Below are 144179 nucleotides of genomic sequence, written 5' to 3'. Positions count from 1 at the left end.
TCTTTTGTTCAGTTATTGCTTCCTCCAGACGATTTTCCTCAGTTAAGGGCTTCTAGCAGTGGAGAGGTTTGTGATGGTTACACAAGTACTGTATCTAGGTCTCCCGCTTCGAAAGATCTCCCCGAAGCTGATTGAAATTGTCTAGAAAAGGCACAATAATGAAAAATAAATGCTACCATCCTTAAGAGGTGAAAGGGCATACACTGAGGACAGCCCGAGTACGTTTTTTTTTTTTTTTCCATTGAGGACAGCCCGAGTACGTTTTTTTTTTTTTTTCCATTGAGGACAGCCCGAGTACGTTTTTTTTTTTTTCCACTGAGGACAGCCCGAGTACGTTTTTTTTTTTTTTCCCATTGAGGACAGCCCGAGTACGTTTTTTTTTTTTTTTCCACTGAGGACAGCCCGAGTAGGCTACGTTTTTTTTTTTTTCCCCTGACAGCCCGAGTACACTCTCTCTCTCTCTCTCTCTCTCTCTCTCTCTCTCTCAGACGATTTCATTTAGTTTTAAAAAGTAGACCCGAGGTATATGAAGGCAATTTAAAAAAAATCCATTACAAAAAAAGTCCGAAATAAATATATGAAGAAATGAGGAACAATATACATGACGTCACCGGAAGAATAGGTTATGAGACATCTTCCCCCCGGCCATGTGACGCGCTAACAGGAAATGCCTCTCCCTACCTGATAAGCTACACCTGTGAGGAAGAATTTCAGAGACCGTACTCTTAGTGTCATCAGTCTAGGTACCGAAGAAGATTACCTTTTTCTGAGGCTGTATTCATAAAGTGTTTTCAGTTTAAGTACCCTATAAGACTGCTTGTTTGTACTATTATTTTCACTCATAAAGCAACCAGATAGTCCACAACTGAGCTAGAATACGACAGACAAACAAAAATATTGCTTATCATGGAAAATGGCTAAGATTCTTTATGGATACGGCTCTTGAGGTAAACTATTTCTCTTTCTGTTTTCCGTGTTTCAACATCTTAGTGCCTTTCCCTTTCCACACGATTCAGCAGAAGTGAATTCATAACAGTTTAGCTGTGAATTACCTTCTCCGTATTGTATTATGGAATTTCGTCAGACGATTGTTGTTTCGGGAGACACCCAAGAAAAAAAAAGAAAGAAAAAGGGGAAAAAAAAGGAAAGAAAAAGAAAGCAATCATTTGGTCGAAAATAACTTCGTATTATATTCCAATTTACGACATAAGACTATATCCAGCCAAACTCCTAAACAGTAAACAGATAAAATCATGAAAAGTGTGACCCTGTAAAATCCTAAAAAACAGACAACAGTTACAGGTACCGTACATAAGTCTCTCTTCTGTGGGTTTGATCACCTTTTGTACGTCTTGCTTGCCTTTCCTTGTAACCTAAGCTCTTAAATTTCCTAGAGAATAAAGAGACCATAAACAGAAATATGTACAAAGAACCTATCAAATATCATGGAACAGGCAACAAACTCTTAAACTTCCTCATGGTCGGGACAACTCGTATTCTATGTCGGTTAAAATCAGGTGGTTTTATTCAGCCGAGAGTAACACACAGGAGCCTCATGGACTGGGCATCTTTTATATTTCACTCTAGCTAACAACAGGTGATTTCATTCGGCTGAGTGAGTCACAGGAGCCCAAGTGTTAAGACTCTCGCCATTAACCCTCTCATGATCGGGACAACTTCTGTTCTATTTCAGCTGACACCAAACTATTTTATTCAACTAAGTAAGTGGGAGTCACATGAAGTCTGAGACTGTTAATGTTAAATAAAATAATAGCCAGCACTATGAAGCAGCAAAATTTTCTACAAATCGACTAAAATAACATAGCATACTGAAGCTAAATATTAAATAAACGTATGTCCTCAACTGTGAATCTTTAAAATAACAAATAAACACGCACAACGCTGTAGCTGAATGTCAAACAAACACAACAGCCTACCTTGCCAAACCGTAACGACAAAAACACATCCCCAGCCTTCGACTCCCTCTGAACATTAGCCTATCACAGGTTACACATGAAAAAAAAAATCAATTTGGAAAACTCCTCTTTAGTAATCTGTTTCTAAATTTTAAGTTAATAATATACCGGTAAGTTTTATATAAGCTATTGTTATATCAAAAGGCATTAATGTAACTTTTACAAAAATGAACTGGTAAGGGGGAGGTAAGAAACCCCCTTAACTGACGAGAATTTACAGAAGCATGGACCGGTATAAACCGGCTGGTTATTTTCACGATAAAGAAGAAGGATACTTACTTGTGGTGGCGTTGAAATTACAGTAACTGAAAGAAAACGTGATACGCCAGCTAGAACAGCAAGGTATACGTTCGAAGTGATGTGCCTTGGGAAGGGGGCCGTCAATGAGTAGGTTGAGAAATGCTTTGAGATCCGGTTTGGAGCAACAGATGGATATAAATTCTCCCGAACCTATCATTCCTGAGCCTATCATCGAGTGACAGATCATCCCGCCAATAAACTCGCGGCAGCTCAAAAACAAAAGAAGCTCTACAATGCAACGCCTATCAACATCCATCACGCCAGCAAGGAATGGTGGCGTCTGATTCCATATTTACAAACTTTCCTGATCTTACAACATGAGCTTGCTTGGTTAAAGCTTATACTTCTGTCCCCACATAATGCATCCATTCATCAGCTCAGTTTGAAGACAGTATAGACACTGTTTGTTTATACATTCTTGCTTGGTGCTTACTCATACAACCTTTCTTGAACTTATGTTGAGTATATCTTACTGTCTTCATTCACACTGAAAAAAAAAAAAAAAAATCAACACTAAACCAGACTTTACATTAATATGAAACTCGGCGAAAAATAACACGATTTACGATAAGGGTAACCTGATACGGACGGTCGTTAACCCTACGAACTGGTAAAGATTCTTGATAAATACGGGTTCAGAACGTTGCCCACGACCCCAACACGCCACACGGTGATGGGGTAAGTCTGGGTAAGTGGCGTGGGGGAAGATGTCACAATAGTTCACACAGCAGTAAAAAATATATTGGGTATGACTGAGCTACTAAAGGCTTATTTCAAGACTCCTCTCCTCCGAAGAATAAGTGAGCGAATAAGAGGGCTTCAGAAGCATTAAGATATTACTGAGGACTTGCTTACTTTTCTCAGACCTAAAAACAAACACACACACACACACACACACACACACACACACACACACACACACACACACACACACACACACACACACACACACACACACACACAAAATCTATATGCAGCTGGGGAACACTGAATTTCCCGGGCTGGTGATGGAAAGCTGTCACAGTGTTAGACTGATGGGTCTAAAAATACCGTTTGAAAATGAGTGAGAATTTCCAAATTTAGGCTACCTGAAACTTGATGGTCATTGCCTAAACTTTACTGAGGTGCAGTACACGACGGTACTAAGAAGACATGTGACTGAAAAGCTGGAAGTCTGATCCAAAATAATTACACTACCAATAGAGTTGTCTTTTATATTTTATGATTTGTACATTCGGCTTTAAAAAGGCAATCTGAAGAGGAGTCAAAAGTAGTCTCCATTTACCTTTTCACAGTCGCATGTCTTTCCCTTAGCTGGATAAAATCGTGAAGCAAGACTATAATTTAAAAGACGTCCACGAGCTGGAGGGGTTATGAGAGATGAACACTGCCTCTTAGGCTATACTGAATGGAGTCTGACGGCGATGAAAATGTGCCTTTACTAGACGGTCGGTGCTAAAAATAGATATGACCGAGGAGTTGCAAACTGATCTGCAGCCTAACATACCGTATAAACTACCACAGTTTTCTTCTTTGCTGACTAGAACAGTCTGGTGGTTGCAGTGATAAATGTAACAAGACGTCCGAGAACTGAAGTGATTAAAGCAGATGGACACCGCCTACAGTGTTTGGAAGTTAGGCAAGATGATGATGTCACTAGACAAGGCAAACGGTCCGAGGAAATATAATGTTAAAATACTTGGCAAACATTTAGTTTACTGAATACATATATATTGAAGGAAGCCTACCTGTACCAACTGACATTACGAATCTTGGACACATTAACCCCTTCACTAGAAGCTAAATAAAACTGCCTCGTGGTATCAAGAATGTATATGATGTACTGAAGATATCAGGGCACTGGAGGAATTAATGGACATCAATTAAAACTCGCTGCTATCACCGGAAGCGTCCCCAGAACATCAGCAATGGTGTTAATAAAAACTAAGTTAAAAGTTTCAGACGGAGGACGTCATATTTTTTCTTTTTGCTGCCAGACGATTTTATTCAGCTTGGATGAGGACCCTAATAATGATGGGGTTAATGAAGTCTAATTCCTTTAGTTCAAAATCTCTCCCGAAGGAGGAAATCGTCTTGAGAGAGAGAGAGAGAGAGAGAGGATTAAAAACGGCGTCATCATGCTTTAGTGGTTAATATAATATTGTAAGGTAATTACCGGAAATCTTTGTTGCGAGTAATAAGCAGTGACGTGGAGATGTGGGGGTGACGCAGACTAAGAGGGGAAGAGAGAGGGTTGTGAGGAATGAAAAACTATAGAGAAATGGTGTGAAGAAGAAGTCGACTAAACCAGAAAGGATGGAAAGAGTGAGCTGTAGAATAGAGCTATATGCAGGAACTGGAATAAAATGAAGGTATACAGTGTAGAAATGGTGAGGTAGACTAAGAAGAGAGAGTGAGGGTTTTGACAATGAAAAATTGCAGGTAAGTGATGAGAAAAAAAGAAGGGGTAGACCAAGGAAAAGGACTGAATGAATGAGTTAAGGAGTATAAACGTGATGGTGTGGGTTGGGATGGGTGAGGCAATGTCTGGGTAAGGTTGAGTGAAGGATAGAAGGAGATACAGACTAAAGAGGAAGGGAAGGGAGTGGGATTAGGAGTATATACAGGAAGGAGTGGGTTGGGATGGAATGAAGGATTGTCGGGTTAAGGTTGAGTGAAGGTAATGTCACGGCCAGCCACGGTAAAAAGACGCTTTATTGAGACAGGTAACAGACGTAAATACGTACGTACGTACGTACGTACGTGTGTGTGTGTGTGTGTGTGTGTGTGTGTGTGTGTGTGTGTGTGTGTGTGTGTGTGTGTGTGTGTGTGTGTGTGTGTGTGTGTGTGTGTGCGCGCGCGCGCATCGAACAGATACATGGAGATAAAGATAGATAGACAGAGAGATAGACAGACAGATGGATTGAGAGACATATAAAATGATAGACAGCTAAATGAGTAAGAGACAGCCAAACCGACAGCCAGCCAGAGGGAGAGACTGGTGGGAGTGGTGTAGGATGAGGAGGTGTGGGGTGGTGTGGGAAGGAAGGTACTGTTATCTTGCGGTGTGGGTTCCGGGGGCTGGGGGTGTCTGCCGTGGGACCCGACCTGACCCCAGCACCACACACACAATGCTCAACAATACAACACACTACCGCTGATGCAATACCACACCCTTAAAAATGAAATCACAGAAAATATTACTTCGGTATAACAATTCTTTCCTCCTCTTCCTTCTTCTCCTCCTCCTCCTCCTCCTCATCATCATCATCATCATCATCATCATCATCACTGTTTTACCCTTACCCTCAGTTTCAAGACGGAATAAGGAAAAATGAACACTATGTAAAATACAAATGTTACACTAGCAGACAGGCTCTCTCTCTCTCTCTCTCTCTCTCTCTCTCTCTCTCTCACACACACACACACACACACACACACTCACACACACACACACACAATATCTTCTGTACCATTTTCTCTGCCTATTTTTCTTTCATATTCTCACACATTTTTTCTTTCCCTCCTTCCCTCCCTTTCCCCTGTCTGGCTTCCTGTTTTCTCACGCTATCTTCATTCTTTCTCACTTTCCTACATTGCACAATTCTCTCTCTCTCTATCTCTCTCTCTCTCTCTCAGTCTAAGGACGTTTTTCAGCTAATTACAGATGATTTTATTCAGCTTATGCGAGAAGGGGTCAAATCAGTTCTCAGGATCATATTTCCATAGGTGGACAGGCTTCACATTATCTCTCCCTTACCAATACATTCTTAGTATAATACCTGAATATCAACACATCCTGTATGCCATGAATATACAGTATATAATTATAATATCGACGTAAGGTGCATACAAAAAATATGGAAATACTGACTACTTCTATCCACCTACGTCTTTCTTGAGTTTAAAACAACAGTAAAGCTATCCCCACGCTGAAGCAGCTAAATCTGTCTGCTTCCATCGTACAATCACGGAAAAAAGTTCGCCTATGTATATCACTTTCTTCCCTAACTCACCAAACTAAAGAATGCTCACCTATGAACAGAGAAACATATTAAGCCTCTCTCAGCTTGGGAATATTAACCAGCAAAGGAAACTTTGAAGTGGTGCAACACTGGTGAACAAGAGTAAGGAAGAAGTTCTAGGCTGTCAAGACGAACAGCCTAGTAACACACCCCGCAGGCTCCACCGCTCTAACCAACCATTAGATTTTTTTTTTACTGCATTTTGCGCAAGCAACCTCGTCCCTCAGACAGCACCTTCCCCTTCCCCTTCCTGCCTCTGCCTTCTCTCTCTCCCGGCCTTCTTCCATCATCGCTATCATCACCTCCCCTTTGTCATAATCATTGTCACCACCACCACCATCAGCAGCACCACTCTGTCCTCCGTGTTTTATCATCATCAGCAGCAGCAGCAGTAGCAGCAGCACTCTTCGTGTCTCATCACCACATCATCACAACTAAGCTACCTCATTTCCAGCTAATTAATAAAGTGGCTTGTTGAAATAATAATACCTAGTGTGGGAGTTAAACTATAATTCTCTCTCTCTCTCTCTCTCTCTCTCTCACTCTGTGCCCTTCACCACCCTTCCCTCCCTCCCTCCGCCTAGCCTCACCCTCCTACCTCGCCGCCCAAACCTCTCACCCTTCCACCGCTACTTGTCTTCACACAACTTTCGACGCTCCAGGGTCAAACAGAATTAAAAACTGTTGCACTGACGTTATACCAGCTCACTATTTAAGCTTTATTTTCGAGGCTACATAGAGTAAACCGAGACAGTGCCAACTCTCAACACTGTGATGTACCTCTTACTCGTGGAGCTTTTGTAAACATTTGCCATGACCTTATGTCGTGCAGCACTTGTCCAAAGCAGTTATTAAAAATTTTTCAGTGCCATTCACTTTTTAATGACTGTCATAAAACTTCATCCACCCTCGATTTCATATCTTTACGATTTAATTTTGCATTTTCATTTCTCTGTATATACAAAATTACATCCCATGTCACAAGTAAAAACATTTTTTTTTTTCATTCAGCTCATGAGTTATCAGCTCAGTAGCACCTGCGTTTACCATTCCTTCCAATTTTCTTTACATCCTTGGAGAGCGGACATTTAAAAGGGTTCAAATATACACTACAGTAATATGCTCTTTCATATGTTCTTACAGTATGTTCGTATCTTGCCAAAGTTCTTTCAGTTATATATACACACATTCACTGTAGCACACAGTCACTGCAACAAAATCCTTCCACACCATGCTTTAAGTACCTTGTGCCAGGTGGAGGAGGGTCACTTCTTCAGTGACAAGAAGTGGTCTATCACGGCACTAATGATCATCCTTTTGAACCCGTACAACACCGTTTGAATGTGTATAAACGTGCATATATTATTCGAGATGCCCGGTTATGTCAAACATGTGCCAGGCATACACAAAAATGATAGGGATATTCAAGTGAAACCTGGACTCACCCAGACATACAATACATCCAGCAACAATTGACGTTTCCAGTGATCACAGTGGCTGGATGGGTGAGAGATGGACCACCGTGTCGGATACTGACCAGACCAGATTGTTTACCATACGGCCTCTGTTACAACTTACCGGTACACACGAACAAAATCCTGAAGGCCATACAGTAAGTGATGCAGGAAAAAAAATCAGAAAGAAAGAAATTATACAAGAACTCAGAAAAAACTGTTATACCTACAGATAACGTAGCGGTAATTAGTAGTAGCCACCAGTACAAAAACCTGCCGCTTCCCCACATCCCGTCCTTCCCCTTCTCTGGCCAAGTGCGACAAATTACGACCACAGCCGGCAATAAAACCCATGTTGTTTTTGTGTTCAGTTCAGCTCACCTGGGTTTTTACAGGTAAAACGCACATAAAAATTTAATGTATTTGTAAAACAGAAATTACGGTGCCCTCTTTTTTGCGAGGCCTAAGTTCCATCTGTGTCAAGGGCATCCAAGGTATTCTTAAGGAAACTGTAATTAACACTATAATCTTAAGTAATTCTATATTTTCCTAAGTATCCTGAACCCAATCACAGAGTGCTGTTAACTCCGTCAAAACAATGACAACGTTTTAATTTCATTCTATCGCCAGATTTTTTTTTTCTTTTTAATCGAAGAGGCCCCTCTAACTGAAAGGTTTAAGTGTAACCCTCATAGCCTAGTTTATATAAAATTCTCTCTCTCTCTCTCTTTCTCTCTCTCTCTCTTTCCCAATCCTAATTCTAAGTAAAGACAAAAGTTAAGGAGCTTTTCTAATCACGCTGCTGTAGGCAAAAGTAAGTGAATCTCCTCCCACCCACCCCCACACACACACGTCACGCCATGCACACCTAACCACACGGCAGCCGGATGGATAACAAAACAAATACCACAAGAGAAAACACAAACACACTACAAAGGAACTCAAAAGCGCATAAACTAATTTTACAAAACCAAACTTGACCATTCAGTATATGGTAAGACAAGTTTTATTTTCAGCATACTGCCTCCACTGCCAAAAATAAATACAAATACCACAACAGATTATACATGATACATCAGAAACTAAATACACTATCTGTTTATCTATCTACCTATCTAGCTATCTAGCTATATATCTATATCTATCTATATCTATCAATATATATATATCTATATCTACCTATCTGTCTATCTATCTATATATATATACAGTATATATATATATATATATATATATATATATATATATATATATATATATATATATATATATATATATATATATATATATATACACACACACACACACACTGGTATATATAATAAATTACAAAAGACCTCAAAACAGCGAGAAATGACTACCGGGTATCATGCCGGGAAAAAAAAAAAAAAGTTCCAGAAATGTGAACTGACTGAAATGCAAAAATGACATGAGAAGCTGTTCATCCAGTACATTAACTGTCGTCATATTTGGCCTTCATCAGCAGTTTATTACCTATAAAACCTTTTCACTTCATCTCTGAGAATTCGTGACTCCCAGCACATGTTCGCAGTTCTAGATACATCTCAGGTACAGCTGATCCAAGAGTTCCTCTAAATCTTAACCCTCACAAGTTCTGGACAACTCTAGTCTTCTTTTCTTGCTGTCGCCAAACGATCTTTTTCTGCTAAGTGAGTCACAGGAGTCTTAGTATTAACGAAATCTTAAAAAAAAAAAAAAAAATGCTTCAACACTTCGGCAACCAGGAAATGTACGGGTACCCTAAAGGACCACTGACCAGGGGTATCCCTTGGAAAATTGGTTGTCAATATACCGGTACGTAAATCACTGTCTATTATTCACTCATTTTGTCAGTTCTGGCAACAATTCGCTTTATATCAACAGTTTTGGAAGTCTTAGTTAGGCTAAGCGGAATAAACACACAATTAAAGAACAAGAATGCATACGGTAAGTGAAAACTGTCTTTGTATTATCACGATCAAATACTCACCGACAGTTCCCTGCTGTCTTTGTGTCCTTCCTTCCATAGCCTAGGCTATATTCCATTCCTTCCCGAATGTTATAAGATTACCCGTCCCTCGCAAATGCTTTTCTTTGCTTGATACTGCCTTCACAAAATTTTATGTAACAGCCTCTGTGGGCACTGCCGGAAGGACGAACTTTTGATCGTTATAGCAGCCTATCATCACCTTTTTCAAATACAACCTTACGTCTGTATTTTTAACCCCTTCACTCCTAGCATTTATCATCATCATCATCATCTCCATCGTATTCTGTTACTCCCATCATCACACGATTTTATTCAGCTCAGAAGGGACTTTTCGAACTGGCGGGGTTAGATGATGACTCAATTAACCCCTTCAACGCTAGAAGTTTGTCCTACTCTGAATAAAGCCGTTTGTAAGTAGCAAGTAAATAGGGGGAAAATACGTCCTCGGATTCAGGGGAGTTAAACACATGACATTAAGGTTTACGCACGCCCTCAATTGCTGACGGACATTAATGGAGGGCAAAAAAAAAAAGGGGGGAGGGGGGGAATTTCTTACTGACTGATTCCATTAAAAAGATCACGGCAGCGTTACACCTGAGGTCACTGCCACCGTACAGCAAGAGTTAAAGCAGAATTTCCTACTACACCTTGGCGGTCTTTGTTTTAACAATAAAGCCTTTAGACCGACAAACTGGCATGGGAGAGCTGACTGACCCTCGGGCGTGACCTGCGCGGCCTCAACCCACATTGCAGTCACGGCCACCTGAGCGCCAACACCCCGCCCACACACACACACACGGCCCGGCTACTGTACTGCAACCAACTCCATCCACACCACACTGCTCCTGTAACTAACTCCACCTATACCACACCATCCTTGTAACCAACTCCACCCACACCACACCACTCTTGTAACCAACTCCACCAACACAACACTACTCTTGCAACAAACTCCACCAACACCACACCACTCCTGTAACATATCCACTCACACCATACCACTCTTGTAACAACTCCAACCACACCACATCAATCCTGTAACCAACTCCACCCACACTACACCACACCACACCAGACAACCGCACCACACCACACCCCACCTCACCCAAACACACCACACCATACCACACTACACACCCACACAAACCACATGGCTACCGTACAGCAACAACTCCACCCACCCTGTTCCGCCCATACACACAGCATGACTACTGTTCAACAACCAACTCCATCCACACCACACCACACTCGGTAGTGGAAGCGGGGGACAGAAAGAGTTACGGTACAGAGTTGTTAATCCTCTCTATATAAAATCCACTGACAGTACCGGTATACGCCTATGCATCCTGGTACCGAAATTATTTCCACTTAAGGGTACTGGAGCAAGACGGCAACACCACCAAAACAAGGCTGCCTTACCGAACCAAAAGGTCTGAGACTCCATTGTCCTAAATTACATCTTGTAAGGGCAGGCATGGACAAAATCGCTATTCATGAACCTCTGTCCCTACTCAGTAAAGACCCATCCTCCCACGTCACCATTCAAAATGTTCAGGTCATTAACCCCTGTATTACGATGTCATTTTTATTTCTTCCTTCTCCTAATTTTAGTCTGTTTAGGTGAGCCCTTTAGTAGTCTTTCTTACGCTGTATAAAATGGTCTGGGAATAGAAATAAGACATGACGTCCTCAGGCTGAAGATGTTAAGTCTGTACTTTTTTCATGACTCGATGGCTCTGTCCGTTTGTCACAGGCCTCATGTATGGAGAACACTCTGTCGTAAATTCGAGTCCCCTGAATGCCACCGTGGGATGGAGGTGAATGCTCACAGTCTAACTCCATCCAACACACTCAAATAACTAAACTTGCACCATACCACTGTTTACCGGTACTTTCACTATCTTCTGTTTCACCATTTATATTGTATCAGCCCTATCCTCCTCCCTAACCCTCTTCCTACCCTAAGACTTTACCAGTGCATTATCAACAGATTCTATAACAAAACGTCCACACATACTGACAACCGGGTGGATACAACATACACAACATACACTGCACCTTGACTCTTGACATCTTAAAAAAAAAAAAAAAAGTGTAATAAAAACAGCTTGTAGATTCAACACACACGCTTCCACCGGCACACAATGAAATTACTCGATACCGGTAGCTACGGCAGCCTATTCGAAAAAAGCTAACCTTGGCTTTTGTCCCTGAACTTTTTACCAACAGCTACCGGTATGTATTTATTAATGAAAATAAACACCAAATCACTATGCGGCACTGGATATACTGTAGTACCGTAACTATGTAGTGTACCTACACGTAACCTATGCAGGTACCGTACTGTAGCTTCAGACACACACTTGGTTAGGATGAACGCGCACATTGTTTAACAGGATCACTTTTTGGATCACACCTAGCCTATACCAGTAAAATGAATACCGGTACTACAAATTACATTTCATACATAGTTAAACAAAAAATAATGTTATATTTAGTGCAATGATTAAATCGCCACTGTGCCCTCTGGGGAAGTGTGTTAAAAAAAATCAGTAACCATGGTTGGCTGGGAAGTCCACCATCCAAGCACACATTGTAGCACTACCATCAAGTGTTTTGCACGAGTGACAAACCAAATGGTTTTTAACTCAAAAAACGTTTTACTACACTAAGTGGAATCCCTATAACCAAATAACTCCTGGGAATATAATGGGATGGCGCCCATGAAGGTTTATATCACAAGGATGGGCAGGGCGAACGAGGTTGGTCATCCTCTCCTTAAATGTTGGGAATGAGTAGCCTAGCCCGGGATCACTACGTTTCTGGTGCAGGAAAAAGGGACTGGGTGACTATAGATGACATTATAGAGACATAAGGGCCCGTGGCGAGAAAGACATGATCGTTTTTCACCCCCGGCAGCCAAACGGTCACAAGGTCAGAGGCAGTGAGGCGGTCTTCATCTCGCTCTACTGCTCTCAGCCCGTTCTGCTTTCTTCTCAACATTTTTTTCTGTTCTTTTCTCCTCTTGACATTCTTTTACTCATTTTTTCCCTTTCATTCTCTCTCTCTCTCTCTCTCTCTCTCTCTCTCTCTCTCTCTCTCTCTCACACACACACACACACACACACACACACACATAAATTCAACAATCGACCTATTAATTTTTCACTACGATAACGTCATTTTTAATTTATTCGTGCAGCCTCCAAAAGGATTTATTCAGCTTAGAGGAGACTTTTTGAACTGGAAGGGTTAGGTATCGGTATAGCTTCCATTTGCACCTTCACTACGAGCGCTCTCTCTTAATCTGAATAAAATCATCTGGAGAACATACGAATATGGCTAAAAAAAAAAAATCATTGAGCTGAAAGGATTATCGAAAAAAAAAAATACTGGGAATCTAATTACTGTTTCCCTTACCAACTCCCCTGATGCCAGAATCACGAACAAATTGATCAATTCTTAGTCGTATATATATATATTTTTTTTAAGGAAGTACAAGGAAAAGTATATATTGTATGGTACGTGCAGGGTCCTCCCATGTTTCTTGTTCCTCCTACAGATACAAACCATAGTTATAAGAGGAAAATAATCGTATGTTCTATTTAATTTCTGCAGACAAGGAGAGGGCATTGCAGAAGCCTCACGTGTTCCTAGTTCTTCTGTGAAACTAAACCCAAGTTACGAAAGGGAATCGATCATAAATGGCCATGTTTGTAAGTTCCTCCCCTGCCTCTCCTTATTAGATAGCTATCAAGTGTTACCTTCAAGGCTATTCTTTAAACTTTTTCCATCCCGCCTCCCCTACCCCTTTTGGTTTTTATGTACCGTTTATGTGTTCCTTTTATGTTCTTATGACTTTCATGGATTATCAATTTCCTTTCAACATTTAGCAGAATCAAGCAATTTGCGGCATCAGTATTAAAATTCAAAGGAAGGTATAGTGGTGCAACATCGATACGCCCTTGGCTCAGGAAGGACATTCCGAACTGCAGATGTTAAATAAAAACCTTAAATATCTTTCAATAGGCAAAGGTACGAGGGTTTCCCTAAGCTAAAGTCCTTTGGTGCCTACTGTAACCTAATCTAACCTAATCTGACAACTTAGCTTAATCTAACACAGCAAAACCTAGCCCTAGCAGATTATGTGAAGGCCTCTCAGTGCCAGTGTGAAGGTTCGGGACAGTTTTCAACATATCTGGCAGAAATACGCTGTTAAAAAACAATATGGCCTCCCTGCCCCTGCATCACGTCCTTGTCCTCCTCCCCTTCTTCCATGTTTCCTGTTCCTCCTTGGTACCTTCCCACCTACCCCGGCTTCCTCCCTTCGTCCCCATGCCTTCCCTAGCTCTTCTCTCCTCCCTCCTCCCTACCCTTCTTTCCCTCCCTTCTCTCTTTCCCGATCCCTCTCTCCCTTCTTTTTAATTTTTTCCTTCTTTTTCTCCTCTCCAGATCCTATCCCTTCCCTACCCAAACTCCTATTAATTCCTTTCCCTACGTCCGCAATCCATGCATTCCATCCTTACTTTCCCTCCAGTCATTACTCCCTTCTCTCCATCCCTTTATCTTCATCTACTCCTTCCTTCCCCTACACTTCCCGTTTTTTCCATCCCTATCTGAATCCATTTTCATCCATCCAAGCCTTTCTCATTCCCTTCCCCACTATCCCTAACCCAGTCTCCCATCCCCTCTCTCTCCCTTTCCCAACATCCCTCCTCCTCCACCCTTCTTCCCTATCCCTTCTCTCTCCCTTTCAACCCCTAACCCCTATCCCTTCCATCCCTACATCCCTCCCTTCTTTACCTCCCCAATCCCCCCTCTCTCACCCTGAACCACACACAATAAAAGACCTAATTATGGTGGTGTGGGTCTTGCCGGTTACACCCTTATGCCACGCCCTCACACGCCCCCACTGCTTTTTTTTTTTTTTTTTTTTACTTTTTTTTTTTTTAAATCCTTGGATGGACCGAGTGTCAAGGTTGGGGTCCTCTGCAGAGTTCATTGTGTATAGAGATTCGGGAATTTAATGTCCTGCAGTGAATGTACAGTACGGTAGGGTACTCGTGAATAATTGCTTCCTCTTCCTATCGATATTATTCTTGAAATTAGCAATACCTAAGGTGTTCCGTATGAGCTACTTCCACTGCACTGTTAATCTTCAAGCGACTATAGAACCGGAAAACCTCTAACAATCATAACAAACAAGTCTTTCCTGAATAGTTTTCGAAATCCTTAAACCTGGGTATCTCTCAACTTTTTTATTTTTATTCTGAGGTGCCGTACAGTTTGTCCTGACTATAACCCCCTACGTCTGACTCTACGGTACGTATACAGACCCACTGCTTAAAAACCGACTTATGATGACCGACAAACCTGCTTAGATTTCGGTGATCATTTAAGTTTCATTAATTGGTCATTCTTTCTTCTTTTCGTGTCTCTAGTACCATGATTATTATCAGAGCTATTATAATTACCGTACCTTAAGTATATAATCTACATTGACAACGGTAGTGTTTGTGATGACCCACAGAAGTACGGTAACGGGCTGACGACTAGGATAACTGTTTAACACAACTGCGTACACAGACCTCATTCCCTGTTTGTCACCTTGCTCCTCAGTATCCTTTAGCTGTTAACCTTCAATGGGCTAGCTTAATTACCTTGCAAATTGACACTGACGCTGGGGTTGTGAGCAGTGCGTGACTCCGGTGCTCTTGAAGAGGTGTGTGTGTGTGTGTGTGTGTGTGTGTGTGTGTGTGTGTGTGTGTGTGTGTGTGTGTGTGTGTGTGTGTGTGTGTGTGTGTGTGTGTGTGTGTGTGTGTGTGTGTGTGTGTGTGTGTGTGTGTGTGTGTGTGTGTGTGTGTGTGTGTGTGTGTGTGTGAGAGAGAGAGAGAGAGAGAGAGAGAGAGAGAGAGAGAGAGAGAGAGAGAGAGTTACTATAGAAGGCTGAGACAAGAACTGAAGTGGAAGACAGAATGAGTACAATAAAGGGTGGTATATGGATAACTATAGGCAATCTACTGAGACAAAGACCTAAGCCGTGTTCCAGTGAGGTTAGGCTTCCCAACATCTCTTCCTTCATCGTGATTCGGCTTATGACATGTTTTTTATTTCTTGTGTGTTATGAGCTTTGAACATCGACATACCGGCACTGTGTATAATAGCCTGTACGAAGAGAATACTGATGGAGTGAGAGACTGGAAAGGGAGAGTGTGAGATGTATGTGGCACCTGAGATATGAGTGTTTGGGAAGTGAGACGGGTTTGTGGGGAGTGAGACAGGAGTGTGTGGGGAGTGAGACAGGACGTTGTGGGAGGTGAGAGAGGAGTGTGTGAGGAGTGAGTGAGGTAAGAAGTTGTAAGAAGTGAGGTAAGAAGTTGTGGGGAGTGAGAGAGGAGTGTGTGGGGAGTGAGACTGGGAGTTGTGGGGAGTGAGACAGGAGTGTGGGGAAAGAGGTAGGTGTGTGGGGAGTGAGACATAGATACATGAGAACTGATACATGGGTTTCCTGGGGAGAGATTCTATATAAGTTTGCGAGACTGGGAAGAGAAACACAAATAATGCGGGAAAAGGGAGCTTGCGTGAGAGGTGAGAAGTGAGAAGACGTGAGAGGTGAGAGGGAATGAGGAGCAGGAAGGGAAAAGGAGGGGGGAGGGGGAGGGGAAACTGCGTCAGTGTTGTGTTGTGGTGTGGCGTGGGAGGTGGGGAAGGTTACGTAGGATAGGCTGGACATCGTCTGCCTCAAGTTACCGTCCATTCACTAGCATGGCTCTCCTTTGGGATGAATAAAAATTGTCTGGTAGTAGAAAAAACATAATATATAAGCGTTGCTTTACACTGTCTTGCTCACTGTTAACCATGCAGTACTAGGGGTTCCCCTAGTGATGAAAATTGTTTGACGTTGGTTACATATACATATACCACTGCGCTGTTTTCAACGTCGCACTACCATAGGTCTCTCTTCAAGATTAGTCATTATCCGGCAGCAACAAAAATACATGAACATCGTAGTAGTACGGGGTTCATGGAAATCATTTCAACTCCTTCATTACCTAAAGGTTCTCATACGCTAAATAAATCACCGGTCGATATAAAAAAAAATAAATAAATTATGTCAACGTATACTTAATAAGTTAAACTTGCCTCAAACCATAGTCGTATTCTTGTTAGTCTAGGAGGCTCATTTAACCTCTTCTTTGTATGTTAATATTCATGTCCATAATATTTATGCAAACTATGTCGATACTAAAAAATAACTAACATACAAGACATGACGAGAATTAATAGCAAAGAGAGATCGATAACCTAAGCAACTGAGAATACAGCTGAGGGGTTAAGCTTTCGTCACTTAAAACGATAACACAATACTACCTTGCGATATCAAACTGATCATTAACGCGGCATTATTGCGATATCAAACTGATCATTAACGCGGCATTAGTACCATATATATATATATATATATATATATATATATATATATATATATATATATATATATATATATATATATATATATAATTTGTGTGTGTGTGTGTGTACGTACTGGCCTTTTTTTTTCACTCACTGGCGGCACGAGAAAAACCAGTAGCCTATGAAAAAACAGAGTCAGATATAATTCCAAAGATTATAGAGGCTACAGTACTAACTTAACACTACAATTCTCAGAAACTGATGATCAGTTCGCTGTCATAACTGGTATTTGTTTTTGCAGGATGGGCGCGAGGCATCGGAGAACTGTGAACTCTTATTTCCTTGTCTCTCTTGCTTACGATATGAAACTGATGGCAAAAAAACGTGAAGTGCGTCATCTTGCTATTTATGCAAATCAGGTCTTGGTTACAAGGCGATGATTATGCTTCTAGTTTTTTTTTTTTTTCAGAAAGAAGCGCGCAAAAACTTTCCATCTCTGTCTATCTCTATATTTATTTATTTACCGACATCCGTTTATTACATTATTTATCTGCACATAAAAATATGAGTTATGACCGGGAACTGACTGCTTTCCTATGGATCTGAAGGTCATACCATAGGTGGCACAGGAGACTCCGTTTTTCCCTGACGCATCATATGAATCATAGTCACAGAAACATACCCAAGCCTATTTTCAGCTTTGGAATATCAACCACCAACGGAATGTAGTATGAGGTGAAACAACAGGGCGAACTCTTGTCTCCGAATAAGCTAGTAGGCGGACCGTTTTCTCCCTGTAGTACGGTACCTTTATCAATGAAAGGGTTAATCCAGGTGTGGCGACTGTGATTACCTGCAGCATGACAGGTGGTGTGGCGGTGGTGGACGCGCAATGCCCAAGGTCGTCCGTAACACACACACACACACACACACACATTGACAACACCCATGAATGAAGGTAAAATGGACAATGGGGTGCCTTATGGTCGACCTAGACACTTCCCACGCTGAATTATCGACGCATTACGTGACATTATTAGTTGGAGTAATCGGATTTGTACCATGTTGGGTAAGCGGCCTTGTTTTTTTTTTTTTCTTCTTTTCTTTTACCCAAATTAAAGCAAAGTATATATTTTTGGTTTATTCTTTGACATTTGGAAACCTGAAAATAAAATCGAATCGCTGCCGAGTTATTATCGCTGTCTTTTTACTTGATGAAACCGTGCCACACCGACAGCTCTAAGAAATGAGTCTCCCTGTTTATTAGTCAAATCGACCCTCCAAACTCTCTGCAATTATCCATCAAGTGAATTGCAAGACGTTTGGGAGTTACGTCAGGTTAGAACAAACACGTATACTTCACTCCGCAATATGTATAAATCTTAAAAAAAAAAAAAAAAAAAAAAAAAATCGACCATAACAGCACAAAAAAATTACCTGCATTCCATCGCAAGTGTAGGCTAGGCTGTTAGGACATGTCTCCGGTACGACCCGATATTCTCCCACTGTATACAAATCTTAATCTACATAAGAAACATGAGTTTGGTCGCCCTCATGACAGAAATATATTAAGGAAGTCCTGAAATTCTCGCCGAGACTCGAGAGCTATGAACATTCCACTCCCACAATGACCCATATCCACCTGATTGACCAACCTCTCAGATAATTTACATTCTACAAACTACAGCAAATATCAGTTACCTATTTAGAGTCTTCCTAATACCACTAGCTCACTTCTTATCTCGCAGTTCAGGCAAGTGCACGTTATACTTCAATCAAAAGAACCAGGAAGGAAAATAAAAAAATGTAAACATGGGAGACAGGTGGATTTCGACAGGGACATACGTACTTACCCAAACTCCCACTTCCCGGTGTTGTGACCTGATGCCTTTACTGACGCATAATAATCACAGCTCCTGGTGGCACTTATGGATTCAACACGAACCAGAATGTAATAAAATTCACTGACACACCGTTCGGCGCACTAGACTACGAGAAAATCCGAGGGTAGGATGAAGCAGCAGCGGGGCGGGGAGACTGTCGCCCTGCCTCACTCTGGCAACTGAGCCGCGGGGAAGGGGAGGCTCATGAGCCCACTAGGGGCCCACGCCGCCGTCCACGGGGGACTCTCTCTCTCTCTCTCTCTCTTTCTCTCTCTCTCTCTCTCTCTCTCTCTCACACACACACACACACACACACACACACACACGAAAATAGACAAGCAGTCAGAAGCCATACACAGGCATGTGACGCACGCATAAACTTTGCACGAACGGACATACTGGGGGCAATGGGTTTGATGTTTTCATCTGACGGAACTGGGTCTCTATAACAACTTTACTACTGCGTACATGTCATATGAAATTCTATAGCCTTGATTTTGAGGTAGAAATTAATTTCCTTGGTTGCCACTCAAATCAATACTCCAGTCTGACTACATTCAGCAATTAAATGAGCTGAAATGATCACGGATCTCTATCAGGTTAGAACAAATGCACCATAACCCCATATCGATACGTTAAGACAAGCACAGACTAACTCAAACCTAGGACCTAAAGACCTTGGTGAAACCCACAACGTCCATCTCGAGCGTATTCATTCTCTCTCTCTCTCTCTCTCTCTCTCTCTCTCTCTCTCTCTCTCTTACCGTTGCCGGGAGGGGTAGCTCCCTCCTGTAACCCCAGCGGGGCTATATGGCCGAATTCATTTCTCCATTTCTCTCTCTCTCTCTCTCTCCGGTCTGTGTCAACATTGGAACATAAAAAAAGGTCAAGGAATGTATGCTATACGATTTCTGTTTCTTGCTCAAACTCACACACAGGGAATGCTTGTGTTACCGTGTGTGTGTGTGTGTGTGTGTGTGTGTGTGTGTGTGTGTAATTCACCGGGTCGGTCAGGATCACTTGATGGTCGTGATGATCAGCTTTTACCCTCCCGGAAGGGAGCTGAGAGCTCATATAGTCCGATCTAAGGGCAAGGCTGTGACCTTCACACACGCATACACCCGTCCCCTTGCTCAAGGGGGACAGTAACCACCCACTTCGTCAGTGAAACTTTTCGCAACCTGAGCGAGGCGCGAACTCCCGTCCACCAGTTGGCAAGCGGGAACGTTACCACTGCCCCAGTGAGCGGTGTGTGTGTGTGTGTGTGTGTGTGTGTGTGTGTGTGTGTGTGTGTGTGTGTGTGTGTGTGTGTGTGTGTGTGTGTGTGTGTGTGTGTGTGTGTGTGTGTGTGTAGTGCAGCCAAAACTGTAAAATACGATGAAATTTGGCAGCATGGTTGCAACCGAGTCACAGATGGACCCGTTTCAATTTCATTTCGATTGAAACTTTCAAAAGAGGTGTTTTGATTCTTTTCTTTTTATGCATGAAAGAAGGAACCAAACGCTAGAAACCCACAAGCTTGTTCCCTCCAAGAAAAAATAAAAACAAGATAACAGGAAACCAAATTCAAGATCCATCCATTTCGAGATGCCTGGACACACTGTGTTTAGAAACTGGGAGTCATAGGCAGTAGCAAATACAAAGTAAGACAGTTCCAGAGTTGACCTGTTGCATACATGAAAGACTGGGAGTAACAGTTAGCTCTTGTATCACAGAGCTGGACAGAAAAGGGGCGAAAGTTTGCTGTTAGACGGGTGCCACGCGCCCGCCGTAGTGAAGGAGGGATGCAAGCAGACAGTTCAGAGGAGCAGTGATCATTGAAGTAACTATAGAAAAGAAATAAAGATGCACCAATGCAGCGAAGATACAGAGTTCATGAGACCAAAAGCCTTTAACCCCACCTTGTTGAGAAGAGCTGTATGTGAGAAGCCTCCTCAAACATGAGAGTTGTACTCAACACAGGGGTGAATAAAACCCCTGTATAAAGTCAACAACTGCGCTGGGGTAAAGAAGGCACAGAGTCGGCTTAGCACATCTTATCTCGTGGAAGCAGACTTTACAAGAGAGGTAACAAGATGTTTCCGAGATAAACCCCGAGAGAATGAAACCCCAAGAATGTTCAAAGATGATGCACGATTGAGCAGGATATTGCTAAAAACTAGAGGATACTCCTGCGGAAGATTTTGAAGGGTCGCAAAATGTAAGAACTGAGTTTTTGATGAATCAAAAATATAAAACAATATTATTTTTACCCCAATCAGAGATATGAGCCACAGACATAAGGTTTGCCATAGCCTCATCCCTTGTTTGTTGAAGTAACTGCTGAGATGGATGCTGTTAGAAGAGGACAGAAAAGAGACGGGTGGAGACATCAGCTTATGAGTGGATAGAGTTGGGTGTACAGCTTGGAAGGTCATTGGTGAATAGAAGAGAGTTGGTGATAGGACTGACCCCTGAGCAACGCCACTATCAATAGCTCTAGAAGAACGATAGTCGTCTACGACAGCACCTACAGTATACGAGCAGAGCGACCAGAAAGGAAGCTAGAGCCTAGAGGCGAAAGCACAGACAAAAGGTTAAAACCGCAAGAGGGCAGTTTGGAAATAAAAGATTTTTTGCCAGACGCGACCGAAAGCATTTGATATGTCAAGTGCAATGGCAAAGCTTTCGTCAAAGTCACGAAAGAAAGATGGCCAGGAATCTGAATGGAAGGTGAGAAGATCGTCAGGAGCTCGAGTGGCACAGCATCTGCCCCTGCGTTGACACATAAATCGTTGGTTTCGAGCAAAGCAAAGCACGTTCCTGAAATGGCTCTCATTTGAACATTGAGCAAGTGCTGAGTGGCCCGATGGGGTCGTGAAGTGCTTATTTACATATATATATATATATATATATATATATATATATATAGAGAGAGAGAGAGAGAGAGAGAGAGAGAGAGAGAGAGAGAGAGAGAGAGAGAGAGAATATAGTATATAGATAGGTAGATAGATTATACTGCTTATTTTTAAAGACGCTGGTATATTAATAATTAATTACTCATTAATGGGCCTTTTCATTGTCCACACAATGCAATTAACATTAAGGTTCACATGGTGAAATAGCTTTTCAAAATTCATATCTTCACTTTTTCACATGACTTACAAACAGGACATTTCGATACTATGACAGCAATTCTCAGGTAATATAATATTAAATTAATCTAGGTTTCTAGGGTCGGGAGGCAGACAACGTAGGTTGGTGAACAGTGTCATGATAATCTGCTCGACTACCCTGGGGTGGTTTCCGCGTTAACGACCGCCCAGTCCCATTGTTGCTCCTACCTGAGCTGGCTGGACGTGTAGTTTAATGGGGAAGCGTACCGGTATGGGAAAACTTTCAGCTTTGCCCAACTCTGTTCCTATCTAGAAATGAAGCAGACCTGGAATGTAAATTCGACGGTTGTATGTTGTGGTCAGGGGAAGAATGGGGCTTAGCAAAAACGAACCGCCTTAATGACCTTTGTGTAGTCGATACACTATTAAGCCTTCTTTTTCCAGCCTAGCATGGACTATTGTTTATTTAATGTAGGTGATGAGGTTAGGGTGCTGACAGTGGATCGAGCTGGCTGGAAGAATACTGTATGGAGAAGTGTACGTCAAGGATTTGGCACTCCTGTTCTTTCCCGGTGAAGTGATAGCCATTAGACTGACTCTAGCTGATAGGTGGTATGAAGCGCCTAAGTGTGGATGTTGATGTCTGTAAGATGGAGTCAGGATTCCGGAAGCCTGAATAGTGAGGGAATGCGAGTGTGGACAATTCAACTGGATAAACTTTTGACCAGCCCATCAGGGGTCTTCTTGCTCTCTGGACCTTGCTGCACCCCATCCTTAAGCGGAAGTTTTGATGATGATGATGATGATGATGATGATGATGATGATGATGATGATGATGATGATGATGATGATGATAATGATGATGAAGAGGAGGAGGAGGAGGAGGAGGATTGATGATGATGATATAAATAGTATGGTTTCTGTAATGTGGAGGCATGTGCTGTGCGGACAGTGTTTTATAATTATGACCGTGCTTCTGATTAATGTTGTAATGTTGTCTGCTTAGTGTGGTGTTACGTTACAAGTGAATAAGTATGTTTTTGCATGACCCTAAACTGTATAGGTATGGGTGAAACCTCTGATGAGTGTTGTGGCTGTCTCACGATGGCAAATACGAGAAAGGATTGAAAGAGTGAGTTTAAAAAGCGAGTTAGAGGAAGTCGGAGAAGAGAAAAGGCGAATAAGAGAAAGTCAGAGAAGAAAAGGCGAATAAGAGCACGTCAGTGGGGAGAAAGAGCGAGTAAAAGCACGTGAGCGAAGGAAAACAGCGAGTAAAATCAAGAGATGAGTAACAGCAGGAGAGAAAATCAGACAGAGGGCAGGGCATAGGTGTGGAGAGCATCTGACCTAACACCGCCACTGGCGCTACGAGAACAAGGCCACCACCAGAGCTGTGTCTGCATTCAACTTCATAAAGTCCTCTTGTAAATTAAACCGCTTCAGTTTATATTCTGAGTGTCATTATCTTTAAGCCATCCACCTTTTTCGCTTATCTCCCATATTAAGTCAGCCGATTCTCTTAGAATCGCTGTCTCTCCTGTTTCAGCCGACGTCAGGCGATTTTATGCGGTCTTTGGGTGAGTTAGAAAAGTCTGTGTAAATACCAATACCATTAACTTTCTCACTTTCGGGACTCAGCATACTGTTCTTGCCGACATCGGTTAACCTCATTCACCTGAGTGAGTATGCACCAGAAGCTTGAGTGTTAAGTATCTAGAAAAGACAAAAGACTATCTTTACTCCGTCACTGAGCTTATTTTGAACTATAAGTGCAGCACCGTAACTGAGTCTGTGTGGGGAAAGGCAAAATAGTCATTTAAATTTCCCTTGGTTTGCTTGAGCGTCTTGGTATTTCAAAGTTCCGTTTACCTCTGATAAAAATTTTGAAGTCCCTTTTCTTGTCCTTTCTCTTCTTATCGTTTTATTTGGAGTGCTTCACACTGACCCCTGTGGTGAGAAAGTTAAAGTTAACTCGTGCAGTATATACTCCACATAACGTGTATCTGTAACATACTGACTCCTTGCCCCCTTTACAAAACTAGCCACGCCCCGTGTGAAATTAAATCAAACTAACTTCACGGGCATCTTAGTGACTATCCTTCCCTTCACTCCTCATAGCTTTATTTCATTATACTGTCTTTAACTTGGTCCATATTTCCGTTCTTTGCAGCTTAGGTTATGTCGCTCTGTGGCAGTAAAAGACAGTACTACAGTTCCACATCCTTTCCACAGCACTTCTTCACTCGCATAATATTTAAGTGTTAATTTATTGCCACATCTCAGCATTCAGGATGGTGAGATGGCAATTTTGGGCCAAGTTAGAGTAAATAGGGTATAGTTCTTTAGTGAAAACAGTTATGCCAATTGACTGCACAAGGGCCACTAAGGTAGATAACTAATACGGGCTTAAGAGACTAGGGAGTTCTGTGACTTCTAACCCCATCCCATCCTCTTAAACAGGGGCATAAGAGACTAGGAAAGGAGGTTCTGTGGCTTGTAACCCCATCCTCTTCCTATGTCAATACAAATCACTCAATCACTCAAAGGTTAGGCAGCACACAACGAAGGCCGAAGTTAAAGCTGGACTTAGCAATGTAAGATGTCGAAATGCAGCACCGGCCAATATCATATTAAAAATGTGTGTGTGTGTGTGTGTGTGTGTGTGTGTGTGTGTGTGTGTGTGTGTGTGTGTGTGTGTGTGTGTGTGTGTGTGTGTGTGTGTGTGTGTGTGTGTGTGTGCGTGTGTGTGTGTGTGTGTGTGTGTGTGTACTGCGCACCGTTCGGCTGCTGCGTCACCAGGGTACAACCTGTTCTCGAGCAGGGCAGCTTGTAAGCAGACCACCACGTATTGCACACACACACACACACACACACACACACACACACACACACACACACACTGCATAAAAAGAGAGGTGATAAAGACGTAAGGAAATTCAGTTTCCCAAAAAGGGCAACTGATCAGTGGAAAGCACTACCGAATGAAGTAGCGTGTGCCAAAACTATTCATAAATTCAAGGATATGTATGATAAAAATGGTTTAATACACGGGACAGTGCGAGCTTGACTCATTCCTGTAAAGATACAATTAGGTAAGAACAATTAGGTATGAACACACACACACACACACACACACACACACACACACACACACACACACACACACACACACAATATAAATACGGGAAATTAGTATTAAAAAACATGATAAAAGAAGTAAACCGCAGTAGGCCGGTTGGATGCAATGTAGCTCCTTGCTCCTGCAAGAGTATGACTAGACCACAGTGTAGACTCTACACTGTGGACTAGTCTACAAGAACGAGACAATGATGGCTAAGATGAAGGCTCTCTCCTCCACGAAAATAACTAATAGTTTCTAAAATGTGGCTGTAGAAGATTGCTAACAAAAACTATAATGATCTACGTGACCACGTCTCAGTGGTTCATTTCATTATTCAGAAAACTGATTGAGCATCCTCGCAATGCTTATTATGGCAAATGACGTAATGTGTGACGTCACTGTTGACAGCGCGTCTTGCCTGCTAGCGCCCCTTGAGGCGGTAGAGGGAGGACGAGGCGGGGCAGGGAGGGTGGCGGCGCCCTTCATTCATCTCCTGCACATTCCACACCCAGCCGCTATATCTTCCGGATTCCTTAGTGGACTGGGCGTCAACGTGACTCAACTACAGTGCCCGTGACATGCGCTTCTGTGCTAATACTTGTACATACCGTACATTCAACATTCATATTCATTACAGTTTAATGTGTTCTGTACTTAAATTAACATATTTAGGCTGAAATGAAGTCAGGAGGGGCAGGGTCGGGAAGGAGACTTGCCGCTTTCTACACATCCAGGTGAAGTCGGCCCTTGCTGCTGAATTTGGCATTGCCCTTGCCACTCCTGTGCATCTGCCTTACAGGAATGTATCATCTTCCTTATTACTTAATCTTGCATTATTCTGCTAGGTTTCGTGTTTAGCAATGGCCATAATGGGAGTAGTGTGAAGCCGTACAGCCTTCATCTTCCACTCATAAGAACTCCGCCTACCTGCAGATTTCTCTCTGGGGCTCGTGAGTCGCGAGCGGGTCCACACGGCTGACTCTTGCTTAGCATCATCTCCCAGAATGAAGCATTAAATGGCCATTGAGGAACATTCCTCTCGGATCACTCGCTTCTGCATTTGAGTTTTTCTTACTATAACTCATCCATTCGTATACGTAGTGTTATTTTACTGAAGCTAAACCTTGCTGTAGGTCATAACACACGTCAGCATTCCACTACACCTGAGTCTATGTTTACTTTTTTCTTTTTTTTGCTTGTGTATAAGATTGCATGTTTATACTATTGCCCTTTCTCATACAGCTACCGTACGCTTCACAGCCAATCCACAGTGAATGTTCGAGTGAAATAATATTGTAATGCTGTGTTTTTAAGGCGACTTCTCGTCGTAAAAACACGAGCACTGGAACGGGGTCCTTTTACTAGACCGGATGTAATGCACTAACAAAGGAACAGGGCATAAAAAGAGACAGTACACCGAATCACATCTATTGCTTAAGTTCTACTTATTACAGTGTACATACAACAATATTTGACACATAATAGAACAGAGATACAATATTACACTCGTTTACATAACCTGATCCAATATACATTAATACAAGGCACAGGGCAGTCGTGGATATGTTTTACTGTTACTTAGAGGAGATATCACTTCACTGTGGTTGTCAGTTTGGATTAATTATCGTGTCACTGGTGGATAATAATAAATGGGGGAGTCTCACTTTGGTTCACTGTGATCGGGAGTCTGTGGCGGAGATATTACTATAATAGAGGTAGGGTGCGTATGGCGACATCCGACACTGTCACTAAGTCGCGGGGGAGCACTTCACTTGCCTTTCGGCTCACTCACGCACCTACCTCTAGTTCCACAGAAAACTCCCCGTTTCCTTCCTATAGAGGGTGACTGAACTGTTTAACGCTTGCACACGAATTTCTATGATACCACTGTTTAATATATCTTTTATTAGACACTGCCACTGTGCATTGGATCACTGTCACTGTATTCGGGGTCACTGTCACTGTTTTACCCTTGTTTCTTGGGTGGTTAAGTCACTGGTACTTACTGTCAGGGAGGCTCCCTTGTTTGGGGCCTCGACCTGAGGGGCGGCTCCTTCCTAGGGCCGCGCTGGTGGGGTGTAGGGAGGCCCTGTGGTCTGGGGGCCTCGACCTGACCGGGGGCCCTCGGGACTAGGGCCGAACAGTCGGAGGATTCGGGCCTGCTTCCTCTGCTTCCGGGGAGTGAGGGAGCCTGGGTCTCCGTTGTCGTGGACTGCGATGGAAGGCCTGGGCGTCCTGGGACTGTGGGTGCTCAGGGGGAGAGGCGCCGTCAGGGCTGGGCTGCGGCAGCGTCTCCTGTAGGGCTTCGACAGGGCTAAGGAACGCCCGGGTGTGGGCGGTAAATCCACTATCGGGCCTTGCCACCACTCTAACGCCTCCTCTTGGCCAAGAAGCCTGGATGGCGACGAAGGGCTCCCCGAAGGGAAAGAGGCTAAAGGGAGACTCATGCTCTTCGTGGTTCCCTGAGTGTGTTCATAGGGCTGAGTTGGGGCTCTACTTCCCCTAGTGTGGACTTTGGCTGGAGCCGTGAACTTGCCCGGCGTGCGAGGGACACCTATAGGGTGATCGAGGTCACCCTTTCGCCGAGGCAAGAGGCCGTCGACGTGGTGTTCCTCCCGCAGTAGGAGACAAGCCGGAGTGAGGGGCTCAAGAGCCGCACTCTCTCCAATACGGACAGATCCTACCGTCAGGGAATTCTCCACCCTGGTACGTGCCCCAGCCGGAGCCGAGTGTCTGCCCGTACGGGAAACGACTAACGGAGAAACGGGATCACCCGTCTGCTCCGGCGAGAGGCCGGCGCTGAGTCGCCGCTTCCGTAATTGGGTAGCGCTACACGTACGGTAGCAGGGTCTCTCTACCCTGGACCATATTCTGGCCGTAGCCAAAGTACAACTGGAGAGGGATGCACACAGGCAACTCTCTCTCCTCAGCGTGTTAAGGCCGGAGCCTGGGGTCACCTTCCCCTTTACACACTCTGTCAGGCCGTAGCCTGTGTCTATTTCTCTCTTATGGCCGTAGCCTTGGGCCTCTTCCTGCCCTTGGGCCTCTTCCTGCCCTAGAGGGTGTAACAAGACCGTCAAGACGGTGTTACCTGGGACTGACCTCTTTTCAGTCCCACCCCTGGTGTGACGGTCACTACCCCGCCTGCACAGTAGTTCAGTTTGCCTGAACGCCTGGGGTTGGGGCACTTGCGGGGAATAGGGGCTCAGGGTCGGGATGCCCCGATGACCCTCGTGCCCGAGGTCACTAACCTCACCGGTGTGTCCTCCTGGGGTGGTGGTGGGGTGGCGGCTCGGCGGTGGTGTGGGGGGTGGTGAGGTGGGAGGTCCTGTGGCAGGCATGGCGGGCATTTTAAATATGAAACACAAGACGATTTCCGATATAATTATAGTAAACTGCCTTGGAGTCTTGATTTTCCTGTAAGGTGGTTAAGATCGTTGATAAATAAAGAGCTTGTTCTAAAGTCTTTGCTACCAGGTCCTAATGCCCTAATTATGTTGCCTTGCTACCAGTATAGGAAGACTACAGTGGGTCTTCAGAAAGATATGTAGGGCATCAGAGGCTGTAGTCAGAAACTTTCTTGACCGTATAAGCTTGAAATACCAGCACCAAGAGGAGACCACAGGGAGGCGCGGAAAGGGCCCGAGTAAGATGGGTATACGTCCTCCGCCACCATGTGCCCCTCTTCCCCTCAACGGAGCCCGTGGGAGGTATGCCACCCCGCTGCACTACTCTCTACCCAGACCAGCACTTGCCAGGATCAGGGTTGGACTCTTGTAACCAAAGTCCCAAGTAGGAACGCGACAACGTCCACCATGCTCATCGGGGAAAGGAAGCCCATCGTGCTCCTTCCGTCTACTGCCTCCTGTAGGACCGAGACAACACCCACCGTGCTCGTCAGGGAGGGAACACCCACCGTGCTCGTCAGGGAGGGAACGCCCACCGTGCTTCCCTCACCTACAGTCCCATGCAGGACCACAATGACGCCCACCATGTTCGTCAGGGAGGGAACGCCCACCATGCTTCCCTCACCTACAGTCCCAAGCAGGACCGCGATGATGCCCACCGTCCTCATCGGGGAAGAAACGTCCACCGTGCTTCCCTCACCTGCAGCCCCCACTAGAAGCAGGACCGCAGCGACGCCCACCGTGCCCGCTGGGGAGAGGACACCCACCATGCTCCTCTCACCTGTAGTCCCATGGCAAGGCAGAACTGTGGCGGCACCCACCATGCCCGTCGGGGAGGGAACATCCACCATGCTTCCCTCATCTGCAGCCCCCACAGGGAGCTGGACCGCAGACTCCCACCGTGCTCGCCAGGGAGAGGACGCCCACCGTGCTCCTATCAACTGCAACCCCAGGGCAAAGCAGAACCGTGGCAGCACCCACTGTGCCCATCAGGGAGGGAACGCCCACCATGCTTCCCTCATTTGCTACCCCTGCAGCACCCACCGAGGGCAATGCCCCTTGCTCACCTCAATCCTCCAGAGGCCGAGCTGGATGCCCCTCTCACTCTCCCCACACCCCAGGGGACAGAGCTAGCTCCCTAGCGGAGTCGCTGCTGAAGAGGGTCTGGAGTGGCCTCACAGTGAGCCTGGGGATATGCTCACTGCAGCCAGCGCCCATAAATCACCAGTTGCTGCCGCACTCCTGGAGGAAGAGACACTGCTGGCAGCCCCTGACGGCCTCTCAACGAAGGCGAGGCTGCAGCCTCAGTCACCAAGGGATGCCCCAAGGACTCCCGGCCAAGACCTTCCCAGACCAGCCAGCAAGCCATCCTCCACCAAGAGTAGGCGCAAGGCAGCGTGCCTACTCGCCCTGTTTGGCCCCAGTCCCAAGGGCCAACACACTCATCAAGGTCTCCAGGGAAAGGCCTCCCTCTACGCCGCACCGCAGCCCACACCTGATGATCCGGTCTACAACAGTGGTCCCTGAACACTTCACACAAAATCTTGAGTGAATAATGACGTGAAATATACGGCACTACAGCGTTTTGTATGGTAAATATTAAACTGCTGTTGAGATTTATGTATCGTTAAACTGCCAAGCTCATTTATTACAGAAGCGCTGACGTACTATCACGGGCAAGAGTAGGCCTACAATCTCTTGTCTGCACTGTGTCAGATCTTTCACATTTTCATTCTTCCCTGAACGTCAGAAAGTATTCTTCCTTTTCGTGCTTCATTTACTGTCTGCCTCGTACACTTCACATATAAACACATTTCATGTACTGCAATATCTTCCATCACCACAGCCAGACGAGTGGTGTCGATCAACTTACGATCTTGATAGTATTTTTAATTGCTCATTCCTGTTATTGTAACCAATAGCCCCCAATTTAGAACCGGACCTTCTTGTAGGGTGAGTGATAGCCAAAACTAACACTTCCTCGTGTTTGCAAAGCACGAACTTATAAAGAAGTGTCTAGAGAGTGATGCAAGTGAAAATGCGTGTACTGTAATGGTTGCTTGTGTGTGTCAGAATATGTAGGCAATATGCCATCGATAGAACCAACAGGGAACAAGCATACACAAACCTATGAAAGGGCATACACTACCACACCCACTTTCTTTAGGCTCCATTTCCTTCGTTCTATAGTTTTGTTAGGTCTGTACGATTATATGGTATCATTTCATCACCATAAAGGAGTTTTGGGAGTGCTACTTCCTTCCAGTAAGTTTTTTCCTGTGAGAAGTCGATTTGAGCTCATTTTCTACTAGTGTTGCATTGGATTTCTCTGTTTTCTCACTTCTCTTATTTATTCTTGTTGAAAGTTACCACAGTATCTTCTTTTATTGGTGAAATACCCGCGTGGCGGGGTGAACCCGATACCACCACCCCAGGAGGAGAGTATGGGGGGGTGACACCCACGCCACAAGCGGACGATGCAGAGGCTGGCTTACCAGGCTCACTGTCCAGGATGAAGCGACATACCTCTCCATGTGAACCGGCGCCCCTCTTCCCCGCAGCCAGATCACCTGGCAATGTACAGGGAAAGTACACTACTCTTCAGAAGTGGGAACACTCACCAGAATCGGGGTGGGACTTGCAATGGCAAAGTCCCAAGCACACCCTCAGACGCCAAGTCCCCTGGATCGGCCTCCTGTTTAATAGAGGACTCATGAGGAGCCTCAAGGGTTGCTATTCCCCTACGGCAGGAGGGCACGCTCCATCGGAGCTGTGGCAAAAGCCGAGAGAGTTCATCCGACCTCTTCCTCCCACCAGCACCAGGACAGGAAAATCGACCCCTACGGAAGGAGGGCACATTCCATCGGAGCTGTGGCCAAGGCTGAGAGAGTTCGTCCGACCTCTTCCTCCCACAGTCACAGGGGCAGGAGTCCCAGGCCCTATGGCCGGAGCGCAGGCTCTGGAGGATCCGTGGTTATGGGCGGGAGAGCCCAACTGGCACTGTCTCCCAGCCGCCCGGGTCGGCGGCGTCCCGGAGAGTCTCCTCTGACTCCTCCTGCTCTCCTGCCTACTCTAGGAGCCCAGGCAGTGCCCAATGGGGCTGCCTGATGGAGGGAAAGTCCCCTGGACCTCCCTCGCACACCCCACACCGGAGTTTCGGCGGGACCCTACGGGCCAGCCAAGCAGGAGGCTCGGCCCTCAGTCGCCCTCCCTCTGCTAGTCCCTTGGCTCCTGTAAAGGGGAATGCCGCTAGCACCGCCCACCACCTCTGTGGCAGAGCAAGGCACCCCTCTCCCCACCTCTCTACCCGAGAAGATGGGATCTGCTCCCCTACAGGCTCTACACCCGAGCCCAGATTGGACGAGATGTCCCTGAGGCCAGGTATCCAGTCCTTGCAGCCTCACTTTCCACAGGTGCTGATGGGCTCTGCCAGGACAAGAGGCTGCAGTCCAGTCCTGACGGCATCCTCCTCCAGCCGAGACTGCAGCTCCCGGAGTCAGTGGGCCTCCCCAGACACTCGCTGTGGTGGTCAGCCCTCCCCCAGTAGGTAGCTGCAGTTCCTCCCTGACGGCCACCCCTGCCAGACAAGACGACAACCCAATAAGGACATCACCCTCCTCCCAGCCGACCCTTGGCCCACGTCTCCCCAGGTCCTCTCCCAGGACCCCAATGACGACTAAGGGCCGGCGCTGAGCAGCGCGCCTCTTGGCCCTCTTCGGTCCTAGACCGGAAAGCCCTGCCTCCAGCCGGGCCATCGCGGCTAGGGAGCTGATTAACACACCACCCACCCACCCCTCCCGGACTAGTGGCGGCTACATGGACCACCATCCACTACACTACTCACTGGATGGCCCACCTCCCATGCCTGACCGCAATCTGGAGCGCCCAGCGTAGGCCCCTCTGCCCCATGGGCCGTGTCCTCCCCTCCACATGAACTGTGAGTACCAGACACTGTGACTATCTGCTTCCCCAGTGCTACTGGACCCCCCCCAGTGACTAACCCCTGTGATTCCTCCCTGTACTTGTGGTGTGCCTCCCCAGTGTTATATAACCATCCCCAGTGTTTCTCCTTCCCCCTCTACACCTCCCTCTCCTTCCAGCAACCGCGGTATTACCTCCCCTCAGTGTGTCATAGCGAACTCTACCTGTGATCTCGTACCCGGAGTGTTCGACATCCCTTTGCAGGGGTTGGTTCCCCAACAGTGACAACCCTCCCAGCAGTGCCGCTTCCCCCCACCGGGCAGTATACCTCTGTGTAATGCTAGATGTTTTAGAATCAGCTTGCCGTCCCTCTAACGCCGTGTGTGCAGTTGGGTTCTCTTTCTAGACTGGAGCTTGGACAAATAAGAGAGCAGCAGGACACCAAAACTCAAGGCAACAACCTTACATGTGTATTGCTAAATTCTATAGTGGAATGGGCAGATGTCACAAATACAGTTATGCTGGACAATTATAATTCAAAGGTTTAGATATCGGGTGTTATAATTGCACAGGATACTACTTAGGACATGATCGCGTAAGGTGAATAGCACTTAGGGCTGAGAAGCTAAACACTATTATTTTGGGAAAGTCTGTATACTGGTGGAGTTTGTGGCACTATTTTCACTGCTGGCAGGCTAACTGGTTTGTCAGTCGGGTTGTTAATTGTTACTCTTGCACTGGGGCCTCCGTGTGATCTTAATGTGAGGCGGTGTCACTGTCTGGTAGCGTGCTCACTGAGATAGATCCTTATTTCACTGCCTTGCCATGTTCACTGTTTCACTGTTACCTTACTTATTCCACCTTTCTTTTATATTATTACTGATGTTTCATGCACTGACTTTCCATACTCTGACACTCACTGTTCTACTCTTACTTCACTATGTCATGGGCACTGTGCTTTCACTGTTACTCACTGTCAGAACTGGGTGTACTGGCGGTCAGGTACAAGGGCGGCGGAGACGACAGCCTCACTACTGACGGGGCTGAGTTCCGCCAGGGGCCTCCATATTCAGGGGCCATGGGATCGCGTGTAGGGGTATCCTCTCTCCTCCAGGGCTGCTGGTGGCGAAGGGTCCCGCACTTTCAGGGTTTGGGGCGGGAGTCTGGCCCTCAGGGCTGGGGCCGAAAAGCTGCCTGAACCTCTCGCTCAGGCGCCTTACGGAGGATGAAGATCTCCGGCGTCGGGGCGAAGGGATGTCCCGCCCAGGGGTCCTGGGGACGGTCTCCAGAGGTTGGAGATGCTGTCAGGAGTGGGCTGCGGCATCGGTCTCCATCGGGGTCCATCAGGTGGGTCCTCTCAGGAACCGGCTGCAGGGAGAAGAGCCCAGTGGTAGTTACAGGGCCTCTCCAAAACTCCTCCAGGCTGTGGTCTCCCTCCGGGTTGTAGTTTCATGGACAGGAGTCAGCACCTGACGAAGGAGCAGCTACCAGCCGTCTCCTGCCGTAGGGTCCGGCTACTGGCTGTGGCCTTCTAGGTGTGTGGCTACCTTCACTAAGGCCCGGCTACTTACCGTGGCCTGGGGAAGGGAGCAGCTATAGGCCGACTCAAGGGCACCTTCAGCGCGGCTACCGGCCGTCTCCCGACAAATGTAGGAGTGGCTACCAGCCATCTCCTCGTTACCTCTGGAGCAGCTGCAGGCCATCTCCTGTAGAAGGGTTGAGCAGCTACCGGCCGTCTCTTGCGGGGCACCTTCAAAGCGGCTACTGACTGTCTCCTGACGAAGGCGGGAGTGGCTACCAGCTGTCTCCTCGTTACCTCCGGAGCAGCTGCAGGCCGTCTCCTGTAAGAGGGTCGAGCGGATACTGGCCGTCTCGTTTAGGGCACCTTCAGAGCGGCTTCTGGCCGTCTCCTGACGAAGGCGGGAGCAGCTACCAGTCATCTCCTTGTTACCTCCAGAGCGGCTGCAGGCCATCTCCTGTAGGAGAGTTGAGTGGTTACCGGCTGTCTCAGGGGTGCTAATTGGAGCTAGAGTAATAGCTCCACCCCGTGGTTGTTGGTGGTCGGCTTGCCCAGAAGGTAGTCTCGTATTCCTGCTATGGAGGCGGCGGGCGAGCTCCAGGCCATAGGGAAGCGCGGCCCGGGCGGACTTATGTCCGTGCAGCCCGGTGTCCAGGTGCGCTGTATATGCTCTTCTGTGGGCTCCTTCTGGGGTTGTTGGGTTGCCCTCGGTGATACTATACTGCATTTTACTCAGTGTGATCCTATCCCTAGTCGGCCTTGCGCCCGTAAGCGCCTGTGGTGTGGCTCGCACCTGTTTACAATGGTGCCACGTTTCCTCAACTTGCGATGTGAAACGGAAGCTATTTATGTACAATGCATCACAAATTCGATAAATTCAGATGAATAAAACTTACACTTGTGTATTTTGATGGATGAATCAACAGTAATCTAATTATGCATAAAATATTTATACAGTAACACAGAAACATGGCATACATATTGTACAGTGTTGCTAAAAGAAATAGCAGTCACTTTTAATGTTTTTTAGCGTAGTTTTGGGGTGGTTAATAATATTACAGCTATGGATATAATAGAATGAGCCTGAAAAAAGAAGAAATATGCCAATATCCAAAGTAAAAGAAATAATTCATATAATTCTTGTGAGTGGCAGCACTGACAGATAGCTTCCCTACAGAGAGAGAGAGAGAGAGAGAGAGAGAGAGAGAGAGAGGCAGGAGAGGGGCATGCATTGAATGCATTGTCGGCATCACTAAATATAACAAAACCAAATTAACAAATGAAAGCACAATTATAAATAACTTATAAAAGAATCAAAAGTACTCAGGGTGGCTCACATTTCCCGCCATGTGGTAGGTGAATCCAGCCCCCCCTTCCCCTTCCCTCCCTTCTTAATCCCTCCTGGGTGTCTCAGGTCAAATCCCCCTTCACACTTCCCCTCCCCCCTGGACCACCACCCCAACAAACCCACATCCACACTCCCACCCACACCTACACCCACACCCCACTACGTCGGGGTGTATGAATCAGTAACGTAACAAACCTCTCAGCAGACAGTAACTTTGACACTCCATCTACTACTAAATATAACAAAACCAAATTAACAGATGAAAGCACAATTATAAATAACTTATAAAAGAATCAAAAGTACTCAGGGTGGCTCACATTTCCCGCCAGGAGAGAGAGAGAGAGAGAGAGAGAGAGAGAGAGAGAGAGAGAGAGAGAGAGATAACGGTATAGAAAACGTGGCAACACTGTACACAGGTGCGGACCACACCACAGCCGCAAACGTGCGCGAGTCCTACTATAGTGTGTTCTCCCTCTCCCTCCCCCAGGCCCCCAGCCCCCGTCCCCCACACGAATAAACCCACCCTAGACTCACTAATCCCTCTCCCCCCCTTCCCCCCATCAAGCGTGAGCCATCATATACTCTCGTCCCATGTGACGCGTACGTAGTCCGCTAGGGCCTGGTCTACTGTACGTATGTGACGCGTAACTATTGTATTAGCTAAGGCCTCGTCTATATCATGCGAATCCCTAGGCTTAAGGACTTGAATATATGCCGTCGTATATGTCACGCTCCTGACGGAACGGATATACTGTACTATACTGTCTATTTACGGGAATATGACATACCTGACATATTGTGGTAATATTGCCTGTGTTAATGGATATACTCTTAATTCAGGAAAGTGAAATCCCGTGTATAAGCCAGAACTTGCTGAACTAGGTGGAAAGTGATTGTTGTATATGTATTTCTTTGTCAATGTTAAGTTCCTTAGTTTTACTCATACAACGGTGTGTGTTTGTCTTCTTAATAACATATAAGTGTGCCTTTGACCAGTGGTGTCTGTGTTTTTCCTTCTTTGCTAGTACTGTACCGACCCGGTCGGGAATAAAGAACCGCGTCTGCACCCGAGAAGTCGGGGCGCATTACGCACACTCTGAGTCGCAAATAGCATATTTCATCTATGATAATGATTCCTTCTAGGTCATCTATATTATTTTGTTGCGTTGTTTCAAAACGCTGCGTTACGTTTGACCTCATCTTTCTTCCTTTGTTTACGTAGATTACGGTTTTGTCTTCGTTATGCGTTGGCAATGAACTGCATTGAAATATTTGTTGTTGTAAAACAATAAATATTTCAATTCAGTTCAAGGTACAGAGTGCTAATACAACATCTTCAACATCATGAGGGATGGTAGATGATATGGTAGTCATATTAATCAGTGAAACATTCCCTGGAAAGGCATGGAATTATGGCATGGGTCCAAATGATATCAAGGCAAGGATCCAAACATTATTATGACAAGGGTCCAAGCCACATTATGGCAAGGGTACAAACGACATTTTGTCACGGGTCGAAACTATAATGGCAAGGTCCAAACCATAATATGCAAGGGTATCACCAAGCAACGTTGGGTCTGGTTAGTACTTGGATGGGTGACCGCCTGGGAACACCAGATGCTGTTGGCATCCCTACGTGTCAAGTGGGGTTGGTGGAGGATTAGTGCCCCTCCCTGTAAAACAATTAACTCTAAGCCCTTGACCACCCCGTTTGGGATACATGGCGTCTGGCAATGGATGGATGGATGGATCACCACTGAGCTCTATTATAGAACTCAGTTGGTACCAGACGCTGACATCCATATTCCATTCCCGGGAATCCCGGGTGGTGTTTAGTAGGACTGTAACTTTGGTAGACGCTGGTCTGCAGTGAATCGGCCATTTCTTAGACTTAAAGTAAGCAAATAGATGTTGAGTTTGACCTTGATGCTGATTGTTTATGTACCTACCTGACTCCCACATTCACAGAAAGTTAGGTGTGCCGGGGTGGAGTGTGTTACCGTATTTATACGGGTAATTTCCAGTGGCTTTGAAGTATTGTAAGTTAGCATGTCGCTTTCCATCGCCTTTTCCGGAAAGTAGTCCCAGTAATAATTTACTGTTTACATCCATGCGTTTTTCCTTTGCAGTCGTCTAGCATGGGGCTTGAAAGACGGGCGGACTGCTGGAAAGCTCCCGTCCGAATTATGAAAAATTTGACCAGTTGTGAGACGGGAGTAAAGCCTTTGCATCGGCAATTCTTTTCTTCATAATTTTTACTTCTACTTTATTCTGTGGTGCTTTGTGGCATGGGTTTTCTTGAATAATATACTAAACATCTGATTTTCACTGTAAAGCTGGTTTTATGCCTTTATGTTCCCCCTCTCAGTTCCTTAATCGTTTGCTCTCTCTGTCTTCATAGCTTGTTCAATCCTTCCTTTTTTGCTTCCATATTTTCACTAATAAACAGAAATTTCCCAATAATGTCTTCTATATTTTCTTCATACGATTATTGCAATTCAATAATAGCTTTCCTTTCTTCATTATACATTGGGCAAAATAGTAATAGGTGTTTCAGGTTCTCCTCTGGTGCCTTGCACAGCTCACACCCTATACTTTCTCCCGTGTATCGTCTTCTTGTGTTTAGCGGTAGACTGTTTGTCCTGGCCCAGAGGAGAACAACTGAGAATCTATTGTCATATATATCCTCCTCCTTTATTTCACTTTTCCATTTTTTTTTATATAACTAAACTACTTTTGTTTTCCACCTTTTCCATGTATGTGTCCCACTGTCTTGTCTTGGGTTTGACCATCTCCCTCGTCATTCCTCTTAATTCCGTCTCTGTCAAGCCTGTTTCTCTTAGATACTCCTCTGCTTTCTTCCACTACTTAGAGTTTATTTCTTTCATGTTGGCCAGTATCCCTTTCATTATTTCTTTTTCTCCAATCATTATATTTCTAACATACTGCATCTTTCCAGTCATTAGCCTTGTTTCATGGAGGATGACCCTATATCTCCTCTAAGTGATGCTGCAGTTGTCCATTTTAGCTATTCTTCCTAATATCTTCCTGTACACACTATTTTTTATTGTTTGCAGTTTAGTTATCTCAGTTTCTGTTACGTTTACAATATCCACTCTGTATAGTGTGGAAGGCAGGGTACCAGTTGTCCAGAAGGTCTTACCGGTACCTATTAATACTTTGCTGCAACTTTTTTCTGTTATGGAGTATGTTAAATTTGCCAACTTTTGTGCTTTCTGATCATCATAGTTTTCTGGGTCTTGAACATATTCCTCGTATTGTCCACTGATATTCCCAAGTATTTCATGTTGTTTACTAATTTTATTTCTTCAATTTGTTGCGGATTTTCTTCACTATTATATACCATAATATTGCTTTTTTCTCGTTTATCTCAAGTCCACAACTTCTGCCCATTTCTTTCATTATGCTAATATTTTCTTGTGCCTCTTTCACTGTTTCAGCCAGTATCAGTGCATCATCCGCGAAGAAAAGTTCCAATCTTGAATTCTTCATCTCGGTAGTCTCTTCCCTCTCGATCCACCTTTTCCATTATTTCATAAGTTGTTAATCTGAACAGAGTTGTTGAGCCTATGCACCCTTGTCTGATACCGCTTGTCACTTCAGTTTCCTGTTTAATTTCTCCTGACTCTATTTCGGTTTTATCTTCTGTATATATACTCGATATAACATCTATAATTGGTTCATGGGTTTTCTTCATAATTTCAGTAAGTTCTTCCTTTTTGATGGAATCAAAAGCCTTTTGGGAGTCTATTGCTGATACCACTATTAGTGGTTTTTTCCTTTTATAACTTTTTTCTATACAGTATATATCTCAGTATCCTATATTCTACTTCCTTTTGAGAACCCAGCTTACGTTTCTTTAGTTTCCTCATTGTGCATTAGATGGTCCTCAGTTTCACCTTTACTGTTGGCTTCCTTTTCCTTTCAAACATTTTTATTCTTGACCTCTTACATTTTTCTGGTCTGTCTTTATTCCTCATTTCATTCCTGAAACATAATGCTAAGGCTTCCAGACATGTCTCGCTCTTTGTTAAAGCCTTATGTAACTCTGTTTTCAATCCATCAAGTCCAGCTGTCTTCTGTGAAAATAACTTGTTACAAAAGATTGTATAATTCATTCATGACACCCAAATGTTGTGAAAATAACATGTTATTCAGGAGCACGAAGTTAGGTTAGTTGACATTGGCAGTGGCGTCCTACAGAGGGCAGTGTGTTGATTCAGACCCCAAAACTTGTTTGTCCCTAAATCATTCAGGTTAATCAGGTTAGGTAAGAACACGAAGTTAGGTTTGTTGATATCAGCAGTGTGAAGAGTGTGAAGCTGAGGCTTAACCCCTACACCGCAGGCTTGTTTACCAATGACTTGCGTGTCCTGCGGGGTTATTTGGGCTCCGACAGACTCAAAAAATATTTGCCAAAAATCAGTTATTAGTCCTAGAATAATAAAATTACATATGCTTATGGCATATACCTTCAGCTTTCTCCTGGAATGATTGTTGAGCCTTCATCGGTTACCGTAGGACTTGTGGAGACCTCTGAAGTAGGGTAACGAAGTCTCCACTTTACACTTCCTGACAACCCGTAATATGATTACCACAGCCAGATACAAACACTATAAACACTATTCTACAATTTTCAAGTAGTTTGGGATCCATACTAAAAAAAAAAAAACACTGAAAGCAATGGAAATTACGAGCGCGTCTTATCGTCGCACTGGCACTAGTTCGCTCTTGGTACTCTGTCATTTATTATTCATAAAACCCCTCACACTTTATATTTCTATTACTATATAACACTTATATATATCTACAGTCTTTATCCATAAGTTTCCTTCAGTAGTATTAGTTTATTGTCACTGTAGGGATTCAATTTCTTTCAGTAAAATATGTAGCATTCACTTTCTCGTCCTGTATACTAGCATTGAGAGTGAATGTCACTCATTTTCACTCTCATAACTCATAGCATTCAGACATGCTAGAGTGAAACTTTCACTTTCATTACTCCTAGGGTATATACTCATATTCTTATAATACTACTCATTTACATTTCTATTTACGTTCTCTATTTTATTTACGTTATTTACATTTCTATTTTATTTACACTGTGTTATGCACTGTCACTTGAAGTAACTTATAAAACTATTTTCCATTGTTCACGTATATTTACATTCATTACTTTCACTTGCTGTTTACACATTATTTACACATTATTTACAATTCCACTTGCACTGTTTTACTCAATAGAAAGATCGTAGTCACTCTTTTATCAATTGTCAGCCCTTTACCTCTTTCCACACGAGGTTTAGTAGGGGGTAAAGGTCACAGGGCCCTTTGCATGGGGGTGAAAAAGTCCTTGAAGTCAGCAAGAAGAAACATACGTACCCTCACTTCGGAAGATGAGAGTAAACTGCTAACGGAGGGCCGGGGTAGAGGTCTACTTTAGGGGATATTCAGAGCTACCAATGTTAGCTCTTGAAACAGCTATGTCTAGCACTGAAATGATTGGCAGGAAATCTAGACAATACATTATAAATTAGGTAGTTCCAGGTGAATGTAAATATCACTTAGGCTTCTCCCTTCCCTCCTTACATGTATATTTATTATGAAAATAGATTATACGGCATATTTCAAGGGGAAAAAAACAGCGAAAATTAGCGAACGAGTGCACATGAGGTGTTGTCAGGTGATAATTAGCCAATTCCAGGTGTATGGCACTCTCACTTACCTTATTTCTTTCTTGTATATATTATTTGGTATAAGAATAGGACATAGGGCTTATTTCAATGGATGAAATCAGTGAAAAATTCCAGGGAAGATTTACTTAGCGTAGCACGGCCGGGCAGGCGAGAGGATAGGGTAATGGAGGGGGGGTAGGGAGGGGAGTCAAGAACGGGGAGAAATGGCTAAATTGTCAACAATGGATGGGAGTACAGATGAGATTAGGAGTGCTGACTAGTGTTGGACATTGGCAGTACTGATAGATGATACAAGCCCCCACTTGGAAGCCCGGGTGAATTCAAAATAACACAGAATCACAAAAGCGACGCCCCGCGGTATGATCCCTTGCTCCCAAGCGTCACGAAAGTGACGCCCTGTGGTTAAGGGGTTAAGGAACTTAATGGCAACAAGGCACCAGGACCGGATGGAGTATCACCATTAGTTCTCAAAGAATGTAGGGAGGTCTTGTGTGATCCACTCTTGGACATATTTTGAGCTTCCTTGAATACTGGACTTGTCCCCAGTGACTGGAGGAGGGCCAATATATCACCAATATTCAAAAAGGGCAGCAAGGCAGAACTTCTGAACTACAGACCAGTGTCACTAACCAGTGTAGTGTCAAAGTTACTTGAGGGTATCATCTGCGAGGAAATTGTGAAACACCTATCAGAGAACAAACTTGTTAGTGATGCACAACATGGCTTCAGAAGTAACAGGAGCTGCTTCACCAACATGTTATGCTACATAGATGACCTGGTCAGTGCTGTGGATAGAGGACTATGTGTTGATATCAACTACCTTGACTGTGAAAAAGCCTTCGACAGAGTTCCTCACCAACGATTGATTATTATATTAGAGGCAGTAGGTATAGGAGGAAAAACACTGCAGTGGATTAAGAGCTTCCTTACGGACAGGTACCACAGAGTGAACATCAGGAACTCAAGATCAGACTGGCTACCGGTTAAGAGTGGAGTTCCCCAGGGGTCGGTGCTGGGACCAGTGCTCTTCCTTGTTTACATTAATGACTTAGTGAACAACTGTGAGTCATCGGCCAGTATATTTGCAGACGACGCAAAAATATACGGGATAATAAGGACTGAAGCGGAAGTTGGGACCCTACAATATGATATGAAGCGTCTGGACAAGTGGAGCAAAAAGTGGCTGCTGTCATTTAATGTAGACAAATGCAAGACCATGCATGTAGGCCACAACAACCAGCAGGCCGACTACAAGCTAAAAGGGACAGTACTGGAGAAGTCGACACAAGAGAATGATCTTGGTATCATGGTGTCAAACAGTCTTAAGGCATCTACTCATATTGCAAAAATAACTGCAAAAGCCAATGGTCGACTGGGGATTATAAAAAGGAATTTCTCTGTGCTCAGCAGAGAGATACTGGTACCATTATACCTCTCCCTGGTCCGCCCAATTCTGGACTACGAAGCTCAGTCTTGGTCTCTACACCTCAAGCAAGATATTCAATCACTGGAACGTGTACAGAGGAGAGCCACAAAACTGGTCCCAGAATTGGCCCAGCTGCCTTATGAGGAGAGATGTCGCTGCCTGGAGCTGCAGATGCAGCAGGATAGGAGAATCAGAGGGGACATGATCGAAACGTACAAGCAGCTACACGGATTTGAGGATATCCCCTACACTCGTTTCTTTCAGAGGAACAAAAATGATTTGAGAGGGCACTCCTTCAAGCTACAGAAGCCAGACCACTGGAGGACAACATTAAAGGGCAACTGGTTCTCCATTAGAGTCATTAACTATTGGAATGCACTCCCCGAGAGTGTAGTGACTGCCCCAACAATAGCCACATTTAAAGCCCAGTATGATAGCCACATTAAATCGTTAAGGCACATTGGCTGACGGGTCTTAAGAGGTGGGGAACACCACAAGAAGCCTGCTTCTTAATCCCCCACTATGTATTCATAGGTAAGCATTCACAGGTAAGCAATGGCGTCCTACAGACGGCAATGGGACAATACCTGAAACTTGTTCATCCCCTAATCATTCAGGTTAGTTAGTGGGGAAGGGTGATTCAGTGATAGAGCACCAGACTTGAGACCATAGGGTCAAGAGCATGCCCCACCCAGGTAGCTGCCCTGCTGGGAGAGGTTTGTGTATGGTAAGTTGCAGATCTCTGGATGGATCATTGGACAAGCTGTAGGAGAGCTCCCATTAACAAATTATGACAATTTTATGACAGGGATTAGCTTTCATATCTGTGTAATTCATTTATGATACCCAAATTCTGCAAAAATAATATCTGTGTCACTAAAAAAGTAGCTACCAAGTTAGGTTGGTTGACATCGGAGGTGGCATGCTCCAGTGGGGTGTGGGTTGATTCAAACGAACTCATTAGTACCTAAACCTTTCCAGTTCAGTTACTGGTAGGTTAAATTATGTCGATGTTGATAGGTCGGAGGCTTAGCCATTGTAACAGCGCCTATCTTGGTGTAGCTACTATAATTAGTTTCTGTGAGTGTTTGGATTTTGTTCCCTTATTTTTTCTCTCATTCTTTTTCCAAATCTTGTGTAGTACAGCTTTCTTCTAATCCTTCAATTTCAAACAAAAATTTTCCAGTTATTTGATTTCTATATTCCTCATACGGCTGTTGTAGTACCACAGTTGTTCTTTCGGTCAGTTTTTACACGTTCACCTCAGCCAATTTTTTTTCATCCAACCAGAGTGTTTCCTGTTGTTTTAGGTGTGATTCGATCGATTTTGACCTCCAGTTCTATCAGAAGTCGCTAGTTTTTCCCGAACGCGACTAGCGACTTCCGGTAGAAACAAATGGCCAAAATCAACTCAAAACACACAAAGAACAACAGAAAACACTCAGGTTGGATGCCTTTTACCATGTGAAACGTGCTATTTTTAAAGCTAAAGGAAATTAACTTAACCTAACCTATCAAAATGACCTAACCTGACCTAGAAGCTTACCTTAATCAGTAGATCAAACTTTACCCTAACCTAACCAAACCATACCTAACCTGCTGCAGTGGAATGTTTACCTTAGAGATCCGATGGTCCAAGTTGTGCAATATAGTTTTCTGGAATTTTTTGATGAGTTTAGAAGACCTTCATTTTTGTTGGAAATGCATTATTTTACCCCTTTTCCAATCATAAACTATGACTGGATGAGGAGCTGAAATGAAGCACTTTCAACAGCAAACAAAAGGCAAAAATCACTCAACTCGCATCAAAAACCACCGACTGGAAACTCTTATTAACGCGTAAATAATCAATATTACACCCGAGGCACAGATCAAGTCCTTCTTCTTTGGAAGACTTGGCGAGAAGGATTTGAATTTTCCACCGAGAAGGAATCAAAGACCGCTCTTCAAATTGATTGGTAGAATACCATCACATGACCTAAAGTATGCCTATGAATGGGTGAAAGAGACCTAGCATATGCATGCGCAATCGAAGGAAAGAGAAATGCATGTACAAACGAACGCATTTTTTACACGGACAGGCCAAGTGAAGATCCAAGGTATGGTTTTGGGGGGGAAATTATAATCAAGTGTAACTTGTTTATCATCAATTTCCAAAGGAAATGTCATAGAAAAGATTCTTAGAATGACTGAATCTACTAGAAAATGTTAACAAAAAGTAAAAAAGCGCATAAGATGTATGTGTAAAGTTTGACTGTTCTTTCATTATAAAATTCTAGACATTCCAAAATAAGGTGTTCTAAGTCTTCATAATGTGCTCCGCACATTGGACATCTAACTTTTTCATGCGTATGTCTTCTTCAATCATTCAAAGGTAAATAATTTGTTCTCACTTTGTATGTAGTAATTGAGCTTGGTGTATTGTCATACAGTAAAAAAGTTCCTCCAGTATTTCTGTTTTCCATTCTTGGTATATCCTTAAGCATGCTTTACTTTCTGCCTCCTCTCTCCACTTGTCTGCATTCCATACCAGTGTTCTCTTCAGCTGGTTTTTAGTTAATGTTCCTATTTCTTGGTGGTTTATGTTTACCTCTTCTACGTATCTTTTTGTCATTTGAATCCACATTATACATATAGGCCTATATTGTTTTTTTTCTGCCCATCTTGCCCTTTTCATCCTAAGAAGCTCATTGTCATCTTCCTAAACATTTTTCATATGTTGAATTCTTCCATCAATAACTCTTCTTTTCATGTTTGATGCTCCAATTTCTCCCCTTGATGTATGGTTTGGTTTGTATCTGGGAGCTCCTAATAGCTGTCTAAATACTGTATTCTTTGTTCTTTTTCTATTTCTGTTTCTGTCATATTTATAGCATTTACTCCATGTATCTAGGACTGATGGTAATGCAATCTTCTTCCAGTACCGTACATTTTTCTAGTTAGTATTTTGTAGCAGCTCTTTGCTGTTATTGAATATGTCATATTTGCTAGTCTAGTTGCTTTCTCCATCATGTTAGTTTTGTGTTTCTTAAAATAGTTCCATGTGTTGTCAATTGTGATTCCCAGATGTTTTATCTTACTGTACTTGTTACATTTATTTCTTCAGTTTTATCTGGTTGGTCCTTCATATTACTGTATATATTATTGTCACTTTTATTTGTGTTTATATCGAGTCCATATTTCCTGGCTATTTCTCTCATTGTTCTAATAATGTCTGCTGCTGCTTCTACTGAATGTGCCAGCATGAGCCCATCATCAGCAAAGAACAGAAGGTCTGTGTTGGCTAATTCATTATGGAATCCTGGATTACTATTTTCCATTTCATTTATAATCATGTACATCATTGGCTTGGATAATAAGTACTGTTGGGTAATGTTTTAGTTATGTCATGTAGTTTAACTTGTGTTAGGTCAGGTTAGGAACAGGCTATGAACGATTAGTGACAGATTGACTTTGGAGCCAAATCAACCTGAAAGTCTGGCATGGCAGGTACCCACTTGTCAGTTGTCATAGTCTGCATGTAAAACTGATAAGGTTATGTACCGGTAATTCAAAATTATGCATTTCAGCAACTTGTAAATATTTCAGTGAAAATTACAGTTACACCATAATTATTTGAGAAAAAATACCATTGTAAATTCAGTGCATGAGAGCTGTCCTGCAGTTTTGCTGGACTTTGATCGTATTGTTTATAGCTCATAAATATTCCTTAATGCCTTGGGAACCTGCCATTGGTTAATATTAGAGTAAAATATTAGTACCACCTTGATTCTCTATCGTCAGTACTGCCAACTGATTGTTCTGCAGAGAAGGTAAAAGTTTTGCTATGGAAAGTTACCAATAACAGCATAAATGCAGTGTAATAGCTCAGTATAGGGGGTAGTAGTTTATGAATGGCAGAACAACACCTTGGAAGCCACTCATTAACAGTATCAAAGTTTTTCGAATGCCACATCTGGCTATGCAGCTGGGACTGTTCTGCTGAACTTCAGACTTCTGTATGAAAATACAAAATTGCATGACCATGATGAACTGTACAAAATGTACTTTAAGTTTTGGTACATTAAATGAAGTGAGGTTGGGTTCATGTCAGTATCTCACAGTTTCCCCTCTTCTTGTATGACCTGCCCTTTTGTGTTTTTTTTTATCGTATGACTTGCCCTTTTGTGGTTATTTTTTTTTATTTTTTATGGTACCGTACTTTTTATTTTCTATTTATTTACTGTATATTTTTTCAGTATTGAAAAGATATGATACTTAGGTTTTTACAATAGTTTCCAGTAGCACTAGGTAGTTGCAAATTTAAATCTATTGTCATTCATTCATCATCTAATCCTGTGTTGCCCCATGAGAAGCATAGGAGCCCAGGGCCAGGCAAGTTGGTCCTGACATTTAAGATGAAAGTGACCAGCCTCATTCATTCCTGAGTGGCATTACGTGTGCAATAAACTCCTACCATCCCTTGGATATAAACCTACCCAGGGTCAGTCTGATTATAGTGCCTTCATTACCTCCTAAAACACCAGGCACCACGACTGAGAGTCATACCTTAAAATTAGCTACTTTCAACAAATATACTGTTTATCAGATGCAGGTAGATCACATCAAAAATCATCAGAAAAACTTATGATTTCTTTCCCAATCACTGTGTCGCTGAAGTGGCAAATTTATCTTTGTTATACTGATTACCCCAGTCTCTTTTGATCCCAACTATACAGTATCGGTATTACCGTATAAGCCATAAAAAATTGGCTTAAAAAAAAAAAAAAAAAAAAAAAAAAAAGCGGTAATAGCCTCGTATGGTAAAAGATCATCGTACAAGGTCTGTTCAGACAGTATCCAACCTTAGGCCCTAAAAAAATAAATGGCTAACCTGTTGAGCTAGGACACTAATCCCCCTCAAAGTAGGCCCCTTCTGGCTTGACACATGTTGCCCAGGGTTCTTTCCAGTGCCTGAAGCATTTTTCAGAGTCGGTTTTTGGTATCGCCTGCAGGTGTTTCGTCACATTCGTCGTGATCTCTTCTCTCAGGTGAACGCTTCTCAAGACATGTTGGAGTGTGCAAATCATGATCCAGACTTTCTGAAGACTTATCACTGGAGATGAAACTTAGGTGTATGGATACAACCCAGAAACTAAAGCACAGCCATCCCAGTGGAAGCATGCATGGTCACCTTGGTCAAAAAAAGCACAACAGGTCTGCAGCAAGGTAAAATGCACTTGCATGTTGATGTCCCCCCCCCCCAACTATTGTGGTGTTGTGCATCACGAATATGCACCAGGTCAGACTGTCAACAAATATTACTACCTCAGTGTTATCTGTTGTCTCTGTGGCGCAGTTCAGCGGAAGAGGACCTTTAGAAAGTGGCAAATTGCAAGCTGCAATGTGACAACACCCCTGCCCATTCTTTTCAACTGATTCAGGAATTTTTGGCCAAGCACAACATCCAGCAAGTCTGCCAGGCTCCCTACTTACCAGACATGGCTTCGTGCAACTCTTGCTTATTCCCCAAGCTCAAAACTCCAATGAAGGGTTCCTGATTTGAAACAAGAGACAAGATCATGACAAATGCAATGAAGTACCTGCAGGAGATACTGAAAACCGACACTGAAAACTGTTTCAGCCGTGGAAAGAATGCTGCTGTGTGTGTCAAGTCACAAGGGGGACTAGTGTCCTAGCTCAACAGGTAAACTATATACATATATTCTTTAGAGTCTAAGGTTGGCTACTTTCTAAACAGACCTCATATAGATATGAGCAATGAGCACCAAGAGATGCAGGTTAACCCTTGCACAGTTAAACTAGTATAATTATGGATAATAGGCAGTTATTTAAAACACATGGAAAAGATAAGAAAGCTACACAAACCTACCAGATCTAACATCCAAAACCTAACCTGTTTTAAGTTACGGGTAACTTAATGCATCCTAACCAATTTTAAGGAAAGAAAAAGCTACTTGTACCTATTCTAAGTAATATAACCCAACTTAATTTAACATTAGAGACAAAAATCATTTCCCCCAAGACGATCATTGATTACACTGTACAGAATGCTGAGCTAGTTTATGAATGTTAAACTCATGTTTTCACTGTTCAATGTCCTGCACAGTTTCAGTGGCTAATATTATTATCAAAGTGAAAGGGCTTAAAAAAGAAAATATGGCATATTCCTCAGAAAACAGTCATCACCACTGCTGGGAAGATAAAGAAAATTAATGTACTGAAATGCATCCTTAATATTTCGAACTGAATCCCAATCTTAGCTGGTATGTGGTGGCAGACATCATCCACTCACTTGATGTAGTGCTGCCTACTTTTTCCTTCAACTTTATCATTCATTTTCAGTGTCTGCTCTCCTCTCTTCTTATTTCTTCCGTCTTTCATGTCACTTTATTACTCTTCTTTCCCTTTCAAGTGGCTTTACATTAAGTGACAAGCCAAATGGTTCCCTGTAAGCCAGGAATCCATTTACAATGCTGGGTGGTAACCATACAATCAACCCATATGTGTTCTCTGTGTGTTAACAAAGCAGGTTGGTGAAGGGTTTAGTGCCCCTCCCCGTAAAACAACTAAGACAAGCGGCTACTCCTTATGGGATTATGGCATCTGGGTATAAAAAAAAACAGACAGACAGAATCCCAGTCTTACTGTTGTACTGTATTAGCTGTTACAATACTTATGGGACATATATACTAATTCTTGACCATCAGATCACATCAACAATCTTAATGCTTTCAGAACATGAGAAATTTTCACTGTTTTCTTGCTACTGCTGCTTGATTTTATATTCAGCTGAGGAGTGGCTTTTTGTCCACAGATAGTTTAAACCGGTCTCTACTAACCCTTTCGGGATGTGAGAAATTTTACTGGTACAGTAGCTTCCTTTTTTTTTTTTTTGCTAGTGTCATTTGATTTAATCACTATTTGAGAGACCTTCCATCCTAATTGGGTTAACTATTCATTCCTAGGCAACATTATTTACGACCAGTAGCTTATAAGTGGTATCTCATCATCTAAATACCGGTACTGTACTAAAAATAGTTGCCATTCTCTCTGATGACAGCACATCTTAACAATGTTGTTATGACCAGTGCAAGGATATTTCTTCAACTTAAGAAGTGACCTATTGTCATCTAAGAGTTTTAAAATATTCTTCTGCAACCTTTTGATGATTGATAAGTAGCTAATATGAAAGATATCTATTATGAAAAATACTAAAATGAAAAGTACCGTACCTTATATACAGTTAATTCAGTATCAGTGGCATGCATAGACAGTATGCAGGGCAGGAGCTCCAGCTAAAAGAGGGGCATCACACCCCATATTAGCTACTGCACATTCTTGAACTGCCTGATGATTATGTCATGATGATGTATATCTCTTCGAACACTAGGCCTCCTGAAATGCGTAAGCACATAATCTATTGAAGAACACCATCTGTAGTGAAAGTACTGTCATACAGATGTGTTAATTTACATTGGACTTTCCCAGTGACATTACACAGTTGAAACCAGAAAATAAAAAAGAAAGAAAATAGAGGGACAGATGGGAAATTCATATGACAGCATTTTGGCAAGGCAAAAGGGCAAGGACTCTAGCCCCTTTGAACTTTACGTATGCATCCCCATGTATGGTGTGTCGATGGTCATGCCTGTGAGATGGAGTCTATTCTGATGCCTGTAATTGTGAGTGAGTGTGTTATTTCATTTACAGAGCTTCTGTGTGATTACATATTTTAATGTTCAGTGAGATGAATATGCTAATAAAATTATAGTTACAGGAGTGAATTATCATGGCTGAAGATTGGAAGTCATGGACCTTTCGGCAGAAAGTGATTAATCAGCTGGAGGACACCATTAGACTTACTGCAGCACCCAACCAGAGAAATGCTCATGAGCTTGAGCTACAGGTATAAAACATATGTTTTTATATGTTGTGATGTCACTCAAGTTTATTGCATGTTACAGTATACAGCATTGTATTTTATTTTTACTGAAATTGTCTTATTTATTAAGTATATAATTGTACAAGTTGCCAACTTTGCAGAAGCAAATGTTGTAATGTTTTCACATGAAAGCATTTTCGTATAATAGTGCAGTAACATGTTGCTATATGTGCAGGTGTTCCAGCGGTCCACCAAGAAAGATGAGTACTTGGAGTTTGTTGGAAGAATCATGATGCTCCTGCATCAGAATAACAACCAGCAAGTAAATAACCCACATTTGACTGACGTGTTGACACGCCACCCTGGTCCCAGCAATCAGATGACTGGCCCAGGTGGACAAATGCCAGGAGGAATAGGACCTGGTCCAGTAGTAACTGGACCAAATAATACCATCATGCCTGGACAGCTGCCTAACATGCAAGGCCCTCCAAGAGTTGGCCAACCAATGCCACCCAACTTACCCAATCCATCTCCAGAGATGGGCAGCTGGCAAACTAACAACCGGCAGCGGCTTAATGAAGTGCAAATATCGGGGGTAAACAAGAAGCAAGGAGTAATGGTAATGCAACAGTTAGGACAACAGCCAGGAAAGATGACCCAGCTACAGATGACCATTGGTACTCAGGGTGCCACTGGTACTCCACAGATGGGACAGGTGGCAGCTGGACAGATGGTTGGTGGTGTTGGACGTGGTGCACAGACTATGCAACCACGGGTACCTTCTCCAGGCTTCCCAAGACAGGGAACCCCAAATCCCAATAGTGCCTCTCCAGTACCCCCTCTGTCTGCACCAAACAGTCAGGCTTCACCAGCATTTGTGGCCCCTTCTCCATCCTCTAGTATGGTGCCATCACCAGCTGGAGGTGGAGGTAGCAGTGGAGGAATGGGGCGAGGGGGGCCAGGGCACCTGGGGGCACCATCCCCTGGTGGTATGATTAATACTCCTGGCCAGACTCAGCAGCCATCTCCAGCGGCTCAGACTATGTCCAGCAGCCAGGTGGAAGAAGCAGCATACAGGGAAAAGGTGCGGCAACTGAGAAAGTATGTGGTACCTCTTGGTCGCATGATCCAGCGCATTGGCAATGATGATGCTGAGAAGTCTAAGAAAATGAAGCAGCTTTATGACATGCTACAGAATCCTCAGCGCCGTATGCCTATGGAAACTCTGATCAAATGTGAAAAGGTGCTTGAAAAACTTGAAATACATAGGGATGCAGAGGCAGCAGAAGCTACGCCGGTGCCACCCAGTATGGACACATGTTCATCTAGTTTGGAAGATGTGTTGGCATCTGTGCTCAAATCTCCTTGTGCTGCACACACCCTTCATCGCACAGTGGCCCCAGCCTTGTCTGTGCTGTTGGGTCCCAACTATCAGACTCAGCCAGCAAAGCCCCCAAAGCGAGATAACCCCCTTCAACCACCTCCTGAAACTCCTAATATCAGTGATATTGTGCAGGGGGAGGTTGCACGTCTCAATGCCCGCTTTCGTGTTAACCTGGACTGCCAGATGCCCCCAGGCAGTGATGAGCTAACTCTTATTTGCCAGCTGGATGACCCCAACCTACCTTGTGTCCCACCTATCACACTTACAGTGCCAGCTAAATACCCTGATAAACCTCCTCGCTGTGACCTCTTACCAGTAGACTATGAGACTACTGAGTTCCTACGTAATGTGCGAGAGAGCATGGGTGTACGGTTACAGAACATGCCACCTCACTGCAGTCTCACTATGCTGCTGCACAGTTGGGAAATGAGTGTACGTCAAGCATGTTCTCCAAAGACCTCTGTCACCAGTGTCATTGCCAGTGCCATGAATGTTGGCAGTGTATTTTAAAAGCAGAATCTGTTAAGCACCAATATAACATGGGATCTGTCCTGCAGTACTAACTCTAGCATTTGACCTTCATTGTCATCCTTACCCTGTTTCTCATGTTGACTTTGGGTGGGGAAATTTGCAAGGTTCTGTGATATTACAGTATGCTGTATATCACTCCAGCCATTTGTGTGTTGCTTTTAGACTTCCTTCTGTCTTACTGTTATCTTGTACAGTATTGTGAGAGTAGAGGTATGTTGTAGATGTCTTCATCCCATAGAAACCTGAGAAACAATAATTGTGACTTTTTTTTTTCAGCTTCTGATTTACTGGTATACTGTATTAGTGTCTGTACTGGTAGCAGTGCTAAGTATATTAGCTGTGAACTGATAGCTCACTTTAAGGATCAACATAGTTTTGTGAAAACTTTAAATCTTAAACATGGCTCCTGTACAGTATTATTGGATTTACAGTGGCTACTCCAAGTACAGTCAGGATAAGACGATCACGAACTATTCGACTGTGTGCACTCCACACTTAAGGCATCTTTGTCCCTGTCCTCCATGATATATCGTATTGTTTATAAAGGCGTCAGCATGCTTTCATGCATCAGCCTGGATCACCTAATGGTGGCTTTCCACACTGCTCAATCTCTGGGAGTCTCCCCAGTCAGTCCCTTATCCCTGAGGTCCCACTTTTTGACCTCATCCCAGGTCATTTTCGGTCTGCCTCTCGCAACCCTACCTAAGACGTTCACGCATCTCATTATCTGCACCCAGTTGTTATCATCCATCCTCTCAACATGCCCAAACCATCTCAGTCTTCCCTTCCTCATCACAACACCAATATTCTCCAGTCTCATCCCCTTCTCTCAACTCTTCTCTTGTAATCCTAGACCAGCCAGGCATCTCATTCAAAGATGCATTACACATCCATTTAATCATTGTTTACGTTTGAGCCCTTGAATATCCTCTTCCTTTACTGCCCAGGTCTCACAACCATACAGCATTACATTCTTAGCACATGATGCATGCAAAGTTCCCTTAGCACAGAGGGAGAACACTTTCAACATCAGGAGAGGCAACGGCTACGTGAACTTCCTCCGACCACTTCTTACCCTAGCCACAGACCCAGCACCACCTTCACCTTTCTACACATAACATGGCCCCCAAATAACGAGACCATTCCATACACTCAAGACTCATCATCAAGATCAATCCTTATTTCGTGTGTGCAGTGTGTCACGGAGAGCCTGTAGAGATTATCAGGCGTGAAAGGACTGACCTTGGTGGAGAGTCTGTTGAGTGTTTGGAGGAGTTTTGTTATTTGGGGGACATGTTAGGTGCTGGAGGTGGGGCTGAAGCTGGTTGTGTGGCTAAGGTAAGAAGTAGTTGGAGGAAGTTTAGGAAACTAATGCTTCTCCTAACACTGAGGGGGATCTCCCTCTGTACTAAGGGATCTCTGTATGCAGCATGTGTTAGGTATGTAATGCTGTTTGGTAGTGAGACCTAGGCAGTAAAGGAAGAGGATATTCGCATGCTCAAACATATAGGAATGGCGATGATTATATGGCTGCGTAGTGCATCCTTGAATGCAAGGCCTGGGGAGGGCGGGCTAGGATTTTGATTGAAAAGTTGAGAGAAAGGCTGAGACATGAATATATTGGTGTTGTGATGAGGAGAGGTAGACCGAGATGGTTTGGGCACATTGAGAGGATTACAATTGTGGGCAGAAAATGAGAAGTGTGATTGTTGGGCATAAAGCTATGAGTGGCAGAATAAAAAAGGCTTGGGATAAGGCAGACACATGCAAGTGTGTTGGAACCTTTATAAACTATATGATGTGATATGATCCTATGATTTATTTGATTGAAGAGTTCTTTTCATTCCTATAAAAGAAGTTCACTTTTGTCAAAATGATAGGAAGTTAGCTATGTAGCATTCAGTGCCTGTCACTGTCCATCATCACAGCTGTGTTTCACTGAACTTCATCTTCCTGGTTAATTTTCATTTTTTTGGTTTTCCAGTATTTTATTAGATTGTATGGCTTTTATACTGTTCAATGAAAGATTTAGTTTATTTGTTAAATGACCAGAAGTGTAATGCACGCTGTGTTAATGGTTGTCACCCCTTGTTACCATGGTTGTACTTTATGTCAGGCCTTGTTGTTGGAGAGGGAATTCTGTAATTAAACATTTAGGTTTTGTTGTTTTATAATGTGGACATTCCAAGGATTCCATTCTAACGCCTTAAACAGTAGGTATTATGGGTATACTGTATTTTTACATAACTAGTGACGTTGGTAAATCTCTAGTATGATTATTTATGCCCACTGCCACCAAACAGATTCAGCTTAGGGGAGACCCCTTGCAGTGAAGGAATAAGGAACAATCTCCCTTAACTGCTTCAGTTTTTTTTTTTTTTTTTTTTTTTTTTTTTTTTTTTTTTAAAGATCATCAGACAATTTTTCTTGACCTTTTGGGAAATGTACGATAACAGAGAAATGAAAACAAAATATAATTTTTCATTGTAAGTAAAATCCATCAGTTTTTAGTTTTTCCAGTCTATTCCAGGCAATTCAGTCCCATAAATCACCAAAAAAACAAATGTATTGGTCATTTATAATTTTGAGTATGGCACTGCAGACTTTCCCATGCCTTCAGTAACCCCTTCATAATTGTCTATAATTACCATACTTAATGTCAGAAAATGTTCCAGAATGCACTTGTTCACTGATGATTAAAATACACTTTTGCCCCTCCTCTTAAATATGCATATGCTGGTTTTATTTGTCATTGCAAAGCATATACAGTAATGTAGTGGTATAGCCAGATGCCTTGATCCCAGAAAGGATGGAATGGAATGGAATATGAAGTTTAGGCCAAAGGCCAAGCACTGGGACCTGATAGGTCATTCAGCGCTCCAGAAAGGATGGCCACAACTAAATTGCCTCCATGTCACCCTGTCCTCTAGAAGTGGATTGCATTCTCTTCATTTCAGATGCCTTGATCCCAGAAGAGATGAAAAAAAGAAAAAAAAAAAATCACATTACCCAGTCCTCTGCTATCAGACTGTCTTCTCATCTGTTCAAACTATCCTCACTCATGCCCTTTTCCAACCCATCCCCCTATCTCATCCTCAGGCTCCCTGTCTGCCTCTCCCCTTCCACCTCTCACATTTTCCTTGTTAATCTCTCTCTCTCTGTTCTCTCCACAAGGTCAAACCATCTCAAAGTACTTTACCTTAACTTTCCAGTACATACACATCAATGCTCTAACACTCCTATCTTCCCATTTATCTGTCTGTAACTTCACATTCACCACTCAGTTCATATCCACTCTTTTTACTCTTGACTTGTATCCTTCCAAGAGACCAACCATCTCTTCCATACATTAGGGTGGGGATGACATTCAACACTTTTCATTCTATGCTCACTTCCCTATTCCTTATCACTGTTCTCAGTGTATCCCTACTGCATACATTCTTGCACCATCCCTTCCTTATCACACTGCCTAAATATTTAGACACTGACATTTTCCATTTCCAAACAGTGTAGTCACACTATGCATTTCATTACTTCTTTGCTCACACAAGATCATAACTATACAATTCGCTAGATTCTCTTTTAGAACACACAGACACACGCACGCACGTGCACACGCACGCACACACACACACACACACACACACGGCATCGTCGGAGGTGGACATCTGTACCGGCGCTCCATACCAGCTCAACACGGCCAGAGGCATTACCTAAATAAGTATCTTTGAATGAGTCAAGCTCTGTACCAGGTTAGACTAAATGATTTTTCATTATTAAAAGGAAAAGAAATAATAAGTTTAAATAAGACTGGTTCAAACAACAAAGAACCACGATGCGTTGAGTCAGCTGGGTTTGTTTATACTACAGCAAGACGGGGAAAGCGTGCACACTCTGTAAGTACTCTGTTCATATAGTATTACAAAATGGATACATACTTCAGTAAAACAAATTTGGAAAAGAAAAGGGATAAAAGTAAAAAGCAAAATGATGATTTCTACCAAGAACTGGTTGAAGTGGAGACTCACAATAGACTGGTTGAACGTGTACACAAACTAGAAATGGCTTTCAAAAATGAAATTGATGAAATAAAGAAGCAAATGCACTTGCAAAAGGAAGAGATAGAAAAACTGGGAAGGGAGGCCAATAAGAAAGACACAACCATCAGTGAACTAACAGTGGAATTGAATACCCTTGGGAAGAAAGTGAGTGAAATGGGAAGTACAGTAGTTAATCACGAGAGTGTTATGGAAGAGTTAAAAAATGACACAGAGACAATTAGACAAGCAAGCAGTCTTATGGACCAGAGTAGTGATATTGAGGAGAAGATAACACAGGTGAATGAAGCTGTCCAAAGCTACAAAAATGATGTAGAAATCACGTATGCTGAAATGGTGAAAGTAAAGAAAGACTTAGAAACAAGGGTGGAGGAAAAAAACATTAAAAAGGAAGTGAAAAGAATAATCCAAAACAATCCAAAGTTAGTCAGAGATTCAGTAGAAATAAATAAATCAATAGTAATCACTGGTATAGAAGAGGAAGAAATTAAAAACAAAATCACTAGAGACAAAAAGGAGATGGCAAATGTAATGAGCTTACTGAAAGAAGTATCAGAGGAAATCTGTAGTAAAGACATAGAAGAACATAAAAGGTTAGGGAAATACGAGAAAAGCAAGACAAGACCTCTAAAGGTGACTTTCCAGAGTGTAAACACTGTGGAAGAGATACTAAAAAATGCAAAGAATCTTATGGAAAAAGAGGAGTTCAAAAATGTATGGTTAAAAAGATGTCTAACACAAGAGGAACTGGAATTACTGAAAGAGAAAAGGGAGGAAGCAAAAACAAAAAATAAGGGAAGATCAGAAGAGGACAAGAAGAAATTTTTTTACAAAGTAATAGGATTGCAGGTTACGAAAGTGGTACACAAACAGGATGGAAGAAAAAGGAGGAAGTTAGTAGAACCATGTCATGACAAGTATATAAACAAGATGATAAAGTTGATGTACTCAAATGTGGATGGAATGGTATCTAAATTACTAGAGATGAATGATTATGTCAGAGAAAATGAACCACAAATAATATGCCTAACCGAGACAAAATTAACACCAAGGATATCCAATGACATACTAAACTTAGAGGAATACAATATATGGAGAAGAGACAGAAATTTAAAAAAAGGAGGAGGAATTATAATATTAACTAAGAAAAATCTAAAAGTCAAGGAAATAAACCTAGATATACCATCACAAGTAGAACTGATTGCAGTAGAGATCGACACATCTGAAGGTAAAGTAATTGTAGCCAATTTGTATATGCCACCCAGATCAAACACATGGGAAAGAGACGAATATGAGGACCTGGCAGAGAGTACAATTCAGAGTATAAGATCCTTGCTACATAAAATGGAAGAGAAATCGGAAAGAATTATACTAACTGGGGATTTCAATACAAATATAAATTGGAATACTCTAGATATAAATAGCCAAGAAAGCTGTTGGGACCAAAAGCTCCTGGATCTCGTACAAGAGTTTTTCTTAACGCAACATGTGAGGGAAACCACTAGAAAAAGAGGATTGATGTACCTTCAGTGCTAGATCTAATATTTACTAGGCAAGAAAATGACATTGACAGTTTAATATATCACCCTCCACTCGGCAAAAGCGATCATGCAGTACTAAATTATAACTTCAGGATAGCATATGACATAGTAAACAGCAATGACAGTTACAAAAAGAGACTAAACTATAAAAAGGGAAATTATCAAGACCTAAAGAAGTATTTCTTAGAAGTTGATTGGGAAAATGAACTTAGAGGACAAGATTTAAATGCTGTATATGAAAATTTTTGTGAATTTTATGAAATAGGAGTCCAGAAGTACATCCCACAGCACAAAGAAGCAGATAAGAAAATACAGAAATGGTTCAATACAGAATGTAAAAAATCAAAAGAAAGAAGAGATTTGTTGTGGAATAGATACAGAAGACACAACAGTGAAAGGGCGTATAATAATTACAAACAGGCAAGAAACGACTATACAAGAATAAGGAGGGAAGCCCAAAAACAGTTTGAGGAGGATATAATTAATAAAAGTAGTGATCAACCAAAGCTGTTTTACAGCTATATCAGAAGCAAAACCAAAGTAAAAGATATAATACAATCCATCACGGACGAGGGAATCACTTATACACAAGAGAAAGATATTTGTGAAGCACTAAATAAGAATTTCCAATTAGTTTTTACAGAAGAAAAAAATTTTGAGAGGGAATATGTGGAACACGCATGTCCACACATACTACCAGATATACAAATAGCAGAAAAAGTAATACAGGAGGAGTTAAGTAGATTAGACAGAGGAAAAGCAAGTGGTCCTGATGAAATTTCATGTTGGGTGTTACGAGAATGTGCAAAGGAGTTAAGTAAACCATTATTTTTAATTTTCAAGAAATCCTTGAGTCAATGGAAACTACCTGATATTTGGAAAAAAGCAAATATAGTCCCCTTATTCAAGAAAGGAAATAGACAAAATCCTCTCAACTACCGACCAGTATCATTGACCAGTGTTGTAAGCAAGGTATTAGAAAAACTTATAAGAAAAGCTTGGGTAAATCATCTAGAAGAACACAGTATGATAACAGAAAGACAATTTGGTTTCAGAAAAGGAAAATCATGTGTTACTAATCTGTTGAGCTACTATGACAGAGTAACAAACACAATACAGGAAAGGGAAGGATGGGTGGACAGTATCTATTTAGATTTCAAGAAAGCTTTTGACACAGTACCACACCAAAGACTTTTATGGAAGCTGTACCATCAAGGAGGAATTCGAGGCAAACTGTTTTGTTGGATGCAAGACTTTCTCATAAAAAGAGAAATGAGGACAGTACTAAGAGGAAACTACTCATCATGGAAAGAAGTGACTAGTGGAGTACCACAGGGTTCGGTGCTGGCACCATTCATGTTTCTAGTGTACATAAATGATATAAACAGTAACACTGGAAATGAGAGCTATCTGAATATGTTTGCAGATGATGCAAAAATACAAAGGAGAATTACTAGCGCAGACTCTTGTAAAGAGATACAAGAAGAATTAAATAAACTTCATGAATGGAATAGTACATGGCAAATGGAATTCAATGTGGACAAGTGTCATGTAATCAAGTTTGGTAAAAGTGGAAAAAGACCTGATTGGGATTATAAGTTAGGAAATAAAACCCTATACACATCAGAAAGAGAGAAAGACCTAGGTGTGATTATCAATAACAGACTACCTCCGGCTGACCACATCAGCGAGAAGGTACGGAACATGTATACACTGCTTGCAAATATGAGAGTAGCAATCACGTACATAAATGAAGACATGCTAAGAAGGATAATAACATCATTCATTAGACCAACCCTGGAATATGCATCAGTAGTCTGGAGTCCTCATCTCAAAAAGCATATAGACAAGATTGAAAAAGTTCAAAGGGCCGCTACAAGATGGATACCAAGCTTAAGGGACCTAAGCTACAAAGAAAGACTAAATAAACTGAATCTACCAACACTACAGGAGAGAAGGAAAAGAGGTGACATGATAATGCTATATAAGTGCATATCAGGAAAGGAGAAAATAGACATAAATGATTACTTAACATATGGAGCAGCATCAGCAAGAGGACACTGCAAAAAACTGCATAAGAAGAGAGGTGATAAAGACGTAAGGAAATTCAGTTTCCCAAACAGAGCAACTGATCAATGGAATGCACTACCGAATGAAATAGTGTGTGCCAAAACAATTCACAAATTTAAGGATATGTACGATAAATATGGTCTAAGACACGGGACAATACGAGCTTGACTCATTCCTGTAAAGATACAATTAGGTAAGAACAATTAGGTAAGAACACACACACACACACACACACACACACACACACACACACACACACACACACTCTTATAATCTACAAACAACAGTACATGAAAGTTTCAAATCCTGCTCTCTGTACACTAAGATCAGTCCAATATCCAGTTCACCCTATATTTCTTTTAATACCATCCATGCACTAAACAACCAAAGAGACATGACATATCTATGCTTCAGTCCAACATTCTAATTAAAGAACTCACTTGGTTCATTTTCCACATGCAGTACTGCCTGTGTGCGCTCAGTACACATTCTTGACTGCTTTGAACAGCTTCTCGTCTATGTACAGTATTTTCAGCACCTTCCACTTTTCCATGGGTATCCACTCTTTCATATATGAGGTGTGTCAGAAAAGTTCCAGGACTGAGTGCGCTATGTGAGCTATGAGTAGGAGAGGGATTAGCGGGTTGCGTCACTGTGTGACGTAATATCCAGGGAGTATATGACTGTGATCTCAGCTCTCTGCAGCCATTGATCTTTTTTTCACATGCTTTTGTATACATGTCCTCAGTTTCAGGTCGTCAAGCGATGAGCACAGAGCAATGAACCAACCTGAAGTTTCTGGTCCGGTTGGGAAAAACTCCGTCTGAAGCACTGGGAACGCTGCAGCAAGTGTACGGAGCTGAGATGATGTCACGCTCACGTGTTTTTGAGTGGTACAAGAGTTTCAAAGAGGGACGCAAGGACGTGGAAGACGACCCCAGGAGCGGAAGGCCTTCAACGAGCAGGACTGAGGCCAACGTTGAGCGTGTCAGGCAGATTGTGCGTGGCGATCGTCAGTTGACTGTTCGACTGATCGCCTATGAGCTGGGCATGAACCAGGACAGCGTCTGGAAGATTATCACTGAAGATTTGGGTATGCGGAAAGTCTGCGCAAAGATGGTGCCAAAGCTGCTGAATGATGACCAGAAGGATCGGCGCATGCAGGAGTGTCAGGACATCCTCAAGCGTCTTGAAACCGAACCAGACTTGCTAGGGAGAATCATCACCAGTGATGAGTCATGGATCTTTGAGTACGACCCGGAGACCAAACGCCAGAGCCTTCAGGGGAAGAGTCCATTGTCGCCAAGGCCGAAGAAAGCAAGACAGTTGAAGTCCAAAGTCAAAGTCATGTTGATCGCAGTCTTCGATGTGAGGGGCATCGTCCACACCGAGTTCTTGCCACAGGGCCAGACGATTAACCAGCGCGCCTACAAAGAGATCCTGCGGCGTTTGCTTCGTTCAGTGCACGAGAAGAGGCGAGAGTTGTGGCAGGACAACTCGTGGCTGCTTCACCATGACAACGCGCCTGCTCACAGTGCCCTGAGCATCCGACAGTTCCTGGCCGAGAGGAACATTGCCATGCTGGAGCAACCTCCCTACTCACCCGGCCTGGCTCCGTGTGATTTTTTCCTCTTCCCCAGGCTCAAGGGGGTCATCAAGGGGATTCATTTTGAAGACGTGGAAGATATCAAGATGGCCGTGACAAAAGAGCTGCGGAGGATCCCAGAAGAATCCTTCCAGGAGTGCATGGAGGCGTGGCAGAGAAGGATGGGAAAGTGCGTTAGACTCCAGGGGGATTACTTCGAAGGGGACAACTCGTAGTTTGTAGTTTGGATTTGAAATATATCTTTTGTGACATCAGTCCTGGAACTTTTCTGACACACCTCGTACTTTCTCCAGATCTGTGAAGTCAGCATACAACTTTTTCCTTTCTCTACACATTTTACTTGAATATCTGGTCTATTCAAGGCTTTCCCTGCCTAAAACCCTTTTGTTCCTCTTCAATTAATGCCATTTTCTCCCCCAATTTGTCTACACGTGTCCTATCATTATGTTTCCTATTACACTCAGAATACAAATACCACTATGACTGCCACACATCTCTTTTTCCCTGTCCCTTTGTTTAGGGAAACTATTATACCTGATTTCCAGTCCTCTACAACTGTCCTTCCTGCCAGTCCTATCTGCACATTTTCCATTTCCATTTAATGGTGGTATGCATATGGATAAATGGAAAGAGAAGTGAGGCTGGTGATAGTGATAAAAGGAATATATTCCACAGCCGATGAAGGTAGATAATGCAGTGTTGGTTGCAAATAGTGAATGGGATCTTTGAATACAGATTCACAGTTCTGTGAATAATTGTAAGTGGTAAGGTCTGAATGTAAGTGCAAGTACAAGTGGTAACTGTTGAGAGAGAAGGCTACTCACTCACAGTGTGATATGCTGAAGATGTAAACTGACAGAAGATAATGAGTACTTTGGTGCAATCATGGAAAAGGAAGGTTAATTAATAAAAACTGAAGAAAGTGAAGTACTGTTCCTCAAGACAGATGAGTGGCTTCATTTGAAACAAAGGACTGAGGAAATGCTGCAAAGGGATTGCCTGGTGTTTGAAAACGAGTTCAATGAATGCATGTGAATTTAAGGCACGAGTTTGAAGAGTCAGTAGTGAGAGCAGCTGAAATTGGACTGTCAATTGAATACATGTGAATTATTTACTCACTCACACCTACTTTCACACTTCTCTATTATGAGTCATGGGATTAATATCTTTCATTGTTTGTCATTTAATTCACTGTTACTGGTAGGTGATGGTGACCATCACGCACTCCCTTGACGTAGTGCCAGATATGGTACTTCTTCCTACACCTGTATTTATTTTCTGTATCTGGCCTTCTCTCTTCCTAATTCCCCCATCTGTCCTGTCACTTTTTATTACACTTGTTTCCACTTCTGGTGGCACTACACTGAATGACAAGGCTAAATGGTTTCCTGTAACCCAGGACACCATTTACAATGTGGGATGGTAACCATATAACCAAATAACTATGTGACATGGAGCCTACTATGGTGTCCCTTTAAGTGAGTGGAGAGGTGCAAATGTGATATCCATCCGGGAACCAAACCTCCACACTCTTCCACTCACCCCGCTGTAGCGAGGTGCTGTCTGCCACAAGGAAACATCAGTTCACTGCACAAGAGCAGCCCTGTGGGGATGGTTGTTTGCCAGCAGTTGTTGAATATGGTCTGCCAGACAGACTGGGGTAACTCAGCAACAACTATCACTTACACTTTTTCACAGTGCAGTGACTCATATTTGCAATCATACATACTCTCTCACACAACCACTGACACACTCACTCACTCACATAAAAATTTTTATATTGATTTGTAATTAGTAAATCTCAAACGTACAGAAATGACAATGATTAAGGGGAAGCGCAGTGTCTCCTTGAATGCACAGCCGGGGGGGGGGGTGAAGGCTTACAATGGAAGAGTTAAAAGGAAGGATGGGACTGTAGTGTACTGGTGTTGTGATAAGAAGGAACAGATTGAGATGGTTTGGGCATGTGGAAAGGATGGGGTATCATAACTGAGTGCAGAAAGTGAGAAGTGTGAATGTTAGGGTTAGGACTGCAAGAGACAAAATGCAAATGACCTGGGATGAGGTCACAGAGGATAAGGGGCTGAATAAGAAGGCTGTCAGAGATCGAGCAGTGAGGACAGCTGCCATCGGGTGACAAAGGCCGATTCTTGCATGCATGTTGGAACCTTTATAAACGGTATGATACAAATAACATGAACAGGTTCTAGAACTCAATAAAATATTTTGCAACCAGAAAAGTTTTATTTATATATATATATATATATATATATATATATATATATATATACTGTATATATATATATATATAGATATATATATATATATATATATATATATATATATATATATATATATATATACACTCAAACCTCGATTTAAGGGACTAAATGGGGAATCAACTTGTCCCTTACTTGAAAATGTCCCTTACTTGAAAATGCCCCTAGCTTGAAAATGTCCCTTACTTGAAAATGTCCCTTACTTGAAAATATCCCGTACTTGAAAATGTCCCATACTTGAAAATATCCATTGTTTACCACATATAAAGACAATCTTCTTATGAAATGCAATTATTGTGTCACTTATTTATATGATTATGAATATTGTTTTATGGATACTGTATAGAGAAACATATTAATGTGTATAACCTAGACATTACATATCATTTTTGAATGGTCTCGTCCATTTGTCAGGTAGAAAATGGAGTCCCTTAAATCCGAAATCCCTTAAATGGAGGTCCCTTAAATCGAGGTTTGAGTGTATATATATATATATATATATATATACACCTGTGGTAGGCGAGGCACTCACCATTCACCCACTAAATGTAGTGCTGCTTTGGGTGTCTGCCCTTTCCTCTCTTCCTTCCTTCCTCTTGTCTGTCTGTCCTTCATTCTTTCCTCTTCCTTCTGCCTACAGGTGACTTTAAACTCCGTCTTCCATCTTTCTTTCCTTCAATCTTTCTTCTTCCTTCTGTGTATGGGTGACTCTACACTGAGTGACAAGCCAAGTGGTTTCCTGTACACCAGGAAACCATTTACTACACAGGGCGGTAACCATATAACCAAATTGTGGCGCCTGGTGGTTTAGGAGTAATTACTGTGCTCCAATCAGACTAAGCCAGTGCAGGTTTATATCCAAGGGGTGGTTGGGGTTTATTGCTCACGTAATGCCGTTCAGGGATGAGTGAGACTAGTCACTCTCATCTTAAATGTCAGGACCAACTTGCCTAGCCCCGGGCTCCTACGCTCCTCATGGGGCAATGAAGGATTGGATGATGGATGGATGGATATCTGTCTGTCTATCTATCTATCTATCTATATACAGTATATATACCGGTATACAGTAAAGCAACGTTGGGTCTGGTTAGTACTTGGTTGGGTGACCGCCTGGGAACACCAGATGCTGTTGGCATCCCTACATGTCAAGTGGGGTTGGTGGAGGATTAGTGCCCCTCCCCGTAAAACAATTAACTCTATGCCCATGGCCACCCCGTTTGGGATACATGGCACCTGGCAATGAATGAATGAATGAAATATATATACAGTGGTTCCTCATATTTTGACGCATTTTACTTTGACGCCTCGTTTTTCGCGCACGAAAAAATTTTCCAAGTTGTCTCACACTTTGCGAATTTCCCTACACTTCGATGCTCCCAGCCAGCAGCCGATGACACATGCCTGAGGCTACCAACATCTACTGACCTTGAGTAATCTGAAGTCTCAACTGATGGCCATCTACAACAGAAACATAAAAGAGCAGAGACAAGACAGGATCACACAGATCACAAGATATTTTCAGGAGAGATGGAATGTGGCTGCTATTCTGCAAGACTTGGATGTGCCAGCAGGGGTGGGTGAAGGAGGAGAAGTGGACAGAGAGGAAGTGGAGGTGCTGGTGCCTGAGTTCGACTTCGAGGGCTTCGGCCTAGGTGATGGGGCTAGAGGATGGAGGGAATGGAGAATGAAAGACAAAAGGGACATCATTCATTGATTCCAAGCAAGGAGGGGAAGCTGTGCCATTCCTCTATTTTATTCTCTCTCTCTCTCTCTTTCTCCGAGAGAGAAGGGAGGGAATGGACAATAAGAAAGAAAAGAGGGATGGCTGTCAAGCCTTATCTCCTCATTTGCACAATGGACACATTTTCTGTCATTTCTTTATTTACTATTATTTACTCTCTCTCGTGTGTGTGTGTGTGTGCAGATTCCCTTTCTCTCTCTCTCTCTCTCTCTCTCTCTCGTGTGTGTGTGTGTGTGTGTGTGTGTGTGTGCAGATTCCCTTTCTCTCTCTCTCTCTCTCTCTCTCTCGTGTGTGTGTGTGTGTGTGTGTGTGTGTGTGTGTGCAGATTCCCTTTCTCTCTCTCTCTCTCTCTCATGTGTGTGTGTGTGTGTGTGTGTGTGTGTGTGTGTGTGCAGATTCCCTTTCTCTCTCTCTCTCTCATGTGTGTGTGTGTGTGTGTGTGTGTGTGTGTGTGTGTGTGTGTGTGCAGATTCCCTTTATCTCTCTCTCTCTCTCTCTTTCTCATGTGTGTGTGTGTGTGTGTGTGTGTGTGTGTGTGTGTGTGTGTGTGTGTGTGTGTGTGTGCAGATCATCTTTACCACTCTCTCTCTTTCATGTGTGTGTGTGTGTGTGTGTGTGTGTGTGCAGATCATCTTTACCTCTCTCTCTCTGTGTATGTGTATGTGTGTGTGCAGATCATCTTTACCCCTCTCTCTCTGTGTATGTGTGTGTGTGTGTGTGTGTGTGTGTGTGCAGATCCCTTAGCTCCTGGTGTGGGGTTGGCGGTGTCACGGGAGGGTAGGGCCTGTTTGGAGCTATAGTACTTTCTGACAGGGTAGGTACATGTCCCACTGGAACGCTCCTCTATTTTTTCCATTGATTCTTAACTTCACACTTAGACGTTTCACATTTCACGCGGTTTTGGCAGAACATCCAAGCAGCGAAAAACGAGGAACCACTGTATATATATACAGTACCCTCGCGTCCAAGACGGAGACCATAAATAATAATCCAACACATTTCTGTAATACGGTTCCATACGTCCAATACAGAACCAACATTTTATAACGGCCCAAATCCGGGGAGAATACAGCTATGATGGTCTCACTCAGTTCCCGTGCCTGAGAGAGTGACGTGGTTGCAATGTTGTTCAATAAAATATTGGCATCTGGTCACGTGATGAGCTGGCAGGGTTTGCTTTTGTCTCCCTCACCAGACCATCGTGGACATGCTTATCACTTGTTGCACTAAACATTTGCTCCTAGGTTTTGCCTCTCCTTACGTAACCATGCCTAGGAAATCGTCTGCTAACCCCTTGAAGTGCCACCATCCACCTCAGGCTACTAAACTAGAGATAACTGAGCTATAAGCTGGAGATTTAGCTCAGAAACACATACTTTCAGGCGAGGAAATATTTTTTTTGGTGCCAAAATAGGTCTAGGTTGATGTTTTTAAGGGCACTTTTTGAAGATTTTGTGACTATTAATTTTTTCCATAAGGTCTTGTGTTGTTTCAAGAAGTTTCTCGTACAAGACGGGACCCTCAGGCGACAACATTACTGTCCTGGACGCGAGGGTACTGTGTGTATCTCATCTCATCAGCCGTTTGATTGTCCACTGCAGGACTGGCCTATCCCAACCAAAGTGGGGATGATACAGCCAATGTATCTCTACCAAGTGGCTTAGGCTGTCTGGTAGAGATTGCATGTAGGGCGAGAAGTGCTTGTAAATGTAACTGTTGTGCTGTAATGGCTTTGGATGTGTGTAGTCTCTGAACCAAGTGTAATTGGCCCATGCAAGCCGACTGGGTGCAAGCATACTTCACAGTACGTGACACTGGTTCATCCAAAGCACCCCTTGTGTCCGCCAAGCAGTAAGTGGCCTGAAGAACGCTCCCAAAGTTTATTACCCTGGCGGGGTGCGAACCCTCGTTCTTCAGTGTATGAAAACGCACACTTTACCACTGTACCATGAAGGCTCCACTGTATACTGTATATATATATATATACACACACACACACACACACACACACATTGTATATGAATTACTTTCATGTACATTTTATTTGTCATTATAATTACAGTATTTTACTTTACACATAAAACTAACTTAGTACGACTCTGCACAACAACCTGAATTACTGCTTTTGCTCATTTTTACTTTCTAGTTCAACATGCTCTCGGAAAGCCTCTTCCAAGAGAATATTGTGGATCCAGTTTCGTGTAGTCGTCCTACTTTCCAAGGGAGGAAAAGGGTTGCCTGAAAAGGAATATTGAAGACATTAGCAATCTCTTCAATTACAGGTATCCAAACTGTAGATTCACTCGAGCTTTTTTTTTTTTTTTATAACAGTAAAACATTACTGTACATACAAAAAATAAAAATAAAGAATCTATCCATACATCCATTCAAAATCCAATCTTTAACTGCCCCAAGCAGAGCAACACAGCTCAGGGCTGAGGGCTATGGGTACACAGCTCACATTTTAGGCAAGGGTGACCAATCATTAGCCTATCGGCAGCATTACATGAGCAATAAATCCAAAATATCTCAAATTCTGACTCGTAAAGACTGACTCTCACTGCAGTGTTTTAACCACTACAGTACTGGAAATCCTTACTGGTTATCAATCTATACCCAGTAATTCAACTCATGGGTAAATTATAAAAATCTTTACAATAGGAATAGATATGATGGTCTAGACAGATAATAACATACATCATGTCTACTGGTATTTTGTTTGTCCATGGATGGCCAGGAAGAATGCAATTTGATATGGCAGATGAATGTCTGAGGGAGTACTGAATGTGTGGATCGCAATGAAAGCAAAGAACATACAAAAATGGAAATGGATGGAAGAACTGTGTGAAGATGCACAAGCCAAGGGTTGTACTTTGTCACAAATCAATTCGCGACATTTCTCTTTTGTGAGAAGCCACGAACTATTAGTGGAAAACTCACTGTGTATCGCTCAGCTAACCGTTTCTCCCTCCATTTCGGGGTATACTTTCCAAAACATTCGTCACTGTTTTCAAAAGTGACCGATTTAATGCACTTCACTAAGTGCTGTACTGAGCAATACTATTGTTCTTTATTGTTCGCCCTGCTTGCCTCTGACCGTTAGAAAATGCGGCCTACTGCTCCCTTTTGTTCCCACGACTTAGTCAGTCGCGTGTTTGTTGTGACGGAGGAAGGTCCTGTGCTCCAGAAGTGTGAGAGGTCAGCTAGCACCCAAGCTCCACTGAGACAGTTAATCCAGTCCTCCCACCCCCTGGGTGATACACAGCATTCATCGATCAGTATTTCCTTTTTGTATTTAGTAGTCTTAAGAGTTTGGTTAAGGTGTTTTTTCCTAGGCGTAAGTATTTAGCTTTTGTGTGAGTGAGTGAGTGCGGTCTCATTGATTTGATTTGAAATGTAACGTTAAATTTATTCTTGTATTCAATAAATTTAACAGTTCTTTTTCTTGAGCTTAATGTAAAGTAAATTCTTGTTTCATTTCTCCAAATTAAGCTTATTTCCCACATAGCTCCTAGCTTGCACAGACGTTTGACTATTCATAACTGGTACTTAGACCAGTCTTGTTGTATTAACTTAAAATCCGTTGTGCCATATGAGTTAAGCATCAGCAAGGACCTGATTATTATTATTAGTATTAGTTATTTATTGTCAGGGGTGAAGTAACTTTCTCCAGAGGCTAACAGTACAGTAATTCAGCAATTGTGAGTAATTAGTCTCTGCTGTGTACTGTTGAGAAAGTTTATAAATTCTCGTTCTTAGAGAATCGTAGCAAGTCAGCGTAAAGTAATCGTTGCTTGATGTAGCAAGACAATCATTGTCTCTGCTCTTCAATATTATTGAATATTATTATCAATTAAATAATATTTAAGCATTTATTTCAAAATTACCGTGGTATTATAAAAACTCCGTGACATACTTCTTTTTTAACTTGGCAAATTAACAGAATCACCTTCTCTATCCATCAAGTGTTGTGAGACCATAAAAAAAAAAAAAAAAAAAAAAAAAAAAATGAATAAGACAGTATGATAGGACAAATGCCAGAGGGACAGAGCTGAGAACACTAAAGGCATGAATGATGTACTAGAAATATGTCTCATTTCACAGAGAACTGTTCAAAGGTTTTCTAGCTTTAAATCTGCTTTCCTGTACCTATGGTAGGATCTTACCCAAACCATTTACAAATGGGAAACATGCAGGGCCATGTGCAGGATTTTTGAATGGAGGGGGGGGGGAGGTTTTGGAGGGAAAAAAAAAAAAAAAAAAAAATTCATAACAGTTAATTCACTTTATATCATTCATTCATTCATCATCTAAACTTATGTTGCCCCATGAGAAGCGTAGAAGCCCAGGGCTAGGCAAGTTGGTCCTGACATAAAGATGAAAGTGACCAGCCTCACTCATCCCTGGGTGGCATTATGTAAGCAATAAACTCCTACCACCCCTTGGACGTAAATTAGCACAGGCTCAATCCAACTGGAGAACCTTAATTACCCACTACACTAAGTAACACAATACGGTAAACTTAGGTACTGTAACTGACTACAGTACTGAAAAGGTAAAAACTCAAGATAGTTTACATACTGAACTCTACAGAACTCTGGAAGAGAAACAAAGAATTTGGTTGGTCGTTTATTTGACATCTTTCGTTAAAAACAACAGGAAAAACAAAAGAAAATGCTTCTTCACTCGCTGATTTCTGACCGTAAACTAACTCACTCTGCACAGAAGTACCATTTATAAACCCTTATGCAACATTCTAGAAATTTCCAATATGTTCTACAAACTTCCATTTTTTTTCAATAGTCTTTCATTAATTCTCGTCAGTAATAAAACATTCTAGGACCTTCATTAAACTTCTTAGTTCACTCTTTTTTATATTTTGTAGAACTTTGTAACTCTATTTCTATTATTTTTCTATCTCGCAACATTCTTAGCAGGATTTAATTAATTTATGAGTTGCGTTTTTATTATTATTTTCACTCAAATTTTTCATTCTTTCCAAATGGAGGGGTTAAACCCCCAAACTCCCCTCCCCGAGTGCACGGCCTTGGAAGCATGGTTCCTATGACGATGAACTTGTTAAATTATTCGTCCCAAGCATCATTATGTTACTGAATTTAATGCTTCCTATAAAAACTCTGAAATCAACTACAAAGAAAGGTGCTGCTTGTATATCACCTTAATTTGTTTCACTGTGATTTTCCTGTGAAGTGAGATCGTCGTTTTGTGGCCAGGGGATGCAGCATTCCATCAGTTTGTCTGCTTATTTATTTGTAGGGATGATCCCCTCAAGATTAAGAATGGATTAAAGTGCAAGTGGGGTGGCTGTTATTTCATACAAAGATGTTACTAATATTCTGCCAAATTTGGTTTTTGGGCTAAAGAGTGCCCAGTAATATTTTTGGTTCTCTAATCTGCCAACTCAAGGAAAGCTGAATAATTTGTTTATTGTAAGAACTAAGTTCTTGCATTTGTTTAAAATATTTACTGTAATCCATCACTGTAAGATGTCATCTCTAAGGTAAATAAAATTGAAAAAAGGTAACAATCACAAAATATAAATGAAACAAGTAAAAGAGAACTTCTGGAATTTGTGTGCAATCACTTCCCAATATGAACTCTCCCTTAATCTGAATAAAACTGTCAACTGGTAACATAATCACCATCACCATCATCATCATCCCAACCTTTTTTCCCACCTAAGGATAAAGTAAAGTATTGTTCAAAGAGCAAGAAAAACTTACAGAGGAAGATATCATAAGTCTACCCACTTAAATAGACCACACTCTCATTCATTCACCATTCAAACCCCCTGAATCCTGACTCTACCTTATAAGCATCCACATTTATAACCACATCACCTCTTAGCTACAGTCAATCTGAAGACCATCACTTCACCAAGTAAATAGGTGGCATTTTAGCAAGATTGATACTGAAGCACTTATCACTGAATGTTCAAATTCTTCTAATATGTGAACTCCTTAACTACCTTGTGTACATGTCTTTAAGTCAGGAAGGGACTCGGGCACTGTCATCTGCAAATATACCTTTTAAGTTAGTGGTTTCAATTACAGTATCCCATTTGTATTTTACTCTTCCTACCACCACACAATTTCATTCACCTTTCACTTTTAACAGACTGGGTTAGAATTAGTCCTATATCAACTTCTTTACGTAATGGTTCTTCGAAATTGAACGGCTGTAAATTCTTTAGTAAATGACTGAAGGTGTTAGGAAGCCTGTTTAAAACAAATGGATCTCTTGTGGACTTAAAACAATTAACACCATTAGTCAAATTACATACTGTATTTTATATTCTATTCTTGCTATCTCTACATGATTTCATTCACCTCAGGACAGATTTTTTAACTGGAGGGGTTAGATATAGCCTTCCATAACTTCTAACCATGAGGCTCTTCTAATGTAAATAAAATAATCTGATAGCAACAAAAAACATAACAAAAGATGTTATTTTAGTAAAGAACAGTACTTAACCCCTTTAATCTGATGACATCATTTTTATTTGTGATTTTATGTTTCAAGGAAAGACTTTTCAAACTGAAGGTGGGTAGATATAGCATTCACTAGCCCTTTCAGTGAGAAGGATTTCAAAAGTTAAATAAAACTGAAAGTACCAGGAATATTATTTAAAAGACATCACTAGACCGCCTGGGAACACCAGATGTTGTTGGCATAACGTTCTCCCTATGTGTCAAGTGGGGTTGGTGGAGGATTAGTGCCCCTCCCTGTAAAACAATTAACTCTGAGCCCTTGGCCACCCCGTTTGGGATACATGGCATCTGGCAATGAATGAATGAATGAACATCACTATTTTCTTGAGGAACACACTGAGGTGGTTTGGCCATGTGGAGAGGATGGAGGGTGAAAGACTGATGAAGAGAGTGTATGTGAGTGAGGTGGAGGGGGGAAGAGGGAGGGGGAGGCCGAGGATCAGATGGAGGGATGGGGTGGAGAGGTATATGAGAGAGGGGGGTGTGAGTTGGGAGCAGGGCAGTGAAATGGCAGGGGACAGGGCGACTTGGAGGCAATTTGTTTGTGGCCACCCCAAATGGGATTGAGGCGTCTGGCAATAGATAGATAGATAGACTACTGTATTTTCTTAAGGCTAAATTTGGTATGGTTTGGAGAGATGTGGAAGAGAAAGTCTATAAAGATAAGACTAAATAACATAAACATACCTCTGAGTTCCAGCACAGCATTTTCGTACATTTCACCTGGGTGGATATTTGGAGCTTTGTGGAGGCGAGTGTATGATACCTCTGTGTCCTTGAACCGGGGAACTAAAACCTGCAAGAAAAAAAAAAGAGCTGTTTCCTTCATAGCCAAACTGTGCAATGGAAGTTTTCACTAATCTTTGGTGCTGTCATTCCTTTGAAAATGTAAACATTTTTTTGTGTGTTCAAGGGAACTACTGTATTATACCTAACTATCAGTCCTCTGACACTTAATCTTCTTCCCAGGCCAGTCTGCACATCTCCCAGAGCACTTCAATCACTGTCTCTCTGCCCTCCAAGCCATTCCCCAGCTGCTTAAACTGCCACTGTTATAGTTCTCTATACAGTACTGCATTCAGCAGTTCATTACAATGCTCTTTCCATCTATTCACTTTCTCTATCTTCAACACCATTTCAGCATTACACTCATAGGGTTATTCCTGTGGTAAATGAAATTGCTTGACAGTTACTTAAATAACTTCTCAACAGTATGCTACCTAAGTGAAGGCATTATAAGCTACAACAGAATAGTAGTACAGTAATCCCTCGATTATCCGGACATCCACTATCCGAACAATCTATCATCCAGGCATTGTGATCTGGCTGTTCAATATCATTATTCATACATTTTTCCATTTTATCCAAACAAAATGCTTGTGTCTGGGTGGAAATTATGGCTGAGCGAATATTTTTGCATGGCAGGGCTATTTTTTACGTTTTTTTCACATCACTGCAGGATATGGCCCTGAAGTGGTGACTGCTTGTTTGTGGCTGAAGGGTCTGCTTGACCATGGTATTTGCTTGGCTGTGGTTATATAGGTCTGCTTGTCCAGACAGAGTAGTGTAAACACCAGGAATAAGTGTTGTACAATGTACCGGTACTGTGGTGGCCTTTTACAGTGGCATTCAAAGTTAGGGCATGTGCAAAGGCAGGGCAGGGGAGAGGTCCATTATCTAGACAGATCCAATATCCAGACATGCCTTTGGCTCTATTACGTTGGATAACTGAGGGATTACTGTATACAGTAGTACTTTTGGGGTTAAATGACCTACCTTGAAGAGTTTGTGGACAACTTGTTTTTCTGTCAGCCAGTAGTTGGCCAACTCCATGGTAGGTCGGTGGCAGTCCCCGTATCTGATAGCTTCTGCAATTAGCTGTTGACAAAGAATGTCAATTATGGTGCCTTCTGTCAATTTAATGTTGATGTGAAAGTACAGTATCAACAACAGGTAAAAATGGCAGCAGCCAATCCCATATTACCCAATCGAGGTGTTTGGGCCAAGGTGAAGTAGTCCAGAATATTTAAGGGTAGATGGCTAGCCTACATATGATCGAAACCCTGCAGCGACTTCTAGGGGATTTTAATATATAATAGTACATGACTACCAGCCTGACTAAGGCACTTGGCTCACCAGACAACCATGCATCATGTTAAAAATGAAACAGAAATGTGAAAAACAATCCTAAAAAACACAAGATAAAAAAAGTAGCAGTAGCAATAGTAACCCCAAGTTCCTCTGAATGTGAACCAAGCTGACTGTAAGCTGAAGTTACCCCGACCAACAGTCCACCATCCCTCTTACACGGGATAAGGGGGTGCAGCTGAAGGGCTTTTGCTTCACTAGACAATGGAGCCGCCCAGTTATGTGAAAGTCACAATGCAAAAAGGTGCCCCTCTCCAGCAACATAAAGAGAGTAAAACTTTGCATTAGAGGAAACTCAAATTATAGAGCTGAACTGTCATGGAAGAGTGAAACTCTATGCACACCTTGCTAACTGCCCTCTCAATTGACACTCATATTCTATCTATCTATCTATTGTCAAATGCCTTAATCATGTAAGAGGTGGCCACAGACAAATCACCTCCATGTCGCCCTGTCCTCTGCCATTTCACTGCCCTGCTCCCAGCTCATATTCCCCTCTCATATACCTCTCCACTCCATCCCTCCATCTCATCTTTGGCCTTCCTCTCTCTCTCCCCCTCTTCATCTTACTCACATACACTCCCCTTGTCAGTCTCTCACCCTCCATCCTCTCCACATGGCCAAACCACCTCAGTGTGTTTCTCCTAACACTTCCTATCACATCCATATCCACATCCACACCACAACGTTCCTTCACTTCCTCATCTGTCGGTTGTCTCTCCATGTGACTCCACATGCTCCTCTCAGTTACTGGGTAACTAATTTCCACTGCTCTCACTCTTGACTTGTTTCCCTCCAACATTGCCCAAGCTTCATTTCCATACGTTAGAGTTGGTATCACAATACTGTCATGCAGTAACTTTTTCACTTCCATGCTCATTTCCCTGCTTCTTATCACTGCTTTCAAAGAACCAGCAACCTTTCTTCCTTGTTGTACCCTTTCAAGCACTTCACCCACTAAACTTCCATCCTTACTCATCACACCACCCAAGTACTTAAATGCACTCACATTTTCCATTTCCACTTCATCCAACCTCACTGTACATTCAGTGACTTCATTTCTCTTGAAGACCAAAACCTCACTGTACATTCAGTGACTTCATTTCTCTTGTAGACCAAAACCTCACTGTACATTCAGTGACTTCATTTCTATTGAAGACCAAAACCTCACTGTACATTCAGTGACTTCATTTCTCTTGAAGACCATAACATTACTCTTCCCTACATTCACCTTTAGATAACATTTCTTACACACTCTCCCAGACTCATTCACCAAGCCTTGTAGCTCACCTTCGTCTTCACTTAACAACACAGTATCATCTGCAAACAACAGTGCAGGGAGTTTTCACACACTGCCCTCTCTCTAATAGAGATGCTCCAACATCCACTGCCCTCCCTTGTTTCTCTTTTATAACCCCATCCAAATACAGACTGCACAACCATGGAGACATGACACATCCCTGTTTCAACCCATCCTTCAAATAGAAAAATTCACTCAGTTCACTGTCCACACACACTGCAGCCTTAGCACCTTCATATACTGTATACACTTCACAGTATTCAGCAACTTCCCATTTACTCCATATATTCTCAATACTTTCCACGATCCTTGTCTATCCACCCTGTCATATGCTTTCTCCAAATCCATGAACAATGCATACAACTCCTTTCCCTTCTCTAGAAACCTTTCCACTAATGACCAAAAAATGAATATCTGATCTACACAACCTCTTCCCTTCCTAAAACCTCCCTGTTCTTCTTCAACTAATTCCTCTGTTATTTCCCTAACTTTGTCAATATGTATCCTACCATAAATTATTCCTATTACACTAGGAAGACAAATGCCCCTATGATTACCACACACTTCTTTTTCCCCTTTTCCTTGACGCAGGGGAAATTTTATACCTGACTTCCAATCCTACGGGACCTTCCCTTCCTCCCAAGCCAATCTGCACGTCTTCCACATCCATTCTACTACTATCTCTCCCCTGTGCTTCAGCATTTCACCGCACACTCCATCAGTTCCTGGGGCTTTCCCCATTTTGACTTTCTTCATTGCTTCCACATCTTCCATCCAACTGATTTCTTCCTCTCTTCTCACATCTTTTCTTCTCCCAGCCATGCCCCAGCCACTGATACATTATTTTCATTCTCTATGTTTGCCTTAAAATTTTCTTTCCATCAGCTCAGTTTTTCTCCCTTCTCCACTAGTAATCTACCATTTTTATCTTTCACTCCCTGACTAACTTCTTCAACACCCTATCTAACTCTCTTTACCTCTTTCCAGAACATTTTCTTTACATTCCCTCAATTTTATACTCAAATTCCTCATCCACTCTCTTCATACTCTTACTAATCTTTTCATCTCTCTCTGCCTCTATATATGTCTCTCCTCTGTCTCTCAACTTCCTCCACACCCCTGTTTCTCATCCACTCACCATTTGCTCTCTTCTTTTGTGCCACAGCCTGTCTCACCTCTTCATTCCACCATGCTGTTCCTTGCACACCCTTTCATCTTCTCTTCACCCCACACACCACCTCACATGCAGCACAGACTTCTTCTGTGAATAACTTGCACACACCTTCCATGTCCCCCATCTGCTCCAAATCATATTTACCCAATTGCTCCTCCACTTCTCTCTTATATTTTGCCTTTTTTTTTTCCATTCTCCTGTAACCTTGCTACCCTCCTTGTATGAACTACTTCCTCCTGTCCTTCCTTTCTTCTTTTCCTCCATTTCACTTGAACCCTGACTTTCACCACCCCAAGTGGTGGTCAGAAAGTCCACTCTATATGCTCTTGCATCCATTACACTCCTTCTCATTCTATCATCCACACACACACACACAATCAAACATTGCCTTATTTTCATTCAGTTCACCATCCACCCTTCTCATCACTCACGACGTATATCTGTGGATCATTTTGTGTCTGAAAGAGGATATTGGCTATCACCAACTCCCTCCCTGCACAAATGTCCACTAGAGCACTGCCATTCTCATCCACTTCTGCAGGCACACCCCATTCACAAACTACTCCATCCACCTTCATATTCCTTACTTTTCCATTCATATCTTGAATCAAAAACACTCTCTCATTCCTTTAAAACTTTTCCATGAACGCTTCCACACGTCCACAACTCTTCTTTCACTCTGCTTACACGTTCTTGCATTGGCGCATACGCACACACACACACAATCGCTCACATTTGTAGTTCAACTTTCAGTCTTACCCACACAATCCTTGAACCAACTGATCCATACTCTCTTATATTCTCTTTCCATCTCTTGCACACAACAATACACACTCCTTCTTTTGCCTTCTCATTTTCACCCACTCCAATACATATACCCCATCCATACTCCCATTCTCTCACACTTTCACCTATCCATTTAGCTTCAGTTACTCCACATACATCCACTTTTGCACCTTCAAGCACCTGAACAATCTCTCTCTCACCTCATCATTTGCAACCCTTACATTCCATGTCACAATCTGTACCATGTCCTTTGCTCGGTCCTTAGTCGTCACCTGTTGGTCAGTCCTGGTCTGAAGCTTCTTGTTCGTATTTTTAGTTAGTTGTTTTCCAGAAGGGGGGGGGGCACTAACTCTCTGCCAACCCACTTGCTGTCACGTAGGGAACATGTGTTGTTTAGTTACAAGGTTACCACCCGGAACTGTCAATGATTTCCTGGTTTAAAGGAAATCATTTGGCTTGCCACTCAATGTAGAGCTACCATAAAAATAGAGTACTGCTACACTAAGTGGATGATGGGTGCCCCCACCTACCATATTCACATCAGTTTAGTGGGCTCCCTAACATGTCTTCCGCAAGAATTTGTTGTGCATCCTAAATCTCAATATTCTTCTATAAGCTATTTATTCCCTTACAATATACAACCAGTTTACATAAATGAAATATAAGTAACCACAACCTACCATACCAATATTACACAAACAAGGAAGAGGTACAATACTATGGAATACCTTTAGCTGACAGGAATAAGAACTACACTGTTGCTCATAATACATCACTACTGGTGACTAAAATCCTACTCTTGCCTCTTGTAGCCAACTTTCATAACACCCATGCAATACATGCTCTGTCCTATGTCATCAACGATAAAGTATTTGATATTCTTCAATCAAACAGCTTCTTACAGGGAAAGCATACAAAAACATCTTTCCATTAACATGTTCCTTTGTTATTTCCTATTAAAAACAGAGAGCTCTCTCAACCTTTCAAGAAATAATTCTCTTGAGTGAAAAACCTTCATACTTCATTAAAGATGCAGTTCATGATGTTTGGTGTCTTGTAATGTCAAGTTTTTAAGTTGTAGTTTTAGGCTGAAAACTAAGATCAGATGCCAAAAAAGCTACCGGTGGTGGAATGGGACGCTTTCGTGCAGTGGCACAAACACTGTAACACGAGAGCAGTACCAAAAGAATTCGAGAAACAAAAAATTTTCTGGGAAGCAATGATACACATGCCTTAAGTCATCCCCATTACTAAAATGAATCTAGATGGATAGAGAGTGACTGTTATATTCATGGCTTTAACTTATGTGTTTGGGGTGACTTTGGATACCATGAAATTAAAATAAATCAGCAACAACTCCAAATATGTTCAATATACAATATAATACAGAAGAGAGAGAGAGAGAGAGAGAGAGAGAATCCATAAATATTACATAATTACAATGAAAATATACTACTGTATATGATTCTGTTATGGGAAAAGCTGTACCAGTGTCATATGAACAAAGTTTCACCATGCAAGAAGCTTCTCGGTGGTGAAAATCAAGAGGCGTCTGGGGGGTCAAAGTCCCTCAGTTATGATAAGCTAGGTTGGGATACAGTTAGGCCGGATCATTAGGTTTTCTACATGGAAACTTTAATGTACACATACCGGTACAAACGCACTGAGCTCTATTTTTGTTGGAAATCACTTGTTTTGGAAATTAGGTCTACCCAAGGCAAAATATACCTACTTTTGCATAGTTAAGGAAGCAACCAGGTTGCCTGCAGCAATGTTTACCGACAATCTCACCGACTAGCTATGTTGTTTACCAACCATCGCTCCGACTAGAGGCATCAACGTATTCCGTGTCAAAGCAATGAGACACTTCATGACTTAATCAAACCTAACATGATCAATCCTACCCTCACTTGCACTTGAGTCAACTTTCAGATGTAAAAAATGCGCATTAAGAACGTTAAATATGACCTGCTACTGGCAGACGCCAGCGGAGATCCAAAATAATTAAATATAGGATTTTCACATTAAATATATATTCTCAAAAACAAATTTATAGTGGAATGGATTTAAAACAACATGGTCTACAATGTGGTTGTATTAGTTTTCTTGGATCGAGTGACGTGAATTACCAAAAATTTACCACAAAGTGAGTTACACAGCAATTCAAGCTGTTTTCTTATAGGCCCATGCTCTTAAGGAAAACAATTTTAGTACTAGATACATCACATGCGATTAATATTTGATTTCCAAAGAAAAAATATTGAAAAGAACATAGTCCACGTAATTACTGTTACCGCTCTAACCTACCGGTCACTTTTATTCCTACGGTTACATTTACCCAACTTACTCTTTCTGCATAACCTCTTGCTTCATCCGCTCTGTGGTAGCGAAGTTCAATTCTCTCTTCTTTAATCAGCTTGGTTACTGTGCTTCTCATCTTAATCAACCTGCCTTCTGGTCCTTTTGGGTTTGAGAATCGCCGGGTCTTTGCCGCTATTGACACACGTAATGCTGGTATTAACTTGCGAATTTCTGCTTGATTCATCTTCTACTTCTGCGACTCCTTTCACGGCGCTGCCTTCCCTCACCCTCTAGAACAGGGCTGCAAAAAAGGTATAAATGTTCTGTACTTCGGTGAAGAGACGGAACTTAAATGCTTTACTACACGCTGACCGGGGTCCATAGTCTCTTCAAGCAGTCTTCTTCTTCTCTATAGAATTACTAAACTTAGCCCGGTTCCTACAAGCAAGCCTAGGCCTTAGCGGCGTTTTTTTTTTTTTTTTTTTGTATTTTCCTTAAGTTCCCTAATCACCTTACTTTCTAATTTTCCACATCTTACCAAGAACTCTGCCTTTCACTCTCCGTTTTACTCCGTTCTCTAATGTTAACAATCTCTCCTCCCTATTCTATCTCTCCTTTTATTCTACTCATTCCTTTTCATGCAGACAGCCCTACATCTTCCTCTATACCTCCTCTCGGTTGCTTATAATAATTCCACCATTAAAATAATGGCCGTGATGCTTTGGTGAGGTCACCTCCATGCACACATCCCTCATGTTGCCCCCACCATTTCATTTCCCGACTTGCCCATACACTCCCATTATCCATACAGCCTATCTCTGCCCTAAATTGCCATTTTCAAGGCCATCCAGGTCAAAGAATAATTCCTTTCTTGGTTTCTCTTTATTCTCATTATTTCAACACCATTTTTGCTATTCCTACAGCCCTTCTTTTTCTCTTTCATGTATGTAGTCAACACAGCATTCCTACTTACATTAACTCTTTCAGCAACATATTCAAACTCACTTCCCATTCCTCTCTTGAACTCTTTTAAGTTGCTCTCTCTCTCTCTCTAAACTTGTTGAGTTACCATGTTAGCAGAGCTTAAGGAAGTGATGGTGCACCTTTCACTGACTGCTCATACAATGGGAGGAGTGGAGAGATTAACATCATGGACACTGGTGCAACCCTGCATTGGTAAGGCAGGATAATGAGTGGGGCTTAGAGGTGTGATTTCAGCGCCTCCCACTTTGTGGAAGGTTACTGTGCTGAAAACACATCATCATCATCATCACCTGGATTCCTTCCCCACCCCAGGGCAGGGTGAGGAGTAGCAACATCCAGACAGCCCAAGTTTGCCCAGTCCAATGGGCCTAACTTCCATTTACTCATCATTTAAGCCTTCAGAATCCTGGCTCTATATGATATGCCAGAAACATTCACCACATTCTGTAGCTTCACATGAACGTATCCAATGGTCAGTCCAGATGCTGTCATGTTACAAAGGGGTGCCAAATCCCTGACCATGCACCTATTTTCACAACATTATCCAGCCAGCTTGATCTCTTGTCAGTCCTCTAGCCTCACCAACTTCCATACCTCTTCCTCACACACACATCCACTATATCCCTCCACCTTCTCCTTGGCCTACCTCTCCTCCTTCCTCCTACAAATTCGCTCAGGTATATCTTTTTCACCACTCTATTGTTATCCATTCTCTCCACATGACCATACCATCTCAGTACACTCTCTTCGATTCTAGTGTCCACAAACTTCTCACTCCGCATCTTTCTCGAATCACATTATTTTGTATCCTATCCACTCTCTGTAGTCCACGTACATTCCTCAGCAGTTCCATCTCCACTGCTCTCACTCCTGACTTTCCATTTTCATGCCACACCATAGTCTCACATCCATATGTTAAAGTAGGCACTAACACTCCTTCATGTAAGCCTCGTGCCGCTGCAACACTCACGCCTCTGTTTCTTATCAAGGCCTTCATAGCACCAGCTACGTTCCTTCCTTGTGTCACTCTACTTTCCACTTTTGCACATTTTCCTCTCTCTCCTATCACTGTACACAGGTACTGGTACACTCTCACCAATTCTAGTCTCTCTCCATTCACTGTAACATCACACTGAGAGTCACCTTCTCTCTCAATAAACATCACTTTCCTCTTTTCTACATTTACTCTCAAGGCACAATGCTCACAGACAACAGCAAAACTCTACACTAGTCTACCAAGTTCTTGTCCAGTATTTGCAAGTAGTACTGCATCATCAGCATACAACAACTTTGAGATATTCCATCCACCACCAATCATTACCAGTGCCATCCCTCTCTCCATTACTCATGTTTTTACTTCTCTCATCATCTTATCCATTTATATATTGAACAATCATGTGGACATCACACAACCTTGTTGCACACCCACATTGACTGTGAACCATTCACTTAGATGCCAATTTTCCCTTACACATGCTTCACTGCCACCATAAAAACTTTTGATGGCACCTAGTAGCTTACCATCTACACTGCACATGCGCAAAACCTTCCACTATCCTTCTCTGTCTACTTTGTCATATGCTTTTTCCAGTTCCATGAATGCTTTATAGTCCTTCTCACAAGCTTTCTCCATTATCTGTCTTACTGCAAATATTTGATCCACACATCCTCTGCCACTCCTAAAACTACCCTGTTCATCACTCACTAGGACCTCTAATATTTCTCTTACTTTCACTAATTCTTCCATATACCTTCCCTACCACACTCAGTAAACTTAAGCCATGATAATTCTTGCACTCACTTCACTCACCTATATTTTTGTACAGTACAATCACAGCCTTTTTCCACTCTGCTGGCACAGTTTCACTCATCCATGCCTTTTTACATATCTCCAACAAGCACTTCATTCCGCTCTCTCCTCTACACTTAATCATCACACCTCAAAAAAAAAAAAAAAAAAAAAAAAAAAAAAAAAAAACTTTGGGTGCAATGTAACATAATAAAAAAAGAATGGTTAACATTCCCTGAAAGAAATATCAGCTACTCACTCCACATTTTATCCATCCATCATCCAATCCTATGTTGCCCCATGAGGTGCACAGGAGCCCAGGGCTAGGTTAGTTGATCCTGACATTTAAGAGGGCAGTGACCAGCTTCACTCATCCCTGAGTGGCATTACATGAGCAATAAACCCCAACCACCCCTTAGAGATAAACCTACACAGGCTGAAGCTGACTGGAGCACCTTAATTACCCACTAAACCACCAGGCGCCATAATTTGGTTACATATGGTTACCACCCAGCGTAGTAACTGGTTTCCTGGTGTACAGGAAGCCATTTGGCTTGTCACTCAGTGTAAACCATTGGCAAAAGGAAGAGGAAAGAGTGAAGGACGGAGTGTAAAGTCACTCTACATCTTATATTAAAAAGTATTTAAAAATCTGATTACATCTTTTTCAGGAAAAAAAGCAGCACGAGTTTCTTAAAAATATATTGCTGTACTCATTTTGCTCTTTATAACTTATCATTAGCTGACACTTCATCTGACACTTCCTTCACTGGCCTAAATTGCCATATCTGTATTCTAAATGCCAAGTTGTAGCAACAGAATAACAGTAGAATATGGTGTCAGTCATAAGGAAAGGCCACAGAACAGATGCACAGCCATAACATTGTTTTTCTGTCATTGAGCTACTTAAAATTAGCAACAAAAAGATGAAAACAAGGGCCAGGGTAACATGATTATACAGTATGGTATTTGTTAAACTGATAACACTGCATAAACAACAGCCCCAGTCTTGTTCATCCAGTGATGCCTGGTAAGGTAATCTAACTGAATACTGTCCATATGAGTTTACTTCTGAAGAGCATTTAGGATATATTACTCAACATAATGCCACTCAGGGTTCAGCATCTGACCACTCACCTTGTACAGTATGCCATAACTAAGCAGTCTAGCTCCAGGTCCCAATGATCTATCTATCTATCTATCTATTGCCAGACGCCTCAATCCCGTTTGGGGTGGCCACAAACAAATCGCCTCCAAGTCGCCCTGTCCCCCGCCATTTCACTGCCCTGCTCCCAACTCACACCCCCTTCTCTCATATACCTCTCCACCCCATCCCTCCATCTCATCCTTGGCCTCCCCCTCCCTCTTCCCCCCTCCACCTCACTCACATACACTCTCTTCGTCAGTCTTTCACCCTCCATCCTCTCCACATGGCCAAACCACCTCAGTGTGTTCCTCATAACGCTTCCTATCACATCCACATCCACACCACAACGCTCCTTTATATCCTCATTCGTCAGCCTGTCTCTCCACGTGACTCCACAGGCTCCTCTTAAATAACTCATTTCCACTGCTCTCACTCTTGACTTGTGTCCTTCCAACAGTGTCCAAGCTTCACTTCCGTACGTTAGAGTTGGTATCACAATACTGTCATGTAGTAACTTTTTCACTTCCACGCTCACTTCCCTGTTTCTTATCACTGCTTTCAAAGAACCAGCAACTTTTCTTCCCTGCTGTACCCTTTCAAGCACTTCACCCTCCAAACCTCCATCCTTACTCATCACACTACCCAAGTACTTAAACGTACTCACATTTTCCAATTCCTCACCATCCAACCTCGCTGTACATTCACTAACTTCACCTCTCTCAAAGACCATCACTTTACTCTTCCCTACATTCACCTTTAGATTCCGTTTCTTACACACTCTCTCAAACTCATCCACCAAGCCTTGCAGCTCCCTTTTGTCTTCACTCAACAACACAGTATCATCTGCAAACAACAGTACAGGGAGTTTCCAAACACTATCCCAATGATCCTGATGGAATAATAAAACAGACACACAGATAGATGGACAGAAAGATAGATAGACTGACAGAGAGACAGGTAGATGGATATATTAATAGGAGACAGAAAGATACCTGTATACAAAGGTAAATAGATAGAGATACCTGTATACACAAAGATAAATAGACAAATAGTGAGATAACAGTTAAACATACAGCTCTTCTCAACAAGGTGGAGTTAAAGACTATTCGTCACATGAACTCTCCTCCTCTTATCCATTCCCTTCAATCTCTGTCTCTTCGCTGCACTGTTGCATCTTTATCGCTTTTCTATCGCTACTTCAATCGTCACTGCTCCTCTGAACTATATGCTTGCCTCCCTCCACCTCTACGACAGGCGCACAGCACCTGTATGTCAACAAACTCTCATCCCTTTTCTGTCCAACTCTCTAATGCAAGAGTTAACCATTACTCCCAGTCCTTCCTTTATGCAACAGGTCAACTCTGGGACTGTCTCCCTCTGTCTGTATTTCCTACTTCCAATGATCTCCAGTCTTTCAAATGCAGTGTGTCCAGGCATCTTGAAATGAACGGATCTTGAAATTGGCTCTCTGCTGTATTGTCTTTATTTCTTTCTTGGAAGGAATGGTTCGTGGGTTCCTTGCCTTTGGTTCCTTCGTCTTTGCATTAAAAAAAAGAAAAAAAGAATCTATATTAAAGTCTGCCTCCACTTACTGCAAATACATACAGAAAATCTGATATTATCATCACCAAACAGACTAAGACAGTAACATACTGCAGAGTGTAATGACAACTTGAGGGCAGCCTGTCAGACAAGAGGTAGATCACTAGCCAGGAAAGCATTAACCTCTTGAATCTGAGGACATACAATTTTCTTATTCTTGCTATCTTCGGACGACTGTTCAATCTCGTTTAGCATGAGTTACATTAGCGATATCAGGTCTAGTAATAGGATGCAAAAAGTACTGGTCCACAATTTTGCAAAATTGTTTAATCTCTCATGAGTTCTCAACAGGTACACATCTTGATTCTCTGATATTTTGGCTATTTGTGCCACCCTTCATGAGAAAATTGACACACTGGAGCACAATGCAGAAAACACAGAATTAATACTGCATTGTACAGTAATGGGGTCTATAAAAGCCCGCATTGCCTAAAGGCAAAGCAGGGCTCTTCTGTTTGACTCAGTGGTACTGTGCGCGCATGTAGAGCACAAGGGCCTGAGATCAAATCCTGGCCAAACCAGTGATTAATTACTGAAGTTTCATTTCAGCTATTACATTGGCTGGTAGCGGTGTGGGATGTGAGGCAAGGCTTGGAGGGCAATGATGTTGGTTATCTGACAGCGTCTTAGTCCTTACATCCCGGGGATGAGCTGTTCTGTGTGGTCCGCAGTGTCCCCAGTGGTGGCCTACAATGCTAAGCTACCATGTGTGTTCAAAACTCACCATATTAATCACCAAGGGGAGAAAAGAGTGATGTAATGGGGTCTGTAAAAGCCTGCATTGCCAAGAGGCAAAGTGGGGATCCTCTGTTTGGCTCAGTGGTAGCATGCACGCGTATGGAGTGCAAGGGCCTGAGATCGAATCTCAGCCAGGTCAGTGTGATTAATTTGTTAAGCTTCATTTCGGTTATTACAATATCGTATTGTGTGTATAATTTATAAAAGTTCCAAAATGTTTGCATGCGTCAGCATTGGTCACCTAAGGTTGCTCTAAACACTGCTTTATCTATGGCAGCCTCCTTATTTGGTTCCTTCTCACTGAGGGCACAATCTGTGATCTCATCCTACATCTTTTAAAGTCTGGCTCTCACAATACCCTATCCTCAACATTCACACCTCTCATCTTCAGACATTTTCCATCCTCTCAACATGACCAAACCATCTCAGCCTACCCCCTCCACATCATAGTACCAATATATTCAAGTCTCATCCTTCTTCTCAATTCTATTTAATCACAAACCTAGCCCCCCCAAGCCTTGCATTCAAGGACATACTACACATCCATCTGATCAGTGTCATTTCTGTATGTTTGAGCTTGCAAATATCCTCTTGCTTTACTACCCAGGTTTCACTCCCATACAGCATTACACCTCTAACACACGCTGCAGGCAAGGATCCCTTAGCATGGAGGGAGAGCCCTCTCAGTGTTGGAAGAGGTAACATCTCCTTGAATTTCCTCCAACCACTCCTTACCCTAGCCACACAGGTAGCTCTAGCTCCACCTCCGGTAAATAACATGTTCCCCAAAAGACAAAACTCCTTTCTATATTCAGGAGACTCCCCAGCAAGATCAGTCCTTTCATGCTTCTCAGTGGCTACATGCTCTCCCTGACATACTGCACACATGAAATCAGCATTATTTCATAGCCCACCTTAATACCACTACATCTCTTATGTACCTGCTTATCACAAACACTGCACAAAATGGAATTCCTTCCTGCACCCTTGTGACAAACTGCACATGGCCACATTCCTTCTGCTTTGAGAGCACCGCCATCAACCCTAGGTATCATCAGTCTGTTTTATCTGCATTTACTCTCAAACCTTTATGCCCCAATCTGTCTTTCCACTTCTTTCCTCTGTCTCCCTTTCATTCACTGCAATCAACACCAATTCATCAACATACAACTCATATGGGAGATCACTTTTGAAGTCATGTGAGACAGCTTTAAGCACTATGACAAACAATGTCACAAACATTACTTCAGAAATGGATGCCTCTCATGAGAGACAATCTATGCTGATGACATGGTGCTGAATGCAGGAAATAAAAGGAAGGTGGAGGAGAGATTTAGGAAGTGAAAAAATGGATTGGGACACAAAGGTTTGCTGCATCATCTAGAAAAAATCACCAGTGTTTTTAGGGATCTGTACAACAAGAAAGTAAAGGCTGCCCACCAAGCACTCATCACTATCTATTTCAAAAAGTAACAAAAAATTAGTCCAGCCATCCAAAAGATTAAAGCTGATGATCATAATCCAGTGGTGTTACCAATGGTTACCGATGTAACATACAGTATTTTGAGTCTGAAGGATTCAAACTCATGGAGAGGGAGGCTGAAATACAAGTGTGCAAGAGGGAACCAAGCAAGAGATAAAGAGATGGGAGGGAGGGGTGGAGGAGGAAGGGAGGGACTGGGGCTTGCAGTAAGCCATCTGCCATGACTCCACACGACTGCATCATAGCTCGCACCATTCACATTCCTTTATGGAGTGTTCTTGTTTCTTTATTGCTTTGCATAATGCTCCTTTGTGTTAAAATGTGTATTTCCATACAATGAGAATAATTCTGGGAGGGAAAAATAAATATGATTTTCAGAAGCTCCAGACTAACTGGTATTATTTCGCATATAAACGGTTGTGTTAGTCTGGTAAGATTCTCTTTTCGTGATTAGTTACCAGACTAATACAATCAGTAAGTGACGGGGTTAATAATAACTATAACTACATCTACTTGAAAAGTCTCTCCAATGCTAAGGAGAATCATTGGGTGGTAACACTAAAAATAGTATAAAATATGTTACTGAGCTGAAGAGGTAAATAATAACAGATATAAACATGCCTCTTCCCCACCTTCACATAAACACTGCTAAATGGTGTAAGTTAATCTCATATGACCTCCTCTGAGGTACTATATAAGTCCCAAGACTAGACTACCACAGTCCAGAACATTTAAGGCTATGAGACTGATCTATGCCAATAAAAACATTTACTACCCCAAAACTAAGTATGCCAAGCAGTCTTTGTAAACCCTCCAAAGCCATCATGCCATGAATCTCCAAATCCAAGAATGTAAAATGTGGCTTCTTATTCTCTGTAAAACATTTCCTAGTGAATATCCTCAGAGTAAAAATCTGAACTACACACTCCCTAGTCTCTCTGATCCTTTACTACAATGATGCTTTTCACTGTAGTCGGGCTACCTGCTGACATTTTTATTCAGCTGGTGAGAGACCTCTGGTTGTAATGGTGTTACAAACAACCTCCATTATCCTTCAAACTGATGACTATTATTTTATTTTCTAAACTGCTAAACTACAATTCAGTACTTAAGTTGGCTTATGACACACTTCTCACAGTGATGGAGATGTTACCTATTTCAAGATTAATGTTTCATTTTAGTTTAATCAATGAACTAATAATGACTTCACTGACTTTCCTCCTATTGTATTTACATTATTTACAACTTGCCCTTCAACATAAAAAGATACAACCACAATGAAGTGCTATCATTAGAATTAATTTTACACAGATCTAACAGAAAAAATGGCTAAGTCTCAAGTTTTTTCAGTATAATATTATGTACTATGCTCATATTTGCTTTGTTTCCTGAAGCCTGTCTGACCATCTCATTGAGGGCTTGAACAGTTTTCTTCTTCTTCTTGCTCTGCTGTCTCTGGTACTGATTCACCTGCAAAACAATCAGCACATAAACACAGTATAATCATAAATCACTATGTCTACCATCATCACCATCATCATCATAATCACCATCACCACCACCATCATTACCCCCTTCATAATCATCATCATCTTTACTTCATCATCATTATCATCATCTAATCCTGTGTTGCCCCATGAGGAGTGTAGAAGCCCGGGGCTAGGCAAGTTGATCCTGACATTTAAGATGAGAGTGACCTGTCTCACTCATCCCTGAGTGGCAATACGTGAGCAATAAACCCCAACCAAACTCCTTGGATATGGAAACCTGCAAAGGCTCAATCCGATTGGAGCGCATTAATTACCCACCAGACCACCAGGTGCCATAATTTGGTTATAAGGTTACCACCCAGCGTAGTAAATGGTTTCCTGGTGTACAGGAAATCATTTGGCTTGCCACTCAGTATAGAGGTATCCATAGACAAAAGGAAGTGGAAAGAGTGAAGGAAAGAAGGACAGAAGAGGGAGTGTTGAGTCATCTGTATGCATAAGAAGGAAGAAAGAATGAAGGAAAGAAAAACAGAAGTGGACGGATTGAAAGAAGGACGGAAGAGAGGAAAGGGCAGTCAACCGTGGGCGGCACTACACCGAGTGAGAGGATGGTGAGTGCTCCCATCTACCACTAATCATCTTTCCTTCCTCTACAAATAAAAAGAGAGGGGGGGGATATGATCCTGCAACAGAAAAGAGAAAGCACAGTCTTAGAAGAATAAGCACGAAAATGTTCAATGGTGTAAGTCCATAAACAAAGAAAGAGAAACCACAAAAGAATGAGAACTATCAAACAGAAAGACCTGTGAAACTGGCCTACTACAAGTATATTCATACACCAATTGAGTCATCAAAATCCTGGCTCCACCTAACATGCAAAAGCATTATTTTGTCACAACATATTACAGTATTTCTTAACAGATGTGTTTCACATACATCTGTGGTACTCTGCTGATTTCCTAGTTAAAAAGGGGTGTAATCCTTGTTATGTGCATCTCTGTATGTACTTCATCCAACCATTTCAATGCACTGTCAGTTTCTTAGCTTCTTCAGCTTCCATGCCTCACTGTCTCGCACATTTACCACACATTCATCTACTGTCAGCACCATACTTCAGTAAAACCTTCCATAATTTCCTCTATTCATGTAATCATATACTTTATTTGAGGCCTTAAATACTGACATCCCACATACGTTTCACATGCTTTCTTCTCTATCTGCCTCAGTGCAAACATGACTCATACATCCTCTGTCAATTCTAGAACCACTGTGTTCATCCCCTATCTTTCTTTACCTTCTCAACAGTATTATTGTATTATTATCATTATTCCATACATTGTGCCATTCCTAAAACACTCAGCAGAATTATCCTAAGCCAATTTCTGCCTTCATTTGAGTCATACAGAAAGTATTTTTTTACAAAAAGTCACAGCCTTCTCCCACTTCAGTGGTACAATTTCACTCATCCAGGCCTTCTAACACCTTCCACTCACTCCACTACTGTATATATTTTATTTTCTAAATATACGGTACCTCATCTACACTTGCTGCCTTCCCAATCTCCAGCCTCTCTACAGCAATCTTCACTTCTGCAACAGTCCCATTATCAACACCACATTCATTCTCTGAGCACCACAAAATCTAATCCTTTTACCACCACTCTGCTCTAACCATTCTCATTCATCACGTTTCAATATATTTTTTCCATCTGCTCCTTACTTCTCTCACTTTTGTTAGCAGAGTCCACTCTCCTTCCTTGTTTTCACTTCACTTTTTAATAACCCTTAGTCCTACTTTTTCATACCTCTTTCCAATATTACTTCCTATTCTCTGAGTGGCTTACATCCATTTTTCTTATTAAAAAAAAAAAAAAAAAAAAAAAAGAGAGAGAGAGAGAGAGAGAGAATTATGAACAGGCAAAGTCACAGTACCTAATGCAAAAGTACGTGTTTAAGGCAAATAGTACTCCACAGTTTGACATCAAAAATGTTCACTTCATCATCCATAATGACACTACACAGAACATCTTTGGGTTCTCTGCAAGCACTTTTTCAAAAGTTCCCCCAAATTATGAGTGACAATAAAGAACAGTGAAAAAACAGCAGATGAGAAGAGGTGTTGAAGGAAAAGTAAGCTTTTCACAGTTAGATTCTATCAGCCATAACACTAAGGCTTAAACTGCAAGGAGGAAGGCATGTCCCTAAACTTTTATGATAATTCTGAAGCATGTGACAAATACAAAGTATGTCTAGCTTCTCTACACTGTTGCTGAGTGCAATCTGCAATGTGGGATGCAAGCTAATCACATCTAATACCCACGGGCCTTTTATAAATGACCCTTAAATATTAGGGGTTTGTTTTTCCTTCACAAATTAAGTTTAAAGGATATAGCCATTACGGCCATTATCTCGTTAACTCAGGAAGTTGCACTGGCACTTCATACTCAGTCTACTTCTATAGTAGACCCTTGCTATAATGGTTCATACTATATCAAATATCGGATTTAATGGAAAGCAAGAAGGCCACTGGACTTTCACTGGCTATAATAAACATCACCATCATCATCACCATCCACACCTCCTTCCCACCCTAGGGCAGGGTGAGGAGTTGCAATATCCAGGCAGCCAAAGTTTGCCCAATTCAATGGGCCATGCTTCCACTTACTTGTCATTTAAGCCCTCGAAATCTTGGCTCCATCAGATAGGCCAAAAAATATTTCACCAAAGTTCTGTAGCTTCACATATACCTATCAGATACAGCCAATCCGAATGATGTCACGTCAAAAAGGGGTGCCAAATCCCTGGTTATGTGCTTCTCTGCACAAAATTCATCCAGCCAGCACACTTGCCAGTCCCTTGGCCTCACCAACTTCCATACCTCTCTTCCTGACACCTCATCCACCATATCCCTCCATCTTCCTGGCCTACCTCACCTCCTCCTTCCTTCAAATTCGCTCAGATATACCCTTCTCACCACTCTATTGTCATCCATTCTCTCCACATGACCATACAATCTTAGTGCACTCTCTTCGATTCTGGTATCCACAGACTTCCTCACTCCGTAATTTTCATGTATCACATTATTCTTTATCCTATCCACTCTCTGTACTCCACATACATTCCTCAGCAGTCCCATCTCCAATGCTCATACTCCTGACATTTCATTTTAATGTCACACCATAGCCTAACATCTGTATATTAAAGTTGGCACTAACACTCCTTCTTGTGAGCCTCGTGCAGCTGCAACACTCAAGCCTCTGTTTCTTATAAAGTCCTTTTTAACACCAGCTACTTTCCTTCCTTGTGCCACTCTACTTTCCAATTCTTTTGCACATCTTCCTCTCTTTTCTATTACTGTACCAAGGTACTTGTACTCTCTCACCAATTCCTGTCTCTTTCCATTCACTGTAACATCTCACTGGGAGTCACCTTCTCTCTAAATAATCATCACTTTACTGTTTTCTATGTTTACTCTCAAGGCATGACACTCACAGACCTCTACAAAACTCTGCACTAGTCTACCAAGCCCTTGTCTGGTTTTTGCAAGTACTGCATCGCTGGCATACAACATTTTTGAGATATTCCATCCATCACCATTCATTATCAATGCCATCCTTCTCTCCATTACTCGTGTTTTTACTTTTCTCATCATCCCAGCCATGTATATATTGAACAACCATGGGGACATCACACAACCTTGTCGCAAGCCTACACTGATCGCGAACCATTCATTTAAAATGCTCACTTACCCTTACACATCTCACTACCATCATAAAAACTCTTGACGACACCTAGCAGCTTACCATCTACACTGTACATACATTAAACCTTCCACAATCCTTCTCTGTCTACTCTGTTGTATGCTTTTTCCAGATCTAAAAATGTCATAAACACCTTATTTTCCTTCTCACACGCTTTCTCCATTGTCTGTCTCCCTCCAAATATTTGATCCACACATCCTCTGCCACACCTAAAGCCACCCTGTTCTTCACTCACTAGGACTTCTGATATCTCTCTTACTTTCTCTATAATAATTCTTCCATATATCTTCCCTACAACACTCAAATGACTTATGCCACAATAATTCTTGCACTCACTTTGCTAATCTTTATTTTTGCACAGGGGTACAATCACTGCCTTTTTCCACTCTACTGGCAGTTTCACTCATCCATGCCTTGTTACATATCCATAACAAGCACTTCATTCCACTCACCCCACTACACTTAATTGTCTTTGCATTCACCTCATCAACCTGGGCTGCTTTCCCATTTTTCAGAGGCTTGACAGCATTCTTCACCTCTGCTAGTGTTACATTTCCTGGCACTGCATTCCTTCTCTGTACACCCCTAAATCCACTCATGTTAACATTCACTTTGCTCTCTCCACTCCCATTCATCAGACTTTCAAAATGATCTTTCCATCTAGTCCTTACTTCATCCCCATGGGTTAATAATCTACCACTTACATCCTTCACACTTTCACATTTCTTTCCATAATCACTTCTACATTTCTGCACCTCTTTCCAGAATAGCTTCCTATTTTCAGAGTAATTTGCATACATTTTTCTTCCTAGATCATTTACCTCCTTCTTTTTCTTCTTCACTAGTTTCTTTACAGTGTCCATTAAACTGAGTGAAATGGATTGCAATACATGTATTTCCTACCACCTTTACACCAACCTGGCCTGAAGTTGCCTTCTCCCTATTGTGATTGCTGAGCTGTAACAAGAGACTATGGTACTGTACTAGCCATGAAGAAGTGCTGACAAGGATGTGAAATTATCAGCAAAAGGGCAAAAATTATAGGCCAGGTTATTGTAAAATGGGTATAGTTTACATTTTTAGTACTAGAATATGCAATTGTATTCATTTATTTTCAAACATGTGCTGCGAATACCTCCTCTGGGGGGAGCCCTCGGATATACAGTCATGGATTAACGGCTTTATTGGAACTGTCTTTCCCACAATTAATCCCTTCTAGCAAGGGTCTACTGTATATAACATGTTAAGATTCTTCTGTACGTTATTTACAGAAACTATGCCCATATTGAAAGGGCACACAGTAATGCTGTATGGTAGTGAGACCTGGCCAGTAAATGGAGAAGATAGTCATAGGTTCAAACATACAAAAATGACAATGGTTGGATGGATACACTGTATGTAGTGTGTCCATGAATGTGAGGCCTGAGGGGCTAGGACTGTGCATGAAAAGTTGAGAGGAAGGGTGGGACTTGAATGTATTAGTGTTGTGATGAAGATGGTAAGATTGAGATCGTTTGGGTATGGTGAGAGGATAGAGGATGACAACTGGGTGAGGAAGGTAAGAAGTGTGAACATCAGGGGTAAGGTTGCAAGAGGCAGACCAAAAATACCAGGATGAGGTCATATCGTGTGACCTCAAGGATAATTGACTGAATAGGGAGGCTGCCAGAGATCGAGCAGCGTGGAAAGCCACCATTATGTGACCTGCAATGCATGCAGGCAAGGTTGGAGCCTTTATATGACAAAATTATACAATACATTAGCAAGAGAAGACATTCTGTACTGGAAAGCTTCTTAATGCATATTATGACTGCATTAAAATAGTATGCAGTACTGAGCATTCAGGAAAGTATGAAAGTAATTTGTAAAACAACAACTAAGGACAAGGTGCTGAAAAGCCTCTGAAGTGCAAGAGAATATGGCTCCAAGTATACAATAACAGCTCAATCACTTCACCATTCATCCATCAATCTAGCATAAATTCTATACTGTTCAATAATGGATCATGGAGTCTGGGGATAAGCAACTTGGTCCAGATACTGATTTAGGGTGAGAGTGATCAGTCACAACCTATGAGAGACATCAGATGAGCAATTAACCTCAGCCACCCCATCAACTTGCAGACCCATAAAGGCTGGAACACCTTGGTCCACAAGACTCCATCCATCCATCCATCATCAAAGTATTTATTTCAGGGTTACTGAGAGAGAAGGCAACTCCCAGTGTGATGTTACAGTGAATGAAGAGAGACTGGAATTGATGAGAAATTTTAAATACCTGGGTACAGTGATAGAAAAGACAGGAAAATGTACAAAAGAATTGGAAAGCAGAGTGACACAAGGAAGGAAAGCATCTGGTGCTATGTAGGTATTGATGAGAAACAGTGTCTTGAGTGCTGCAGCTAAGAGAGGCTTACATGAAGGAGTGTTGGTGCCAACTTTAACATACAGGTGTGAGACTATGGTGTGGCATGAAAATGAAAAGTCAAGTGTAAGAGCTGTGGAGATGGGACTGTTGAGGAATGTATGTGGAGTGCAGAGAGTGGATAGGATACAGAATAACAAGATTCGTGAAAGATGCAGATTAAGGAAGTTTATGGACACCAGAATTGAAGAGGGTGTACTAAGATGGTATGGTCATGTGCAGAGAATGGATGACAATAGAGTGGTGAAAAAGTTATATCTGAGCAAATCTGAAGGAGGGAGGAGTCAAGGAAGGCCAAGACAAAGGTGGAGAGATATGGTGGATGAGTGTGTGCGGAGGGGAGGTATGGAAGTTGGGGAGGCTCAGGGACTGACAAGAGATCGAGCTGGCTGGATGAACTTTGTGCAGAGAAGTGCATGACCAGGGATTTGGCACCCCTTTTTAACATGGCAGTATTCGGACTGACTCTATCGGATATGTTGATGTGATGCTACAGTACGTGTTGAAACCTTTTGGCCTATCAGATGGAGCCAGGATTCTGTGGGCTTGACTGATGAGTGAATGGAAGTGTGGCCCACTGAATTGGGCAAAATTTGGCTAACTGGACGCTGCTACTCCTCACCCAACCTTGAGGTGGGTAAGGAGGTCCAGATGATGATGATGATATATGGCAACCAACATAAGTAGTAAATAGAGGGTTACAGGAAACCATTTGGGTAGTCACCATCAACCATTTAAAAATACTAACCATCTTCGGATTCTCTGTCAGCACCATTTCCACAATGCCGTCTAGTACTGCTTTGTCTGACACCATCATCCAGTCATTATCAAGCACAATCTGTGGAGGATTAAGATTGCAGTCAGGGATGTGTTCCAAAATAACACAACATTTGTTATACAAATGCTATTATAAATGATGGGAACTGGAAAATCAGTTTCATAGGAAGCAATGGAACTTCAATATGTACTTTGCCACTTACTGTGAGCTTCACAGAAAAAAATCTAAGCAAGTAACACATAATTGTCTCTTTCTGCACTGACTACAGATTCACTAGGATGGCATTATTTTTTACTGCATATGGTATGATTTTACTTCTACTTCTGCCAGACAATAGTTGTTGGCTGAGGAAAGACCTCTCACAATGCAAGGGGTAAAAACACTATTAACCTATCAGTAAGTTTTTTCCCCACAGCTGACAGGAGATCGAGCTGGCTGGATGAATTTTGTGAGGAGAAGTGCATGATCAGGGATTTTTGGCACCCCTTTTAATGTGGCAGCGTCTGGACTGACTCTGTCGGATACGATTATGTGAAGCTACAGAACGTGGTGAATGTTCTTGGCGTATCCGATAGAGCCAGGATTCCGGGGGCTTGAATGAAGAGTGAATGGAAGTGTGGCTCATTGGATTGGGCAATTTTGGGCTGTCTGGACATTGCTGCTACTCACCCTGCCCTAGGGTGGGAAAGAAGGAGGAGGATGAATGAGCTTATTCTTGCCACCTCTAACTGAATTATTTGGCAAAGAAAAAACTTTTCATACTGAAAACATTAATGCCTCTTTAGGAGAGTGATCAAGGCACACGTGTCATGACAGAAAGTTTTGCATAAATCCTGTACTTAATACATATGTCAAGCAAAAATACGGTATGCATTGTATAATTACATCGTTGTTGAAGTTGCTCAACCCCGGCCTGTCTAGTCGAGCAGCCCACTGACCACAGGTAAGCAATCACCCTTAGGGGGTTATCCCATAATTCCCCTACACCACTGTTGTTGTTTCAGTGACTTAGTGCGGCATGTGCTGTGCAGTCCTCCATTATGTTTGTTATACTGTGTGGTCCTATTCTGCAAGCTAAACATGTGTCATCTATGATTCCACCCAACCCACATCTACGCTGGCAGCTAAGGAGGGCTGGGTGATGTCCCGCTCTAAGCCTGGCTAGGTGAACACGATCATCTATAATTAAGGACACTTCCTACTAGAGTGGATACCAGGATGGGGGGGGGGGTGTTATAATATGGCATTGTGATCAAGGTCTTGTATTGCCCTGGGCATGAAATGAATACGTAAGTGTTTCTTCACTGCTAATGTTGGAATATATCTGTCATTGTAGAGGGCTTGATAATGTTTGTGTGGTGACTGTTTTATATGTCTAGATGTGTTGTCTGTCTCTGTCATTTAATGACATGGGTATTGTGGACTTGCACAGGCTGCTGCACAGAATTGTGTGCTCCTCATATCAAGGAAGTTTCGACAGGGAAGACTTTAGTTTCCGAGTGTAAGTGAGCTGTGGTAGTGGTTTTGGTGCAGCCAGTGGTGAAGTGCAGGGTACTGTTCTGCATGATTTGCAAGCTATTGTTACAAGTATTAGACAGGACGGGAGCCATGACAGGAAGGCATAGAACATCACTGATCTAATGAACTGTTTGAAGAGTTAGGAAAGTATTTCCTTTTGTTACCAAAAATCTGGGCATAGTATATTAAGACAGAGAATGCTGAAAGAAGCCTGAATTATAATGTTTGTACGGTAACTTATGTTTGATGTATTAATGGCATACTCTTACACCTTCAATGGATAACATGAAGCTGTTACCTGTTGTCAGTAATATAAATCAAAAAAAGAAATGCAGTATAACTGGGGGGGGGGGGGGAATTTCACTAAAGACAGTGCAATCAAAAGTAGAGATCCTAAGCAAGCACAACTGCTTCAATATTTTACCAGAAATCTAAAATAACTGTGTATTATTATTATCAAACTACCACTCCTCACCCTATCCTAGGGTGGGAATGGAGGTCTGGATGATGATGATGATGATGATTACGGTACATTTTTATGGGGGTACAGATGGTAGTACAGTATAGTTCATCAGCTAAAATTATGGCAAATTTATAAACAAGGTTGTGTTTCAAGAATGAGATTGGTAACATGGTTATTAAGTTAAGAGCCTCCAATTGAATATGAGAGGAGGAGCAAACACATAGTCTCACCTGCTTGGGAGTCCGAGCATCTTTCTCAATGCAGATAAGTTTGATGATCTCCTGAACTACATTGCTACTGATGGAATCACTTTGACGAAGGTCCACCAACTCACCGAATGCCGACTGTGAGAGAGGACTGAAATATTTTAAATATTAAAATGAACTTCCACTTGCCTGGAAGTAATATTGCATCAATTCTCAACTCAACTCTGGTCACAGTAACAAGTGATTCATGGTTTTAGCTATCAAGTTGTTGGCCTGTTAGGTCCAGGGTTCAAATCTTGGTGCAAGCAACTGGCATCATTCAACTTGGAAAAAGGTAAAAAGGTAAAAGGGGGGGGGGGGCAAATGGCACGAGACAGCTGTGGCTTAATCACCCACTATCCTGGGATACAGGGCCACTGCACAATCGGTGTTAAACAGTTACCTCCCCTAGGTGTTACCTTAGGTAACCATTTTACCTTTTAACCCACAAAGGGTAGCTGAATACCTGAGTCAAGTGGCACCAGCTGCCCAAAATAGGATTTGGACCCTTTTGCAATCAGGCCAGCTGTTTCATAACTAGCATAGCTAACCACTCAACCACCATGGCAGTGACTAAAATTGTGTCCTAAAACTATACAATTCAATAAATAACAAAAAATACAATATATATAATAATTCTTTACAAAGCAGATCATTAAAAAGTATCAATCATACCTGGATGTAATGTCTGCATTGATGATGTTGAGGATTCGAGTGAGATCATTAAAAAGTAGGTTGCAGATTAGTACTGGACTGCGATGAACTTCACTCATCACTCCCATGAAGTACTCCAATGCCCCAGCTTGGCTCTGCCAGTTCACAGGTAATACATTACCTAACAAACTAGCCTTCACCCTGTTCTTACAAAGAAGTCATGATGATGATAATGATAAACAAACTGGTACAGGGTATGCCTAGAATGGAAAGTACTTAACCCGAGGCGTCCCATCAACGTATGGGTACGTTGCAACATTATGTAACTGCCAGTCCCAATGACGTACTGGTACGTTGCACAATTGCAAGGTTCCTAATTTGCACAATTTTCAATTTTCGCGCATGATTTTTGGTACATATACACAGGACACCTTCCTCTATTCCTCTACAAGACGCCAGGCAGGGACAATGCCTTACACCGCATAACCTCCCCCCCCCCGGCACACCACTGTCTCAGCAATTCACCTGTTACCAGTGACCTGGCCAATAAAGACATTCAGGGCCAGAGTGATTCCTCAATCGATGACAATCTGGAGGGATAAAGTTTACATAGCATTGGAGGAAGAAACAGTCAGAAATGATGATCAAGTAATGTCACCAAAAAAGGTCAGGTATGCTGATGAGTTAGTGAGTGAAACAATGCTTATAATGCCTATTTTACTGTTTGAAAACCAATATACTCTCGTACTACATATAAATTTGTACCAAATAAATAAATAAATACCATTTAGGAGTGGTGTGAAAAAGCTACCCTCCCATAGAACTCATTTTCTTTGGAGCCAGCCTGATAGAAAACCAAGTAAGGTAAGGAGGTACTGCTACCTGTATCGAATAATTTAAACCTCAGGTGAGCGATTTCTCTATGAATTTTCAATGTTTCTCACCACAAGCGGAGGTTTTAGCCAAAAAAAAAAAAAAAAATCCAAAATAGCTCGGGATTGGGGGGTATCGGAGGTGCGAAATCGGTCGGGACGTGACGGGTTAATGCATTGTAAAAGGTAACCACATGAGGCATACAAAAAGGAAGTGGTAACCTCCTCTGTTTGTGTTCATGTAAGGATATGGGTGCATCATCACACTGATCCTGTGGCAAAAGCAGCCTCATATTTCCTACGACACAGGCACTGGGAGCAGAGGGAATTCTGGCAGGAGTTTCATTTCTGCACTGAGTCATCATCATCATCATCATCACCATCATCTGGACCTCCTTTCCCATTCTAGGGCAGGGTGAGGAGTAGCAGCATCCAGACAGCCCAAGTATGCCCAGTCCAATGGGCCACGTTTCCATTCACTCATCATTCAAGCCCCTGGAATCCCGGCTCTATCTGATATGCCAAAAACTTTCACCACATTCTGTAGCTTCACATCAACGTATCTGATACAGTCAATCCGGACGCTGTCACATTAAAAAGGAATGCCAAATCCCTGACCATGCACTCCTTCTCACAACATTCATCCAGCCGACTACATTTCATCAGTCTCTTAGCCTCACCGACTTCCTTACCTCTCTTCCGCACACACTCATCCACAACATCCCTCAACCTTCTCCTTGGCCTACATTGCCTCCTTCCTTCAAATTCACTCAGATATACCTTTTTCACAACTCTAGTTATCCATTCTCTCCACATGACCATATCATCTCAGCACTCTCTTCGATTCTGGTGTCCACAGACTTCCTCAATCCACATCTTTCACAAATCACATTATTTCGTATCCTAGCCACACTCTGTACTTCACATACATTCCTCAGCAGTTCCATGTCCATTGCTCTCACTCCTGACTTTTCATTTTCATGCCACACCATAGTCTCACATCCATCCATCCATCCATCATCCAGTCCAATGTTGTCCCATGAGGAGCTTAGAAACCCGGGGCTAGGCAAGTTGGTCCTGACATTTAAGATGAGAGTGACCGGCCTCACTCATCCCTGAATGGCATTACGTGAACAATAAACCCCAACCACCCTTTGGATATAAGCCTTCACTGGCTCAGTCTCACTGGTGTGCCATAATTACCCACTAAACCACCAGGTGCCATAGTTTGGTTATATGGTTACCACCAAGCAAAGTAAATGGTTACCTGGTGTACAGGAAACCATTTGGCTTGTCACTCAGTGTGGAGTCACCCATAGGCAGAAGGAAATGGAAAGAATGAAGAAAAGAAAGACAGATGTGGGAGTATAAAGTCACCCGCAGGCAGAAGGAGGAGGACAGAATGAAGGAGAGAGAAAGACAGAAGAGAAAGGAAGGAATGAAGGAAGGAGAGGATAGGGCAGACACCCAAGAGCAGCACTACATCAAGTGAGTGGATGGTGAGTGTCCCCACCTAACACTTTGCATATTTTATACAATTCCTTAATCAAGTGAAGGAACATTTAGTGTGCACAACACTTTTCACATTAATACTAAGCAGAAATTATTTTAAAAATACAGTATATGTATATTTCTTTGTTTTACAAATAAAAAGGGTGCATAATTCAACATAGTTGTACTTTAAGGCTACACGGTGCACAACTATTTTATAGTAATAAATAGATTGGATGATGGATGGATGGATGAACTGTATTTAACAATGTTATACCTGTAATTTTTTGTTACAGTCCCAAGCTCATCTAGATGTGACCTTGTTGGACTGCAGGCTGAAGTTGCCTGTCTGTTGTCCACCATTCTCATTTTGGGAGACAAGGAGGGAACTGAAGGACATCTGTATATTCAGGAAACAGAGCCACTTGGTTACTCAGTACTGGGCCATCACTAGAAAGCATCCCTCTCCAGTAACAGAACATAACACTATTATACATTTAACAAAAAGGAAGTATAGAGAAACTAAAGGCAATAATGGGTTACTAAAAGTCTAGTTTCAAGGGCTAAACATTTGTACAAAAGCCAAATGGTTTCCTGTACACCAGGAAACCATATACTATGCTAGGTGGTAATCATATAACCAAATTATGGCACCTGGTGGTTTAGTGGGGAATTACGGCATGCCAATTGGCTTGAGATGGTGCAGGTTTATATCCAAGGGGTGGTTGGGATGTGGTAGGTGGGGGCACTCACTATTCACTCACTTGATGCAATGCTGCTCTCGGGCATTTGCCCTTTCCTCTCTTCCTTTCTTTTTCCCTTCCTTCCTATTCTGTCTGTATTTCCTTCATTATTTCCTTCTTCTGCCTACGGCTGACTTTATACTCCCTCTTCTGTCTTTCTTTCCTCTTCCTTCTGCCTACTGGTGACTCTACACTAAGTGACAAGCCAAATGATTTCCGGTACACCAGGAATCCAAATACAGGTAATATGCTGGGTGGTAACCATATAACCAAATTATAGCACCTGGTGGTTTAGTGGGTAATTAAGATGCTCCGATCGGATTGAGCCTGTGCAGGTTTACATCCAAGGGATGGTTAAGGTTTATTGCTCATATAAAGCCACTGAGGGATGAGTGAGGCAGGTCATTCTCATCTTAAATGTCAGGACCAACTTGCCTAGCCCTGGGCTCCTATGCTCCTCATGGGGAAACACAGGATTGGATGATGATGATGATGATGACAATGACGATGATGATGACCAACTTGCTTAGCCTGGGGCTCCTATGTTTCTCATGGGGCAATGCTGGATTTGATAATGAATGAATGAAAATTTGTACTATACATGTACTGAACTCAAGATGAGATGCATATACTGTACCATGGGACTGTGAAAACCACTTGTCAAAAACTATTATCTGGGCACATACTGTACATACACACATACACATGTTTATATCTGAGCACCAATGGCCATGCTAGCATGTATAGGTCTTTTTCACCACTTGCAGCTCTCCATGTGTCATGATTAGGGGCTATTTCCCTCCTCAATCCCCAGAACAGAGATGCACACATCATGATAAACGGAGAGGGGCTCAAGACAGACCTATGGTGCACACCAATCTTTCCTGTACACCTCTAAATCTGCCAATCACCCACCCTCACATGTGTTCTTGAACTATCATCAACTTTCATTACCACACATATTAACCACTTCCAATCCAAACTTTTTACTGTCCACTCTGTAATCTCCCCAGAGACCTTTTCAAATGTCTTATAAAAAAAATATGTATTTACTGTGTATATATATATATATATATATATATATATATATATATATATATATATATATATATATATATATATATATATATATATATATATATATATATATATATATATATATATATATATATATATATATGGTGTATTTTCTCTTGGGAAATTCAGAAATTTCCTGACTATAAAAACTCCATCTGTTACATTATTTCAGTTTTTCTTTCTGCATTCATGATTTCTTAGATGTACTCAGCAAATTCCATCATCTGGTCTAACAACTTCAGACCCCTCTGGATGCCAACTTCTGAGGCATCTCCCTTCCACTTATAATCATTCACAATCACACTCTTCCACTTGTTCAAATATCATGTATTATGCTACTGTCGGGTGTCTGCCCTTTCCTCTCCTCCATCCTTCTTTCCTTCCATCCTCTTCAGTCTTTCTTTCCTTCATTCTTTCCTTGTCCTTCTGCCTATGGATGACATTACACTCCCTCTTCTGTCTTTCTTTCCTTCAGTCTTTCCTCTTCCTTCTGCCTGTAGGTGACTCTACACTGAGTGACAAGCCAATTTACTATGCTGGGTGGTAAACGTATAACCAAATTTTGGCGCCTGGTGGATTAGTGGGTAATTATTGCACTCCAATCGGACTGACCTTGTGAAAGTTTATATCCAAGGGGTGGTTGGGGTTGACTGCTCATGTAATGCCACTCAGGGATGAGTGAGGCTGGTCACTCTCATCTTAAATGTCAGGACCAACTGCCTAGCCCTGGGCTTCTACACTCCTCATGGGGCAATGTAGGACTGGATGATGGATGGATGGATGGATATGCTTTTACAGTTGCATTAATTAAGTCAGTTCCCATCCTGACAATTACATCACCTCAAAATTCAACATTTCACCGATTTAAATCTCCAACAGGCAACTGTAGGCTTTTCAGTCAAATAATGCTATTACAAGGGCACAGGCTGATCACCCACCCTTAAGTTCTGAACTACATTAGCCTAGCTTCAGGCACCTATAACATACATGGGGCAATATGGGGCTGGCTATTAGCTACTAATTAATCTTAAACATAGTAAAGATGATTCTCACCATCAGCCTTATAACAGTTTCCAGGTTAAGGCCATACTCCTTGATCAATCTCTGTCGTGTGGCCTCTGGAAGCTCTGGCATTGAGGCACGGATAACATCTATATCAAGACTGCCATCAAATTTGCAGTTTTTCTCTGCAGAGTCATGGAGGCGCAATGGCAGTAAGTTGGGCTCTGGCATGAAACGGTAATCCTGGGGAAAAGAAAGAACAAAGATATGAAACTATTGTACATGTACTACTACACTTAAGAACATAATTGCTCATGTAAATAAAGCCATAGTCTTGTTTCCCATGACCTAATGTAATATGCAATAGGGTAAAACAGGGTAATTTTGCCGAGGGGTAATTTCGCCGCAATGCCAATAACTCCAATTCAAAGGCCCATTGTTCACAAACTATAGCATGGATTCGGCTTCTGTTGAGCTTAGGTTTTACAGGAATGCTGACCTAACAAAGTCATGTGAAGTTTTGATCCACTGTGCAAAAAAAATGGTGTTTGAGAAATGAAATTGTTTAACAAAAAATTTTCAGCATTTATTGCATCAATAGAAACTGGAAAAAAAAAAAAAAAACATTCTATTTACCCATTACTTACATGTTTCAGGTTAAAAGTGGTTCAGAACTGTTTGCACTGTTCACACACACACACACACACACACACACACACACAGTACCCTGCCATGCACTCGTGCCATGGGAGTCCCCCCAGCCAACTTACCAACTATGAAACAGTCAAACAATGATGGATGCCATCGACATAAAGTTCACCCAATACACAGCATAGGCCCTACTGTATGGTTGCCAAGGATACCTAAGCCTGGTTATAATCAATTGTGTATGACAGGTAGTGTGGTATTATAATGATAACATAAATATTATAATAATAATAACAACAAATACAGTAAGACCTCATTATAACAGTCTAATTGGGGCCCAAACCATTCCGAAAAATGCGAAATTCCGATAAAAGCAACATCCGGACTTCCCCCTGCTAACCTGGAATTTTTCCGATATATCAGACATTAGTCCAGATCGCATGAACAGTTTTTAAACTGTTTTGACTACCTTTGTGGTACTGTACTGTGCTATAACTTCACTACAACAATCAAATGGTATAATATATAGACTGCACTTTACACTAATAAACATGTCTTTTATTTACCTTATTGTGGTGAATATAGCTGAAGTGGTCAGGCAGTCCGGACTGCTTCTGGCTTTATCAGGCTTTTTCCAATATACAGGAATTTAGTCTGGTAGCTCCTCCAGTCTGATAAAAGCGAATTCTGGTCTATTGAAGTCCGTTATATCGAGGTTTTACTGTATGTCATGGCGAAATGACCCCGTCAGGTGGGGTAATTTCACCACGAGACACTTTTTTAATCTCTGGGGTGGGCCAAAATTTTTTTTTGACAAAAACGATTATAGGTATCTTTAGCAGATGGGCTGAATGTATAGATAAAGCAATAAAAATGTCAATATTCCATATGTGGCAGTTTGTATTTAGCAAAAACCACCCTTCACAACAAAATTACCCCATTTTATCCTAAAGTCTGGACACAGCACTGGAGTTGTGAATAAAATGTCAAAACTAAAATACTTCTGATAAAAAATAACAGAAAATTAAAAGCGCAGTACTTGACAAAAACTATCAATATTTTGTAGTACTGTACTGTACTGGTGCTGTATAGACCACTAATTAAGATCGTAAATACATTTATAACCTCATATAAACAATGTAAATGTAAATCACTTCCTTACATGGGTAACTTCTTTATCTCTCATGCTGATGGTTTCATTAGTAAATACATCAAAACTGCGAGTCTCACTATTTACAGTCCCACCAGATTCAAGGATATCCATTTGCCGGTTGATCTCAAAGTTGACTGCTCTTTCCTGTACAAGAAAATATATAAATATTATGTGTGCATCACCATGCTAGATACAAACAAAAACTGCAGTAAAAAAAACGGTACTCTTAAATGTATGCAAACAGTATGTTTGTGATACATACAGAGAACAATACACTATTGGGTTCATGCCTGAGTACACTGCAATGCATATATTGTATATATTTAAGATTTGAAAAAAATCAATTACGTAATACAGTACTACAAGTAATAAGATGCATCATACTACTTTTTCAAATAATACAAAAGCAGCAACTATTCTACAGAGTATACAAATTCCGCGTCTTTCAGCTATGGTAGAAAATGGACCATTAATGCACAGTTCTAGTGACCTTACCAAAGCCTGAAGAGAACCTATATTCTTCACTTCAGTCCTGGTCCCCAGTGGTTCACCTACTTTGTGTACAGATATGTTGGCATCCACACGCAAAGATCCCTCTGCAAATTGAGTACAGAGCTGACTAGTGTATGCTTTTATGTATTATAATACATTCCTCCAACTTAACTCCATAACCTTCCCACAATGCATGCTATAACCAGTACCTGAAGTAAAATAATATGAGCATAATCAGCTCTCTCTATTCATGAAAGACTCTTTTTATGAATATGAATAAACTTCAGAACACATGTAAGAACAAGAGCTTCATAACTGTCAATTACAGTAAAACCTCAATATAACAGACTTCACTAGACCAGAATTCGTTTTTATTGGAACTGAGGAGCTACCAAACTAAATTCTTATATACTGGAAAAAGTCTGATAAAGCCAGAAGCAGTCTGGACTGCCTGACCACTTCAGCTATGTTCACCACAATAAGGCAAATAAAAGATATGTTTATCTGTGTACAGTGCAGTATTATTACATATATTATACCATTTTATTATTGTAGTGAATGTACAATACAGTACAGTACTGCAATGGTAGTGAAAAGTTTAATAACCATTGGTGCAATCCTGACTGATGTCTGATACAGTATATCGGAAAAAGTCCGGGTTAGCAGGGGGAACTCCGGATGTCACTTTTATCGGAATTTCACATTTTTTGGAATGGCTTAGACCCCAATTTAGCCGTTACAGTGTGGTTTTACTGTACTCAAAAACTGTCAAAATTTTCATTTCACACTGAGTTTAGAATTCAATGATCTCTACAACTGTTTCTACAACATATCATCATCATTCTAAGCCCCCCACCCCAAGACAGTGCAAGGTAGGATCCAAATCCAAAGAAAGTACAAAATATGAGAGAAAAGAACATATCACACATCACTGAAGGTCCAGAAACCTGACTACATAAGTCCTAAATAGCTTCACACTTTTATTTTTCATAGATGTACTTCACAAATACCCATCAGATAGTCATAAGTTAGTCAACTATATAAGAAAAGAAAAAAAATCAAACTACTGTCATATGCTCTCCCATACATACTTCATCTAACCAACTTGATCCCCTGCCAATGTACTAGCTTCATCAGAAGCTACACTTCCTTTGCACACTGACGTCTAATTTATTCCTTCACAGAGGTAACTAAACTCACTGACCAAGTTCCTCTCCATTCACCAGCACATCACACTGAGATTTGCCATCTCTCTCAACAACCATCACTTTTATCTCATCTACATTTATTTCCAAACCATACCACTCACAGACATTTGCAAAGCTTTGAACCAGTCTGCAAAGATACTTTTCTACATTAGTAAAACAATACAAACTTGGGATACAGTAATCAATCCTTCACCATCCCAATCTCACTTTCCACAATCTGAGTTTTAACCTCCCTCATAACCCCATTCACAGATATATTTAAAAGATATCTGGATATCAAACACCCTTGTCTTGTCTCACTCCATACCGATATTAAACCACTCACTCAGACATCCACCAAGTCTTACATATGCTTAACTAACATCATAAAATCTACAACAATCAATACTATTCCATCCATACTATCATCTATTTATCATCCTATCCTACATTGCCCCATGAGGATAAACCTACATTAATCATTCCATTAGCCTTTTCTATCCACCTTGTCATATGTTTCTTCCAAATAAAAAAATACTTTAAGTACCTTGTTGCTTTTCTCACATGCTTTCTGTACTATCTGTCGTACGGCAAAATACTTTATCAAAACATCCCCTGCCACTCCTAAAACGACTTAGTTGTATTCACTACCTAAATATTTACCAACATGGTAATTTTTATGGGGGGGAAAAAATTACATGGAATGTAATATAAAATAATAACTCTCAATGACTGGATGGTTACATGTCCAAAAATCTACTCAAAATGTCCAAACAAATGTTTCTAAAATCATCTGGATACACCACTCCAACCAAATTTCTCATACTCAACTCTTAAGGTAAATTCTGTTCTAATTACTTGGTAGGTATAAATATTTTAAATAACACCCTCCTACCTCCCACCAATCCCCCACCCCACTACCTCCCACCCTCCACCCTCCCTCCAATCCCCCACCCCATGCCTCCCGCTTACACACATAGCTGCCGCGTCACAGGCAAGCAAGAAATTTCCGCGTTGTATGTCTCAATATTTATTCATTTCCTGGGTGTTAAGAGTGTCTGACTGAGGGAAAATAAATACAGATTTATGATTCTATGGTTGTTTCTGTAGCCTTTTATACATGTACCATGCAATTATTTGTTACAGGCAGACATACACGTGCAGTGAGTGTTTCCTTTTTCATTGACAGATGATTGTGTCTCCTTACTTTTTTCTGATTTATATTTCAAGAGTTTCTCACATTTCCTGGTTATACTTATGACACCGTCAATTTTGAGAAATAATAAAGATTTGATCACTGTCTCTACAGCTGTCTGTAAGTACACAGGATGATACAGTTGGCAACAATAAAATAAACATCCGTACATACAAAGGGCAAGCTCATAGGCTTACCCCTATGTCCTCACCTCCACAGCCTTGGACAGTACTAAGCAAAATAAGAGCAAAGTAAAATAAATTAGTCAGTTGTAACTAGTAAGAGAGAGTTTTATAAGGATCTTGTAACTGTTTAGTTTGTTGTTTGTAAAGAAAACATCTCAAGAATCATTCACAAATCACGTGAGATTTAATGTACATATATTAGTGCATTGTTATTTATGGAAAAACACGGAAACAAACAGTACAATCATGTCGCCTACGCACCAAGAAATCACCAACCCACTGAGATGGCAATAATCACCATGCTACCATACACCACTTGCTATGCAACTTCCCATCATTTTTGCACCACTTATATGGCGAGTAGAGCTCTAATGATTTATAGGCAGATGTATATTACTTCCTTGTGCATGAATGATATTTTTTTCTTTATTTGCAAACCTTGACTTAAAAAAAAAAAAATGTGTCTGTCAAACATGACCTTGGGACCTATTTGAGACCTGAAAGGGTTAAGAGATCATGAAAAGCGGATAAGCAAAGTACCTATTCACAGTAATGTGATGTATTTGTGAACTGTCAAACTAACCATGCATATGACAGTCACATGTTTTGACAGTGGTGAGGATATGAGCCACCTCCTTGACCATGGCTGCAGCCTCCTCACCACTGCGAAGGTTAGGGGAGAATACCAGTTCCATTAGGGGCTGCCCTGCTCGGTTCAGATCAATGAGCACTCTAAAAGTGGCAGAAAGGTTAATACAATGAGTCTCTGTTAAATGATGACAGTACTTCTTAACTGACTACATTTTCAATATCCTGCACTGCCTACTATATGAATATGAATGATGTCCAGCTTCAGTACAGGGACGAAGAAGTTTATAAATGTTTTGCAATAGAAGAAAGAGGGAAGGAAATGAGATACAAAATTCCTGATGGGCCAAAAGGAAATACACTGAGACTGTATAGATACTGTATACTGTGTTCAAAATAAAGACTGAGGGTAGTGTTTGAAGAGGTAACTGTATGTGGTGTGGAAGAAAGTGGAGCAATATACTGGCGAGAGAGAGATAAGGAGACATGTCTATGGGAATGAGAAGGGTGTATGGACAACGTAAATTAGAGGCAGTTCTGTCACAGTCAACCCTGTCGGTGGTTCCCATGAAGGATTTTGACACTAGATGTGATGATGATTATTATTACCTTCTTATTTACATGATAAATAATTACTGTCCACCAGATTAAAATGACTAACACCCATAAAATACTAATCTATAGCAACAACCAAGAAAACCTGCAGCATCATGGGACACAATTATCACAATGCTTAAGGTCTACTGTATTCAACCTTACACTACAATGACTCACTTTTCATTTTTTTCTTCAAATCACCTAATGATGCTATTTAGAAGGGAGTATCCTCACTAACTCTTCATTACACTACATCATCTCTTCGATGAGTACAATCACTGAGAGATATCAAGAATAAACCACTAAAATTGTCACCAAATTGAAGACAACTTTAATGTCATGTGGTCTTCATTCCCTTATCACTTGCTAACCCTCCCCTGACCTGTTGTTATCCATGTCATGTATACTCTTGCCACTGTCCTCCTCCAACTGCAGCTGTACCAGGTCAACTGTCTGCCGGTGATAGCGACCTCCAATGTTGACATGGAATTCCAGGCGTCCATTACTAGCTAATGGCTGCTCCGACTGAGTGATCTGGTATCCTGCCTAAGAAACTATGCAGCATTAACTAACTGTACTAATACTGAAACATTAAAATAATCTCACTGTCTCATCATTAACATATTACTATCACCAGAGCCATCAAATTTAAAAAACTAAGTTCCGTTATATCTATGGCTGTAAAAATGTCTTTTATTTTTCTTTCATTGGCAAGGAAAATTAATACATCTAGTGAACACAGGTAAAATGGAAACCATTTACAACGTACAGGAAGATCTGGATAAAAATAATGCTTGCGATCAAAGCAAGACACTTTGTTGATGGATGCACCAAGTGCTAAGGCTGTTTTTATACCTGCTTCCACACACCTCTTGTTCAGCACCTGTTGATCACATAACAGGTAAGTACAGTACAGTATTATATACAGTAAACAGTCAGTTCAGTATTACAAACAAGAAGTATCTGACAAGTGTACAGTATATGATGAACACCCTTGCACTGACTAAAGAGCCTGGGGACATCTTAAATACGTTTAATACAACGAGCTATATAATACAGTCAAGTCGCCTAAGGCGCAGCTAATTGGTTCTGGACTGAGCCCGTGCCATAGAAAATCACTCCATACAAATAACTAAACCTATGGAAAAAATGCAATTTTGTTCCGGACATTCACCGGAAGTCCCCCCTTTCACTCCACTTTTCCCTATTTTTCCCCACTTTACACATGCACACAATCAAGCAATCAGTCAAACAAAAATGACAACCCACCTTAATCACTTCCTGTGTCAGTCCAAGTTGACTCCAAGACCAAAGCAAACAATACCACACCAATACAGGGAGCGCTACTCATGTACAGTAAATTGTTGCAACAACACAATGATCACACTTGCATAACGTTGGCCTGGTGCTACACGATGTATACTGTAGTACAATGCTTGGCTGAGAGGTGACGATAGCAGGGGGGCACACGTGAACGAGTGGAAAAGACAGAGCTTTGAAGGGGTGGCGGGACTGCAACTGAACCAAAACAATGCTGTGCATGCCACGGCTGCCTTCTTGCCTGAGATGAGTGACGGTCGCCTTGTGTGCGCCTGGCCATAGGTATGGCACCTGCGCCATAGATATTTTATGTGTGTGGTTTGTTTTTGGGGGGTCTGGCACCTTGCCGTGTCATAGAAAACCGTGCCATAGAAGCACCACCATAGGCGACTTGACTGTACTATATGATGTGCCTGGGCTGAAGGAGTTAAGTCCTCGATACAATTACATTTTTTGTTTTATTAATGCTAATTTCAGATATTTTATTCAGTTTAAGAAAAATTTTCTGAAATGGAAGGCTTTGATATAACATTCACTACATGACATCTACCTTACGTTAAACATAATCATCTAGCAGTAGCAAGAAAATAAAGACATCTAAAGATGAAGGTGTTAACAGTACGTAACTACATAATTCATATTCAGTCTATTATTCACATAACTATGGTACTGTATGTAATTCACCTACATCAGACTCATACATACGTAATATAGTATATAATATTACAGGTGAAGCATATTTCTGCTCATCATGTACTGTACCAAACCTAAGTGCTCTCATACAGGTAGTGTTCCAGGATGAGCTGCTTCAAAAATGCCAACTTGTGTGTTTGGTGGTGCCCCAAATGCGGTGGCAACACGTGTGAACAGCTTGGTGACTGAAGAGATCTGGGCATGAATCTCCAGACCCACCACTGGCTCCCATGTGTCCCTGTGATATACAATGACACAAATGCAGTTTCATATATTCCAGCCAATATTCCTAACTTTTCACTTACAGTACAAGATAACCTTCTCTAATAAGGTCACGGGTAGCCCATAATGCTATACTGCACTCTGTCCATTTAAAAAGGAGAAAATACTGCTAATCTCATACTGCCCATTATGGAGTGAAGAGGCCTGGGGCTTGGCTACTTTAGTCCAACTTACATACTGGTAGCATCACCTTTAGGACTCAAACCACCTCTTTGTTGGAAAAAAAAGTTAATGATGAAGAAGCAGTAAAATTTATGTTTTTGCCTTTAGTGCAACGAATGTGAAAAAAAATAAAAATAAAAAATAAAAGGCTTTGTGCCCAATCTTTGTTAAGAACTGATGGTCTTTGGTCGAGAAAATTCGGATCTTATGATACGTGAAGACACTACGTGCTGACATAAATAGTTAGGTAGGATAATTATGTGAGTTCAGTTCTTGTGAATAATACTGTGAGTGGGGTGTGCCTTCTGAGATAGATGAGAATGGCAGTGCATTAGTGGACATCTGTGCTGAGAGGGGGTTGGTGATAGCCAATACCCTCTACAGGCATAAAATGATCCACAGGTATACATGGCGAGTGATGAGAAGGGTGGGTGGTGAACTGAATGAAAGGAAGGCAATGATTGATTATGTGTGTGTGGATGAAAGGATGCGAAGATGTGTAATGGATGCAAGAGCTTATAGAGGTTGGGGGAGTGGACTTTCTGACCACTACTTGGTGGTGGTCAGAATCAAGATCCACGTAAGATGGAGAAATAGAAGAAGGGAAGGACAGGAAGAAGGAGTATTTGCAAGGAGAGTAGAAAGGTTACAAGAGGATGAAAAAAAGGCAGAATATAAGAGAGAAGTGTGTGTGTATATATATATATATATATATATATATATATATTGTATATATAAACAGTCAGTCCTCCCCTAACGCAGTTTGCTGCAGTGCGATATTGCTCTAATGCGGCACGATTTTGTGGAAGGAAATAAACAATCTAACGTGGGCGCTGTTAACATAATGTGGTAATTTGAACTGGGCGGGCTGTGACACAGTGTGGGTCATGCAGCCTCACAATACTTTCCGTCATGGCTGCCAATCATGCTTCGCCTTTCTCGCTCTCCCAGCCACCCAACCAATCAGGACCCCCCCTACCTCCCTCCCACCTCCCATGCTCCCCTCTTGGTCCACTCCTACCTACACCATCCTCCTCAGCTTGCCTCGTGTTCTCCTCCTCTACCTCATCTCCGGCAACGTGTGTCTGCTCTTCTCCTCACATAAGGTACAGTAAATAAAAAAGTCCTATTGACCTAATGTATTTTTTATAACCATATTAATGCTTTTAGGAATTTAAATTGCGGGGTGAAAAATAATTTTGCACCACATGGGGGAGAAAAGTGGACTTTGGGCAGGGGTGCAGAAGGAAATAGGGATTTTCAAGAGTCCCCCTAATGCTATATTTGCCTAACACGAGGTCAGTGCGGAAGCAAATACCCGCATTAGGGGAGGACAGACTGTACACACACACACACACACACACACACAGTACAGTATATCACACTGGGAGCATTTGTATAAGGTGAACAAAAATTCTTATGGGGAAAATTAACATGGGACCAGACTCTTCCAAAACCTGCAAATCATACCTCCTCCAAATCCAACCCCTTCCCAACCTTTAAGACAAAAGCTCTGCCAATGGATTCAGCAAAATTCTAATAATGTACAGTAAAAATCCGAATGGCAGGGGACTGAGGGTCTTTCAAACTACTGTTCTGATTGTTTTGGACTGCCTGTATTGGGAGGGACCTCTGAAAACATTAAAAATATGTACATGATCATTAAATAAAAACTTAAAATTATATGGGTTATTGTTTCACTCAACAGAAATGCATAATGTGTAGCTGACTAGTTGCAGGCAGGTATATCCAATTCCAAGAGCAAGTCCAAGTCAGATAAAGCCATACATAAAGCCCATATAAAGCCCAAAGAAAAAACCCACATGATGCACTTAGTTTTCACTCAGTTCACTCAACAGTAACTTATTGTAATTCACTTAATTTTCACTCAATACACTTAAATTTATTACTGCACTTAAAAATTATTTGCTGCCTCAAAAAATTCAGAATATTGGGCTATTTGGATTATCAGTGGTTGGATTAAAGGACGTCTACTGTATTTAGCATGCTAGAAACAATATTAAGCACAAGAAAAAGGTATCAGCAGAAAAGGAAGATAAAAAAAAGTTGACAAATAATGCTGATACTGAGAGGAACCCTAAGAATTAACACACATTCAATGAATTTAGATATGACGCTTACTTACTACTGTATCTGTACATACTTTACTGAGCTACATAATTACAGTAAAAGTCCAATTCTTCGGCATCCAATTCCCCGGCAAATCTGACATTTCGGCAGTTTTGAGAAATAGTCCCATTTACGAAAATCTCTGATTGTTCAGCAGATTTTCCAATTTTTTTCGTCCCCTCTACAGCTGGGGACTTTTTCCAGCAGTAGCAGACTCCAATCAACCCCTTCTATTGTACATATGTAAATAAGGAACCTACAATAAGTTTAGGTAAGTGCATGTGAACTTGTAGGCCTACTGTATCATTACAGTTAAATACAGTATGTTCACTAATTTCTTTATTTTTCATATTCATGTATAGTACTGTATAGTACTGTATTCATTACAGTATTGTACAGTATCAAACAGTATACAGTACTCTCTCCAAACACATTTGTAATGATATGAGTAGTGATGATAATGTTCACCAAAACATACAAGGTACTGAGTGGGTAGGGTTTTTGATAATTCGGCAATTTTGATATTTCGGCACTTGCCTGGTCCCATAGATGCCGAAAAATAGGACTTCTACTGTATTAGGCTACTTAAACATTAATTCACTAACCTTAACAGCAGAGGTTCATACTGGAAACTGCTGTAGCATCGAAACTGTGAAAGTTTCCTTACTATCCTATAATACCGGGACCTCATATCCTTCACTCTTCTGAAAACTGATCAAGACAGAATCAATATAAAAAGTGCTTTTCATAATGATATTTTATATGGCAACATTGTTAGATCTGGAGCACTACTTGCTTGAGATTATACCTAAATGCACTGTTAAAGATTGATGGTTCTAAATTAAGCATAAGAACTGACATAACTGATAGTCCTTAAATCCAGCAAAAAAGAGGGGTTCCTTTGGGCTTGAAAGATCTGTTTTAGAGAGAATACTGTAATATCATCTGGAGGAAGAAACATGTAAAAGTCATTTATTGTAGTTAAGCAGTTAAAAGCAAAAGTTTTGTAACCCTATGACCCAGGAAATCTCTTCTAAGTTCTCCTAGAAGTAACAAGAATTAAATAAGACACTTGCTTGTTGATAACAGCATTGGCTTTGCATTACCTGATTATACAGTACTATATTCAACTTTATATACACTGACTACTGGTACTTTGTTATTATAACTTTCCTCACTACTTTCCATACCCCTGGGAAGGGGGAGGAAAGACTACTTCCCTAGTATTTCTGCTTATCAGAAGAGGCAACTAAAAGGGGGCTTTTGTCTCCAGTCTTTCTCTCTTTACTTTTCTATTCTGCTTTTCTGTCCTACCTCTCTTTTGATGTTCCCATGCTTCTTGCGACCTTTATTTTCCCTCTACTTCTACACTGCCACTAAGCCATATTAAGGCTTGGTGTAATTCTTCCTTATTCCTTCCTTTCTTCCTTCATTACTTTCCTCTGCATATGTTTTTCGCACACTTTACGATGGTTAAAAAAAAAAAAAAAAAAACTCAGGAGGTGACTACCAATGTGGTAGTGGTAGTAGTATACACCAGTACTGTAGTAGGTGGGGCATAGCCTTTGTATCGGCACCCCATTCTTTGTTACTTTTCAGTCTTTTTTAAGCAGATGCTTAATTTAATGAACACCAACATAGCGGAAGTCTGAGATTTCGGAAGATTTTTTTTTTCCGTTTTTCTTTCCTCATTTAAAGAAAATTTCCATAAAACTAAGAATACAGTAAGTCTGTAAAGGAAGTAATCATCGAATTACCCGAAACATTTCTGTAAATCGAACACGCCATCGAGCCCATTGCGGACAGCTCCCCTGGCTGGCAGTGCGGAGTTGCCACACGTCCCAGCCAACCCGCCTGGGTTGTGGCAACGGCAGGGAGTGGGTGACGTCATGCAGCCCATACAGTGTTCACATGATCACCCTACTGTTAGCAATAACTCCGTGTGTGTGAGGCTTTGCTTTCGTATTGCAGCCTTATTTGTGTTTTTTTTTGCAGTGAACAAAAGTTTTTATGAATCAATGAATCATGCATAAGGTTCAGGATATGATGGGTAGGGTGAGGCTTTCTCTTCCCCAGAAATTGGAAATAAATGAGAAGATAGAGAATGAAGTATGCCCAGGGGCAGTGATGATGCAGCATGTGGTAAAGAAAACCCAAGTGGATGACCTACGCAAACACAAGGACAAAATCAAGAAACTGAAACTGTTACCAGAGGTGGGTGCTAGCATGAGTGAATAATCTAAAATGTTGGAATGGCGCTCTCTGAAAAAAAACGAAGTTTGAAAAATAAGACGAAGCAATGCACAGTTGGTACAACCAGAAAAGAGCCCAGAGTTTGCCTGTGAGTGGGCCTCAGATAAGGAGTGCTGCACTGAGGTTTGCTGAGAAACTTGGAATCGAGGGCTTTATGGCTAGTGAGGGTGGATAACAAAATTCTGTAGGTGACATGACATTTGCATAGAAAAATTGTGGGCGAGAAGTGCAGTGCTGACTTTGAAAGGGCTCGGCCTTTCGTTGAGGAACTAAAGAAGATTGAAAAGGAGACAGGCCTTCAAGACTGGCAAAATTTATGATGCTGATGAAATTCGGCTTCTCTGGAAAGCCCTGCCTAACATCACACATGACAAGAAAAGCCAGTCCAGTGTGCCAGGCCACAGGTAGAGCAAATCACAGGTGTCTGTGCTGTTGTTCGTTAATGCCAATGCCTCGCACCGATTGAGGCCAATGGTGGTGGCCAATGCAAAGCAACCACGTGAAATGAGGCCCATCATGAATAGTTTGCCTGTGGACTATGACAGCAGTGCCAAGGCTTGGTTCACTGGCAGGATAACCAAGTCTTGGTTTTCTGATTGCTTTGAGCCCTCAGTCTACGGGTACCAGATAAGGAAGCACAATGTGCAGCCAGGCAAGGTTAGGGCTTTGTTGCTGCTGAAGAAAACGGAATAGGGGTTGGTTGAATTAGTTCGTTAAATTGAGCATCTACTGTACCGGTACTGTGTGCTGATGATTTACTTTCTGGTTTCCACAATCCACATAAATTCTTTGTTTTCCATTTCTTGGTTTTTTATCTTTTCCCCAAACTGAAGTAGAGTTATGAATAAATCTGTTCTAATCTCTGGAAAAGGCTGCTGCAGTAGATTACTCTCAATTCTTACTTCCCTTAGCCCTGCAGAGTCTACTAGAATGTGTTCTAATGTTTCATTCTCTATCTCTCTATCTATAGCCAGATGCCATAATCCTGTGGGGGGTGGCCATTTGATTTTGAGTTAGTTGTTTTAAGGAGAGGGGCACTAACCCACCGCCAACCCACTTGTTGACACATAGGGAACACGTATGGGTTGGTTATATGGTTACCACCCAGCGCCGTAAATGGTTTCCTGGTTTACAGAAAACCATTAGGCTTGTCACTCTATGTAAAGCCACCTGAAATGGAAAGAATAATTAAAAAAAACAGCAACAATGTGAGAAATAGGAAGAGAGGAGGGTGGACAAAGAAAATAATTACCGTATAAAGGTGAAGGAAGAAGTGGGCAACACCGTATCAAGTGAGTGGATGACAGTTGCCACCACCCACCACCATTTTCATACTGGCATATTGGACACACTGTTTCTTCATTACTGAACTTTTTTCTCCAATTTAAGTATAGTGTGTTTGTTTGTGCTCTGAAGAGTATTGATGAGTCCCAACCATTTTCATATAATGTTTACTCTCCTTCAATTTCATATTTCCAATGTCTATAGTATTCTAGTGTGGTCTTGCCAAGTATTTCTTCTCTCCATATTTGTGTCAATATTATTCAATGACCTTAATTTAACTTACCGTATCAAAAACTAACTTAAACTTGGCTGAATTATGGTCATTTTACATAAAAATTATCTTATGCAAAATAAATCTAAATTAAGTTACCTGGTAATAAACTGCTATGCATTATGGTGGCTGATCAGATTGGGGATCTAAGGATCAGACTCCCCTCCCCCCCTTTTTTTTACTCATGCTATTAGCTGTTTTCCACCTTTTGTAAGCACAGACAGCTATCACACAACCCACAACTAGAATACAAAATTACTGAAAAGTTGAATGCAATACATGTTTTCCATTTCCTTCTTGTATGAAACAGATCCTACTGATGAGGCATTGTAGCATGTATTTGCACACCATCCCTGAAGATGTGTTCCATAACCGGAAAAAAACTTTGGGAACACTGTACTGTATGAACAGTGAAGGGGAGTATTTTAAATGAGAAAAGTCTGATTAGATATTTGCACACCATATGTGTTCCATAACTGGAAAAAACTTTGAGAACATTGTATTGTATGAACAGTGGAGGGGAGTAATTTGAAAGAGAAATGTCTGATTAAGTTGTAGGTAAAGCAGGAATTTTTTTTTAAATTACCGGTACGGTATTTTCTTTTTGGACAGAGCTTGGACTGTGTATATCATAAATTATGGAACATGAAGCAAATTAATGTAATAACTGAACATTATATTGCTAACCTGTATCATAATTTATGGATGTCTCATCTGATGTATATAAAGATTTGCTTTATGATCGTACTTCCCCACCGCATGGTCATGTGATAAGTACCAAACACGCCATGATTATTCAGTGCCCTTAATGCATGATACGGTACTCTTTTGGTGTAAATTTAATTTCATGCACATTTTAGTTTGCATGCTGTGAGGTAGGTAACAATCACTGTGGGGTCTGGAGGGCAAAGCCCCCCAGTTAGGTTTCAACGCTTCTCTAGTTAGGCTTCTACTGCTATTTATGGTTTTTAAATTGTGTACACTTGGGTTTGTTTGGTGTACTGATGTGCTGCCTACTCAGCAGAATCAGCAGTAAACAGGCTGTTGGGGGTCATTCAGACAGCTTTCTGTATCACAAAGTAGGTACCCGGTATATTTTCTATGTTCTCTTCAGTACTTTTTGTTTGAATTTCAAATGTTAATCACCTGTGATGTATCTAGTCCTAAAATTATTTTCATTATGAGCAAGGGTATATAAGAAAACAGCCTGAATCACTGCGTCACTGTCGTCTTGTTAACAGCCCGAATTGCTGTGTCACTGTCGTCTTGTTTTACCATCTACCAAAGCTTGAAATTAGAAGAGATATGACTGAAGTGTTTAAAATATTGGAAGAAATGCAAAACACTGACTCAAGAGATATGATTACAACCAGTAACACAAATCTTAACATAACTTTAAGCATTCTGAAAAAGAACAGTGATAAAACTTACGGATGTAATTCTTTCCCAAACGGGTGTGGCGATTCCACCTACAATGTACTGTACAGTATTATAACAAACTCACGATCTCAAAGAAGCTATGTAATTTTGATATATATGCAACTGTCGAAATGTGACTGCAAGAATTTTTTTTTTTTTTAATGCAAGGAAAAAGAAACCAAAGGCTGAGCCCACAAAACAGACGACTGAGAAGAAACAAAATACAGCATACCTACCATATTTTGGGGTAGTAGGCACTGTGTTGACAAGTTAAAGACTGGAATATTAAACACTCTTAAAATAATGAAGATCTATGCATACAATGTAAGAAGTCTCGCTGAAGATTACAAACTTGATAACTTAATGGCTGAACTGGAAAACATTAGCTGGGATATTGTAGGTTTGAGTGAGACCCACAGAAAAGAAGAAAAAGTAATTCAGCTCAATGACAGTGGCCACCTATTTTACTACAGAGGAAGGGAAAATGAAAGAGTTAGTGGTGTAGGATTTCTAATTAACAGAAATCTTGCAGACAACATTGTTAAATTCAGCAGTGTATCTGACAGAGCAGCACTGGTTGTAATCAGACTGTGCAAAAAATATACCCTGAAAGTAATACAAGCATATGCACCAACTTCTCAGAGCTCAGATGAAGAAAGTGAAACATTCTATGATGACATCTCCCAGATAATGGAAGAGGAAAAGACCACCTATACTATACTCATGGGAGACCTCAATGCAAAAGTTGGAAAATCAAAAAATGGGGAAGCATGTATGGGATTATTTGGAGTGGGAGAAAGAAACAAAAGAGGAGAAATGCTGGTAAACTTTGCAGAAATGTTGAACATGAGAATAATGAACACATTCTCTCACAAAAGAACAGGAAGAAAGTGGACCTGGAGAAGCCCAAATGGAGAAACAAAGAATGAAATCTACTTCATTACAGTAAAGCAAATAAGAATAACACGATCACAAATGTCAAAGTTTTCAACAAAGTAAATATCGGAAGTGACCATAGAATGGTGGGTTGCACAGCAAGACTCAATTTCAAAAGTGAAAGACAGAAGATGATTAAAGATAAAAAGATATGCCCAATAAAAGTAAATGAAAACAAAGCAGCCTTTCAGTTGGAAATGAGGAACAGATTTCAGGCTCTCAGTAATGCTGAATGTGACACTGATGAGCTGAATGACAGACTAACAAAAGAGCTAGAAGAATCAGCAGAGGTAGTAGGAAAACCCAATACAACCAAAGCCAAGAAGTATTCAGAAAAGACACTTGAGCTTATGAGAAAAAGAGAGGAAATGAAAGTAAAAACAAAGAAGGATGAAATAGCACGAGCAGAATTAAATAAGCTTATCAACAAAAGACAAAGAGAAGAAAAAAGAAAGAGAAACATGGATCAAATCAAAGAAACCATCAAAAAAAGGAAAAAGTCTGAAACAGGTCCAAAGTAAAATGGCACTTGGAAAGCAACAAATTACATCACTAAAAGACAAAAACTGTGGAGCCATTAAATGCAGAGATAAGATGTTGAAGAGAGTTGAAGAATTTTACAAAGAACTGTATGCATCAAAGACAGTACGCTAGTACCAATAGTTAACTTTTCAGTTGACACAAGTGAAATACCTGAGGTAACGCCAGATGAGGTAAATATTTCTCTCAAAAATATGAAAATAGGAAAAGCTCCGGGAGAAGATGGAATAGTACCAGATTTACTGTTGGATGCAGGAGTAGAAGTACAAGCTAGGCTTGCTCACTTTATTTACTAAATATATAAAAAGGAAGAAAATTCCCAAAACATGGTGTAATGCAATAATCATTTTACTTTACAAAAAAGGTGACTCAAATGACCTTAGTAACTATCGACCCATTAGCTTGCTATCAGTCATTTACAACCTCTTCACTAAAGTCCTTACAAACAGAATAACTACAAATTTGGAGGTAAACCAACCTCGTGAACAGGCAGGATTCCGAAGTGGGTACTCGACTACTGATCATCTACACACAGTGAATCAGCTAACTGAGAAAACTACAGAATATAATAAACCACTGTGCTTAGGTTTTGTTGATTACAAAAAAGCTTTCAATTCAGTGGAGCACATAGCAACTATAAATTCATTGCGAGAACAAGGAGTGAATGAGAACACTGTAAAACTGCTCGAAAACATATATACAGAGGGAACTGCTACAGTTAAATTAAGTAAGGACTCAGAAAAAATTACAATTGAGAAGGGCATGCATCAGGGAGATACAATTTCACCAAAGTTATTTACAGCATGCCTAGAAAGTATTTTTAGAAAGCTAGACTGGGAAAACAAGGGAGTGAACATAGATGGAGAAAAGCTAAACCATTTAAGATTTGCAGATGACACTGTCCTAATCTCGGAAACAGCAGAGACATTGCAAGAAATGTTAAATGACCTGAACAGAGAAAGTCTCAAAGTAGGGCTAAAGATGAACCAGAGTAAAACTAAAGTAATGTTTAATCCTCAAACACCAAAGAGTATCATCAGAATAAGTGGAGAAATTCTTGAAGAAGTCGAGGAATACAATTACCTGGGACAAATACTAAAATGAACGAGAGATAATGATGGCGAAACAAAAAGAAGCATTACAATTGGATGGAAAGCTTTTGGTAAACATAGGGACATCATGAAAAGTAGCTTGCCAGTTTGTATGAAACGAAAGGTACCGTAAACTGGGGTGAATTCGGACGATTTTTTCATTTTTTTATGCCACGTAATCTAGTTTTTAATTCAGTCCAAGATCTTAAGTACTGTATGTTGAGCTGGTCCACTAGGGTATCGAATCATAGCAGTACAAAATTTAAAATGTTTCATATATAATTATAGCAAATATAGTAATGGGTGTCCGAATTTGTACTCAAGCTTTGGTGAATTCGGACACACTGTGTAAATTCATACATAAATTGAAATTGAATGCATATGACTACCCTGGGTTCCCAGTTTAGTCTCGGCCGTATGTGGGGCCATTTCGGACGCTCTGGGGCTTTTAAAAAAATGTTCTTCCAGTACAAAAATAATGCCACTCCCTGACAAAATAAGCTAATGACTATAATGAGATATGAACACACCAGCAATTTTATTTTTTTCCTTGGTTTAAATAAAATCTATTAGAACACATGTAGATAAGATAAATCTAGCTACAAACTTTAGTACTGTATACGGAACAATAATTTCTTGACTAATAATTTCGTTTTTGGAAGACATGGATTATAAGTTACAGGTGATATTTAACATGATTATTTGGTTTTACCAGTTTTTTGCTTGCCTTTTTCACTACGATAAGGACCTTGATCTCCACCAGTTCTTTTCTTAAATGTTCGAGTCATTGGGTGACCTTGTTTAAACAGGCAGTACCATAAAAGCTCAAGAGTATACCTGTAAATGATTCATATGAACCCAATTACACACAGTATCCACATCTGGCAAATTCTAAGCAATTGTACATTGTAAAAAGTGTTACTTTTTCGTTCATACTACCCCTGTCCGAATTCACCCCATGTCCAAACTGACTCCAATTTGCATTAAAATTTTAAAAATTTCATTAAATGCCCAGTTAAGAGATTAAATGAGAAGATAATGCCAATTACTTACTTTGCACTTTCACACTACGCATGAAAGTACATCCGGGCACCGAAGATTTTCCTGCATCTATTCATTAACATTTCTGCCAAAGAAAGTTTGCCAATGTTACAAATTTTATTCTTTTTACATATGTTTGCTTTTTAGTAGTAATCACTCTAATATCCGGACGCCCAATAACCAAACATCCCCACTAACCGAACCTTATCGTCCTGGGATCAAACATTCCCAAAATGGTCCGAAAATCCAAAAAAAAAAAAAAAAAAAAAAAAAAAAATCGATTTTTTGCCGTCCGTAATTTGAACTTGCCGCACGCGCCGCGTGAGAGCATTGTTTTGGTTCGTCATTCCTCCGACGTCCGATAGAGCGCTGCTGCATCCTCCCCACTTCCCGCCTGTCTCTCACCGCGACTGGACCTACGCTGTTCGCCATGGCTGCCCACGTGCTCGCTTTTGTGGTGGTGCCGTACTTGCTGCAAGGCCTCCTGCTGCTCTCTGCCCTACTCTTAGTGTGTGTGATGATGGCCCCGCCTCCTGAGAAAAGGAAGAGAGTGGTTTGACTCTGGAGAAGAAACGGGAGATATTGGAGAAGGTTGATGCGGGTTGGTCTTCTTCACGCATTCTCCGCGAGTTCAACCTGGCCCGGTCGACTTTGTTCGATATCAAGCGTTCCCGAGACAAGCTCATGCAGTACACGGCTGACTTCTCGTCGAGAAGCAAACGCAACGTGGAGAGGAAGGTTATGTTTACCCCCAAGTATGCAGAAATCGACCGCTCCACGTTGATTTGGTATCGACAGCAACGTGCAGCTGGTGTGATGGTACGTGGAACGGAGCTGAAGGCTGCTGCTGAGAAGTTTGCAAGGCTTCACGACGCCCTAGACTTCAAGGCATCCGAGGGTTGGCTCTTCGCGTTCAAGTTGCGACATGGCCTTACTAACCGTAAAGCACATGGCGAAGCATTGGACGCTAACGAGGATGGAGTGGACGAGTTTCGGCACAAGGTGAAAGGCTTGATCGACAGGGAGGGCCTCACTCTCGGTCAAGTCTATAACGCTGACGAAACTGGCCTATTCTATCGCTCGGTGCCAACGAACACTCTAGCCGATGAGACGGAGAAGCGTGTACCTGGTCGCAAGCTTTCTAAGGAACGGATATCTGCTTTGTGTTGTGCCAATGCTAATGGCATGCACCGGCTTAAGCCCATTATTGTTGGCCGTGCAAAGCAGCCTCGGTGCCTTCGTGGGGTGATGGGTGTCCTTCCTGTCGTATGGTACCATTCTTTGAAAGCATGGTTCACAGCTGTGATTTTCAAAGACTGGTTTCACCGTCACTTCGTCAAGGAGGTCATCAATTACCAGACGAAGACACTGGGAATTCCTCGCGACCAGGTAAAGGCTCTCCTTCTCCTCGACAATGCACCTGCCCACCCGTGCGACAAGGACTTGGTTGCTGAGAATGGCCGTATTAGGTGCATGTTTCTGCCACCTAATACGACTGCTCTCATTCAACCCATGGACCAAGGAGTGATCGTGGCAACAAAGCGCCTGTACCGTCGGAAGTTCCTGGACGAGGTGATGGTTGTTCTCGAGGACGAGGACGAGCGCAGGGAAGGACGTGACACTCGAGGCAAGCGGACTTTGGAAAACCTTCGCCGCTACAACATCAAGTCTGCGCTGTACAACTCGGCTAGTGCATGGAAGGAAGTCCCTGTGAAAACTCTTGAAAATGGTTGGTCTCGTCTGCTTCTCGGAACAGATGTGGAGTATGATTTCCTAGGGTTTGACGTGGATGACTTCCATGTACGGCTACGTACACACGGCGACGATGTTGATATGGACGATGTTCGTGAAGGTTGGACGACGACGAGGGCGAACCTGGGTATCAGACGTTGTCTGATATCGAGATCGCGTCTTCGGTTGCTGGTGTCAGTCCCGAACTTGAAGATTCCGACGACGAAGGCGATGATGATGCGGACTCCTCTCAGCAGGACACTACTCCAGCCATCCCCAAGCTGAGCGCACTCCAGGAACATCTAGAGTTCGTCCTAGACTACCTGGAACACCCGGACTGCGACAGGGAGATGGGGCCCTTGGGACTCGTGGAGGAAGTGCATGCTTTCCGGCAGCGCATCATCAATCGCCAGAATCGTCGGTCCTTGTGTCAGTCAACGATTGACAGTTTTTTCAGGCCCGTGACCCCCGCTGTGCCAAGCCCTGGTTCCACTCCATTGCCTCCCCAAGACAGGCCCTCATGCTCCGAGCCACAGCCCAGCACATCAGCTACAGTGGAGTCACCGCTCGATGTGAGTTTGCGGCTATCTTCAGAGTCTTCTGTAGTCGGTACGCCATCACCACGACCCACCGATGCACCCCTTGGTCGCCTGCCAGTGATACTCTCGGACTCTGACAGCGAATAAACAGCAAGAACTTCTCCACTAGACCACACGGGAATTTTGGGTGTTGTGCAGTGAAAAAAACGGTGTGTTGTGTTAAGGTTTTCGAAATGAGAGAAAAGACTCAGTAGAAAAGAAATTTAACATAACTAACCTTCTTTGTTTTGGCTTTGGAAAATTAAAAAAACATGGGAAAAGTTAATGTGCAACACTTAAATTTAATGGAACATTATTTGGACTAAAGTGAACACTGTGAAGAGAATGGACTTCTGTGTGTTATTGACTAAGTTCAGTGCAAGACTTCAGGAAGAGTGTAGTGCAAGTGCTTCAGGAAATCGTTCTTACTGTCAGAGTCCGAGAGGAGGCGGTTATTCATCGAGGTGGCCAGGGACTTGCTGTAAGTAGCCAGAATGTTTCATATTGTACTATTTTCCATACTATACTTACCAGAATGTTTCATATTGTACTTTTTTCCATACTATACTTACCAGAATGTGTCATACTGTACTTTTTTCCATACTATACTTACCTCATGCATGTGCAGTAGGAATGTGTTTTTCAGAGTTAGGTTCGGTTAGAGTCCATAAGTACCAGAATGTTTATTAATGTATGAACATACTTCTAAACCCACATTTTATGTTTCTTTTGCATTTATTTCAGTCATTTATGTGCCATATTGGTGTGATTTGGGTGTTAAATAGGTGCTATGCATGTCCGGAGGGAGTTGTATAGGTGTTTCTCTGAGTTAGGGTCCATAAGCACAAGTCCATAAGCTGGGGCCCAATATCCGGACGAAACCAATATCCGAACCTACCGATGGCTCTATTGATCCGGATATTGGAGGGGTTACTGTATTTGGTATGTGTCACGTGATATATTAAGTATCTTTATACACAAAAGTACAGTAAAGAATTACAAACAATTGGGAGCAAACAGATTTCTAATATGTTTATTCATTAATTTAAACAACTTTTTATTGCAATAATATCCGAATTTGCCCCGAGTCTGAATTCACCCCAGTTTACGGTATATAACAAATGTGTAATTCTAGCTATGACGTATGGTTGTGAGACTTGGAAACTGACAAAATCAATGGAAAATAAATTAATTCGTTCTCAGAGAGCAATGGAAAGGTCAATGTTGGGAATATCTTTAAGAGACAGGAAAAGATCAACCTGGGTGAAAGAGCAGACTAAAGTCAAAGATATTATAGAAGTTATAAAAGAACAGAAATGGAGGTGGGCAGGCCATATAGCAAGAATAAGGGATAATTGATGGAGCAAGAGGCTGACTGACTGGACACCAAGAGATTGTAAGTGTAGCAGAAAAAGGCCAGACAGGAGGTGGAGGGATGAGACAGAGAAATTTGCAGGGAAAACGTGGCAAAGACTGGCTCAGTCAAGGAATTTGTGAAGAAGGTTGGGGGAGGCCTTTGTTCAGCAGTGGACTTGTAATGGCTGCTGCTGCTGCTGATGATGATGATTTTGGGGTATTTAACCCCTTAGAGACGGGCATTGGAATGGCGTGACAAAAATTGAGGATGTGCATAGGTGACTCTTGCAATATGGTGGGGGGTTTGGGGGGAGTTTGGGATGTGGGAGGGGGTTGGGGTGGTGGGGTTTAGGAGTGGGGGGGGATGGGTAAGGGAGTGTGGGGTAGGGGAGGGGGTGAGGGTGAAATAGAGGTTTTTTGATGGGGATGGGAGGTTGGGGGTAGGGGGTGGGGGTGGGGGTGGGGGTGGGGGTAGGGGTAGAGGATGGAAGGTGGAAGGATAGGGGTGGCGGTTAGGGGTTGGGGGTGGAGGGATAGAGGTGGGAAATAGGGGGTGAAGGATAGAGGGTGGGGGGTTGAGGTGGGTAGGCAGACAGCTGGTGGGGGCAGTGGGGGGGGATGATTGGGAGGTTGGGGTGGGAGTAGGGCATTGGTTGGTGGTTGGGGGCAGTGAGGTGGTGGGGTCGGGAAGTGGGGGGTGGGGGTTGGGGGTCATGGTCAAGGGGTGCAGGTGGATTGGGGGTGGGGGGGGGGAGGTCATGACCTCATATGCAGACTCCCATCTTTTTGGCCCATACTTAGTACCCTTGGACAGCATATATGGACACCCGTCTTTTAAGGGTTAAGGAAGAGGCCAGGTTGGCTGTGGCAGTGTTCACCGACTATCTCTCCGACTACCTGCATCATTTATCAACCATCAAACCGAGTGGATGCGTCAGTGTATCCCATGTCAAAGCTATGGGAAACTTGATGATTTAACCAAACCTAACCTAACTAAACCAAACCTAATCCAACCTAACTTGCATTTGACAGCCAGCTTTTAACCCATTCACTGCGTCGGTGTTTGTTTATGTGTACATTCCGTGTGCGGCAGTTTTCAAATATTTAGAGAAAAATAGAAAAAAAAATATTGTCAAAAGAGAGAGAAAAAAATCCCGAGTTCAATGGTATATAACACAATACAGCAAACAAAAAAATTACCCCTGAAACAGGTCCGTGAAGTAATAAATATTCCCCGTGCAGTGGTGCCAGGCGAACGATGTGTTATGGTTGTACTGTGTCATCACTGTCAATCTTGTGCCACTCTTGCTATCAGATAAGGTGTAAATCAGCATCTGAACCATCACCGTCATCATCTAACAATGTATCACTATTATCACTACACTCATCCAGAGATATCATCCAATATTTGCTTGGGCTACTGCTAGCGGCGGCATGGAGAAGATCTCGTACCATTACTTTCGGCATTTTGTAGGTAACTGCTGAGCTCTCCTCATAAAAATGCATAGTCTATGTATGACAATATTCTATAGGTTGCCATGAGTTGCTAGTTGATTTATTTCGTGCCATTTCTGACGGCAAAATTTTTGAAAGCAGGAAATCATATATGATACAGCCGCAGTCAATGGGTTAATATAAACATGCGTGTTAGGAATGTAAAATATGACCAGCCTGTGGCTGACATCAGCAAAATATTTACATATTCTAAATCATTTATAGCTCCCAGGGGTATGGTTATAAAAATCCCTAGTAGCTGTGGTAATCCAGGAAAAATACCAATATGAAATATGGAAAGGCCATGCCCGTTTGGTAAAGAATTAACCTCACAAAAAGCACTTCTGCATAGGAATTAAATGACTGGAACAAATTACATGAAAATGTGAGTGCTACTTCTATAAACATTCTAAGGGGAATATACAAATTCTATATGTAACAGGCTACATACCTGGTTACAGAATTGTAGGCAGCCAATGGGACCTATGTGCAGTATGGCCTGTGGATTTTACTGGTGTCTTTACAAATTCCTACGCTGAATTAAATCATCTCAAATCTGCCAAATTATGCAGTAATATGTACTCGAGGTGAAGGGAAGGAGGCTTTCTAATCAGTTCAACCTGAGGACACCTAAGGTTGGTAATATGTACGCAAATACTCTTTAGTATTCTGTACATACCATTGGTATGGGATATTACATTTAAAATTCTGAAACCTACTTTCTAGCTTTCCCTGCACATGGCATTTTAAATTTCATCAGGTATATGCTAGAGCAATGGTGTCAAACTCAATCCTTCCCAAAGGCCACACTTCAGTTCTGTTGATCGTCTGAAAGCCAGATCAATTTCAACTGGTGACTCCTCTAACAACTTTTCTTCCCATTCACTGTAAGCTACAATAGCAGCTGACCTCAAACATAAGTAGAAACAGTAGGCTAATACCAGCTGAGCAAACATCAACGCACCCAAATTGTGGTACCTGCCGCCTGCTTGCCTAGGAGCCCAGCCAAGACCACCGTGTTTACGTTTTGTACTTCGTCCGAATTCATCAAAATAGGAAATACTGTATCCAGATTTCCATCAGATTAGTGAACTATATCTGCATACTGTACTGTACATTACTACTTTAATGTGCATGAAAATTTTAAATTTGTAATATGAAATTGAAAACTTGTTGAATGAAAATAAAATCGTAGTATACAATACGGCAAAGCCGCAGCCTATTCAAACTTTCGGAGAAGTTTAATATACTTTCTAACCCTTGCAGTGGCATTGGCTTCTGCTTCAAGTTAATAAAAATTTCGTGACAGTTCACCAATAATTTTATTCACATGGTATTTCGTCAATCAATTTATCAATAAATACTTCTCAACAGTGCTTTGATATTTGTTTACTTGATCATAACAAAGTTTATGGGATTTTCTGCTTGTTATTTCTCACTTTTTCTAAGTCATCGCGTGCCACTCTTTTCTTCTTCGAGGGCCACATGTGGCCCGCGGGCCACCAGAGTGACACCTCTGTACTTTAAAAATCTCCAGCGTCCACCACATGGACAATAGAGTCCGAGTTTGCTTCGTGGAAAGGACAATGTATTTACATCAAATATTTCTTGTAATGAAAGCAAACTATATTCCAACTCTTTTCTATAGCATCTTAACAGAATATTGAGCCTAATAAGAGATTCAACGAGTCCAATATTTACAAACAGAATTACGATTCCCCATCAGCCTTTCTCCCCAGCATGTGGTTAGCAAGGAACTACCCCTTGTCACCCACACTGTCACACCCTGTCTTATCCTTGGTCACACCCACTGAGTAGTATGGAGAGGCTATCTCCGCCGCAACCGTGTGACTTTGTACGTCATATTGAAACACCCGCACTCTTAGCTTATAATGAAAAAACATATATGGATTACTTTTTTTTTTGTTTTTTCTGTCAAGTGCAACTAATTATATGTGGTACATTTAGCCAGTGAGTATGAAACATAGGTTGCTGCAGTGCAGAACTTACCCTTTATGGCACTAAGGCAGAGAAAGGTAATGGCAGAAAGGGAAGAGATGGTGTGGTATTAACGATGAAATGATAGTGATGTTGAAGCTGCTTTACGTCGAAGTAATGGTGTTGAAATGGTGTGGGAAGTCCTTAAACTATCCATGCCATGAAACCGAATGTTCAAATTGATAAAGGCCGGAAGAAACATGGACATATCTACAAAAGAGTATGAACAGAAGAGACGAGGACATGGAGAGAAAGACTGGAGATAAATAGGCCCCCTTGAGTCGCCTCATTCATGCGGGAATACTGGGGAAAAATCTTCCCGTCCCTGCCCAGGGGGCAGTAATCTTATAGAATTACCGGCAAGAGGAAGGTAGAGTCCCGGAGGATTGGAAGTCAGGTATAATTATTCCCTTGTACAAAGGAAAAGGGGAAAAAGAAGTGTGTGGTAATCATAGGGGCATTTGTCTTCTTAGTATAATAGGAAAAGTGTATGGTAGGATACTTATTGACAGAGTTAGAGAAAGAACAGAGAAATTAGTTGGAGAAGAACAGGGAGGCTTTAGGAAGGGAAGAGGTTGTGTAGATCAGATATTCATTCTCAGATCTTTAGTGGAAAAGTTTCTAGAGAAGGGAAAGAAGTTGTATGCGGCTTTCATGGATTTGGAGAAAGCATATGACAGGGTGGATAGACTAGGATTGTGGAAAGTGTTAAGAATATATGGAATAGATGGGAAGTTGTTGAATGCTGTGAAGAGTATGTACGATGGTGCGAAGGCTGCAGTGCGTGTGGATGGTGAACTAAGTGAATTTTTCTCTTTGAAAGTTGGGTTGAAACAGGGATGTGTCATGTCTCCATGGTTGTTCAATCTGTACATGGATGGGGTACTAAAAGAGGTACAAGGTAGGGTAGTGGATGTTGGAGTGGCCCTGGTGAGAGAGGATAGTGTTTGGAAACTCCCTGTACTGTTGTTTGCAGATGATACCGTGTTGTTGAGTGAAGACGAAGGAGAGCTGCAAGGCTTGGTGGATGAGTTTGAGAGAGTGTGTAGGAAACGGAATCTAAAGGTGAATGTAGGGAAGAGTAAAGTGATGGTCTTTGAGAGAGGTGAAGTCAGTGAATGTACAGCGAGGTTGGATGGTGAGGAATTGGAAAATGTGAGTACGTTTAAGTATTTGGGTAGTGTGATGAGTAAGGATGGAGGTTTGGAGGGTGAAGTGCTTGAAAGGGTACAGCAGGGAAGAAAGGTTACTGGTTCTTTGAAAGCAGTGATAAGAAACAGGGAAGTGAGCATGGAAGTGAAAAAGTTACTACATGACAGTATTGTGATACCAACTCTAACGTACGGAAGTGAAGCGTGGACGTTGTTGGAAGGACACAAGTCAAGAGTGAGAGCCGTGGAAATGAGTTATTTAAGAGGAGCCTGTGGAGTCACATGGAGAGACAGGCTGACGAATGAGGATATAAAGGAGCGTTGTGGTGTTGATGTGGATGTGATAGGAAGCGTTATGAGGAACACACTGAGGTGGTTTGGCCATGTGGAGAGGATGGAGGGTGAAAGACTGACGAAGAGAGTGTATGTGAGTGAGGTGGAGGGGGAAAGAGGGAGGGGGAGGCCGAGGATGAGATGGAGAGATGGGGTGGAGAGGTATATGAGAGAGGGGGGTGTGAGTTGGGAGCAGGGGAGTGAAATGGCTGGGGACAGGGCGACTTGGAGGCGATTTGTTTGTGGCCACCCCAAACGGGATTGAGGCGTCTGGCAATAGATAGATAGATAGATATATTTCTTACTTGTGAAATGTAATACTATTCCTGTGCTTATTTTTGCATCCGTAAGCTACACAGCAGCACAGTGGACCATGGCACTATATTTTCCGGAATCACCGGCTGCTTTCAAAAACACACTTATAGCAGCTCAGTACAAAAAACACTGGCATCAGGAGTGATGTAACATGGCTGTCGCTACACCAGCGCCGCCCTGGCTGCGGACACACAAATTACTCGGTGCTACCCATGCGAAAGCCTCTCCATACTATAAAGCTCAGTGGTCCCACCTCTCTAAACGACGTTCACTCCGAGAAAATGGGAAAGCACCCACTCAAAAATCTAGATAATGATAATGATAATCTCAAAAATCTAGACCTCGATGTAACCTTTACTTTTCGCCGAACTCATTTCAACCATGCAAAAAAGTCTTGAAGCTCTAAGGATTGTATTGGATTGTTCCTAGGAAAAAAAAAAAATACGGGCTGAACTAGAACTACCATGCATACATGACACTGATCAACACGTGCATGGACTGGGGTACTTGGCCAAGTTGAGAGTCGAAGTCACTATGCGGTATCAGTTGGCGGTTTCAGGGTTACTAGCATTCACTTTGATGATCATGCAGTTATCACAGCAAATTGCTGCAGGCACTATTAAATGCCCTACAGGAATTTAGCGAGAATGCGAACTCATTGGGATTAAAGTTCTCTTGGGCCAAGACCTAGGTTCAGGCATTTGGTGGCTTGTTAGATGGAGTAGTTAAATCTGTCCAGGCATATGATGACAAAGCACTGGAAAGATTCACTTATCTTGGTAGTGTGGTCCATAATAATGGTAGATTTGACGATGAGATTTCTCGCTGCAGCCATCTGGCCTACGAGGTTATAAATTCACGCAAATCGGGTATTTGGAGTTGTCGTTTTTGTGCGGGACAAAAATTTGCATCTTAAGACACTTGTGCTCCTTGTCTTAATCTATGGTTGTGAAACATGGACACTAAACAAGGACTTGAAGCTGTGACTTGACCTCTTTGGTACCAAGTGTCTTCGCAGGATCATGGGATATTGCTGGTACAACCAGGTTCCTAACGAGCAACTACTCCATGAGACTGAATCGAGGCCAATTGCCCTCATAATGTCAGCATCAACTCCAGTTAAATAGGCATGTGGCCCCTTTTTCTGAGATTGATCCAGCTCACAGGTTAATCTCTAAGCGAGTTAACCCGCGGTGGAGGAGACCAAGGGAAGGGCCACGGAACTCACGGCTGGAGTTGGTCTGTCGTACCTGTCGAGAGATACTAGGACAAGGTTCTGCCAGGGTTGCACGGAGGGTACCTTCACTGGTGGAGTCAGAGGGTGAGTGAGGCTATGCTCCCCGCGGCGTTTGTCCCCACATAATGATGATGACTAGAGATGACCCCTTTCCCTGTGCAGTTTATGGTGCACCATCATCACACATTTTGCATCACTGTTTTATGGAATGTTCCCTTATTGCGAAATATAGGAATTCACAACTTAGTACGCTGACAGAAAATTTCGTGGTTAATCAACGAGATGTTAATTACTATTCTCCGTAAATGTCCTGTATTTGCACCAAGGTTCTATAAAGTATTATATTCATTATCTATATGATTACACGATTACACATAAAAATTGTTGTTTTAATGGATAATGAGCAATTACATTTATCAGTAAATACTGTATTACTTACGTGTCTCAGTACATCTTCATTTGCTGAAGTGTGTGTGTGTGTGTGTGTGTGTGTGTAAAGATTCACCATATCCTTTTACCGAACACTGTATGCACTTTGTAACCACTGACTGTATGGAACTCTAGGTATATGTGCTGAAATTGTGTCAAGACCCATCATCTTTTGTTGTGCGTATATATATATATATATATATATATATATATATATATATATATATATATATATATATATATATATATATATATATATGCAATGAAGCCGTCTTCCTGAATGTAAGTAAAATAAACATGTTACATATATTATTTTTGTAGGAAGGACAAGGAAAGAAGTTCTAAATACACGTCTCGCATTCTTCCTTAGGGAAATATTGTATATACGAGAGGGATTTGATCGTATATTTTTTGACTGCGCACACTGCTTCTGCCCTCTCTTCTTCAGCGCTGTCCTTCATCAAGTTCAATTTTAACTGTCTCTATCCGGCCTCCTCCTTAACTGTCCATCGTCAAAGCGTAGGGGCCCAAAGCTGGGCTACATGGTCCAGTGGGCTACATTTAAGGCGAAGGCAGAGGTGGCGACAGAAAGTATAAGGCACTAAGTTAGCACCAGTGCTCATCTCCGTAATTTAGTCAGTTGAGCCTACGGTAGGTTATTCACCTACAGTGTTTAGGTACAAGGCCGCTGCATCATTCAGGTCCCACAATTGCTTCCCTAGGTACAAATTTTGCTTACCAACCCACGAAGAGTGGATGGACACCACCTGAATTGCTAAAGCTGGACGCACCAGACACTATTGGGTCGGCAGTTTCGTAGATAACACTGTGCTGTAGTTTACATGTATGGGTAAATAACAATAAGTCATCAATTGTGGTCTTAGGAGGCTCACTAGCACCAGTTCCTATAGCATTCACAGTACACTTTAGATCTCTTGGCCGCAGTGGCTTGTTCAAGCCTCCACAAATGGGAGGGGGAGCAAGCTCTAGTCTACAAAATTGAGGAGGCCAAGATAGGGCCACGGCCTATTCTGGGGATGCAAAATTAAGGTGCAATATGCACACTATATCGTTAAAGAAGTGGCGTCGCCCAAAGCTTCCAAAGCCTACGAGTATATGATCTTATGATTTGTAAATACCCTCAAATCTTTGATTGCTGTTTTCAGCTGAATCAAATGGATTGGTGTTAGAATGAGTGTATTACCAAGACACATCTATGACACCAGAAGTTTTAACAAAGAATAGTTCTTTACACTTCGACTCCGAGACTGGCTTTATTCATTGTTTCGTCATTTAATCCTCCAGTGACCCTTTAGGAGCGTAGGGCCTAGGGTGTAGGTCAGTTAGTGCGGACGTTAAAGATGAGTGACTTGTTTATTGCCCGAGTTTGTTAAGAGAGTAATCCATCCATCATAAGTAAATCTTTCTTAATTTAGCCCATTCAATTAGAGCACCTTAACCCTCTAGACCACAATGCATCCATTTGCATATCTGGTTACCAACCGGTGGTTTACTAACATGTCATCTCGTTTAAATATGATCATTAGATGTTAGTTTAAACAAGGTGCCTCCAGAGCAACGAGAGAATTCAAGTCATTACCTTGCATCCCCTCGGTTGTTTGGTTTTCTTACATTAATTAATTTGATATGATCAGCTGCATTCATTCATAGTAATGAAATGGTTATACACGCATTAAGAAAATAAGGGTAGGAATACACCATGAACATTTCACATATATATTTATTATTCCACGTCAACAGATAAACTTTTTTTTTATTATTATAACAGATAAAGACAACATCGTATTTGGCTCTTCAGGTCCAATACAGTTTTATCTTTTTTCGTTGCTTTTTTTTTCTGAAACAGATCACAATCTTTAATACACTAACTTACACCACGAACACTTACACTTATGTATATATATATATATATGTATCGATAAATTACGTATCAAGAGTATAAATTGTATGTAAGGCAGAAAGACAGAGTTAAGGGCACATAGTATTGACTAGATTGTCTCCTTTTGTATGAGTGAAGGGAGGATTTGTTGAGCTATGTTTTACGGTGCCGAAAATGACGTTCGAAGGACACCGAAATTAGAGAAAGAAAAACAGTAGAATAAAATTAACGAAAGCCATAGATATAACAGAACAGGTGCCAAAAAAATTATAAACGAAATGGTCAGTCTAGTGGTAATTAGTACAAATACATATTTTAAGGATTTGTGATGGAGGACCAGCCTCTGGGTAATAAACGAGAGAGAGAGAGAGAGAGAGAGAGAGAGAGAGAGAGAGAGTATGGACAGGAAATGCCTACTAATAACAACGCAAGACAAAATTAATGAAATAATGATAAAGAATGATTAACACAGTAAGGGAACTCATTGTATTCAGACATGGAGAGTATCCTTCGTCCAAGAAATTTCAAGAACGATGGAAAATACCAAGGCCTAAGGAACACTGAGATTGCCCAGACCTTGTAAAACACAGAATGGCACAGGCCAAGAGCGAGAGTTGTAGCACCACAGTAATCAGAGTCCGGATTCACAAACAAACTTACGATCCATTTCCTGTTGTAACTATGATTATTTGAAGGAAGAATGAAGAGAGCTTAATTCTCACAAGTCCATTATTCTTCTCGTAAAACTACACCTTAGTTACGAGAGGGAGTGATCATAAGTTTGTGAATCTAGGCCCAGGTTTACTACTGCGAGAACCTGAGTTATGAAATTTACGTACACTTCAAGAATCAGGACGATCATTCACAAACAAACTTACGTTCAATTCCCTGCTTTAACTAAGATCTTTTTGCAGCAAAGACTAAGATATGGAGTAGGGCTAAAGTTTTAGATGTCTCTTCTTTTTCTTCCTGGAAATATAGTAGGCTACATCTTAGTTACAAGGAAAATTTTCGTTAGTTCTTTTGTAAACTTCGGACCAGAACGTCAACTGGCTTCACTGATGCTAAAAATCACTGAGAATGACGTCAAATAACCTGCCTTCTATGTTGTGAACTTTCCTAACAGCACAAAGTTACCCAAGTATCTTCTAATAAAAATACAAACTACATCATTCATTAATAATTCTCACTTGGAAACTACTCATACTTTATGATAAGTGTAATATTCAAAAATTGCCGACGACAGTATCGCCTAAATGGAATAAAAAGTGACGTCATCCGTAGGATTAACATCAGCTTGCTCATCAACAAAGTCGAGTTTGCACTGCATCACCTAGAACACTACTTTACAGCAATGTTGTAGTGTATTGCAGCAAACATCTTCAATATTAGAGTAACACAACATCTGATATGTACCACTGACATATTTGAGGCTGACTCGTTTGGTCACTTAACCACGGACCAAACACAAACTTAACCTTATTGCCATGGAGGTATAGTGTATTGAAAACCACTAATTTTTATGCTAAGACAAGATCGACGATTGTTGACTCCTGCATCGGCTTTCAGATCTACTATGAATAGATGAGCCCAATTTCAGTCATGGCGGCTTCTTGAGTGTCTACAGGAATGTAATATGTACACCAAACATTACAAACATCTTGACACAAATAAATTTTTAAGCTGCAGATACATAATACTTAAGTCTTGAACAGTATCATATCTAGTGGTAGAAGAAAAGATTGAAATAATTAGCTGAGCAATTGATCATGTATATTTATACTAATACATACTAACGATTTACGCTAATTATTCAGCACAGATTTGTTACTGTAAACATAAGTATATCACTGGGTTGATGACGCTACTGTCTAGACGTAAAGTATAATTAAATAATAAGAGTTTGTACACCGACTAGTATTTGTATGGCAATAGTAAATAACGATGATAATACTGTACTGAAAACACAAGTGAAATTTATAGTCCCAGATACTTGAGCCATAGTTTTGCTACTTAACTAAACACATGCAATTTGGTTAATATGCTTTACACAGAACACAAACATGAACAACTACATTACCTTCACGGTTATAATTTTGCGGTAACCTACACTTACATTTGACTCCAATGTGGTACAGTCGCGCACAACTGTTTCTTATAAATCCTGCGAAGCACAGAACGAAGTGATAATGTATTCCCCCTAGATTGGGAGGTTATTTAGCATAATTTTCTTTGCGATTAATTTATATGTTGTACATGCAGATGCAATGCAACGATTGTAAGGGCGTTCATTGGCTCATTGATTTCGTAACATCTTCGCGATCTGATTTGTAAATCACATCTTAATAGCTTCTGGTAAGTTATTAATAAAAACTGTCGATAATAAAGACACAAATAAAATATACGAGAATTCTGAGGCGTAATATACAAAGTAAGTGGCCAAGGAAGAGGCAGTACGAACTATGCCTGCGAGAATACAACTCTGTCAATTTGAGGCTCCCAACAACAATACTATCTAGTGTTCCACTAAGCCCAGGGTCTTCGGAAAATGCCCTCAGCAATCTGAAATCCAAGTTGCATCAAAGTGAAATCCCAAAGTGTTCCACTGAGCTCAAGCTTTTCGATATCTTCCTTCGACAATTTGAAAATCCAAGCGTGTAAAGAAACCCTTGTGAGCGACTATCCTGCTAACTTAGCCTAACATAACAGTTCTCAAGTTTACCAAAAACTTTTCAGTACGATGACGTCTTTTATAAGTTTTGTTCTTGCTACCATAAGACACTTTTTCTGTCAGCTTGGGAGAGACGTCTGGTTATAGTGAAAGCATTAGAGACAAAAATTCCATATTACCTTTCACCACAAGAAGTCTCCCAAAAATTATTATCTGGTGATAGAGAGAAAATTATAGAAAGACGTCTCCGCACTGCAGGGATTAATTTAAATATAGCTTGCTTTTTGCCCTAGCTGGATAGGAAATGAATGGAAAATTAATTCCATTTCGACAGTAAAGCTTTGGAAAGTTGGGTAACACGGATGAGGTATGTAAGGAAGCGCAGCCTAAAATTAACAGGTTATTGGTTTACGGTTTAAATGGAACGAAAATGAAACTATGGAACTGGACGTATTAGAGTTTCTGGGACGATTTATAACGCCGTCCTGTGAGAGAGAGAGAGAGAGAGAGAGAGACTGAAAATGATACTGCAGGGAAAAACGCGAGAACTCGAGTCCAGATAAAATTCCTAGGACAATAATTCCCGCACTCTCAGAAATCTAGTACAAGAATCAACTGGGCATATGCTTCAAGGTGCAGGTTACACTGAATCGCAACTCTGACTCTACCAGAATCCTGATATAACGCTATAATGTTATGGGTCATATTCCTGTTGGCATAATAGGTTTTGTAGCACCTCTTCCTCGGCGACTTATTGCGTATATTACACCTTATTATTCTCTTCTGTGTTATTTACATCGACTTCTTATCAACATGCCTTGCATGAATAACACACGGGAGAATACTGAGGTATAATGTGTAAAATAAATCGCTGATGAAGAGGTGTTACGAAGTCCCCAGGGCCACTTAGAATATACCCCTAAGTTTCAGAGTCGTGTGCAAGTTTCCCAGACGTAATGTTTTTTGGCTTGTACTTTAACATCTGTGCACACCGATTCCTTACTTCAAACTCTACTCCACTGTATCTAAAGACATACAATATACTTTTATACAGAACTTTGCATTAATACCCTGTAGTGCTTGTGCTCTTGTACGGTAAAAGAACGTGCATCTGGGAACATTAAGCATGTGTACTGGAACTTAGCGAATGTTGTTGCAGACACTGGCACGGCCATACCCACAGCAACATTCACACAGTGGCAGTCCACTGACACGCTCTTGATTTGAACTATTTCCAAATTAAATTACCTGATCTAAATTCACTGGCCATTAATCTGACTACTATAGTAGTTGTCTAGGTTCATACAACATACAAAGGATGTAGAATTACAACCATGATCAAATCCTATTCAGTTAGGGTAGCCTGAGATAAAAGTAAATTATGAAATAAAAGAGTTACCCTCCAAATATAAAGAAAGGGAGGGATAAAAATAATTGGTTAAGTTACCCAGTATCAAGAGACCAACTAACATAATAGGCAAATTTTAGTAAATCTGCTGATAAAGCTACAGTCAATTATACTTTACTTAAGCATTCTTTTTGTAAAGTGGGCAAATCTCAGAATGTGTACCGGACAAACTAATACTCTCTCTAGTCAAGAACTACGTTGTTTTAGACGTCGATTGTGCTCTTGCCCTCGTCGCCGACTTTGATGCTGAGAAGGGTAGTGGTGGTGACGTCCTTGCCCTGTTTAGTGCCTCCTTCGCTCCCCGTCGTCTCCCCACGCTGTGGCTGTTGCTTTAGTTTGGTAACATCATCTCTTAGTTGTATTAGAAGTGTTGCCATTTTCTTGATGTGCTTCTCCTGTGTCTGCATCTTGTTCTTGAGCATCTTGATCTCAGTGTCTTGGTGAACAACCTTGTCTTGGTATAGTTGAGACAGGAGGCGCAGAACCATCTGCAAGTGAGCATGTCTGGCCTCAAAGGTTTCACCTGCCAAAGATTTACGTGGCTTAGCACTTGCAGCACCGGGTGGTATTTGGGCTTTGGGATCGCCTGGAGGTCCACTGGGGCCTGCAGTAGCATTGGGATCGAGGGAGACAACAATGCACTGGTCGTCCTCACCCTGCTGTGACCTACTGGAACGTCGGCTGGACAGTCGGTTAGGTGTGTTATATACCTTAATTGAGGGCCTCTTCACTTTCTTACTACCGTAACACCGAGTCTCCTTGTCCTTTGAGAAGAATGGTTTGCTCTTCTTTTGTTTTGGTTTCGGTTTCGGTTTGGGAGACTCCGGGGCCTTGACCGGGACGCTGTGGATATGTGACATCTTCTCCAGGAACTTGAGGAAGGTTGGGGCACTGCTCTTGGGCTTGTTGACAGGCTCAGAAAAACGGCGCACCACATCAGGCTCATGCACATACCGCCGCTTGATGGTGGAGCGACGGAAGGGTCTCTGTCGGGCAATGGCAGCCTGGCGAGCGGGTGAAGGTGAGCACATCCCGGCCACAGCACCCTCCTCGCTTATGGTATGCATCCCGTGTTGCTGCTGGCCTCGATGGTAGAGGTGGTGCTGCGGTGTGTGCGGGTGGGTGTGCTGCATGGCGTGAGGATGGGTGTGTTGTGGTGTATGGGGGTGGCTGTGCTGTGGTGTGTGTGGGTGGGTGTGTTGTGGGTGAGCATGTTGTGGATGGCCGTGTGGAGGGTGGGTGTGCTGGGGGTGGCCAAGTGGGGGACGGGGGTGGGCGTGCTGAGGGTGTGGGTGTGGTGGGCGGGTGTGTGGGGGGTGGTGCATTGGCCTGGGGTGCGGCTGCTGCATGTGCGGCGGTGGCTGCTGCTGTGGGTGATGCATCGGGTGCTGCTGGTGGTGCTGCGGGAGGATGTGCTGCTGCAGCTGGTGTTGTGGGTGGTCCTGTGGCACCTGGGGAGGGGGTGGTGGTGTTGGTGTCTGCTGCTGGTACATCTGTTGGTGCTCTTGGTAATGCTGTTGTTGTTGAAGATCTTGTTGCTGCTGCTGCTGCTGCTGCTGCTGCTGCATCTGCTCTGCCTGAGACTGAGGGTATTCCTGATGCTGGGGTGGGTACTCTTGATGCTGAGGGGGATACTCCTGAACACTAGGCTGATATTCTGGGTGCTGAGGGGGATACTCCTGGTGCTGAGGCTGGGGTGGATATTCTTGGCGAGGAGGTTGGTAATCTGGTGGATAGTTCTGATGCTGAGGCTGGTACTCAGGGTGCTGGGGTGGATACTCCTGGTGCTGAGGTTGGGGGTATTCTTGTTGGGGTGGGTATTCTTGATGCTGCATTTGGGGTGGGTACTCTTGGTGCTGAGCCTGTGGATACTCCTGATGCTGAGGAGGATATTCCTGATGCTGGGGTGGATACTCCTGGTGAGGAGGGTGCTGAGGCTGAGGGTACTCTTGGTGCGGAGGATGCTGAGGCTGGGGATACTCAGGGTGCTGGGGCGGGTACTCGTGATGCTGGGGAGGGTACTCTGGGTGTTGTGGTGGGTATTCTTGGTGCTGTGGCTGTGGGTAGTCTGGGTGTTGGGGTTGATAGCCCTGCTGGTAGGGGTGGCTAGGGCCCATCATGCCCTCACCCCCTGTCATAGAGTCTGCTACGTCACTCTCAGTGTCGGTGCCACCACCACCACCGGCTGCTGCTGCTGCTGCTGCTGCTGCTGCCATCTCTGCCTCACAGGCCTGGCACTCAACGTGGCCTGGTGGCCCTTGGATGGCTCCAGCTACTTCGGCCCCAGGGGACATCTTGGGACGCCTTGAAGCCAGTCGCTTCTTTCTTACAGATGTGCCGGCATAAGGGCGGTGGTGGATGGAGGAACGGTTGAAGGAGGAGCGGGTTAGGGAGGAACGGGCGAAGGAAGGGCGGTTGAGAGAGGAACGGGTGAGGGAGGAGGTGCGCGCGAGAGGGGAGGAGCGGGCAAGAGGAGAACGAGGTGAGCGGGAGAGGGAGGGACGGCGGGAAGGGGGTCGGGCAGGGGCAAGGCCAGCAGCCACCAGGTTGGAGCTGTAGAGCGGTGGGATCCAGTACACCAGGTCAGTCTGGCCCTCGTTCATCATGGCCGCCATCGGTTTCCACGCCCACTCCAACTGGAACTGCTGGCAGGGGCATATATGGCCAAGTAAGATCAGGCACTCCAATGGCCACTAGCTACCTACTCTACTCATAGGCACTCATGCGGTACTAGTGAAGCAGCACACACACCACCTGAGCTCTCACACTCCTCCTTCCATAATCTGTATGTAATTCATCCAGTATTTTCCCAACAACATATACAAAGCACATTAATTGTCACTTACTCTGAATATATAAATACATATCCTATTTCTCTATAAACGACGAAGCTTTAGAGACTCATGTAACTTGATTTAGTGAATCTGAGTTAGTGTAATACTTTAATATGTCAAAACTGGATAAATCTCATTTCATGCAATATTATGCAGTACAGAAAAGGAGTAATAAGATTTACAACAATCTCCTCCATTTCACATGTCGGTAAAACGAAATTTGTGTAATATCAAGATCTATTGTACTTTATCTATATATCTGGTTATCCAGTGCACCACGTTATGGTTGTGGAAAGTGTGTGTGCTTGGTGAATGGCTCATGCACAGTGACGAGGCCGCCAGGACTGAACTGCTTCATCATTGATATCTGAGTCTCTGTTGCTGTCGCACTTTTAACAGTTCCCGAAATCATGAACATAAGAACATAAGAAGATAGGATTACTGCAGCAGACCAATTGGTCCATGCTGGGTAGGTCCTACAGGAGTGATTAAACTACTAGAGAACTTCAAACAGTTTACGTGGAATAATCGTTTCGAATTTGTAACAGAGTAAAGCTATGCTACCTTTTCTTCCCTGGTGAGTCTATTCAGGCAAATTCACCATTGGATCTTGAGACAATCACAGATAATGGGTCAACACTTACACAGAGTCTGTTCGTAACAGACACTATATGACATCTTACATAGTTCGAATTCGGGTGGTGTGTGGCAGCTTAAATATTTAAAGGTATCAAAAGTTTTATTAATGAAACTGGAAGTTAAAATTGTTAGCAAAAATCCTACACATACTACTGTCGTGAATAAGTCAGTAATAATCATCACACTAATACATCCACTTCCTCGGGATATTGTGAAATGAGCCTTTGGGGGCTGCTCAGGGTAAGGCTACAGAGATGCATCACACCTGGTTCACAAACGGGTAATATACTACAGTGTGGGCATCACCAGGCTTTTTTCAATTGAGGTTCGTGTAACTTTTTATTATATTTTTCTACTTCACTGTTTCCATGTGATGACTGTCTCCTGTTTTTATTTTCCTGATTTCTCAGTTCATTCCTCTTGCTCATGTCAAAGGCAAAGTGTAAAATCAGGCAGTATAATGACTT

General features: G+C 41.9%; 5 protein-coding genes across 5 annotated transcripts in view; 1 reads left to right on the top strand and 4 right to left on the bottom strand.

Annotated features, from left to right (window-relative positions):
• Positions 1–19197, bottom strand: part of LOC145406434 (epidermal growth factor receptor kinase substrate 8-like) — a 104006-nt gene extending 84809 nt beyond the window's left edge. Inside the window, exon 1 of the mRNA XM_080277589.1 lies at positions 19012–19197. The gene's annotated coding sequence lies outside the window, so the exon portion shown is untranslated. The remainder of the gene's footprint in view (positions 1–19011) is intronic.
• Positions 19198–50255: 31058 nt separating this feature from the next.
• Positions 50256–52634, top strand: LOC145406471 (uncharacterized). Its single transcript, XM_080277626.1, has 2 exons — positions 50256–50504; positions 50716–52634. Exons 1-2 carry the CDS (start codon positions 50388–50390, stop codon positions 52372–52374), a joined length of 1776 nt encoding a protein of 591 aa, XP_080133752.1. The 5' UTR covers positions 50256–50387; the 3' UTR covers positions 52375–52634.
• A 15095-nt stretch (positions 52635–67729) lies between these two features.
• On the bottom strand, positions 67730–80264 carry mRpL17 (mitochondrial ribosomal protein L17). The gene is made up of 4 exons (XM_080277622.1): positions 79958–80264; positions 73979–74080; positions 72890–72998; positions 67730–67928 (listed from the first exon to the last, which is right to left on the bottom strand). The coding sequence occupies exons 1-4, from the start codon at positions 80153–80155 to the stop codon at positions 67807–67809; spliced, it is 531 nt and encodes a 176-aa protein (XP_080133748.1). The 5' UTR covers positions 80156–80264; the 3' UTR covers positions 67730–67806.
• Positions 80265–88014: 7750 nt separating this feature from the next.
• Positions 88015–116694, bottom strand: GatB (glutamyl-tRNA(Gln) amidotransferase subunit B, mitochondrial). Its single transcript, XM_080277588.1, has 13 exons — positions 116561–116694; positions 115409–115507; positions 112320–112467; positions 110986–111099; positions 110599–110762; positions 109615–109763; positions 106468–106568; positions 105982–106116; positions 104223–104414; positions 99008–99141; positions 98318–98444; positions 96077–96166; positions 88015–89124 (listed from the first exon to the last, which is right to left on the bottom strand). The coding sequence occupies exons 1-13, from the start codon at positions 116692–116694 to the stop codon at positions 88984–88986; spliced, it is 1728 nt and encodes a 575-aa protein (XP_080133714.1). The 3' UTR covers positions 88015–88983.
• Positions 116695–140068: 23374 nt separating this feature from the next.
• The window catches only part of LOC145406480 (uncharacterized), a 41438-nt gene continuing 37327 nt past the window's right edge, over positions 140069–144179 (bottom strand). The window contains exon 3 of the mRNA XM_080277635.1: positions 140069–142884. Within this exon, the coding sequence (XP_080133761.1) occupies positions 140443–142884 (2442 nt within the window). The 3' untranslated portion in view covers positions 140069–140442. The remainder of the gene's footprint in view (positions 142885–144179) is intronic.

Source organism: Coenobita brevimanus, chromosome 70 (genome assembly GCF_032717465.1).
Source record: "Coenobita brevimanus isolate Jiangsu-jjx chromosome 70, ASM3271746v2, whole genome shotgun sequence".
In the NCBI taxonomy this organism is placed as follows: domain Eukaryota; kingdom Metazoa; phylum Arthropoda; class Malacostraca; order Decapoda; family Coenobitidae; genus Coenobita; species Coenobita brevimanus.
Note: the sequence above shows the minus strand (reverse complement) of the source record. Positions and strands in the feature narration are given on the sequence as shown.

Coding starts and splice junctions, on each gene's coding strand:
- LOC145406471 (XM_080277626.1), top strand. CDS start 50,388: ATGGCTGAAGATTGGAAGTCATGGACCTTTCGGCAGAAAGTGATTAAT. Junction 50,505..50,715: donor CTCATGAGCTTGAGCTACAG/GTATAAAACATA, acceptor CTATATGTGCAG/GTGTTCCAGCGGTCCACCAA.
- mRpL17 (XM_080277622.1), bottom strand. CDS start 80,155: ATGAATCAAGCAGAAATTCGCAAGTTAATACCAGCATTACGTGTGTCA. Junction 74,081..79,957: donor CAAGAGGTTATGCAGAAAGA/GTAAGTTGGGTA, acceptor CTTTGTCAACAG/CTAATTGCAGAAGCTATCAG. Junction 72,999..73,978: donor TTGTCCACAAACTCTTCAAG/GTAGGTCATTTA, acceptor TTTTTCTTGCAG/GTTTTAGTTCCCCGGTTCAA.
- GatB (XM_080277588.1), bottom strand. CDS start 116,694: ATGACGTCACCCACTCCCTGCCGTTGCCACAACCCAGGCGGGTTGGCT. Junction 111,100..112,319: donor CTCATCCTGGAACACTACCT/GTATGAGAGCAC, acceptor TGTGATCAACAG/GTGCTGAACAAGAGGTGTGT. Junction 99,142..104,222: donor AAACTGTTATAAGGCTGATG/GTGAGAATCATC, acceptor GTGAACTGGCAG/AGCCAAGCTGGGGCATTGGA.